The sequence below is a fragment of the Nicotiana tabacum genome, chromosome 7 (assembly GCF_000715075.1).
Source record: "Nicotiana tabacum cultivar K326 chromosome 7, ASM71507v2, whole genome shotgun sequence".
NCBI classification, from domain to species: Eukaryota; Viridiplantae; Streptophyta; class Magnoliopsida; order Solanales; family Solanaceae; genus Nicotiana; species Nicotiana tabacum.
Window position 1 is genome coordinate 87,893,973 of NC_134086.1, and position 144,179 is coordinate 88,038,151.

Consider the following 144,179-nt stretch of genomic DNA (forward strand, 5'->3'; position numbering starts at 1 on the left):
GAGACTTCATGCTTGCCCTTCATAATATCTTTTCACAACAATAAGTTGTTAAAAAATATTATATTCTAATTTTATTTCTATAACAACTCGCTGAAATCCACTAGTGGGGTTTGTGAAGGATAGTGTGTAGCGGTGTATTGGGAAAAATTGAGTTTACATATTAAAGTAGTGTGAAGATGACGTGTCATGATACATAGACTGGTCAAAGAGTTACAACTGGCAAAGAGACACGAGTTGCAACAGATACGAGTAGAGGCAAAGGAAGAGGCACGAGCGATTATCCAAAAGACTCAGCGCTCGTACTTATTTAAGTCCAAGAATCAAGGGAAATGAATCTAACACTACATGGGAGTACAAATACAGTATTTAATGAGCCTTAAATATAAAAACGTTAGAGAATCTGTATTAAATACAATGATTATATAACGTAGCATTTAATGTCTTTAATTGTCCATAATGACCTTATTATGACAAAGGCAAAATGCATATCTACAAAATAGCTATAAAAGGAAGAGAACGGATCAATTGTAGGTACACGAAATACTATTTGAATATACCGATTTACTTGCTTTTCTTCTGATTATATTATTACTAGCCAAATTACTTTCTTTCATATATTTTGATTATTAGTAACCCGAATTCTTCTAAATTAAAGCTTTGACCGAAATCCCATTTTTTAGTTAAACAAATTGGTTCCGTTACCGGGAATCTGATAATCTATCCTCTTTTAGCTTAACTTTCCTTGTTGCATCAACCATGTCGAACAACAATGACAACATTCAAGTAAACCAAGGAAACCAACAACTTCAGGGAAATCCACAGGATAATCAAACCCCGGTCCCTTCTCCACGAGGCTCTCCTTGGCGATCTCGTGAAGGCTCTCCTGATGGATCTCATACAAATGGAAACGCTCAATTTGAAAATGTTGCAGCTATCGATGAAGCTTTGCAGAAACTAATTGCTGCACAGGTCAATAAAGCTCTTGAGGCTTTTGCTAGCCAGTTACCCGTTGCACCACCCACACCCACTCCAAATAACAACACTTTGGAGAACCCCCGTTTCGGGCTTGTTAATTCAGGTAGTGGTGGAACCCCAACGAATAACAGGAGGGAGAACCAGGTAACTTATCAATTCTGATTTACAAAATTTAGTACTAACATTGTAGAAACAACTCAAGGAACAAGGTAACCGCATAGAGAAAATACCCGGGGTACCGCCCGTAATCAAAGGGATAGATACGGATAAATATTCGCAACAACTCTGGAAGCCAAGTGCTGCTCCCCTCCCAATTCCAAAGAAATTCAAAATGCCTGATATTCCAAAATACGATGGAAAAACAGACCCACAAGACCACATGACTGCATTCACAACATGCGTAAAAGGCAACAACTTGACAAGCAGGAGATTGAATCAGTGTTAGTGAAAAAATTTGGTGAAACACTCACCAAGGGTGCATTAACATTGTATTCTCTTTTACCCGAAAATTCTATAAATTCTTTTGCGGAGCTTGCAGATTCTTTCATTAAAGCACACTCGGGAGCTCAAAAAGTCGAAAAAAGAATGGAAGATATTTTCAAGATCAAGCAAGGGGACTCAGAATTGCTTAGGGAGTTCGTTGACAAATTCCAACGTGAAAGAATGACATTACCACGTGTACCTGATAATTGGGCAGCTATAGCTTTCATAAGTAATTTGAACGAAAAGAGCTCGAAAGCTACGAGGCGAATCAAGGAAAGTCTTCGTGAATTCCCAGCTACAACGTGGAATGACGTTTACAACAGGTATAGCACGAAGCTAAGGATAGAAGAAGATACTGTTCCACGATTCCAAAAAGAAGAAAAAGTAAGTTCGAGATGGGCAAAAACCGAAAAAAGGTCCGGTAAAAATAGGTACGAGCCATACATGGGACCTGCGGGAAAAGATTCATGGTCAAAACAGGACAATCAAAGGTATGATCACAGATCAAGGAATAGAGAGTCAAGCACTTCATCAAGGTTTAGGAATGATCGAAACACCCATGAGTCATGAGATGATGATAGAAATTTGAAGGCGAGATTTGGTAGTTACAATTTCAATGTGAGCACTTCCGAACTCGTAGTTGTTTTGAGAAGCATGGGCGACAATGTACGGTGGCCAAAAGAGATGAGATCGAATCCAAACAGGCGCAACCCTGATCATTGGTGTGAGTTTCATAATGATCACGGGCATAAAACAGTAGATTGTAGATTCTTACAAAGTGAATTTGATCATTTATTAAAACAGGGGTATCTCACCGAGTTATTCAGTGAGAAAGGTAAGCAAGCTTACATGAAGAATAGGCAGGAACCCTCTAAACCACCTTCTCCCAAAAGGACTGTCAACGTTATAAGCGGGGGTGAAGACATCAATGGCGTAACGTACACTGCAGCTAATAAAATTTCCAAAGTCACAATTACCCAAGAGAAACGAGTGCGACATGTATTAGAGGAAGACAACATTACATTTGATGATGTTGATGCGGATGGCGTATTATCTCCTCATAACGATGCCCTGGTAATATCTTTAATTGTACATGATACTAATGTGAAACGAGTTTTGATGGATCCAAGTAGTTCTGTGAACAATATTTTGCTAAGAGTATTACGTGAGATGCAAGCTGAGAATAAATTAATACCAAAGGCACATACTTTATTTGGATTTGACAATTCTAGTGTTGTGATGAAAGGAGAGGTAACACTCACCACATTCACAAAAGGAGTTGTCAAAGATACAAAGTTTCAAGTAGTAGATATGGAGATGGCTTACAATATGATCCTTGGGAGACCATGGATCTACGTAATGGGTGTCGTTCCTTCAATCTTGCATCAAGTTATTAAATTTCCATCACCATGGGGAATATGTCAAATTCGCGGGGATCAACATACATCCAGGAGCATCAACTCTGTAGCAAATTCAAGTACGAAAAAAGAAGAAAAATAGCAATTACAGAAGACAATTGAGGGCACCACAACACAAACCTCAACTGAATAAGGGCGAATAGATGTGGATTCAAGGCCTGATACCATTCAAGAACCAGAAGAAAATGAAAATATCAAAACAACAATTGAAGAACCGGAGGCTGTGGTATTATTTGCTCAATGGCATGATAAGAGAGTCTACGTATGGGCCAATCTAAGCCAAGACATGAGAGGTAAGTTAATTGAATTTTTAAAAACTAACGTGGATTGTTTTACTTGGTCCCACTCTGACATGACAGGAATACCACCGAAGGTAATGACTCACAAATTTAATGAAGACCCAACGTAACCTCCTATCAAACAAAAGAAAAGAAAGCAAGGAACTTTCAAGAATCAGGTGATTCAAGAAGAGGTTCAAAAATTGCTAAAGATTGGATCCATCCGCGAGGTAAAGTATCCTAATTGGTTAGCCAATACTGTTGTAGTCCCAAAGAAGAATGGTAAGTGGCTAGTTTGTGTGGATTACACAGACCTTAGTAAAACTTGTCCTAAAGATTCTTTTCCACAACCACATATAGATCAGCTAATTGATGCTACTGCAGGGCATAAGCTATTATGTTTTTTAGGTGCATATTCAGGGTACAATTAGATCAAAATGGATCCGGTAGATAAGGAAAAAACTTCATTCATAACAGATAGGGGGACTTACTATTATAAAGTAATGCCTTTTGGTCTTAAAAATGCTGGTGCAACATATCAAAGGCTGGTTACTAAATTGTTTCAAGAACATCTGGGAAAAACCATGGAGGTTTATATAGATGATATGCTTGTTAAAACTCAGCATTCGAGAGATCATATATCACACTTGTCAGATGCATTTCAGATTTTGCGCAAATATAATATGAAATTAAATCCGGAGAAATGTGGATTTGGTGTCGCGTCAGGGAAGTTTTTGGGTTTTCTTGTTTCTAACCGTGGTATTGAAGTGAATCCCGCACAGATTAAGGCCATTGAAGAAATTCCTGAAAGAAGTACAGAGGTTGACAGGAAGAATTGTAGCCTTGGGAAGATTCATTTCTAAATCATCATAAAAGTGCTTTAAATTCTTTTCAGCTCTTAAAAAGCAAGATCACTTTGAGTGGAACGAGGAATGTCAGCAGGCACTCAAAAATTTGAAGACATACTTATCAAATCCACCATTGCTCGCAAAATCAAAGGTTGGGGAAAGACTGCTCATCTACCTTGCTGTTTCAGAAGTAGTGGTAAGTGTTGTTTTAGTCCGTGAGGATCAAGGTAAACAATCTCTGATCTATTATGTTAGCAAATCTTTGTTAGATGCGGAGACACGGTACCCTCAATTGGAAAAGCTTGCATTTGCATTAATCATGACATCTAGAAAATTAAGGCCTTATTTTCAATGTCATCCTATTGCTGTAGTTACTGCTTATCCATTACGCAATATATTACATAAGCATGAATTGTCATGTAGGTTACCTAAATGGGCTATAGAATTGAGTGAATATGATATCACCTACCAACCTAGAACTGCTATAAAATCTCAAGTGTTAGCTGATTTCGTGGTTGATTTTAGCCAAGGGATGCAATTAGAAGCATAAAAAGAGTTGCAGGTGTTCAATGGAGCTAACCCAGGAACTTGGACATTATTTACTGATGGTTCATCTAACGTAAAAGGTGTTGGTTTAGGGATTGTTTTGGTACCACCTATGAGTGAAACCATTCGACAAGCCATAAAATGTCATTCTATAATTAACAATGAGGCAGAGTATGAAGTTGTGATTGCAGATTTAGAACTGGCACGAGAACTTGGCATAAATCAAATTATAATCAAAAGCGATTCACAACTCGTAGTTAATCAAATGCTGGGGACTTATACGGCCAGGGAAGCAAGGATGCAGCAATACTTAGAGAAGGTGCGGGATTTGATAAAGCAATTTCAAACCTGGAAAGTAACACAAATATCAAGGGATGAAAAGGTTGAAGCCGACGCCCTAGCTAATCTTGCATCTACGGCAGACGTGGCAAGCAATGAAAATGCTTCAGTTATTTATTTGTTTCATTCAGTTCTCGACCACGATAAGAATGAGGTAAATTTTAATAACTTAACTTGGTATTGGAAGAACGAGATTGTTGTTTTTTTGCAGTATGGTACCGTCCCTGAAGATAAGAAAAAAGCTCATGCACTTCGGAAAAAGGCTGCTCCGTATTGCTTAAAGCAAGGCAATCTTTACCGAAAAATGTTTGGTGGTCCCTTAGCAAGATGCCTCGGACCTTCTCAGACGGAATACGTAATGAGAGAAATATACGAAGGGCATTGTGGGAATCACACAGGAGGAAGGTCATTGGTAAGAACCTTAATTAGGGCAGTTTATTATTGACCCAAAATGGTAGAAGAAGCGGAAAGTTTCGTGGCTAAATATGATAAATGCCAAAGGTACGATAATAATATGCATAGGCCTGTGGAGTTATTACATCCGGTCATTGCACCGTGACGATTTATGAAATGAGGGATAGATATCGTGGGTCCACTACCGCAAGCAAAAGTACAGGTAAAATTTTTGCTCGTACTCACTGATTATTTTACTAAATGGGTAGAGGCAGGAGCATTTAGTCAGGTGCTAGAAAAGGAAGTTAAAGATTTCATTTGGCAGAATATCATATGCCGATTCGGTGTGCCAAAGGAGATCATGTGTGATAATGGTCCTCAGTTTATAGGCACTCAAATCACAGAATTCTTTCAAAGTTGGCAAATTAAAAGGATTACGTCTACACCTTATCATCCGGTGGGTAATGGGCAAGCTGAGTCAACAAACAAAGTCATTATCAACAATTTAAAGAAGCGTTTAGAGGAATCCAAAGGTAATTGGCCAGAAGTGTTACCTGGTGTTTTATGGGCATATCACACAACATCAAAAGCAAGTACAGGAGAAACACCATTTTCATTGGTTTATGGAGATGAAACTTTAATTCTAGTTGAGATAGGAGAGCCGATTACATGATTCACACAGACGACAGAAGAATCTAATGACGAGGAAATGCGTGTAAATCTTGATTTACTTGAAGGAAGAAGAGAACCTGCACTAATAAGAATGGCAGCACAGAAGCAGGTCATAGAACGATACTACAACAGAAAAGCATACCTCAAATTCTTCAAAATTGGGGACTTCGTGCTCAAAAAGGTTTTTCAATCTACGAAGGCAGCTAACTCGAGGAAATTAAGTCCAACATGGGAAAGACCCTATAGAATTCATGATATTGCAGGTAAAGGAGCATACGAGCTAGAAACAATGGATGGCAAGATATTACCTTCACATTGGAATGTTGTTCATCTGAAGAGATATTATTTCTGAAGAATACCCACGGTCAGGTATCCATATTTTAAAATTTAATTTTTGAATTGTTAAAATTCTACTAACGATTTTAGATGATAGGCAAAACGCTAACCCGTACTAAATGATGAGTCACGACCTGCAAGGCATGTGGAATAAATTAAACTTCCTGGCCTAGGGTTACAATTATTCTGATAGAAATTCAAACGGGTTAAGCAGTCTTCATCTATAATCGTACCTATGAGTCCCGTATGTTTTTCTTTTACAGGGAAAGGACCAAATGAAAGGAACAATCAAGTGCCCGAGGCTTCATACTTCAATGCTCAAACACTTGGGGGACTACATAATATACACATGCATATGTATAAGGAAGGCAAAGAAGATCAAGCCCTGAAAAGTTCACTCATTGAATAAGTCAAGTGCAGAGCAAAGTCACGAGCTAAGGCCAAAGAAAAACCTTACCATAGTTAGGGTAAAGGTTATGTACTAAAACGGGTTATAGATAAAAACCTCGTGTTTATTACCTTACCATAGTCAGGGTAAAGGCTATGTACCGAAACAGGTTATAGATAAAAGCCTCGTATTTATTTTTCTTTTTTAAATCTGTTACAAGAAAAATAGTTACGAGAAAGTTATAGATGTAATTCAAATACGTGTAAAGTGTTATTCAAAACTAGACAAAGTTCAAATAAAAACTTGTCAAAGTTATTTCAAAGAAACATGTGTATTCATATTTCTTTTATCGTATGTTTACACCATTATGAAGTTGAGACGTCTTCTTCATTAAGTGTCGAATATAAAAGGGCCCTCTTTTATAAAATTCATGATTAATGTAAATATTCATGAAGTTAATAGAAGCATTTTTAAAGAATAACGCCTGCAACAAGATGTGAAAAGAAAGTGAAATCTGCCTTTGCTTTCCTTATTCTTGTTAGTGGTTGGATTTTGATTCCTTTATAATTCTCTTGATATTCTGTTTTTACCTGTTATTCCCTGAAGCATGTTTCCCCCTCCCATCTTTAATTTTGTATTCCTGCTTTACTTTCCGCTGTATATTATATAACTGCACAAGTTTATTTGGTGGTCTGGTCCTAGCCTCGTCACTACTTCGCCGAGGTTAGGCTAGACACTTACCAACACATGGGGTCGGTTGTGCTGATACTACACTCTGCACTATGTGCAGATCCCGGAGCAGCTCTTGGACCATAGTTGGAGGCTACCATCAGTCCACGCGGAGATCTAAGGTAGACCTGCAGGCGTCCGCAGGCCCTGGCGTCTCCTCTATCTTTTATTTCCTGTTTCATGTTTTTGCTTCAGAAACAATGTGTCTTTTATTCTCGGACCTTGTATTTAGTAGTCTTAGACCATATGTGACATTGTGATACCAGGTTTTGGGTGATTAAGGCTTAAGCAGTTGTAATAGATACATATTTCAGATATTTGTTTGTTTTCTTCTACTTAAAATTCAATTTTCCTTCTTATCACGTTATCACCTTATATTTGTTAAAAGGAAATAATTGGTTAATGAAGTAATTAGATTAAAGGTTCGGCTTGCCTAGCTCACATTAGTAGGTTCCATCACGACTCCCGAGAGTGGAAAATCCGGGTAGTGACAAGTTGGTATCAGAGCTCTAGGTTACATGGGTCTCACAGTTCACAGACAAGCTTAGTAGAGTATGAGGGATCAGTACAGAGACGTCTGTATTTAGCCCCGGAGGCTATAGAGTTAGGAAAAACCTCACATTTATTCTTTCCTGTCGTGCGATTTGGTTTCTCAAAGCTAATTGAATTTCTATTCTGTTCATTCGTGGATGGCGAGAACACGCACTTTGATGAATAAATGGCAAGTGAGGGGGATATCTGTATTGGGAAAATTTGAGTTTACATATTAAAGTGGTGTGAAGATGACGTGTCATGACACGAGTTACAACAGATACGAGCAGAGGCAAAGGAAGAGGCACAAGCAGTTATCCAAAAGACTCAGCGCTCGTACTTATTTAAGTCCAAGAATCAAGGGGAATGAATCTGACACTACATGGGAGTACAAATACAGTATTTAATGAGCCTTAAATACTAAAAATGTTAGAGAATCTGTATTGAATACAATGATTATGTAACATAGCATTTAATATCTTTAATTGTCCATAATGGCCTTATTATGACAAAGGCAAAATGCATATCTCCAAAATAGCTATAAAAGGGAGAGAACGGATCAATTGTAGGGACACGAAATACTATCTGAATATACCGATTTACTTGCTTTTCTTCTGATTATATTATTGCTAGCCAAATTACTTTCTTTCATATATTTTGATTATCAGTAACCCGAGTTCTTCTAAATTAAAGCTTTGATCGAAATCCCATTTTTTGGTTAAACAAGCAGACCTTACCTCTACTCGAGGGATAGATAGGTTGTTTACGATAGACACTTGGCTGAAAAGACGAAAAGAGACTAATTATATTTCTAGTGTGAGATAGAAATCTTTGTATTACTTTAAAAAAATTAATATAAAACCACATTTATGCATTTACAAAATGTCTAAGAATTCTTGTCCAAATAAGATTTGATATATTTGTTAAACATGTATAATAGACATCAAAATTAGGAACATTAGAATGGTTCACTTTTGGTTCCCTTTAAGTTAATAATGAGCAAAGAAACTAAACAGACAGGAAATATCAAAAATAAATTAATTTTAGAAACAAAATAAAGCTCCTAATACGTATTTTCATTAGCAAACACCTGGATGGTATGATGGATATAATTCGCACTCTTAACTAGAAATGGAAAACAATCCTAGTAGTAGTAGTAAGGGAGTGATTACCTAGTGTATTGGTCCAAATTTGGAAACCACGACAACGGATAAGCGAGGCTTGGGACGGAGTCACTACAATGCAACGACTGACGGTCGTTGTGGCAAAGGATGACGACCAGAGTCGAGTAGTTGAAATGAAGTAGTTTCGGTAGTCTATATTTAGAAAGAAACAGGAAGAATATACCTTTGGAATATTCTTTGTGCTGTACTTTTTAGGGTATTTTTTGGAGAATGTCCCTTATAAATAGGAGGAGAAAGTGGACAAGAGAGGAATCTGCCCTTTTTGAGAACTGAGAGATATTGTAAGATTGAGAAAAGAATATATGAGATAGTTGTCTTATTCATCCATACACATGTTGTTCATTATCTATCTATAAATATCAAGATCCCACATAGATATTGACTGCTTTCCTTCCCACGTCGTCAGAGAAAGGAAACACACAATCATATAATCATTGGGTGACTACTCTTTTATACTACAATCTTTGTTATTTCTTACATTTATTACACTTTTATGATATTGCACATCTTGTCAACCCCAGCATAATAAGTTCACTATTTAATGCTTATATAAACTCTACTCACCATACAAGAGTTTTGTTCCATTTGATCTAGAGATTATTAAATTCAACTGCGATTCACCCTACTAATTTATTACTAATTAGTTTATCAATTATTTGCTCAAACAATTTGGCACCGTCTATGAGGAGTTTTTCAGTTGAAATTGTAGTTTTTTCTAGATAAAAAAAACATCTCATTCTTCATTTGCACCAACTAACAATGGTAGGGAAAGGAGATGCGAGGTTGAAAACGATAACAGGTGTCACTAACAACATCTTGAACACCATCAACGAAGATGATAGGGAAGATAATCAAAACGTGACGCCAAGCGCTACGCTTAGGCAAAATGCTTCACCTCTTCCTTATGCAGCGTTACCACCTCCCATGGAAAAGGAGCCTCTACGTCCACAATGGAAGAAGCACCACCAGCAGGTAAAAAGGCTACTGGAAGAATGGCTAACAAGCACTCTGAACAATGTCGCGCCCCTTTTTCCTTCGCAAAATCGGGTTTATGACATTTTTGGTTATGGGACAACTCTTTCCTTTTGGGAAAAGGGGTTTGCGTTCTTGAAGAGTCGCCACCTAACGATTTAAGGTGCGTTAGGACACCTATAGGGTTCATTTATAACTACATTTGGTAACCAGAGATAGGGTAAGGGCTTGAAATTATCCTAAGGGGAAGATGTTAGGCACCCGTCAGGATCCACTAGTGTGGTTCCCGGCCAAACAGTTTTTTGTGAATTTGTACAATTAGCAGATAAGCAAGTATGGCTCAAATAGTAGGGGATTTAAGTTTAAGAACACAAATGTTTGAAAAGCAATTAATGAAAAGCAAGAGTTTAAAGGAATTACAATCTAAGTGCATTTGTGAATGTAAAGAGAGGGTGTCCTAGGTTTGTTTATAATATGGATCACATTAATGCAATACCTGGTATGACACTCCTCAAAGAAGGGTTCTCACGTGGTATTAACCCACCGATCATCATATTCATATCTACCCTTTCCCGCCCCGTGAAGGTAATTAAAGCGAGGGTTGGTCTCGACCCCTATTACGTGCTGTTAATTTAAGACTCCTATCCTATAAAGGGGGTTCTAGGTAGACCCTCAAGTTTAAAGGTAAAATGCTAAGGCGACACACAATAACAAGTAGGACTTCAATTAAGGGGATATGGAAGACAAACGAAAGGCTCAAATATACCTCCACATACAGTGCACATAAACAACATGACTAATATATAATTAAGGTCTGAATTAAGATCCTAAGCATGATAGCTAAGTGATAATAGTAGAACCAGATTTATTGCATGACTTAGAAAAGAAGTCCAAATTAGGCTTGTCTACTGATTTTAATAGCATACATAAAAAACATGTTTTCAGTTTTGACAAATTTAACACCTAAGGCTTGCCTAGGTGTAAAACAGTGTTCCAGTTATCAGAGTTAATTAGAGAAGACTGTTTGAATTGTATCGTCGTTCTAAATGTTAAGAATTCCGAAATTATTATCAGCACTAGAGATGCCTAAGCGGATGTGAATGCAATCCTAAAGGCATGATATCTAATGCATAAAAATGCAGAATGATGTATATGAAGGACCTAAGCAGAAAATGCATAAGTATTACATACTTTCAGAACATGAAAAATAACCTGTTTATTAGCGTTGTTTTATCTTAAGGCAGGATCTCTAAGTGTACATGGCAGCGCATAACGTAATAGTAAAGTGCTAGTTATTAGCAGATTTTAACACATGATTTTATAAGGGTGCACATGTTGAATCAATAAATGTGGGACCTAAGAGCATGATTTATAATGCACATATGAATCCTAAGCATGGTTTTTATTGTGCAATTAGGAATATAAACCTAATAACATATTTTCTACCCTTAACAACTGTGGCATGCATATTTACCCCATCCCTTTTCACTAGCCACCCCAATACTTATTTACAACAGATTATTACAGACCAACATTGAAATGAATTACATAAGTAGAAATGAAAATTGAGAAGTTACACTATAGAGAGCGTGATTAGGATTTCCTCCCTGAGTTATGTAATAAATCACCTCAAGTGCCAAGATTGTTCGATAGTCTTTTCTTATCCGGGTGTGTCAGAGTTCCCTAAGGACCTCAAGGGATCCCGGGCAGTGCTCACACCCAGATTTCATAGCCAAGACAGAGTAAGTGCAGTGTGGAAAGGCTAGCTTTTATGTGTCCAAGTTCAGAGGGAGCTCAAGGGTCCCAAGGCAAGGCTCACACAAAAGGGGCAGAACCTAGTGGTCTAAGATTATATGTGAGAGTGCTTGACATAGATTTAAAAGGGTTAAATTGGAAACAGTTTTGTCAAAGCACGTTTGAAATAAGTTTGCAAAACAACAGATGAGTTGCTTAGGAAAACAGTTTTGAAAGGAGGAGGGAATAGGAGCAACAACAACTTGGCACAAGCCATCACACACAGAACAAGTTCAAAGAATAGTATCATTTCAACATTCACAGGCAGGGAAGTAAGGGGTTGGGGACACAGAGAGCTCAAATCAGAAACACACAAATATGGATGAGAAGAGAAGCATATAGACCAGCAAGTACAAAGAACAGGTAGGAGCTGATTGGCCTCCAGAACACAACCTACTACTTCAAAATGTTAGCAAGGGAATCATGCTCGAAATTAGAATAGTAATAGGCAATAAGACATAGAGACATGGTGTAGGAGTAGTCATGCTGAGGGAAGGAGTCTATTACACATAATTAGTCATGCCATTTAGTGTTAACCAAGCACATTTAAGAGTCTATAATGCTAACATGGCACACTAGTTGAGGGGAATAAATAAGAACTCAAGTAGACATGCTGATTACACACTTAAACAAGATAGGGCAAAACTTAAGCATGCTGAATAAAGCAGTAAACAAGAAGGGCAATTAAAGACATAAGCCATTAAATTAGAGCAGAAGGAGACATGGATTTAAAAGACATGGAGCACATAGAGTTGAGTTTCAGAATTGAACTAGGAACATACTAGTTAAGTAAAGCAAGTAGAGTTCCACAGTCTAGTCTTGGCTTTCAATCGGCTAGACAAGCAGTTAGCACAAATAATAGAGAAAAAAAAGATTTTGAGTGTGTGTGTGTGTGTGTGTGTGTATTCTGAACTATGTTCGTGTCTTGAGAGGTAAAACAAGAGTGTATATATAGCACTTTAGGAGTATAACAGAATAAGGTAAAGGAATCAACATTCAGTCAATTATGAAAATCATAGGATCACAGAAACCAATCACATAAAGGAGTTCAGAATAGACCCCTTAATTAGGGGTAATTGATCAAACGGTAATAGCAGGGATCTAATTAAGGAAAGAATCTCAATCATACCATGCAAAGGAATCAGTAAGAATCCACAATTATACGGGCAATCAAATAAGGTCAATATGACCAATTACGGTCATAAACAAGGAAACACCCAAGATTTACGCATATGGATCTCTAACAGAGTAAATCAACCAGCCAAAACTTTTAAAATAACACTGATTTCCAAAAAGAAATACTCAACTTCCATAAACAAAAATTAGGCTAAGTAAAACCTCACAGAGATATAGAAATTAGTCGGAGAAATAGATTCGAACCCTAATAAAGATTAATTAGGGCAAACCCTCAAAAATACTGGATTTAACAAGGAAAAATATTTAAGACCAAATATAGAGTAAACTAGCATGACTGGTACCACAAAAACACCCAAAATCGAAGCAAAGATTGAAGAAACCACATAGAATTAACTAGGGTTTCATATTCTTGCACAAATCAGTCATGAAGACTAAAAGATAATTAACCCTTCGAAAGACAACTTGGGATGAACCCTAGTTTAGGAAGAGTGATAAAAAATTCGAAATAGTTAGTTAAAACAGGAGATTTTTAAAGGGAAACACTTAATAATACTCGAATCACCTCAGATCTAGAAAGATCTGAGAAGAATCGAACAATAGCGAATCTAGGGTTTTCGTAAAATAGTAGAGATGAAGAAAAACCGGTTAAAAACTCATGGATATACCTAGATCTAAGACAGATCTAAAAGAAAAGTGAAAAATCTCAAGAGTTAGGGTTTCAAAGAACCCAAAGAAGACGAGAGGGCCTTAAAATGTTACTGGTCTTAGCCGGAAAAGTCATAGATCTTACTCGAGCAACCATGGATGGTAGGGAAATGGCATGAAAGACCATGGATAGGAGTTGAACCGCTCCAGGTTCACCTGAGGACCTCAGGGTAGTGTCAAACCGGCCTGGGGTGAAGCAGAGGCCAGGAGATGATGAGAGGCCATGGTTTTTGGCGAGGGAGATGGTCGGAGAAGGGTGGATAGTGATTAGGGTTTGAGGGTGTCTAAGAGAGAAGATAGGAGGAGAGGATTCAGAGGTGGCGCAAATGAAAGAATGGGGTGGGGTTTGGGGGGTCGCTCGATTAAAAATGGAAAGAAATGACGTGGACCGTTGATCTGAGAGATCAAATGGTCGAGATTAAATTGGGTTGGTGGGTTCCGGGTTTGGGTATGGGTTAATAGGGGTGGGTCGGTTTTTTTAATTGTAAATTGGGATGGGAATTGGGGTGCGATTTGGCCATAATTGGAAGCCAGTTTGGCTATATTTTAAAGAGCTAGTTTTTCCCTATTTAATTTATAGAAAATAGTAGATAAATTTCTGAAAAAATAATTTAAATGCTAAAATAATTTATAATGCATAATTAGCAATTTAAAAATATATGATCCAATTTTATGCATATAAAACGTAATTAAATCTTAAAATGGCTAATATTGCGATTATGTGCAATTTAGCTTTAAAAATACTAAATATAATTATAAAAATATATAAAAATTACATTAGCCATATTTTGACATAAATATAGAAATCTAATAGATGACTTATCAAAACGATAATTTAGAAATAATTACTGGGGATTTTATGGATAAAAAGGGAGAAAATAAATCAATTAAAAACCTTAAAATTATGGAAAAAATAATAAAAACCTTGGGCATGCTTATATATGCATATATATACTATTTTGAAAGTATTTTGCATATTGAAAATATATAAGGAAAAATTGGGTATCAATAGCTACCCCTCTTTACCCGGGAAGAATGAAAGAGTTTTCGGATAAAGAAATGATGGCCAATTTTGACCGAGCGAAACGATTTGGGAAGATTTAGGCCGCACCCTAGCTTCTAAGTTGCTTAAATATCCCTGGTTTTACAAGAATCAGGCCGTATGTAGTTCAGGATCCATCGACGGAGTATACCGATGAAGACATTTCAAGAACAAACGCAATATCTAGGGGTGTGTGAGTGGACGATTTACGGGAATGGTTAGGTTTGTTATGGATGGGGGAATTGGAGTGGGATCTCTCCTGGTGGGATAGTCGTTGCTCGTCGGCTTACCTACAAATAGAAGCAATACAAGCGTATATTGTGCATAAATTTAAACATGATGCAAATTCTTGTTGGACCATGAATGTTGTCTTCGGACGATGAGGATGATGTCCTTAGACCATGATGTCCTGGGCCATGAAGCATATGATAAGGGATTCGTAGGCCATGAAATGATGTTCTCGGGCTATGAGGATGGTGCCTCCGAACCATGACGCCTTTGAATAATGATATGCAAAAGATTGAAAGAGATCCTCAGGCCATGACATGGTGTTCTCGGGCTATGAAGATGGTGCCTCCGAACGATGATGCATTTGGATAAGTTGGTGATATTTCAGCCCATGAAGGATGCAGTAGAATGATGCGGACAAGATAGAGCTTAGTCTTGCGAATTGAAGGGCAGAGCTTAGCCTGTAAGAGAAGAGAGATAAATAGTGTTTGGGATAGTGCTTAGTTTCGAAGAAAATTGGAGGCCGAGCTTAGCCTCAAAAGGCAGAAAAGTAGTCTTATGCAAAGATGTGAATGCAGTTGGAGGTAGAGCTTAACCTCGGAAGGCAGAATGGTAGCCTTATGTAGATGGGAAGGCAGAATAGTAGCTTTATGCAATGCGAATGCAGATGGAGACAATGTTTAGTCTCGGAAGGCAGAATGGTAGCCTTATGCAAGTTGGAAGGCAGAATGGTAGCCTTATGCAATGCAAATGCATATGGAGACAACATTTAGTCTCGGAAGGCAGAATGGTATCCTTATGCAAATTGGAAGGCAGAATGGTAGCCTTATGCAATGCAGATGCAGATGGAGACATCGTTTAGTCTCAGAAGGCAAAATAGTAGCCTTATGTAAGAAACAAAATAACAAATGACAGTGGAGTTTTTCTTAGCTGATAGTAGATTGCGAGTTGTGATTACTGGGAGCATTGTGACTACAGAGCATTACTAGTGTGTGCGGATAGCAAGTATCGGCAAGTGCAATGGTTTTGAGAATCATATTCTTGAACAATGTTTGTCCCACGGGCGTACAGTATGTTTAAGGGATTACACAATCCTAGTGCCTGCATTCAAAGAAAAATCATGCGTTTTGTAAGGGGGAAGGTTAGTTTGTATCCCCGCTGGCTTTGCTTGACTCGTTCGGCTTTGATCTGGTGATACCGTTTGTATCGTTGGGGTAGCATTGCTAAACAAAGCATTTTCAATAATAATCATGCATGATTTTGTAAAAGTATGACATAAGTGTATAATTAAAAATAGCTTTTAAATGAACCGGCGACTATGATGTAGCTCAAGACATTGCAACCTCTCCTGCAACAGAATTTTGAGGATCCTCCTCAAAATTTTGCCCCAGTTTGATGGGTTGACATTTCTGACTGCTACTTATGCGGCGATTGGCTGAAATTACTTTGGAATTTTGAGGGTCCTCCTCAAAATTCTGCCCCAGTTTCCAATTGGGGGGGGGGATGAAATTTTATTGAATTGTGACCGAACCCATAGGGCTGCCTACGTATCCCCTCTTAAACGGGAATCAGGTCAGACATAGTTCAATTTACATCATATAAGGAAAGCAAAAAGATTACACATAGTAACTCTTGACTGCATCTGAATTGATTAGCTTTGCATAGACTTCTTCGTCCATTTCTGCAAGTATGAGGGCTCCTCCTGCAAAAACCTGGTGAACCATGTATAGACCTTGCCAGTTGGGACAGAACTTCCATTTGGCTTCATCTTGATGCGGAAAAATCTTCTTCAACACCAGCTGCCCCGGTGTGAACTGTCTTAGCTTGACTCTTTTGTTGAAGGCTTTGGACATTCCATTCTAATAGAGTTGACAATGGAAGACTGCATTCATTCTCTTTTCATCTATAAGGGCTAGTTGCTCATAACGACTTTTCACCCACTCCGCGTCGTCGGGCTCAACTTCTTGTATGATCATTAGGGAAGGAATTTCCACCTCAACGGGAATGACAGCCTTTGTACCATAAACCAGCATATCGGGGGTTTCCCCGGTTGATGTGAAGACTGTGGTGCGATACCCCAGTAGAGCAAATGATAACTTCTCGTGCCACTATTTATGCTTCTCTATTATTTCCTTAATATCTTCTTGATATTCTTGTTGGCAGCTTCTACGGCTGTTGAATTCTTGTGTTTGATCCTGAAAGTTTCGCATATAGCTTCCATCAAGTCGTTGTTAAGGTTGGAGCCATTATCAGTAATAATTGACTCTGGAATCCCGAATTAACAAACAATGTGGTCACGGACAAAGTCTGCCATGACTTTCTTAGTCACTACTTTATAAGATACTGCTTCGACCCATTTGGTGAAATAGTCGATGGCTACTAGGATAAACCTGTGTCCATTGGAAGCGGCAGGCTTGATTGGTCCATTAACGTCCATTCCCTAGGCGGTGAACGACCATGGTGAGCTTGTTGTGTTAAGCTTACTTGGAGGTACCTTTATCATGTCTGCATGTATCTGACAATGGTGGCATTTCCGGACATAGTGGATGCAGTCCATTTCCATAGTCATCCAAAAGTAACCAGCCCGGAGTATCTTCTTTACTAAGACAAAACCGTTCATATGTGGGCCGCAGGTCCCAACATGAATTTCCTCTAGTAGCCTGGATGTTTCCTTTGCGTCGACACGTCTTAATAATCCTAAATCGGGAGTCTTCCTATACAGGATTCCTCCGCTGTGAAAGAAGTTGTTGGACAATCTCTGAAGTGTGCATTTTTTAGTAGGATTAGCAAGCTCCGGGTACTCTCCTTTTGCCAAATATGCATTGATATCATGAAACCAAGGCTTTCCATCTGCTTCCTCTTCAACATGGGCACAATAAGCTGGCTGATTATGGATTTTCACCGGAATGGGATCGATGAAATTCTTGTCGGGGTGTTGTATCATAGATGATAGGGTAGCCAATGCATCGGCGAACTCATTCTGGATTTTGGGAACATGCTGGAATTCCGTCTTCGTGAACCTCTTTCTCAATTCCTCTACATGATGCAGATACAGGAGTATCTTGGAGTTCTTGGTCGTCCATTCTCCTCGTACCTGATGTATTAGTAAGTATGAATCTCCAATCACTAGCAGCTTTTGAACATTCATATCAATGGCCATTTTGAGTCCTAAGATGCAGGCTTTATACTCGGCCATATTGTTGGTACAGGGGAACCTGTTAGACACTGGATAATGCTGACCAGTTTCTGATAGTAGGGTTGATCCTATGCCAACTCCTTTGAAGTTTGCTTCTCCATCAAAGAACATTCTCCAACCATCATAGGATTCCACAATGTCTTCTCCTATGAATGATACCTCTTTATCAGGAAAATACATTTTCAGGGGTTCGTATCCTCCATCCACGGGGTTTTCAGCAAGGTGGTCTGCTAGTGCCTCTCCCTTGACCACTTTCTGAGTTATGTAAACAATGTCGAACTCACTCAACAGGATTTGCCACTTGGCTAGCTTGCTAGTGGGCATGGGCTTCTGAAAAATGTACTTCAAGGGATCCATTCTCGATATGAGATATATAGTATAGACACAGAAGTAATGTCTCACCTTTTGAGCTATCCAAGTCAAAGCACAACAGGTGTGTTCCAATAGAGAATATCGGGCCTCGTACGGGGTGGACTTCTTACTTAGATAATAAATGGCTTGTTCCTTCCTTTTTGTTTCATCATGATACCCCAGAACACAGTTGAAAGCTCCATCCAACACTACAAGGTAGAGTAATAAGGGTCTACCTGGCTCGGGCGGGACTAAGACTGGTGGTGTTGATAGGTACTCTTTGATTTTTTCGAAGGCCTTTTGGCAGTCATTGGTCCATTTGGTGACGGTGTCCTTCTTCAACATCTTAAAGATTGGCTCACAGAAAACTGTAGACTGTGCTATGAATCGGCTGATGTAGTTAAGCCTTCCCAAGAAACTCTTCACATCCTTCTTATTCTTTGGCATGGTAGTTCCTGAATGGATTTGACTTTCAATGGATCTAGTTCTATTCCTCGACGGCTCACAATAAACCCAAGCAATTTCCCAGCAGGAACCCCAAATGCACACTTTGCGGGGTTTAATTTCAGGTTGTATCTCCATAGTCTATTGAAGAACTTCCTCAGATCTTCTATGTGGTCAGTGACCTTCATGGATTTGATAATAACATCATCTACATATACTTCTATCTCCTTGTGTATCATATCATGGAAAATGGTAGTCATGGCCCTCACGTAGGTGGCCCCTGCATTCTTCAGGCCGAATGGCATCATCTTGTAGCAGTACACTCCTCACAACGTAATGAAAGCCATTTTCTTAGCATCTTCCTCATCCATCCAGATCTGATGATAACCAGCGAAGCAATCTACGAATAATTGTAGTTCATGTTTGGCGCAATTGTAAATTAGGATGTGTATATTTGGCAAAGGGAAGTCGTCTTTCGGACTGGCCTGATTGAGATCCCGGTAGTCGACACAGACTTTGACCTTCTCATCCTTCTTTGGTACTGGCACAATGTTGGGTAACCATGTTGGGTATTCTACTACCCTGAGAACCTTAGTGTTGATCTGCTTGGTGACTTCTTCTTTGATTTTCAAACTCATATCAGGTTTGAACTTTCTGAGCTTTTACTTTACCGGTGGACACATTGGATCGGTTGGCAGTTTGTGAACCACAATAGACGTACTCAGACCAGTCATGTCATCATACGACCAGGCGAATATGTCCTCATACTCTTTCAGAAATTCCGTATATTCTTTCTTCTTTGAGGGCGATAGGTGAATGTTGATTCGCGTTTCCTTGGTGTTTTCTGCATCTCCCAGGTTGACAATCTCTATCTCGTCCAGGTTGGACTTAGGCCCGTTCTCAAAGTTCTCAACTTCTTTGAAAATCTCATCGGTTATGTCATCTTTCTCTGAATCAATGTCTGTTTGTTGTGTTGTCTCATTGCATGTCATAGTCATTAGTTCTTCAAGACAAGTAATAGTAATGTTGTATTGGTAAAGTAAGGAGAGAAAACAATAGCAATAAATATTAATTCATAAGAAAAAATGTTGTTGTTTTAAACATTGGAGATCTTATTGCGGGAATTGAAAAATGTGAAAAGAAAATCATTTAATAAATAAAGCAGTGAATAATGCTTGTTTTAGCCTTGCTACCCCAAGGCTCGTCGGGCTTTGGTTGTCCTAATGGTCCAATTCTTGAGATATGCCCCTCTACTTATAGCCTATGGAAAGGCCTTCCTCCCCCTCCTCCTCGAGAATAACACAACAGTCTATATCACTGTCCTCTAGAAACAAGTTTTTCACTGTTGCAAGTGTTTCTTCTTCATCTGGCCCATAAATAATGTCAGCCTGCTGGAAGGTCTGCTCCAGATGTGGTATTGGCTGCTCTAGTGGACAGTGAGGACTGCGCCATCATGGCGACCAGTTATTGAATTCTTCCCAGGTGTATTCATATCCCAAACCAAAGGTAGTGCCATGTTTCTTGAGTTTTATGGGTTTAGAGATTCCTTGGAGGTTCTTGATGAGCCCTTTGTCGGGTTCTTACCCACTCCAACTCAGTATACTCTCGATTTTTCTATCCCACCATTTGTCTTTGTCGATAGCATTAACCCGCTCAATGTGGTGGTAAGTTTCTCCACCTAGCTTCCTTCTTTCCTCGATTGTTAGAATGGTCTGGTGACTGTATATAGGGTTGCTACCGTCACCGTGAATGATCACTTCTTGGTGATTCCATTCGAACTTTACTGCCTGATGCAGCATTGATGCTACGGCCCCAACAACATGAATCCATGGCTGTCCCAGTAGCAAGTTGTAAGACGTTGGCACATATATTACCTAGAAATCGACCTCGAACCAGGTTGGTCCCATCTGCAGGCATAGACTAATCTCACCAATGGTGGACCTCTGAGAACCATCGAAGGCTTTCACATTGATTGCTCCGTCCTTTATCTCATGCAGCCCTTTACCCAACTTCTTGAGTGTTACGAGCAGACAAATATTAAAACTGGAACCTCCATCGATCAGGATTCTGGTGATGAAATAATCTTCTTATTGCACAGTGATGTGCAGGGCTTTGTTGTGCCCTGGCCCTTCAGGTGGCAGCTCGTCCTCATGAAAGGTGATCTTATGTTTTTCTAGCACTTGTCCTACCATATTTGCCACTTCCCTGCTAGTGATGTTACTTGGTACGTATGTTTTATTTAGAACCTTTAACAAAGCATTCTTGTGTGTCTCAGGATTTTGCAGCAAAGAGAGAATGGATATTTGTGCTAACGTCTTGTTTAACTGGTCGATGACCGAATATTCCTTGCTTATATTTTCCTCCAAAGGTCGTCCGGACCTGTCTCAATGAGGGGCAGCCGATTGGAGGCCTGGTTGCTTGATTTAGCTAGAAGTTCAGGGGTATAGACTTTACAAGTTCTTGTCATACCATGTGCTGCGATAGTTTCTTCAATCTTGACTTTGCCTTTCCTTCTCGTCTCGGCAGTATAGTCCCAAGGTACAACATTTGTATATAATGGTGGCATGGTAGACATTGTCACTGGGATTGGTGCTGTTATCCTCACTTCAAACGGAACATGTGCCTTGGGTGGCAAGACTGCAACCTCAAATGATGTGGGTGCATTTGCTGGAGACACGAATTCAACCTCAATCGGTGTCGGTGCCTTTGCGGATGGCGCTGCTTCAAACTCAAGAGGTATAGACATATTCACCTCAGTGTCCTCAGACTGTTGGATTTGGACTATGATTGGATTGAGAGTAATTATTGGTTTCTTTGGGTCATCACCTTCTACGATCAACCCGATTGATCCCTCGGGGTCCTAGTCATCTTCTATTTCAATCATGTGGATACCTCCACACTTATGGTCTGGCAGAGGGTTGTTACGGACATTTGGAGCGAGCTCTTTTTCCCCAGTGATCTTGTTATCAATCAAGGACTTTATCTTGTCTTTCAAAGAGCGGCATTCATCGATGGTATGCCCTTTCATGCCGGAGTGGTATGCATGCATAGGACTTGTTTGGGTTAACCCACTGAGAAGGATTCTCAGGGGTTGCAGCAGGGATGAGGGTGACATAACTAGCAGCTTTGAGCCCCTCATACAGCTGGTCGATGGGTTCAGCGATGGTTGTATATTATTTTGGAGGTTTGTGATCAAAATTAGGTCGGGGTCTAGGGAAATTTTGGCGTGCAGGGGGTGATTGATAATGGGATGGTTGAGTATTATAGGTTTGTTAGACATGAGCGAGTTGGGAATATCTGGGTGAAGTAAGTTGATATGTAGGAGGTGGAGATGACTGATAAGTTGGTGGCGAAACTTGGTATGAAGGTGAGGGTGCTTGGTTATTTTGGGGTTGGCTGGTATGTGAGTGGAGGTGCTGGATAAGTTTGGTATTTGAGGGGAGACTTGGTCCTTTGTGCAACCATTACGGCCCCTACGTTCCTTTTCTTGGACACACCACCGGACTGTAAAGCCTTGTTCGTAGCTTTCAAGGCTTCGAAGTTTGTAACCATACCACTTTTAATACATTCCTCAATTCTTTCACTTATTGATGATGTTGGAGAACTTGTGGTTCTCAATCATCATCAGTCGTTCATAGTACAGCGGGTCCTGAGCCCGGACAAAGAACTTGTTCATTTGCTCCTCTTCTAAGGCGGGTCTGACCTTAGCAGCTTCGGACCTCCAGCGAGTAACATACTCGCAAAACGTCTCTGTTGGATTCTTCTTCAAATTCTGGATATAGAACACGTCTGGTGCGTTCTCTATCTGTCCATAAAGTCAGATGTCATGCCCACCCAACTTGACCACTTCTTGGGATCTTGGCTGATGTATCAAGATAATGCATCTCCCTTCAAACTCCTCATGAACAACTTTATTCAAATCCTCTCATCCTTTCCTACTCCAACCAAATTGTCGCAATATGTCCTCAGATGGACCCTTGGATCACCCGTGCCATCAAACATTTCGAACTTAGGAGGTTTGTACCCCTCAAGCAGTTCGACATCAGGTTGTATGCAAAGATTCTCATAGTTCGGCCCCTCGATTCCTTTGCTTCCCTCAATGCCCTGAATTCGGCTGGTCAGTTTCTTAAGTTCCTCGGCCAAGTTCCTGATAAGCAGATCCTTTTCATCAGTCTTAGGTACGCATGAGATAGGTTGAGTGGAGTGTGGCATGGTCTCCACGTGGATAGGATTGTTATGGTGTCCTGGTGTATGGGTGTGGAAATGGTCGTTTGTGGACTTCTGAGGTTCTAGGATAAGTAGTGGAGTGTTGTTAGGGGTATGGCAGGTGTTGCATTGGTTATTTGGTGGAGCTGCGTGATGATGAGGTGCGAGATGATTCTGCTGTTTTGGGATATTTTGAGGAGGTGTAGGGTTTTGAGCATTGGGGAAGTTGATATCTGGGGTGTTGAGGGAAAATGACAGGTTTGCCAGATTTCAAACCTAATCGACTCTTTCTGGAATTTCAACAGTTTCTGTTCAAGTTGTGACACATTTTCATTAGGAACCCGAATACCCTGGCCATTAGTGGCCTCTACCCGTTCAGATGTATTCTCCTTCCTAATGTTGTTTAAATCTTACATTTTGCCTTTGTTCTTACCTTTAATGGGACTTAAGAGGAGGAGTGGGTGGAGGGCCCTTGGATCTTGTGAAATAAGATAATAATGCTAGAGTGCACGAACTAACTTTTGGGGAGGGGAGTAATAAAAAATAAAAAAAGCTAATCAAGTTAGTGAGGATTATAAAATGTATTGCAATATTTAAACACATAGTGCGAAAATGTAAAGTGTGTCCTAATTCGGGAACCTCTTTGTGCCCGAGGTAGGCCTTGCGACAAATAGACTTGGAGAACTTAGAATGCTAAATGCCTCATTTCATTGATTAAAAATAGACGAATCCCAAACGACACTAAATAAGCAAGAAATAAAAGTCACTAATGGCCATTGGCCTTATTACATTCATAAAGTGAAAAAGTAAACTCCTATCTACTTGGTCCCAGAAGGACCTTCCCCAGACTCGGCATCCTTGGCTCCTTTGAACAGCTTCCCCAATTCACGAAGTCCCAGCAACAGGTATGCTCTGGCTAGATGTCCACCTTTGGTCCCTTCAGCCTTTTGACAGTCTTCAACCCTTTTGAGAAATTTTCCCTCTAGTTCTACTATGCGTCGCTCCAAGTATCCTAGCCTTTAGTTGGCACTGATAGCCATGTCCTTCCATTCCACAATCAGCTTTTTGTTGGACTCTTGTATCGCGGTGTTCTCTCTGGCATTTACGGATCCTTTTGCGCAGCTGGTTGTACTTGACTTGCGCCTCGGCCTTTTCATCTATAATTCTGTGACCTCGAACGAACCCTGGCTGGCCCAAACCATCCCAATTGTCTTCCAACCAACCCAAAAAGAAAGGGGTACAACCAGCATGATATCTGTCTGGCTCGATGGTGTCTTTCCCCATTACGATCTTGCAGTGCCACATGTGCTGGGCTTGGCACTTGTGTGGACTATCATCATTTTAGAAGTCAGCTCGAAGATGGCTCATCTTGTCGACCCTAAGCATGACTTGCTTCCTACCTGCTTGCCTTATAACTCAAAGAGGGATGTAAGGGTATGTTCCTCTTAGACCAATCAGTATCAGGAAAGGTGCTTCTTTGGATCGTGCGATGAACTCCTCTATCGGAAACCACTTGAACATCCATTGAACCTGTTCTTCAGTCAGATTATCAAAGAGTTCAACCCTTCCTTTGGCATTCTCAGGCTGAGTGAACATATCGGGGATGTAATTTATTCGCTTCGGATGGTGGAAAACGATATGATCATCCCAGACCCTTCGCTAAATTTCTTGTCGGTATTCACCCCTTTGGAGATGTTCCATGAGCCAAAGCTGAAGTAGTAGATTGCAGCTTTCGAAGTGTCTCGCTCCTCATTGACACTTCTCTAAGGCTCGGTATATGTCTGTGATGATCATGGGTATAATGCTGAATGTCTGCCACCAATCCCCTCCATTAGGGTCTTGGTTACCATAGTCAGCCTAGTATGGATTCTCCCTTTCTTCATTATAAACACGATCAGACCCAGGAAACAAAATATGAAGATGAAAACCCTATGATGGATATGTCCCAAGGACGTGATGGCAAACTCGTCATGGTAGGTATGGTATGATTTGTTGTGACCTTACCTTTCATACAGATAGTCAAAGGGAATGTACGATTCCTTCAGGCATACCAATTATGTATTCTTCTTCAAACCCATCATTTTTAGGAAACCCTTGCTTGTGTGGTTCTCAGCCATTAGCAAACCCGGAGTTTCCCACATTAGACCAGCCAGTCCTCCTATCTCCTCTAGCAAAGGTGTCATTTCGATGTCCCCAAAGCAGAACACGGCCCTTTCACAATCCCAAAATAAGGTAGCAGCTTCTATTATCATGTTGTTAGGTTGGATCTCCAGGAGAGATGGTAGGTTACCCAGATATTTTTTGACGAGGGTTTTGTCACTAAAATGTAAATCTTCCCACCAACTTAGCAATCTTGGGTGGATATTGGTGACCATGCCTTATATTTTTGCAAGACAAACAAGATTAGGCCCTTACCCCACCAGACTCGACTATTTAATATCAACAATTAGCATGAAGCATTTAGTTCTCCAAATAAATGCACAAAACGTGATGATGTCCGTTTGGGTTTAGGGAAACCCAGTGAACTTTTTGACAAGGCTATCTTAAAGGATCATTACGTGGACAACATAGCTGACCCGACTAAGTTTGACAATGATGTATGCACAATTTAAACAGAGTAATATTTCTATAGGGTTTTAGACTGGTACCCTTGAGTGGAAAACTCAAGGGGGAAGGCACGGAACTGTCGCCTGCACCGCTGATCGACTAGTTTTACCGCAAATAAGCCTTTCTAAATTTTAGGGGGTAATGATATAGGAAGGGCGCAACAACTCACCAAGCGTTGTTATGGTATTTATTTGGCACGAGTGGAGTATGATGTTGAGCATGATTATGCAATAATTAAAAGCATGTTGGCATGTATTTGCACGTTAAGAAAGCGATAAATATAGCAGTTTTATAATTTAAAATAGCTATAAAGGAAGGAAACAAGAAAGATATGTCAGTTTTGCTTTTGAAAAAGAAATCAAACGCTTAAAGGAATTAAACAAATAATTGCACATAGGGAGGGGTACAAATTCACAAAAACGGTATGAAATGGTAAAAGCCTAAATATCCTCAGCAGAGTCGCCATGCTGTCGCGCCCCCTTTTTCCTTCACGGAATCGGGTTTATGACATTTTTGGTTATGGGACAACTCTTTCCTTTTGGGAAAGGGGGTTTGCGTTCTTGAAGAGTCGCCACCTAACGATTTAAGGTGTGTTAGGATACCTATAGGGTTCATTTATAACTACGTTTGGTAACCAGAGATAGGGTAAGGGCTTGAAATTATCCTAAGGGGAAGGTGTTGGGCACCCCTCAGGATCCACTAGTGTGGTTCCTGGCCAAAGAGCTTTTTATGAATTTGTACAATTAGCAGATAAGCAAGTATGGCTCAAATAGTAGGGGATTTAAGTTTAAGAGTACAGATGTTTGAAAAGCAATTAATGAAAAGCAAGAGTTTAAAGGAATTATAATCTAAGTGCATTTGTGAATGTAAAGAGAGGGGGTGTCCTAGGTTTGTTTATAATATGGATCACATCAATGCAATACCCGGTATGACACTCCTAAAAGAGGGGCTACACGTGGTATTAACGCACCGGTCATCATACCCATATCTATCCTTTCCCGCCCCCTGAAGGTAATTAAAGCGAGGGTTGGTCTCGACCCCTATTGCATGTTGTTACCTGTCCCTTCCTTTCAGTCCCGGAGGAATTTAAGACTCATATCCTATAAAGGGGGTTTTAGGCAAACCCTCAAGTTTAAAGGTAAAATGCTAAGGCGACATACAATAACAAGTAGGACTTCAATTAAAGGGAGCATGGAAGACAAACGAAAGGCTCAAATATACCTCCACATACAATGCACATAAACAGCATGACTCATACACAATTAAGGTCTGAATTAAGATCCTAAGCATGGTATCTAAGTGATAACAATCGAACCGGATTTATTGCATGACTCAGAAAAGAAGTTCGAATCACACTTGCTTACTGATTTTAACATCATACATAAAAAGCATGTTTTCAGTTTTGACAAATTTAACACCTAAGGCCTGCCTAGGTATAAAATAATATTCCAGTTATCAAAGTTACTTAGAGAAGACTGTTTGAATTGTATCGCTATTATAAATGTTTAGAATTTTGGAATCATTACCAGTACTAGAGATGCCTAAGCGGATGCGAATGCAATCCTAAAGGCATGATTTCTAATGCACAAAATTGCAGAGTGATGTATATGCAAGACCTGAGCAGGAAATGCATAAGTATTACATACTTTCAGAACATGAAAAATGACATGTTTATTAGCGTTGTTTTATCTTAAGGCATGATCTCTAAGTGTACATGGCAGCGCATAACATAATAGTAAAGTGCTAGTTATTAGCAGATTTTAACACATGATTTTATAAGGGTGCACATGCTGAATCAATAAACGTGGGACCTAAGAGCATGATTTTAATGCATATATGAATCCTAAGCATGGTTTCTATTACGCAATTAGGAATATAAACCTAATAACATGTTTTCTACCTTTAACAACTGTGGCATGCATATTTACTCCATCCCTTTTCACTAGCCACACCAATACTTGTTTACAACAGGTTATTACAAACCAACATTGAAATGAATTACATAAGTAGAAATGAAAACTAAGAAGTTACACTATAAAGAGCCTGATTAGGACTTCCTCCCTGAGTTATGTAATAAATCACCTCAAGTGCCAAGATTTTTGCATGGTCTTTTCTTATCCGGGTGTGTCAAAGTTACCTAAGGACCTCAAGGGATCCCGGGCAGTGCTCACACCCAAATTTCATAGCCAAGACAGAGTAAGTGCAGTGTGGAAAGGCCAGCTTTTATATGTCCAAGTTCAGAGAGAGCTCAAGGGTCCCAAGGCAAGGCTCACATAAAAGGGGTAGAACCTAGTGGTCTAAGAGTATATGGGAGAGTGCTTGACATAGATTTAAAAGGGTTGAATTGGAAACAGTTTTGACAAAGCACGTTTGAAATAAGTTTGCAAAACAACAGATGCGTTGCTTAGGAAAATAAATTTGAAAAGATAAGGAACTAGGAGCAACAACAACTTGGCACAAGCCAGCACACACAGAACAAGTTCAAAGATTAGTATTCTTTCAATATTCACAGGCAGGGAAGTAAGGGGTTGGGGACACAGAGAGCTCAAATCAGAAACACACAAACATGGATGAGAAGAGAAGCATATAGACCAGCAAGTACAAAGAATAGGTAGGAGCTGATTGGCCTCCAGCACACCAACTACTACTTCAAAATGTTAACAAGGGAATCATGCTCGAAATTAGAATAGTAATAGGCAATAAGACATAGAGGCAGGGTGTAGGAGTAGTCATGCTGAGGGCAGGAGTCTATTACACATAATTAGTCATGCCACTTTGTGTTAACCAAGCACATTTAAGAGTCTGTAATGCTAACATGGCATACTAGTTGAGGGGAATAAACAAGAACTCAAGTAGACGTGCTAATTACACACTTGAACAAGAGAGGGCAAAACTTAAGCATGCTGAATAAACCAGTAAACAAGAAGGGCAATTAAATACATAAGCCATTAAATTAGTGTAGAAGGAGACATGGAGCACATAGAGTTGAGTTTCAGAATTGAATTAGGAACATACCAGTTAGGGAAACAAAGTGCAGAAAGTAAAGCAAGTAGAGTTCCACAGTCTAGCCTTGGCTTTCAGCCGGCTAGGCATGCAGTTGGCACACGTAGCAAAGAAAGAGGAGAGAGTTTGAGTATGTGTGTGTATATTCTGAACTGTGTTCGTGTCTTGAGAGGTAAAACAAGAGTGTATATATAGCACTTTAGGAGTAGAACAAAATAAGGTAAAGGAATCAACATTCAGTCAATTAAGGAAATCATAGGATCACATAAACCAATAACATAAAGGAGTTCAGAATAACCCCTTAATTAGGGGTAATTGATCAAACGGTAATAGCAGAGATCTAATTAAGGAAAGAATCCCAATCATACCATGCAAAGGAATCAGTAAGAATCCACAATTATACGGGCAATCAAATAAGGTCAGTATGACAAATTACGGCCATAAACAAGGAAACACCCAAGATTTACGCATATGGATCTCTAACATAGTAAATCAACCAGCCAAAACTTTTAAAATAACACTGATTTCCAAAAAGAAACACTCAACTTCCATAAACAAAAATTAGGCTAAGTAAAACCTCACAAAGATATAGAAATTAGCCGGAGAAATAGATTCGAACCCTAATAAAGATTAATTAGGGCAAAACCACAAAAATACTGGATTTAACAAGGAAAAATGTTTAAGTCCAAAGATAGAGTAAACTAGCACGACTGGTACCACAAAAACACCCAAAATCGAAGCAAAGATTGAAGGAACCACATAGAATCAACTAGGGTTTCATATTCTTGCACAAATCAGTCATGAAGACTAAAGGATAATTAATCAAACACTTAGAAGTCAAAAAAAAACCTTCGAAAGACAACTTGGGATGAACCCTAGTTTAGGAAGAGTGATAGAAAATTCGAAATAGTTAGTTAAAACAGGAGGTTTTTAAAGGAAAACGCTTAATAATACTCGAATCACCTCAGATTTAGAAAGATCTAAGAAGAAACGAACAATAGTGAATCTAGGGTTTTCGGAAAATAGTAGAGATGAAGAAAAATCGATTAAAAACTCATGGATGTACCTAGATTTAAGACAGATCTAAAAGAAAAGTGAAAAATCTCAAGAGTTAGGGTTTTAGAGAACCCAGAGAAGACGAGAGGACCTTAAAATGTTACTGGCCTTAGCCTGAAAAGTCATAGATCTTACTCGAACAGCCATGGATGGCTGAGAAATGGCATGAAAGACCCTAGATAGGAGTTGAACCTCTCAAGGTTCTCCTGAGGACCTCAAGGTAGTGTCAAACCAGCGTGAGGTGAAGCGGAGGCTAGGAGATGATGAGAGGTCATGGTTTCCGGCGAGGGAGATGGCCAGAGAAGGGTGGACAGTGATTAGGGTTTGAGGGTGTCTGAGAGAGAAGATAGGAGGAGAGGATTCAGAGGTGGCGCAAATGAAAGAATGGGGTAGGGTTTGGGGGGTCGCTCGATTAAAAATGGAAAGAAACGACGTGGACCGTTGATATGAGAGATCAACGATCGAGACTAAATGGGGTTGGTAGGTTTCGGGTTTGAGTATGGATTAATAGGGTGTGGGTCGGTTTTTTTAATTGTAAATTGGGCTGGGAATTGGGGTCCGATTTGGCCATAATTGGAAGCCAGTTTGGCTATATTTTAAATAGCCAGTTTTTCCCTATTTAATTTATAGAAAATAGTAGATAAATTTCTGAAAATATAATTTAAATGCTAAAATGATTTATAATACATAATTAGAAATTTAAAAATACAGGATCCAATTTTATGCATATAAAACGTAATTAAATCTTAAAAGGGCTAATATTGCAATTATGTGCAATTTAGCTTTAAAAATACTAAATGTAATTATAAAAATATGTAAAAATTACCTTAGCCATAATTTGGCATAAATATAGAAATCCAATAGATGGTCTATCAAAACAATAATTTTAGAAATAATTACTGGGTATTTTATGGGTAAAAGGGAAAAATTAAATCAATTAAAACCCTTAAAATTATGAAAAAATAATAAAAACCTTGGACATGCTTATATATGCATATATATGCTATTTTGAAAGTATTTTGCATATTGAAAATATATAGAAAAAAATTGGGTATCAACAAACAACATACTTGATAAACCCACCCAAAGGGAGAACAAGGACATTGCACACATAGAAATCACGACAGCCACCGACGAACAAGATGCCCCTGAACTGGTTACACACATACCACTGTTGATGCAGGTAATGACGCACTCGCCGCCATTCTAAAGAAGATGGAAGAAATGGAAAGCGAAAATAAGGCGCTCCACGACCAGATGAAGAAGCATCAAGAAAGGGTCGATAAGATACCAAGCGCCCTGAAGTTGTTACCGAAATGGGACGTTGGTCGATTCATCGAGAAACCATACAACGAGGAAGCAACCACCTATGACATTCCTAAAACCTTCAAAATGCCACCGTACCTGAAGATATATGACGGTACTACAGACCCAGAAGATCATATCGTTCACTACGTCACAGCGGTAAAAAGCAACGATCTTTCGAAAGAACAAGTACCATTAGTGCTACTGAAAAAGTTTGGCGAAACCCTAACAGGGGAGCTCTAACATGGTACTCACAACTACCGGCACAAACAATAGCAATGTTCAAAGAATGGCAGACATGTTTGTCACCGCTCATGCAAGGGCTAAAAAGGCGGAAGCCAGGGTAAACGACATATTCGCCATTAGGTAGACACCTGGCGAGGGACTCAGGGACTTCCTAGCCCGGTTTAACAGGGTGAGAATGAGCCTACTGAATGTATCAGAGGGGATGGCGGTAGCGGCCTTCCAGAACGGGTTGAGCAGAAACAGGTCGAGAGAAACCAGAAAGCTAGTAAGTAGGCTCATGAAATACCCTCCCACCACTTGGGAAGAAGTCCACAATGCCTATTACGCCGAGGTAGGAGCCGACAAGGATGACTTCAATGGCACGATCCAACGGATAACGTTAGTTCAAGCATAAACAAGTAAGGATCGTCACATTGACGATCGAAGGGATCAGTTAGGCCCCCATCTTGGTCGAGAGAGACATCAGCCCTACATCAGAACAGCCATCCCACATCCCCCGCGACACACGGATGGCCCTCCTCAACATACCGCGACATTGTGAAACGAAAGAGGTATGCCTCCGCTCTTATATGCTCACAATTTTTGTGTTTCTCCTTCATAAATAGTGTACGCACTAGAGAAGCTCGTCATGAAGGTACAATGGTCGCAAAAGATGAATTCTAATCCAAGTACTCGGAAATCAAATGCCCTCTGCGAATTTCACCAGGAACAGGGTCACAAAATCGAGGACTGCATAGGTTTGTAGTAGGAGGTAGTGAGAATGCTAAATCAGGGATACCCAAAAGAATTGATGAGCGATTGAGGGCGAGCCAACTTTGCCCACAGACGCGAACAACCCTAGGGACCTCCAAAACTTCCCTCTCTCGCTCGTACCATACAAATGATCATTGGTGGAGGTGACAGGACAGCATCAACCATGTGAAATTCACCACTACACACAAACTCAAACGGTTGATCACTCACGAACGGTATGATGACCTCAAAGATAGTATCGCCTTCGATAAGTCAAATACCAACGGTTTGTCTTTCCCTCACTACGATGCTCTTGCTATTACTTTACGTATTGCAGATACTGATGTGAAAAGAATAATGGTGGATGATGGAAGCATTGAATGTATAATCCATCCTTGAGTCCTCGAACAGATGAGGCTCGAAAATAAAATAATACCGCATTGCATAACACTAACGGGTTTTAATAATGTAGTCGAGCGAACTTCTGGAGAAATAATGCTACCCGTTCTAGCCGGAGGAGTCACCCTGTAAACAACATTTCATATCATGGATTAAGCCACAACCTATAAAGACATCATAGGGCGACCGTGGATACAAGCCATGCGAGCCATCCCGTCAAGTCTCTATCAAGTAATCTAGTTCCCTACTCCATGTGGAATATTCATCATCCGAGGCGAACAACGTACCACACAAGAATACTATCGCATCGCCTAGGATTGCGCGCATACCCAACAACTGATGGGAGCAAGAAACACAACAACTAGCAATTTCGGGAACCAAACCCAATGCACAGACAGACATTATCAAAGATCCCGACATCGTAAAGGCTGCTGAGTTGACAATAGAAGATCTCGATTCCATCCAACTAGACAGCAACGACAGCACAAAAAAGGCTTATATCGGACACAATCTCTCAGAACCAGTTATATTTCATAAATTCTTAACTGACAATGCCGACTTGTTTGCTTTCTCCCATTCAGATATGCCGGGCATTTCAAAAGACATCGCTACGCACAAGCTGAACGTCGACCCGCTATATCCATCGGTGCGACAGATAAAGAGAAAGTTCAATGCTGCAATCAATGAGTCCATCAGCATTGAAGTTGATAAGCTACTCATCAACGGTTCTATCCAAGAATCAAAATATCCCTAATAGGTCGCAAATGTGGTCATGGTAAAAAAGAAAAATGGGAAATGGAGGATGTGCGTTGATTTCACGGACCTAAACAAGGCATGCCCGAAAGACACTTTTTCACTGCCCCATATCGATCAACTCATCGATGCAATAGTAGGGCACGAACTGCTTATCTTTTTAGATGCCTACTCGGATTACAACCAAATCCTCATGGAGGAGGAATACCAAGAGAAAACCACTTTCATCACCCATCAGGGAACGTACTGCTACAGAGTCATGCTATTCGGGTTAAAAAATGCAGAGGCGACATACCAAAGGTTGGTCACCAAAATTTTTAAAGACTAACTCGGCAAAATTATGGAAGTTTACATCGATGACTTGTTGGTCAAATCCAAAAGGAAAAAGGACCACATTGACCACTTTACAAAGACCTTCAGCATATTAAGGCGGTATAGAACGAAGCTAAATCCCAAAAAGTGCACCTTCGGTGCAACCTCAGGCAAATTCCTCGATTTTTTGGTATCACAAAGAGGCATCGAGGTCAATCCAGACCATATCAAGGCCATAGAAGGAATATCCGAAATACTAACCAGCAAAAAATAGGTACAAAAATTGACGGGCTGGATAGCCGCCCTGTCGAGGTTCATCTCACGGTCATCTGAAAGATGCCATAAATTTTATAATGTGCTGAAGAAAGACAACGAGCTCTAGTGGAATTCAGATTGCATCGAGGCCCTAAGAGAACTAAAAGCATACTTGTCCTCACCGCCACTACTCGCTAAGGCAGATCCCGGTGAACGCCTCTTGATCTACCTGGTCGTCTCAGAAGTCCCGGTAAGCACAGTTCTGGTCCGCGATTACAAAGGTATGTAATCCCTGATTTATTATATCAGCAAAACCTTGATTGACTCCAAAACGAGGTATCCCCACCTCAAAAAACTGGCTCTGGCGTTGGTCATAGTTTCATGAAAGCTTAGACCATATTTTCAATGTCACCCTATATCAGTGGTGACCACTTCCCCCCCCCAGAAGCATCTTACATAAACCCAAGTTGTTGGGAAGATTGGCCAAATAGGACATAGAATTAAGCGAGCATGATATAACCTATCATCCACGAACAACGATAAAGTCGCAAGTACTCACTGACTTCGTCACCGACTTTAGTGCTGAAATATTGTCCGAGGTCGAGCAGGAAGTGCTTCTCACCTCCCTTGGGCAACCCGACCTCTGTGTCCTCTACATCGACGACGCATCTAATGCGTCGGGATCTAGACTAGGACTCGTACTCGAAGTCCCCACAGGCGAAGTAATTCGCCAATCCATACGGTGCCCCGATATGACTAACAACGAGGCCGAGTATGAAGCCGTAATTGCAGGATTGAAACTGTCCCTCAAATATGGGGCACGGCGAGTCATCCTCAGGTGTGACTCACAACTCGTCATTAACCAAGTTACTAGGACTTCCAAATCAAGGAACAAAGGCTACAGAAATATCGGGCAGAAATCCATAAGCTACTGCCAGAATTCAATGAATGCTGACTCGATCAGATACCTTAAGCGCAAAATATCGAAGCAGATGGCCTTGCCAAACTGGCAGCAGCGACCAAAAATATCACCAAGGAGAATGTGGTCACCCTCCTCCACTCGTCAATAGACCAAGTTGAGATACATTCTATAAATTTAACTTGGGATTGGCGCAACCACATCATGACATATTTGCAGGAGGGAACACTTCTACAAGACAAAAAGGAAGCCAAAAAGCTTCGAATACAGGAGGCCAGGTACAGCCTCATAAATCACGACCTTTACAAAAGGACGTTCGGTGGTCCTTTGGCAAAATGCCTAGGACCAAATCAAACAAGGTGTGTGCTCATATACGAGGTTCACTGTGGTGTCCATACAGGCAACTGAACCCTCGTCAGATGCCTCATTCGGGCAGGATACTACTGGCCCACTATGAAAAGGGAAGCCGCGTATTACGTCAAGAAATGTGACCAATGCCAAAAGTAGGCACCAATGATACACCAAGAAAGTAAACCCCTGCACTCCATCACTTCACCATGGCCATTCATCAAATGGGGAATGGACATCGTCGAATCCCTCCCAATGGGGCGAGGTAAGACACGTTTCCTTTTAGTTTTAACTGACTACTTTTCCAAATAAGTGGAAGCAGGTGAATTCGCCCAAATACGCGAACAGGAAGTCATCACATGCATATGGAAAAATATCATATGCCGCTTCGACATACCCAAAGAAATCAGTTGCGACAATGGACCTCAGTTCAACAGAAAAAAGACGACCGAGTTCTTTGAAATATGGCGCATAGCGAATACTCTAAATGCCATATTATCCTGCTGGCAATGGTCAAGTAGAATCCTCCAACAAAACAATATTGAATATACTAAAGAAAAAGCTCGAGGACGCCAAAGGGCTATGGCCGGAACTGCTACCGGAGGTACTATGGGCCTACTGAACCACGCCAAAAACCAGCACAGGCGAAACGCCATATTCATTAGTCTACGGGACTAACGTCATTATACCCGTTGAAGTCAGAGAACCTAGCCTGAGATACTCCAATGAAAGTGGACTAAACAAAGACGAGAACAGAGAACAAGACCTCGACAAAGTAGAAGAACGGAGAGATATGGCTCATGTAAGAATGGTAGCCCAAAAATAACAAGAAAAAAGTACTACAACAAGAAGGCCAAAATACGACCACTCAAAGTCGGAGACTACGTCCTCAAGGCCAAAACACAAGCGACCAAAGACCCAAAAGAAGTAAAACTGGGAAGCAACTGGGACGGGCTGTATAAAATCACAGCGGCGGAAAGCAAAGGGGCATTCCAACTAGAAACAATAGAGGGAAAACTACTACAAAACAACTGGAATGTCGCCCACCTCAAATACTTCCACTTCTGAAAAATAACGCCACTCGAGTCGTACTCTTTTTCCCTCACCCAGGTTTTGTCCCAATTGGGTTCTCGGGGAGGTTATTAACGAGGTGACGAGGGGAATGTCTCGAAGTTCAAAGTATAATTCATCGTCCCGCCTGCCGATGACATCCCCAGGCCGAACAATGAAGGGACTAGATACAAGGAAACTTCTCCAATGTATATGAAATTGGCATGTAAAATACTCCAATAAATGAAATAAAGCAACATTTTACTCTCCATCGATCTCTGTTCGCAATCTAAAGTTCGACATCGCTCGAACCAAAATGGGTTAACATTTCGACCAACTCGAAATAACACCCCTACGGCCAAGGGCCATCGCCAAAAAAAGAATAATTTGACCTCGTTCGAATTATGACATGTTAGCATTTCGGCCAACTCGAAATAACACCCCTACGGCCAAGGGCCATTGCCAAAAAAAGAAGAAGGAGAATTCGACCTCATTCGAATTACAATAGGTTAACATTTTGACCAACTCGAAATAACACCCCTACGGCCAAGGGTCATCGCCAACAATGAAGAATTCGACCTCGTTCGAATTACGACGGGTTAGCATTTCGACCAACTCGAAATAACACCCCTACGGTCAAAGGCCATCGCCAAAAAAGGAGAACTCGACCTCATTCGAATTACGACGAGTTAACATTTCGACCAACTCAAAATAATACCCCTACGTCTAAGGGCCATCGCCAACAAAGAAGAATTTGACCTTGTCCGAATTAGACGGGTTAGCATTTCTACCAACTCAAAATAACACCCATATGGCCAAGGGCCATCACAAAAAAGAAGAAGAAGAATTCGACCTTATTCGAATTACGATAGGTTAACATTTCGACCAACTCGAAATAACACCCATACGACCAAAGGCTATCGCCAACAAAGAAGAATTCGATCTCGTTCAAATTACGACAAGTTAGCATTTCGACCAACTCGAAATAACACCCCTACGGCCAAAGGCCATCGCCAAAAAAAGAGAATTCGACCTCGTTCAAATTACGACGGGTTAACATTTCAACCAAATCAAAATAACACCCCTACGGCCAAGGGCCATCGCCAATAAAAAAGAATTCGACCTCGTTCGAATTACGATGGGTTAGCATTTCGACCAACTCGAAATAACACCCCTACGGCCAAAGGCCATCACAAAAAAAAAGGAGAATTCAACCTCGTTCGAATTACGACGGGTTAACATTTTGACCAACTCGAAATAATACCCCTACGGCCAAGGGCCATCGCCGAAAACAAGAGTCGGCCTCGTTCGAATCATTTAATACTCGACGTTGCACGGACTACTCGACATCCGATGTCGCCCGAATCACTTTATATAACTTTGTTCGAGTTATTAGTTCCACGATCACCTACGACAAAACATCACACAAGGCCGAAAATCCCTCTCCCCTCCCCCCAACAAACAAAAATAACAATTCAGATGCACACAACAAAAAAGTGATTGTTCCATTACAACTGATTTATTACAAAAAAAAATTTTACAAAGGGCTCAAGGATGCCCGCACAAAAATAGCAAAGCAAAAATGAATACAATAAAGTCCTATGCCACATCATCCCCCGTGGCATACTGCTCATTATACCAAGAATCGGAGGCGATCTTATCCACATCATCATAATCAATATCGTCACTGCCAGGCGTACCGGGGTCGTAACCACAAGCCTCACGAGTTGCACATGCTTTAACATGCACATACCAAATTTCTACCTCAGATACCTTTCCATCGGCATGAAGGGACTTGTACACGTCAAGTTAAGCTTCGGCATGGACCCACATCTCATATAAGTCTCGCGGCACGATAGGATTAGCCGAAGCATGAGATGTAGAGGGTTTCAACTGCCGTCGCGCATACTCCGCCTTCAAAGCAGTAACTTGTTCGTTCAACATGGACAATTTCGCCTCCAGATCTTGGATACGTTCCTCAAACCTCGCTGCCTTGAGCGCAGACGTCTCCACTTCATTATCCCACTCGGATCTACAAAAGCGAAGGGCGTCTTCGAAAAACACTATCTCAGAGATGGCAGTGGCCCTATCCCTTTCAGCATGAGCCAATTCATCAGCCTTAACACTCAGCTCGCCCCTCAGGTCTACAGCCTCCGCCGCACTCCTATTGAGCTCAACAGTTAAGGTGGCCATCCTCACTTGAAGGTCGGCATTCTCAGCCATCACTACCTTTCTTATCTCAAGTTCATCTTCCTTGGCCTTAAGAGCCTCCTCAAGTTCACTGTATTGGGCAATGGCCTTCATCAGGTCTTCATCCCGCTCTTTTAGCTCTTCGACCTTTTGCGCCAACTGTTTTTCCTTCTGCTTGAGCCCATCTCGGAATAGCTAAAAATTATTGTCCGGAGTAAATAGGTCATCCAATGCACGATGTTTTGTGCGGTACTCCTTGTATTTAGAAGCCACTTTCGCAAAAACAACCGTCTTCTGCCTATCCCTCCAATTGCGCTAAATCTCCATGATGAGGGTATAGCATGCAAAGCAAATTCAAAACTAGGAGTGGGTTAAGTATACAAAACGAATCCAAAAACAAATAAAAGAGAAGCACTTACCCGCAAAGCCATGCCGGAAATGCTCCGCGATATCTCTACATCAATTATCGCCTTAAGCATTGCACTCTCGGAAGCAGCGCACAAAGGGCAAATGTTGATGTTGCCTGCTCGCAATTCGCCAACAAGTCATAATCTACAGGGATGAGTATGTGTCGATCAGGACCCTCTGTCCTCACTTCCACGCGAGTATGTCGCTCCAAGAAAGCTCGTACATCTTCGGGGTCGACGTCCGAACTTGAACCGTCGTCCTCGGCTTGCACAACTCCACCTCCTCCGACAACAAAAGATGTTCCACCCTCAGCAGATCGTACAGATCCCCCGCCTTGATATATTCCCTCGGCCCTGGGGGACCTCCCTGCCAAAATGGCATCTGCCATAAAAACGGGTCATGTGCCTAACCCAGGCAAAGATGTCGCTCCCGAAGCATCAATTCTATTCTTTCCAATATCGGCGGTGACGGCCTTCCCAAGCTCTACCCTCCTCCTTTTCCTCAACGGTGATTCATCCTTGTTGTAGGGTTCGTCCATGAGGTGGTAGATGGGTCGAGAAGAGATCTCATATTGTACAATGATGTCTATGGACGGTACAGTCTAAGCATGATCTCCTCGGACAGACTCAGCTAAGACAAATTGCATCCCCGCCGATGCAACAGCCTGGCAAAATGCCGGGACTGGGGCCTTCTTCTTACAAGCCCTACGACCTATCACCACGAAGAAGTCGTGTCAATGAATGACAGCGAACAGTCAAAGGCCAAAGCAAAAGAAACATTTACCAGATGGAACTTTCAGCCCAAAGCGTTCGAGGAAGGTGTGCCAATCTCGAGTCCCCGCCATATAAGGTAGTACGCGAGCTACCCAGTCCTCAATACCAACGACGAGGAGAGGTGTACGTCTCTCAGCTATACAGAATAGTCACAAGTAAATAAAAATTAGAAAGAACGGAAGTAAACAAGTAGTACCAACACCTACGGTTATGATTCCACTATTCTGGAAATCCAACGGGGTCCTACACCCGGTGCTCAGTATTGATGAAGAAATATTTGTGCCAAAATTTGTGGCTCACCCGGTTGTCCATTCCGACCACATCTCTCTAGTCCCACGATGTCGCAGGTGTATCATGGTGCCCCTATGAAAACTCGGGGAAAATAAATGTAAAAGGTGATGAAGGCTAACTTCACACCCAGCCAACTCCGCATACTTCATCACTATTAGAAAGATTTTATACGTATACGGAGATAGTTGTACCGGGCAGACTTCATAGAACCAACAGAATTCCTCCTCCAATGGAGGAAGAGGGAGGGTGTGACCGATCACAAAAGGATACACATAGAAAGCACAATACCCCGATTTATGGACCTCCACGAGGTCCCCCCCAGCCAGAACCATCTTGACATGAGGAGGAATATTGTACGTAGACAGGAGTTCATTTATATGAGCCGGCCCAATTTCAGAGACCACCTGAACTGGGGAAGGGGCAGGTTCCTTGTGGAAATCATTCCTGGACATAAGGTTTCTTAGTAGTATCTCCTCTACGGTGGGGAAACGATCCCCCTTGATAGTTTATATAAGTTCACCAACTGTATGTAGACCTGGTCCTATATTAGTTCCCTCAGTTCTAACTACTGAAACAGTATGTAAATAAGACACAGGATTTTTACGTGGAAAAATCTCAATTCAAGGGGAAAAAAACCACGACCTACACTGGTAGGATTTAAACTTCACTAACTTGTAACTACACTATTACAAGCCACTTTGTAATGACTCTATTACAATGACTTCAATCACTCTAACTTGTAATACACTTATCACAAGCCACTTTGTTACTCACTAGTTACAAAGACTTCAACCTATGACTAACTCTAGTCACAACACAAACCCGGATGGTTTATGATTTTGAGTTTCCTAAAACAAAGCTTCTAAGAAAGCAAGATAGGAGTTACAATGAAGAACAAAGCACAAGATTACAACTCAACTAAGGACACACATAGACTCATAGTGAAACTAGTCCGTAGTGGAGTTGTCTTCTTGTTCTTGACACACTTTTGACTTCAATGCTGGATGAGATCTTCAATGCTTGAGAGAATATCACTAAATGCTCAAGTGAATATCTTATGCCTTACATAATGCTATTATACTTCAAAAGACATCCCAAGGATGATGTCTATTCTTGGTTGGTACATGCCTCTTCCCAATGGGAAGTGACTACTGCACTGTAGCGTGCACAGTTGCAGGCAGTTACTTTCTGCAATTGCTTTCAAGCTATAGAGTTGACTTGTACTTCTATTAGGGAAACACCAAGGGATCAGGTCCCTAAACTGGTTCTTGTGAATCCAAAAGCACACTTCCCAGATTATCTTGAGTCCATTGCTGAATGATTGTACCAGGCATATATCAGGTCCTTTATCTGGTTCTATACAGAAGTTTGTTAGATCATCAAAATATAGACTAAGATACCTTAAGCCCATAAATTTCCCCCTTTTTGATGATGACAAACTTTTAACATTGATGACTATTTATAGAGTTTAACTTAACCAGATAAAGTACTAGTAACCTCATGCGTTCCCCCTTAATCACCTGCTTCAGTATTTCAAGTTAACCACTCTTCCCCCTTTTGGCATCATTGAAAAGGCACAATCAGGCAAAAAAGCATAAAGAAGTCTAACACGGCTAACTCATGTTCCATATATGCACACAACATGATAGAAAAGAGAAGCAAAAGGAAAACAAGCATTGTACTAGCAAAAGAAGAGTTATTTCATTGATAATAAATTGGATTGTTTCAAACGGGAGTAGTAACGGTGAAATCTAACATGCCATAAAAAAAAAAAACAACCACAAAACATCAGAACATAAGACAACTGGTCACTGAGAGGATCCTAGGGGGAACTAGAAAAAGGAAGCTTGGAGGAGGAGGCAACAATGGTTTTGAGAACCAGGTCCATGCAGGCATTTGCAGACAGTTGTTCCTCAAGCAGTTTCTCCCGCAAGTTCTCCACCTTTTGCCGAAGCTCAACATTCTCCTTAGTCAAGCAGGCAACTTTTTCATGGGAAGAATTAACAGAACCAGGTGCCCTAACAGCTTGACTGAGCTGAGTTTCCAGTATGGCATTCTGATCCCTCAACCTTCTGATTTCTTAATTAGCAGCATTCTGAGCATTTATCAGCTGAGAAATTGTCGAAGTGCTTCCCCAATCTTTTCTACACACTCACACTCTTCCAGAGTTGTTTTGGAGAAGGTTTGTTTGCGGGTGCCTAATTTTGGATTGGCCAAAGGTACCTTGTAAAACTGGAACACCCGAGTGAGGAGAAATCCGCATGGAAGCCCATGATTTCCATCTTGAAAGTTCGCCAAATTTTGCATGTGTGCTATCATAATTGTTGGCAGATTTATCGGTGTGAACTCATAAAGAGCCTCCATTAAGACCAGATCAGCCTTGGAAGCGATTGACCTCTTCTCAGCACGAGGTAAAAGAACCTTATTGACCAGTTCAAAGAGAAGCTGATACACCGGGAGTAGTGCCTTCTTATGCACCAGGTCCCCCTACTGGATAGCCTACTCTTTCATAATGGCTTTCCTAAAGTTAGCTCCACAAACACCCTTGACCTCACAATGTCAAGCAATGCTGAAGCGTCAAGCACAATGTCAACTCTATTTACCGACATGCAGATATGATCCCCTTCAACAATGAAGAGAGTTGTATAGAAGTTTTGCACCACATTTTTATATACCTTAGGCACATCTTCCTTAAATAAGTGACGCCATTGTTGGCATTCCACCATCTCCAAAACTTGCCTCATACCTTCCATCTCCGAGATTGTCGGGTCAAACATGCGACCCTATAAGACTTTCTGAGTTCTCAATCTCTCCTACCCAAGTCCACTGTCACTTGGAATGGTCTTCATTGAACCAGGTCCTCCCACAATTTTCCGCTTTTGTTTTCTAGACATTTCAATAGACGTCCCTTTCCTTCTTGCAACAGCCACAGTATCACCTTCAGACAAATGTTTCTCAACCACAACCTTCTTAGATTTACCACCACTTTTCACAAATGTTCCACTTTATTTTTCCACAGCTTCCTCTGAAACTTCAACCACAACTTTTGGACTTTTGTAGATCTTTTCACTAAGGAACTAAGTTCCTCCACAACATCTTCATCAACCTCAACCACTGGAATATTTTTGTCAGCCACAACTTTCCCCTGTTTTATCAACCTCTTCCTCTTTTTTTTAATACTCCGCTTACTCTTCTACAAGGTAGACTTGCTCTTTCTTCTGCAACCTAGTAGTGGGTTGCTTGGAAGAAGACTCAGGAGTAACTGTTGGTTTGCATATCTTAAAACGGGCACTAAGAACCATGTCATCTTCATCAAAAGGCACCACAATAGGAGGAGTGGACTCCAAGGGCTTAGTATAGAAGATGGGCTCCTAGTTTGTTTCGGCTAAAGGAGAATCAGGTTCTCCAATAGGTTTTGTTGTGACTGTCTCATGAACTGGAGACTCGAAAAGTACTATAGTCCTTTCATCCTCTAAGAATGGAGTTTCTTCCCCCTGAGACTCAAGTAGAGGGGAGGCTCCTTCATTCATAAGACTCTCAGCAGCGATAGCCATGATATTTTGTGCCGCTTCCTTTTTTGGTGACTCCATGGAAGCCACTGATTATAGAACAGAGGAGTTTAAGTATTGATCAGGATCTTCCTCAGAGACCTCTGACGCCTGAGGGGTAGCACTCTCCAGGTGTTCTTTGGTTTGATCAGAAGAAGGAGGAGATGGAAATAAAGCAGGGTTTGACGAAGGAGTAAGGGCGACTAGAGATAAGGAGGAAACCGGTGTGGGGACAATAGTATCAGGGATAGTGGAGAAGTGGATTTCTAGTGGTGATGTTAAGGAAAGTGGAGATGTAGGAGTGGTGTTGTTGATAAGAGAAGGAGAAGATTGTTTGTTGGCCATGGTGAGAGAGGTGTTAGAGGGTTATGAAAAGAAATTACAGAGATGTAATGGGAGATAATGGTTCAGAACTGCTAGGAGTGTGAGGGTTTTATGGAAGGAAGAGATAATAATGAGAGGGGAAAGGAACGAGTTCTGAAGAATTTTGAAATGATGGTAGGTTTGTGGGAATACATAGCGTGCAAAGGAAGTGAAAGGATTTGAGAGACACGATATACAAACTCTGAGAAGTCAGATGATGTGGCAGTTGCATTAATTTTGTTGTCTTTTGAAAAAGCATGAGAAAAACACATTACTACTAACCTGTGGTACAGGAACCAGGTTCCTGACCTATTTTTGTAAAAGGATTTTGCAGCTCTCTTTTGCAGTTCAACTCTGTACCTTTAGCTTCTATAATCATCATGCGTGTTTACCTACAACGGTATAGATATGAGTTAGGCCTGGTCAGAAAACACTTTAGCTAATTTTACCTGAGTATGACTTTTATAGCCATATGAGTATAACTAGGTTCTCAATTAGGTTTAATTAACCCCAGTGCCATCCTACTTCTCTCAAAGTGTTCCCTGCTTAGAGCTTTGGTGAAGATATCTGCAATTTGATCTTCCGTGCAGCAAAATCTCATACAAATAAATCCCTTTTCCACATTGTCTCTGAGAAAATGATGTCTGACATCAATGTTCTTGGTTCTCTTGTGTTGAACCAGGTTCTTTGCCATGTTAAGAGTACTGGTGTTGTCACATAGAAGAGGTACACAATCAATGTATACGCCAAAGTCTTCCAATTGTTGCTTGATCCACAATAATTGAGCACAACACGAGGTAACTACAACATATTCTACTTCAGTTGTTGAGAGAGCCACTGAGTTTTGTTTCCTTGTACCCCATGAGATTAGACATGATCCAAGGAAATGAGACATTCCAGATGTGCTTTTCCTATCCACCAGATAGCCTGCATAATCAGCGTCATCATAACCAATAAGGTCGAAATTATCACCTGAAGGATAATACAGAACCAGGTCCTGTGTGCCCTTAACATATCTCAGAATTCTCTTAGCAGCCTTCAGATGAGATTCCTTAGGATTTGATTGAAACATTGCACATAATCCCACACTAAATACAATGTCTGGCCTGCTGGCGGTAAGGTAGAGGAGAGATCCAATGATTTCTCGATACATTGTTTGATTTATAGGTGATCCAGAATCATCCATGTATAGCTTAGTAACAGTAGCAATAGGGGTATCAATCACCTTTGATTCATCCATATCAAACCTTTTCAGAAGTTCTTTGATGTATTTCTGCTGACTGATGCACGTTCTCTTTATGGACTGTTTTACTTGAAGACCCGGGAAGAAGTTCAGTTCCCCCATCATACTCGTTTCAAACTCACTTCCCATGAGTTTAGCAAATTCTTCACATAACGAGTCTGTTGTAGCCCCAAATATGGTGTCATCAACATAAACCTGAACAATGAGCAGGTTCCTTCTCTGTTTCTTCAAGAACAATGTATTGTCAATCTTTCCTCTTGGGAAACCATTTTCCAAAAGAAACTTAGATAGCCTCTCATACCAGGCTCTAGGGGCCTGCTTCAATCCGTATAGTGCCTTATCCAATTTGAATACATGTTCGGGATGTACATGACATTCAAAACCTGGAGGTTTCTTGATATATACTTCTTCCTTAAGAAAACCATTCAGGAAGGCACTCTTCACCTCCATTTGGAATAAGGTAAATTCTATACGTGATGCAAAGGCAATGAGGATCCTAATAGCTTCTATGCGAGCAACTGGGGCAAAATTCTTATTATAATCGATCCATTCCTTCTGATTGTATCCTTGGACAACAAGCCTTGCTTTATTCCTTGTAGTATTTCCATGTTCATCCAGCTTATTCCTCAATACCCACCTGGTCCCTATGATGGTTCTGTCTGAGGGTCTAGGTACCAGGTGCCATACCTTGTTTCTTTCAAATTGATGTAGTTCCTCTTGAATTGTCGTAATCCAGTCTGCATCCTTCAAGGCTTCCTTAATATTTTTGGGTTCTATTTGGGATAGAAATGCTGAAAAGGCTAGGGAATTTCTGGTTTTTGATCTTGTCTGAACTCTAGAATCAAGAGGGTGATTATATTATCAAGTGGATGGGAGCTTTTGCGTTTCCAATTCTGGACTGAAGTTTGATTGGTAGATGATCTAGGCAAATTGGATGGATTTTCCTACACTCCTCGTTCTGCTACCTGTGGAGTGCTTTGCACTGCATCTCCAACTCTTTCTTCAACTTCAGTGGTAGTAATTTGAGTACCAGGTTCCTCTTGAGAAATGGAAGAGGATGTTACATTGTCTTCTCCTTCATTTGGCTCTTCATATCAGCCTTGCCATTTGAAACATCAGATATTTCCCTAGGAACCAAAAGTGGTTCATTGTCTTGATCATCATTGTTTCCTTTCTTTCTAGAAGAGAGTGTCTCGTTAAATATCACATGAACACTTTCTTCCACACATTGTGTCCTTTTGTTATAGACTTTGTAGGCTTTGCTTTGGGAGGAATATCCCAGAAAGATTCCTTCATCACTTTTTGCATCAAACTTCCCAAGCTGGTCCTTCCCGTTGTTGAGAACATAATATTTGCATCCAAAGGTTCTCAGATGAGTTATCTTTGATTTTCTTCCATTGAGTAGCTCATAAGGTGTTTTGTTTAGGAGGGACCTGATCATACACCTGTTCACCAAGTAGCACGCAGTGTTTATTGCCTCTACCCAGAAATTTTTGGCAATTTCACAGTCAATAAGCATTGTCTGTGCCATGTCTTCCAGAGTTTTGTTCTTTCTTTCAACAACACCACTTTGCTGCAGAGTCCTTAGGGCTGAGAAGTTGTGAGTAATCCCATTTTCATTGCAAAAATCATCAACTTTGGCGTTGTCGAATTCTGTCCCATGGTCAGATCTGATGCAAGCTACTTTCAATTCCATCTTCACTTGGATTTTCTTGACAAAGGCCACAAATACCTCGAAGGTCTCATCTTTTGTTCTGACAAACAGTGTCCAAGTGAATCTTGAATAGTCGTCCACAATCACAGAAATATACTTCTTTCTACCTTTGCTTGGTATTCTCATACGACCACATAGATCCATATGAAGGAGTTCGAGTGGTTTTGATGTGCTAACATCCTTCTTTGGCTTAAAGGATGATTTCACATGTTTTCCTTTAGCACATGCATCACACACTCTATGCTCCTTGAACTTTGAATAAAGCAGACCACTAATTAGGTCCTTCTGTATCAATTTATTCAGAAGTGAGAAGCTTGCATGCCCCAATCTTCTATGCCAAAATTCTGCATCATTATCCACTACCTTCAAGCAGCTCATATCACCAGCTTGAAGAGATTCAAAATCAGCAACATAGATGTTCTTGTATCTTTTGGATACTAGAACCACTTCACCAGTTACAAGATTAGTAATTGTGCACACTTTAGACAAGAACTCTACTTTATTCCCTTTGTCACAAATTTGAGAGACACTCAAGAGACTGTACTTTATGCCATCCACATAGTACACGTTCTTAATTGAGTGTGAAAGAAACTTTCCAACCTTTCTGACACCGAGAATGTACCCTTTTTTCCATTTCCAACGGATACATTCCCTCCCTACAAGGTTTTCAGTGAGAGAACATCCATGGTGTTTCCAGTCATGTGCTTTGAGCATCCACTGTCCATGATACATTGCAGTCCGCTTCCTCTCACTGTTCCCTGCACATATAGATTATGGGTTAGATTTTAGGAACCCAAACTAGTTTGGGTCCCTTGTAATGAGGAAAAGGGTGGATAAGAGTTTTTCTAGTCCATGCAGGCAATACGCGATTTTTGCGAGTGGTACCTGGTCCCCTTTTAGTATTCACTTTTTCAACAAACACTTTATTTTTCTGAATAGATTGAACCCTGGCCTGGGAATTTTCTTTGAAGTGTCCATTGTTCCCACAGTGGGTATAAAGCCAGTTATCAGGAACAGTGACGTACATGTTGTGAGGGTTGTAAGGAATTTTCTCCATTTGGAACCCGATTCCCTGCTTGTTTCCACTATTGTTGAAGTACATGGCAGTGACAGCATCTAAGGACCAGGTCCACTTAAGAGATTTCTCAAGATCAATTTTTACTTTCTCCAATTCAGCTTGAAGTTGCTTATTTTTCTCGAGTTCACCACATAGACTAGTTTTCACATCATTTAATTCATTTTCAAGCTTGGTGTGTGTCTAAATAGCTACTTCCTTCCCTTTCTCAATACTTACATGCCTATGTTCTGATTTGAGTCCCTCAATTGTTTCCTTTAGGTCTGTGATTACCACCAAAAAGTCATCCCTTTCTTACTCAGTAACTGCAATTTTCTCTACTAGAGTATTCTTTTCTTTGCTAAGGTTCTCTATTGTTTCCTTCAAGTCAACAACCACTACCATCAAGTCATCTCTCTCATTTTCTATACTATTTATTTTTCCACTTAGAACTTCTTTTTCTTTTTCAAGATTTTCTATGGTCTCATTTAAATCAACCACACAGACTACCAGTTCATCTCTAGATTATTCAGCATCTCCTAACTCTATGGTCAGGGCATACTTATCATTAACAAGACTATAATACGCATCAATTAAAACATTTGCTAAAGACATGAATTTATTAGAAGAGTAGAACTTCAGATTTCTCTGAACATCCCTGAAATTTACCTCATCATTGTCATCCTCTTCATCATCATCGGACTGAGCCATCAATGCAAACAATGAATCATATTCCTTTGCTTCATTTTCCAATGCCATCATAGAGTTGTTCCCTGTATCTGGTTCCTCTTCTAATTCACTAGAGGAGTCTCCCCATGCAGCAAGAACTTGCTTCACAACATTGTCGACTGCACTTTTTCGGCTGAATCATTTATCAGGAACCGGGTTCCTTTTTGCTGCTTTGTCAGAGTTGTGTTTGTAATGCTCCTGTTTCAGAAGTGGGTAGTTTTTGATGAAATGCCCTAGTTTTCCGCACTTATGATAGAGATCATAGTTCCTTGGTTTATTTGAACTGCCCCTCTTAGGTATACCACCATTTCTTCGAACCATCTTTTGAAATCTTTTAGTAAGATAGGCCATATCATTATCTTCTTCACTTGAGTTATTGTTTTCAACCTTGAGCACCAGGTTCTTCTCCTTCTTTGGCTCTCTTTTTTCACTGTCTTTCTTTATTTTCATCTCGTATGTCTTCAGATTTCCAATCAGCTCATCCATGGTTAGAGTTTGTAAATCTTTAGCTTCAGTGATGGCATTCACCTTACTCTCCCAAGAGCTAAGTAGAACACTGAGAACCTTCTTTGCAAGCTTGTTTCTAGGAATAATTTCTCCAAGTGAATGAAGCTCATTTATGATAGATGTGAATCTAGTGCGCATGTCTGGTATAGACTCATCATCTTTCATCCTGAAAAGCTCATACTCGGTGTTGAGCATGTCAATCTTGGATTGTTTAACTTGAGTAGTTCCTTCATGTGCCGTTTGCAATGCTTCTCATATTTCATTGGCAGATTGACAGGATGAGATTCTATTGTACTCATCAGATTCTATACCACATACCAAGATTTTCTTGGCACGAAAGTTCTTCTCAACAGCTTTTCTGTCAATATCGTTGTATTCTTTTCTGATTTTCGGCACCATTGGTCCATATTCTCCAACCATCTTCATAGGAACATATGGACCATCACAAATGACGTCACACAACTCGGAGTCTTCTGTCATTATAAAATCATGCATACGAGTCTTCCACCAGCTGTAATACCGACCATTGAATCTAGGAGGTCTATAGGTTGATTGTCCTTCCTCAAAGTTAGGTGGAGCAGCCATTGAGATCCTTTCTAGGTGTTAACCTTTTAGAAAGAACGTGCTCTGATACCAATTAATAGTTTATATGAGTTCACCAACTACATAGAGATCTGGTCCTATATCAGTTCCCTCAGTGCTAACTACTGAAACAATATGTAAATAAGACACACAATTTTTACGTGAAAAAATCCCAACTCAAGGGGACAAAAACCACGACCTACACTAGTAGGATTTCAACTTCACTAACTTGTAACTACACTATTACAAGCCACTTTGTAATGACTCTATTACAAAGACTTCAATCACTCTAACTTGTAATACACTTATCACAAGCCACTTTGTCACTCACTAGTTACAAAAACTTCAACCTATAACTAACTCTAGTCACAACACAAACTCGGATGGTTTATAATTTTGAGTTTCCTAAAACAAAACTTCTAAGAAAGCAAGGTAGGAGTTACAATAAAGAACAAAGCACAAGATTACAACTCAACTAAGGACACACGTAGACTCACAGTGAAACTGGTCTGTAGTAGAGTTGTCTTCTTGTTCTTGACACACTTGTAACTTCAATGCTGGATGAGATATTCAATGCTTGAGAGAATATCACTAAATGCTCAAGTGGATATCTTATGCCTTACACAATGTTATTATACTTCAAAAGACATCCCAAGGATGATGTCTATTCTTGGTTGGTACACGCCTCTTCCCAATGAGAAGTGACTGTTGCATTGTAGCGTGCGCAGTTCAGGCAGTTACTTTCTGCAATTGCTTTCCAGCTGTAGAGTTGACTTATACTTCTATCAGGGAAACACTAAGGGATCAGGTCCTTAAACTGGTTCTTGTGAATCCAAAGGCACATTGCCCAGATTATCTTGAGTCCATTGCTGAATGATTGTACCTGGCATGTATCAGGTCCTTTATCTGGTTCTATACAGAAAGTTTGTTAGATCATCAAAATGTAGACTAAGAGACCTTAAGCCCATCACCTTCTCCTCAACCGCTATATCCTCTCCACCAGAAGGGGGAACCATGGATAACGAAGTGGCGTCAGAAACCTCTTCGAGTGTTCGAAGTGTTCTAGGCATCTTCGTAATAGGGGGTGTGTTGGTAAAACTTAAAATGAGGAACGGTGATTGAACAGAAAAAATGAAAAGCGAAACCACAAAAATTGAGCTAAAGAACTAAGAAAGATGATCAGCGCTGGAAATGTGTACATAAAGAAATGGCTAAAAGTTTCTGAAGAAACAAAACCTTCACCTATTTATAGGGTTGGATGGTGCGGGAATCGAAGCAGAAGACTGCCAGTGAAGCTAAAACCAAAGCGACAAGCAATCAGATGCTATCTCGGGAAGGTGCGTAATGATGATGCGCTTGGGAATGACGTCACATCCTGATAACTATATCGATTAGGGTTCTATAGGACGTGTCAACCTCTCAACATCGGCCGAATTGGCACGACTCAATGGCCAAATTCTGCAACGGGAACGAGTGATATCTGCTCATCGAGGACGTGCAAACGATGGCGCATTTTGCTACTGATTTTCTTCCAAATCTGTGGAGTAAGTTTCAGCAGTACCTTGTCACCAACATTGAACTCCAAAGGCCGCCTGTTTCTGTCAGCGTTCCTTTTCATTCACTTAGCCGCTTTTCTCAAGTTGTCTCGCACCTCAGCCAGCAACTGATGCTTGTCACGAGCATATCTATAAGCAGCAGGACACTTGCCCCCTTATTTCATCTGAGCGGCTTCCAGCGGTGTGTCAGGCTATCTTCCCAACACTATCTCAAAAGGACTCATTTCAGTTGCCGAAGACCTGTGCAAGTTGTAACAAAATTGCGTACTGTCTAGTAGCTCAACCCAATTCCTCGATTAGCAGTCACATAATGCCTCAAGTACTCTTCAAGCAGATGATTGATACGCTTGGTCTGCCCATCGATTTCTGGGTGATTTACAGTCGAGAATTTCAAATCAGTCCCCAAGAATTTGAACACATCAGTCCAAAATTGGCCTATAAATCTCGCATCCCGAACACTCACAATATCTCTTGGAACCTCAAAGTGTTTCACAACATGCTTGTAAAATAGTTCAACAGCTACTTCAGAAGAACAAATGGTTAGAGCAGCAATAAAAATCCCATACTATGAGAACCTGTCTACCACCACCATAATTGATGCTTTGCCATCAACGTTTGGAAGCCCGCTGATAAAGTCCATAGAAACAGATGCCCACGGACACTCCAGAATCGGTAAAGGTTGTAGAAAACAAGCTTCCTTCTTCCGTTCAGTCTTGTCAAGTTTTCACATAGGACTCAACATCATCTTTCATTTTCGGCCAAAAGTAATTCTGAGACAGCAATGCCAACATCCTTTCAACACCCGTATAACCAGCATAAGGAGTATCATGTGTCTCATTTAGAAGAGAACGATGCAATCCAGCACCTTGAGGAACCACAATTCTCCCTCCTTTGAAGCGCAGCAGATCGTCCTCGATCCAATACCATTTAATTGTTCCGTCTTTCACTTGATCCATCAATTTTACATACAATGGATCGTTCACAGCACACAACTTGATTGTATCCAGAAAATCAAATTCAATTCGAGTAAGCGCATAAGTTGGAGCAAATACCTCTTTGCGACTAAGTACATCGGCAACCTGATTTTGTTTTCCAGGTTTGTGCACCCAAACAAAGTCATAGTCAGCCAACAACTCTTGCCATCGGGCCTGCTTTGGACTCAATTTTTGTTGAGTCTTGAAGTATGTCTTAGCCACATTGTTCATCCGCACCACGAACTTTGTTCTTAGTAAGTAGACTCTCCAAACTTGAAGGCAATGAATTACTGCAACCATCTCTTTTTCATGTGCAGAATAACATTGCTCCGCAGCGTTCAACTTTCTTCTTTCAAATGCAACTGGATGATACTCCTGGACCAGCACACCGCCAACAGTATAATCTAAAGCATCCGTGTGTACTTCGAACGGCAAATCAAAATTTGGCAGCTTCAAGATTGGTTCGGATGCAATGGTCTTCTTCAATGCATTGAAATCCTTGTCACACGAATCCGACCAAACCCATTTGATATTCTTTTCAGAAAATCCGTCAAAGGAGCAACCCTTTTTGAATAGCCTGCAATGAACTTCCGGTAGTAATTTGACAAGCCCAAAAATGATCTAAGTTCCTTTATCCCGCTTGGTTCTTGCCAATCAACTATTGCTTGCACCTTCTTTGAGTCCATCCGCACTTGGTTTTCACTAACCAAATGGCCTAGAAGCTTTATCCCGCGACTTGTAAATTCACACTTTTCCATTTTGACATAGCTTTGATAGGCTCTAAGTCTTTCCAACACTTTTCTTAGGTGAGACAAATGATCTTCAAGGGTCCGTCTATAGATGACTATGTCGTCTAAGTAAACAACTACAAAGTCATCAAGATACTTGTAAAGAACATTGTTCATTAAATTACAGAAACTTTTCGGGGCATTGGTTGGCCCAAACGGCATTACAAAAAATTCAAAGCTCCCATGTCTAGTTACACAAGTGGTCTTAGCGGCATCCCATCGGCTATCCTAACCTGCCACAGTCCATGCCCATCAGCACCTGCCCATGCCGGATAGCTTTGTCAACATGATGCCACAGTCATTATAGGGTTGTACCGAGGTCCATCATATAATTCCCTCGTCATGCCCATGCCATGTTCGAATCAATCAATCCGAGGGGCTAACACTAGGCTTCTCTAGCAAGTTTTAATAACATTGTCAAAAATTAAAAAGAACAAATTAAAGAAGATGAACGCGTCCATTTGATACAAATGTGTAAAAGAGAAAAAAAAGTTAGTAATTTTTTATTAAAAAAACTTAATAACCTAAAATATTACTCCATTATGTACACACGTATACTGTGAAATCAAGTTTTGTACTTTTCTTTCAAATTTTATACTCTCTATATCAATTTGTTTGAATATTTTCGGAGTACGAGAGTCAAAATAGTTAATATTGAGTGTGAATTCGAACATATATTCTTTCAAATATTTTACAATAAAACTTATATATTAGAAACTAAATAAAAAAAGTATTGTTTGTCATTACAATTAATAATTTAAAATATTTAAAAACTATTTGCAAAAACTTTGGTAAAAAAAAAAATCTTATTTGACTCCCCAAATACTAATTTTGAAATAAATAGAATATAATTTTTAATATATTATTCTCTTAAATTTTCATATTTTAAACTGTTTTTTGGAACTTGGGGCTTAAACACGATGCTCAAAATCGTGTGGCTTAAACTTAAGCCCCGCAACTTGGGGCTTTGTTCTCCACTATAAGTCAAAACTCCTTCAATTGTCTAAAACTTTTGATTAATACGTGCCAGTTAAACCATATCTTTCTCAAGTTCATCTGAAAATCTTAGCTAGTCTTTGGCTATAAAATCTCAAATTTATTTTAAAAAATTTAATTTCGGTGAAGTTTGGTTTGAAGATAAAAATATGTTTGGACATAATTTTTCAAAATATATTTCACTTTTTTTTTTGAAAAAATATGAAATATGACTTATACCCATAAGTTCTAAAAACTATTAAAAAATATCCAATAATACCAAACAAATGAACTTGTTAATCCTCTATATGCAGAACCTTCATCGATGTCATTCATTATTATTATCACAAACCATAGTCTTGAACATAGAAAAGTTTGGCATAAAATTATCATTTTTATAATGAACTATATAATGCACTATCCTAAAACTATAACATGAGATTTTAATATCAACTGCTAATAACATAATTACTAGTCACTATAATTCGTCAAATTGCAATAATATTACAAGATCCATCAGTCCAAAAGAAAATGATAGTAATTAGCTGGTGGTTAGTTGGATCATAATAGATGGTGGGTTTTTTTATAAAATACAAAAGTTTGGAATAATTTTTGAAACTGTTAAAAAATCAAATAGTGATATTTTCGGCCAAAAACAAGCCTAGAGTTAGTTTCGGGATTTGAAAATTTTGTTTTCAAAATCTATTAAATTATGGATAAAATCTGTAAACAAATATGTTTTGCCAAAAAAAATTGGAAAAAACTTGGGAAACAGGGGCTTAGTAAAATAGGGCTTTATACGTTTCCAAAATTATCTTTAAAAAAAATTCTACTTACAGATTAAAACTAAATAAGTTATACTCACAACTAAGAGAAAGTATTTATCAGGGTTATAAAATGTCAATCATAATTTTACGTACCTTTTCTTCAAATAAAATATATGGTTTGCCTATTAAAGACGGAATCTCTTTTTTATTTTTTAAATTTTAATAATGATATAAGTCGTCTAGCATCTCCATCATAGAGTATAAATTTTCATTTTCCCAGCCAATATTGAGTTAGAATATTATAAATGAATAGTACTATTAGTTGGTTAAGGAAATGAAGTCACTCTCACCACCAACTTAGCTGTACTTGAAAATGATTTTCTCATTTACAACTACAGGATTGGATACAGCTGTATCCAAATTTCTAGTCCTTCTTCTCCACTTCCTACTAGGCAAATAAGGAAATTATTAGTACTACTTTAAAACAGGTCCCACCAATCTCAATTGTCTCTTTTGGAATACAAAGGATTTTGACTTATATCTACCATAATTACTACCTATAAATATTATAGATAGATGTATTTCTTTCACTTATATCAACAAAACTACACGTAATTAAATTTGATAAAAGTTATTACAGTGTCAATGTATATAAATTAAATTAATTGTAATCTCTCTATTACGAATATTCAAGTCCTTACATCACGACTCATGAGAGGTACTTTTTTATAAATAGTACTCCATAAATAACATAATCACTAACCAATGATAAGTCGAATTACAATATAAGTTTGAATTTCAATAGCAAATGGATCACCTCTATTTAATTAAGTTTTTCCTACTCAAATTTTAACTAGTTGAAACAAAAAGAAATTGATCTTTTAGCACTTTTTTATACTCCCTCCGTTTTAGTCTAGGTAAACCTATTTCCTATTTGGTCCATTCCAAAAAGAACGACCCCTTTCTAAATTTGAAAACAATTTAGCTTAAACTTTCAATTTTACCCTTAATGAGAAGCTTTTACAACCTCTCTCACCCCTTTTAGACTTGTTTAGGACCACAAATTCCAAAATTCTTCATTTTTTCTTAAATTCCGTACCCAGTCAAACAGGTTCATATAAATTGGAACGAAGGGAGTAGTACTTTATAGTACTATTTGTTCCATGTGTTTTTTTTTTTTTTTTTTTTTTTTTACTTTTGCTTAGACAAGAATATGCATTGCAATTCAAATCCTATTACGACCCGAAAATAAATTTCATTCCATACTATCTATGTAGCACAAAATTATTTATAAGTAATTTATAAATTTCATGAACTACAAAGCAATAAATATGAGTATGTACAATTTTTGTATAGTTTGTTATAGTAGTAACATTAAATTAATAATATTCCTTTACTTTCTCCGCCTATTTCGTTCTAAATAATGAAACCCCATGTCTCCTTTATTTTCTCTCTCTTTCTTGTTTGATATAATACACACATAGTCAAATGGTTTTGTGATTTTTATATACGTGAGATTTGCTTTTACACATATATATATATGTGTTTTATATATAATAAATCTAAAAACGGTATTTTCTTAATTTCAGTATTGTAACACATGTGTTTCCACATATGCATGTACACAAAGTAGGATAATATATGTACATATTTATATATATTAAAAGTTGGCTCTTCTCGTGATCTGTGCATAGTCTACATGATACTAATTCTTGGGTTTACTTCAATCATTGCTATATATCCACCTATCTTTGAATCATTCACTTTATAATTGGGATCTACTAAATTAAGAAGAGAGAGAGAGAGAGAGACCCATTTTGGAGTTTTGGGTATTGATTTTGAAAGTGAAACATTTTTGAATGACAAAGTTATGAGGATTTTGCCAGGCTTTTGGAAGGATTTGAGTGATAGCAGCTCAAAAAGCAGCTTTGGTTTTGCTATAAAAGAAGATAAAGCTTCATAGTAGTAATATAAAGGTGGGTTCTTTTGGTTTGTTTTCTTCTCTTATTACAGTATATATTAATCTATAATCCGGTGTGTAGTTTTCATGTATTATGTGGTTTGACTTTGGTTATGTCTTAATTCTGAGTAAATGTTAAAGTTGGTTGACCTTTGTTCACTGTATAATTCTTGTTTGAACATGTTAAGCTCAATTAATGGGTAAAAATTGTATCTTTAAATGTTTTTGTAATACTATTAGTTAGCTGGTTTTTCAGCAAAATGCTAGCTCAAGTGAATTTGCTATTGTTATTGGCCAACTTTTTATTGCTATATAGAATTGACTATGGTTTTTCTGAATACTGTGAACATGAAGTTTCTAAATTGTAACCTAGATATGATTGCTTGTGTAAACTGTAAAAGTTGAAAAGGAGTTTTAAGGCGAATTGTACATGCTCTGGAACAGCTTTAATTAACTTTTTCTAGTGAAGAAAAGGCTCTTTATGAGCCTTGTTGAGCTATTTTACCTAATAATACAATTCGCACGGATTACAATAGTCTGGCACTTTTACATATTATAGTGAAAAGGCTTCAAGAAGTGGTGCCGGTGAGATTATAATACAAGGTAACGCGGAGATTGATGAAGATGTCATGCATCGTATCAGAGCCAGATGGATGAAGTGGAGGTTTCCTTCGGGTGTCTTGTGTGATAATAATGTGCTGCTGAGACTTACAGGTAAGTTCTACAAGGTTGTAGTTAGACCGACTATGTTTGCATGGAGCAGAGTGTTGGCCGGTCAAGAACTCTCATACCCAAAAGCTGAAATTAGCTGAGATGAGGATGTTGAGGTAGATGTGTGGGCATACCCGATTGGATAATATTAGGAATGAAGTTATTCGGGGAAAGGTGGGAGTGGCCCATGTGGAGGATAAAGATGCGGGAGGCGAGAATGAGATGGTTCGGGCATGTTAAGAGGAGAAGTATAGAAGCCCCAGTTAGAAGGTGCTAGAGGTTAGCTTCGGTGGATAGCAGAAGGGGTAGAGGTAGGCCTAAGAAGTCTTGGGGAGAGGTTATTAGGCGGGACATGGCACAGCTGACTGAGGACATGGACCTAGACATGAGGGTGTGGAGGTCAAAGATTAGGGTATTAGGGAGAGGTTATTAGGCGGGACATGGTACAGCTGACTGAGGACATGGACCTAGACATGAGGGTGTGGAGGTCAAAGATTAGGGTAGAAGGTTAGTAGGTCGAGCGTTTCTCTTTGCCTTACTCAGTTCGCTAGCATTAGTGTTAGTATGATATCTTTTTATTCATAGAGTGCTGTTACTATCTAGAGTTTAACTGAATTCTTGGATTCGATCTTATTTTATCTTGTTGTTATTCCTACATGTTGCAATTATCTTTTCTTTTTCAGCCGTTTTCTAGCCGAGAGTCTATCGGAAACAGCCTCTCTGCCCTTCCAGGGGTAGGGGTAAGACTGCGTACATCTTACCCTCCCCAAACCCCACTTGTGGGAAACTACTGGGTTTATTGTTTTTGTTGATACTTCAAGAAGCGGTGCAATTTTGAGAGGGATGTAACATTTTTTGCAAATACTTATCGTCTTGCCATATCTATCCGCATCGGCATTTCATGGAGATGTTGATGTCCTATATCTCTAGTTCTAAAAGGATCACACCGTCTGTTTCTTCTAAGATTACACAGGTATGATAATTAGTATCTGCTGAAAATTGTGGACTTGATCCCTTAGGAAATGTTTTGTATTACAGTATCGCTTGTATAATAGATATATATGCTTGATGATTACTAAACATTAAGTGTTGATACGGTACTATCCAAACCAGGGGGGATTGATATTGACCAGTTCACATTCAACTTCTGTTTGCTATTTTGAATAATTCACCTAATAATGCTGGATCTGAAATAGCTGATTGTGGGGCTTGTCAAAACTTCCCTGTGAAAATTTGCAGCATATGCCAAGTAAATCTGTGACCTCATTAGTCGGCTGGTTGTAAAATGGTTCACAGTGTTATTCATAGAGATACCATAAAGAAATGCAACTGCTTGTTCTTTTCTATTCTTCCTTATAGTTATGAGGGTGAGTTTCAGTTTGTTTTTTCAATTTGGATGTGTATGATTTCAACTTTGGATTAACTCAAATTTGTGGAAAGTGTGGCCCTTCTCTTTTCTTTGTGAAAATTTCTTCATCCTATTTGTTTGTAATTTAAATCTTGCAGTGCCTGGTCATATCAAAGGGTTCTATGCGTTATTTCAGCTTATTAGCCTTCTTAAGAAAAGGTTGAACTGGAAGCTCTTTTATTTATTTGAGTGAATAATAGGGAAGCCTATTTTCTGCAATAGAATGTGAAATTTGTGATTTTTCCTGTTTGGCTTTATTAACTACTTTAAATGTCATCACCTTGACTATCATTTGTGAACTGACAGGATTAATAAATAGACAGTGAGATCAAAGCATACAACATATGGCGGTGTTTTGACCAGAATGGATCCTCAGGCTTTCATTAGGCTGTCAATAGGGTCGCTGGGGTTGAGACTGTCTGGAACAACTACTTTGAACAGTACAAAAACAGGGATAAGTGCAGTCTCTTCTCCCTGTGTGTGCGAGATCCGTCTTCGAGGTTTCCCTGTGCAGACATCATCTATTCCCTATATTTCCTCACCTGAAGCTACACCGGATATTCACAACGTTGCATCCAGCTTTTATCTTGAAGAATCTGATTTGAAAGCTTTACTGGCACCTGCCCCCTGTTTTTATGCGGCTCATGCATGTCTAGAGATAGTTGTTTACACAGGACGCAAAGGAGGCCACTGTGGTGTTGGTATTAAGAGGCAGCAAGTTGGGACATTTAAGTTGGAAGTAGGTCCCGAATGGGGTGAAGGAAAACCAGCCATTCTGTTTAATGGCTGGATAGGAATTGGCAAGAACAAGCTGGAGACTGGAAAACCTGGAGCGGAGCTTCATTTGAGAGTGAAGCTGGACCCTGATCCAAGATATGTTTTCCAGTTTGAAGATAAAACGAAACTAAGCCCTCAAATAGTGCAGCTTCAGGGAACCATCAAGCAACCTATTTTCAGTTGCGAGTTTAGTCAGGACAGGTAAATCATTGTTTTGCTCTTTTACCCTTTCCTAGGGATGAGTAGCGTATAAGTAGAATTGAAGTTCTACTGTTATAGTCTACTTTTTCCGGGAAACTTTTAAGTTGCTTCAGTTCTAATTCTAAGAGTTGTGTGTTATGCTGAACTTACAGGGTATCTCCGGTAGATCCATTAAATAATTTTTGGTCAAGTTCATTTGACGGTTCTGAACTAGAGGTAGAAAAAAGAGAGAGGAAGGGATGGAAGGTGAAGATACACGATCTCTCTGGGTCGGCTGTTGCAGCAGCCTTCATAACAACTCCGTTTGTGCCATCAACAGGTTGTGATTGGGTGGCCAAATCCAACCCAGGAGCTTGGTTGATTGTTCGTCCTGATATTTGCAGGCCCGAAAGTTGGCAGCCATGGGGAAAGCTTGAAGCATGGCGTGAACGTGGGATCAGAGATTCCATTTGCTGTCGCTTCCATCTTCTATCAGAGGGGCAGGAATGTGGTGGTGATCTTCTCATGTCTGAAATCTTGATCAGTGCAGAGAAGGGTGGTGAGTTCTACATTGACACGGACAGACAGGTACAAGCAGCAGCGAGTCCACTGCCCAGTCCAAGAAGCAGCGGAGACTTTGCAGCACTAAGTCCTGTTGCAGGCGGTTTTGTCATGAGCTGTCGAGTATGCAAGGGGAAGGGAAATGCAGCAAACCCCTCGTGCAACTTGCCATGCGACACATCACCTGTGTGGAAGATGCAGCCATTTTCATGGCGCTTGCTGCTGCAGTTGATCTTAGCATTGAGGCATGCAGGCCTTTTCGCAGAAAGCTACGGAGAAGTACTCGCCATTCCTGGTGATGTATGTATACGCATAATGGGAGATATACTGATATCCAACCCCATTCCTGTATTTCTCCTGATTGTTGTAACAACTTTACTTTTGCTATGTAGTAACCAACTTAATCTATATTTAAATTGGTTCAAGTGGCCCCACGCGATCCAATGGCTGAGACCCTCAGGAGTCAGGACCATCATGGTTTTGTCCTCGCCATCTGAATCAATTCTGAAAGGACAGCATCACAATTGGGGGTTTTTGTAGCAAAAATTTACTTTGCTTACATTGTTGATACTGCAGATTGAGAAACTGACATGCTCTTTTAGACAAAGTATTAGGAAAGACGAAGTTCTAGATTCAAGTTTAACTGTTCCACATTAACAAATACTAATGGATTCACGTACTTAATTACAAAACTAAATCTAAAAGGATTTTGTCTTAAGGCAAAAAGATGTGCGAAATATTCCAAAGAATAAGAATTGTGGGTTAAAAGAGGTTTATAAATATTCTAGTAACATTTTACTAATTTATTTAGTATCACCATCCATGGTAAAATAATGATGAAAAATAATAAAATTTCATTCACCATAGTATTATATGTCTCCACAAAGAAACTTTCAACAAGGTATTTACTTGTATATATTGTAAAGTGAGGAAAGAATGTTTACATAAAGAACACACACACACAAAAGACTGTAACCAAAACAATCTAAGAGCAAAAGCGAGAGATTTATAAGATCTTAACATAAAACTCACATGTCATTACAATGGATCATGGTACAATTAATTTAGGTAACGGATTTAAGTTCACTTTTACAATGAGGAAATTGTCCTGATTTTACAGTCTTCCTAGAGCTTCTTCTCTACAGATAATTTATACCTACAAGGCTACAACAACATTTTTACTAATGCTAATAAATGGTTATCCAAAAATTAATAACCATTCTATAGCACTACTACAGTACTACCTGTCATGGAAGTGTATAGTCTGTCAAAGTTGGTAGGCAATGGCCATTGATCTTGTTGGTGCTTCCTAATGTTTTCTCTCCCATTTACCTTCCCGCCTGCCATCCCGTTCTCTTCGTTCCACAATTTGCCTAGACTTACTCCCCCGGATACCATGCCTTTGAGACGACCCAAAGCCCATGGACGGTCCCTCAAGTGCTGATACCAAGTCTGCATCCCCGATACTTCCCGTGTCCCCCGAGTCTTTACTACCATCAAAGTTTTCTTCGTAGCTGCTGCCACATTCATCTGATCTGTCGCGGGATTGCAAAATAGTTGGAAGTTGGCCAGAGAATTGCCTAGCCCCTGATAGAACCACAGTAGGCATGGTAACCATTGATGAGCTCGTTGCAGTTTCAGGCTGTGTTATCCCCGTGCTTGTTTTGGTCCCCTCATTACCTGCTCTTCCATTTTCCCTTTCACGGTATCTTTCTCGTGGCCTACTGCATTAGATTGAAAAACACATCAAGAGAGGATTCCTTGGATTTCAAAATTCTGCTGCACTGAACCACTGTATTTATCACTTGTCAAATGCAAAAGTTAATGCAATAGTGCAGCCAGGAACAGCATTCCCAGTTGACACCTAATACTGATTGAGAGACAGACCAAGTTACTTGCTGCTTGATGTTTTGCGGACTTTTTTTTTGTTGCCAAGCAACAGACTATTTTACTGCTTGATGTTGCAACCTTTTGTTGCCAGGAGAAGGCAGAATAGGACAAACATGATTCATTTACTCCCACTACCACCATTTTGGTGGCTGTGATGTGAGATCTACAATAAACGGCCTCTGAATATACCATGATGTTGAGACCGTGATATCAGTTGCCACAGGAAGAAAATCCAATAAACATGAGTTAGAAAAGAATTACTAGTTCAACTATCAGTCAAATTTAGTGTGTTCATAGTTCATAATACATGAGCCGAGGGTCTATCGAAAACAGCCTCTCTATTCCTCCGAAGTAGGGGTAAGGCCAGCGTACACACTACCCTCCCCAAACCCCACTTGTGGGATTCCATTGGGTTGTTGTATACAAAATTATCATCCTGGAACAACATAGGGACTCTTCCAATCTTACATGACATTAAAAAGACATGCTTGATCAATTCACATAGCCAGCGTGCAGTTGCTTTAGTTATTGCCACTGGACACAGTAGGAATTCTTCTATGTCCAGAAGAAAATTCAATAGCGATGAGTAAGAAAAGCTAGAGGCTACTTCAGTACAAACTCCTTAGTCCGAAGGGACCTTGTTATTCTGTAATGATGCATAATACATAAGGCTAGCTTTTCCTACCAAAAGAAGAAGAAAAAAAAACCTAGAGGAAGAGAACTACTGACTCAACCATTGGAAAATGAAGTATGTTCATTGTCCATAAAAACAAAATTGTTTGCCAGAAGATTAAAGAAATCCCATGCTCATCTTAGACCAAAGAAGGTAAATGATGTAATCTTATGTGACACCCAAACGACAAGTTTGACCAATTTAGAAAGCCTCATTGTGCATGGCAAGTGGTTCCAACCATTTATGTCTTGACAATTTATCCTTACCCTTAAATCACATAAACTAGACATGAGATGATGAGACAATTCCAGCGGCAATAACTAAAGCAAATGTTGCAGTTGAAAATAGAAAAAAGAAGAGGGTGAGAGGCCACCGAAGGAGGGGGCAGGGTTTGGAAGGAGTCAGAGCCAAAGATTAACCTAACATAGCATGCTCATTCTCAACACAGAAATTTGTCGTCAGATGCCAAAAACATAGTTACTATAGTTTATAATGAAACAAAAGTAATAGGCAACAAAATTTACCTACTGTGTGTGGATGAAAATTCTCGCCTCGATGGTCTAACTCCAGATTCAACTTGCTCAAGTTCTCGTTGCAGTTCCCTCTGCAAGAAGATCAACTGAAATTGGCATGCAAGACTCCCACTCCATATGAAACTTAAATCAATCTAGCATAATCACTTATGATGAGGATACAAGATTCTCTACAAATACCGGATGGTGGCTCATGTTAACTTTTAAGATTACACGGAAATTGTTAAATTCAAGTATAACAGCAAGGGTGAAAGGTCCACACACTCTCCACTGATGGAAATGTGTGATTAGGCTGCTAAGGCTGGATTAAGACAAACAATTCAAAGGAGAAAGCAACCAGAAACTGAGGCAATGTTTGAAATTTTAAAGGAAGACAAAGGAAAAGCAAGGAGAAAAAACTCAGGGAGAAACTTAAACAAAGTAAAAAAGATAACTTGTGCAGATTTGGAGTCTGAATTCCCCATGCAAAAAAGAAAGTTTTTTTCAAAGCTGATATGATGGTGTACTACTGATTTACATATTAAAAAATGTGTATGATCTCACTATACTCAGAAAAGTCACTCGGCATAGAGGTAATGTGATGACCCAAAAGGTCTTCACTTGTGTTGCAAGTGCATTCAGTGTTCCAAGGCCTAAAAACCTCCCTTTTTACCCCACCTTGATTTACGTGCGTGGTCCGGACCTATATTCGGAAAGCCTTCTATGTGAAAATATGAGAAATAGAAATTTTAGAGTTAAAACTTTGATTATGGTTGACTTTGGTCAACATTCTTAGCACACGGACCCGGATCTGTGTTCCGACGATCCCGGAAGGTCCGCAGTAAAATATGGGACTTGGGCGTATGTCCGGAAATGAATTCCGAGCTCCCAAGCCTTAGAAATCAATTTTTGAAAGAAATTGTTTTACTGAATTATCTAAGGAATAAAGAAAAGAATTAATGTTTGAAACCATTGTTATCGGGCCCGTATTTTGGTTCCGAAGCCCGGTACAAACTTGTTATCGTATTTGAAAGATAACTGTGAAATTTGGTGAAAAGCGGATGTCATATGACGTGATTCGGACTTAAATTGCAAAATTTATGTTTAAAGAAGTTTTGAGAAAGTTTCATTGATCACGAGATTTAATTTGATGTTCATGATGTTATTTTGATGAATTGATTACACGAGTAGGTCCATATGATGTTTTTGAGTTAGTATGACATTTGGTTTGGAACCCCGAGGGCTCGGGTGAGTTTCGGGATGTTTTTACACGTAGGAAAAAGTTGCAGATTCAGAGAAGTTGCAGGTCTCTGAAGCCAGGTCTCGTGGTTCGCGGTAGAAGCTTCGCGGCCGCGGTGGGGACTCCGCGACCATGGTGGGATTTGTGCGGTCCGCGGTGAGCAAGGCCAAGCTTTCGCGGCCGCGCTCGATTTCTTGCGGTCCGCGGTGGAGCTCCGCAGTCGCAGTCTTTTTTATGCGGTCCGCGGAGAGGGTCTGAGAGGAGTATATTTAAACGGACTTTTCAGTTATTTTTCATTTTTCAAAACCCCTAAAATATAAGATGTGATTTTTCAAACAACCTTTCTTCTCCAAATCAATTCAATTGTAAGTTGTTTTTAACTAGTTTCCTTCAATCATTAACATCTTTTAACATGATTTCAACTTAAAATCAAAGATTTTCATGGGGAAATTGGGTGTTTTGGGTAAAACCTAGGTTTTTCAAAAAATTGGGGATTTGGACCTCGATTTGAGGTCCGATTTCAAAACAAATCATATATTTGGGTTCGTGGGGGAATGGGTAATCGGGTTTTGGTTCGAACCTCGGGTTTTGACCATGTGGGCCCGGGGGCGATTTTTGACTTTTTGGGTAAAACTTTAGAAAACTCATTTTCATGCATTAGGGTTGATTCATTTAGCGTTTATTGATGTAATTAAGTAATTTGTGACTAGATACGAGCGAATTGGCGGTGGAATCAAGGGGTAAAGCTATAATTGAACCTTGAGTTGTGTTCGTGGCATCGAGGTAAGAGGTAAGTGTTTGGTCTAACCCTAACTTGAGGGAATAAGAGTTGTGTCCTATTTGCTATTTGTTTCTTGTCGAGTACGACGTATAGGCACGGTGACGAGTATCTATGCGTTGGTGTCAAGCATGACCGTGAGTCTTATCTTGTGATTTTCATGATCTCGTTGTATTATTCATGCCTTGGTGAAGATTTCTATTTGTTGTGTAAAGTTGTGAAAAGAATTGTGACCTATGAACATTGAGGAGCGTTGACTCCAGTTGTATAACGAATTGTGAAAGTATAAGTGATAATTGAAACTCTAGAGCATTGGCTCGAGTTGTGAAGTGAATTGTGAAGTAAAAGTGAGAAGGAGAAGAGATCATTATGTTGCCCCCTTGCCGGGCTATGGTTGAGTTGAGGTTCCCTTGCACTGTGTTCTTAATTGATATTACAGACGCTTAGGTTGATGATTCTTCGTGTTAGGTGTTGTAATAAGTTTGGTTATAGCTGGGTAGTTAGGTGTTGTAACAAGTTTAGTTATAGCTGAGGTAGTTAGATGTTGAAACTAGTTGAGTTATAGTTGAGATAGTTAGATGTTGGAACAAGTTTGGTTATGGCTGTTTCTCTTTTGCCGGGACGTATATACTTGTACTGTTGAGTTCCCTTGCCGGGATAGTGTAGTCTATTGTTGATCCCTTGTCGGGACGGTTAATTATGATTATTGTTGAATGTATATTTGTAACGGGTTGTGCGCGGATCGGGTTGTACGCCGCAACAATGTTAAATGATAAGGGATCGGGTTGAAAGTTGCCTTATTTTCTTCATTTGTGATAGAAGTTATATTGCTAGCTTCCTTATTATTCCCTGTTATTTTCTTTTAACTACTATCCCCGAAGCATGTTTCCCCTTCCCCAGCTTTAACTGCTTATTACTTGTTTACTTTTCCGCCATATATTATATAACTGTACAGGTTTATCTGGAGTCTGGTCCTAGCCTCGTCACTACCTCGCCGGGGTTAGGCCAGACACTTACCAGCACATGGGGTCGGTTGTGTTGATGCTACACTCTGCACTTATGTGCAATTACAGGAGCAGCGCTTGGTCAGCAGCATTAGGGGAGCCAGCCTTCAGTCCACCGAGATACCGAGGTAGCCTTGCAGGCGTCCGCAGGCCCGGCGTCTCCTCTATCTTTTATTATGTTCTGTTATCTCTTGTATCCGAAACAGACAGTGCTTCTTTCTTTCAAACAGTTGTGTGTAGTGATCTTAGTAGTCCGTGGATATTGTGACACCAGTTTCTGGGTAGAGACATGTGTTGACTTTCGAAACATTTTGGTTTTATATTTATTTAAGACTTCCGCTTAAATCTCATATTCCGCTGCCATTTAGATGTTCATCACTTGTTAATATAAGCTGTAAAAAGGATTAAAACAGAAGAGTTAAAGATTTCTAAGTTCGTGGCTTGCCTAGCTTCTACGAGTAGGCGCCATCACGACTCCCGAGGGTGGGAATTCTGGGTCGTGACAGGTAAATATCATCGAAGCAAACAAAACCTAAACATCCACTAGGCATCATTTCCATCAGTCTAGTTTGGAACACTTCATCAAATCCATCATATAAGCAAGGGATGACAAATAAGCCTCAATCATCTTTCTTACCTGTGTTTGCCTTTCCTTCTCTAGGTCAAGGCTGAGTCGCAACTCCCTGGTTTTTGCGCGCTCAAGATCCAGCACACGTTGTCTCTCGATTTCCTTTTCTACTTCAGCTATCCTCTCTCTGACACAGTAGCATCACATAGACATTTACAATCAACATGCAACCGTCTAATAATGTAAGTAAGAGATTTCAGGAAGTCCCAGGAAAAACCTATCCAGCTCTTGTAGAAGTTCAGCTTCGCGAAGAGTTGCCTCTTCCAAGAATTTTTGACGGGCATGCCTACTGAGTAGCTTCCTTTGTCTGCGTGCTACAACCTCCTCTTTGAGTTTGGCCTTCTCTCTGGTTAGACAAGGAGAAGACCGAAAAAAGATTTAGTTTGAGTTCAACCTGCTTTTTTTCCTTTGGGAAGATAAGTTTAGAATAAGCTCCCTCAGATAGAATAGTGTTTTTTTTTCCTTCAATCAATCAGTTCTACTGTCCATGGGTGGGGAAGGGGGTAGGAGATGAAAGGCAAGATGTTCTATTGAAATTTAAATTGCTACATCAGCTCAATGTAGCACAGCTGCATGGATAGAGAGAACTTACCGGAACGAATAAGTAAACAACAAGAAACTACAGTTTAATGTAAAAACAATCTTTTATCTTGCATCAAACTACAGGAACTACCAACCCCACGCTTTATACAAGTGAATCTCAGACATTGAAAGACAGTTACCCTAAACAAATGTACAAATCTAAACAAGTGTGATAAATTCTCCAACCACTAAAACGGGCAAAGAGGCAACAAAGAGATTCTTTCATTTTTTATTTTTTTATTTTTTTTTTGGGGCGGGGGGGGGAAAGAAGTGCAAGTTAATTCTCGAAGTGATGGATAAAAAAGATATATTTAGAAATTGTCAGCATGCCTAGACAAATAAGTGACACCCTGAGGGTTACAAAGTGACAGTGAAATGTGGGTGTATACAGCAGCCATCATAAACTAATATTCAGCCAGAAGAAAGAAAAAGAAAACTCTTCAATTAATACAGCCACGAAATACAACTCTGATCTAATTTATATACAGTTTGTAGTAGGTGCATACAAGGATTTGATTTCCTCTTTGATTTGCTGCAAGCGGTTATCTTGCCTTGCCGAATCTGCACAACAGAATTTAGAAAGATGAATGTCAGAAAATATGGAAGTGCCTCAATTAACAAGAAAACATGCACTGACATGATGGATAGAATTTTGTGTTCCAAAACATTTGACAACATATGCAGAAACTACTAGAAAAAGTATTACCAGTGAGGAAGGGAAGCTGATGCAAATCTTTAAATTCAGCCGATAATTCCTGCATTGCTTTTTCCTTCTGAAGAAGTTCCATTTCAATTTCTGCCTCCTCCAATTCCTTCAAGAATTGAAGCTACAGTCAGTAGAAAAACTCAAGTAATCATCTCAAATATCACAAAGCCATCAAACTCCTACCAGAACCTTTTGGTCACATTCCTTTGAGAAAAAGTCAAAATATGAGTTGACAGCGGACAAATCAGCTATGACCTGAAAAATTAGAAGCAAAAAAATGGATACTCAATACAGCATTCTAAAAGACAATGAAGAGGGCCAAATTAGTGAAAATATGGTTTACAGAAATGCAAAGTAGAGGGTACTAACTAATAGTTCATTGAACTATCTGCAGAAAGATCCCAACCCCAGGGGCGGATCTATGTAGGACTTTGGAGGTGGCACGCCACCCGATCGCTCGGGGTAAACTTTTATATATGTACTGGTAAAAAAACCTATATAAGTAAAGGATGGCACCCAAAATCACATAATAATTGTAGGTGCCGCGGTTGAAGTGCCAAAATCCCATACTTATGTCCTGGGATCGAAACTCATTGGTTTTCGATGTTGGTCTATTTATTTATTTCCCCACCTGTTCCCTTTTACCCTTTTCTTTATTTTCTTTCTGCCTTTTTTCTTAATTCTTTTATTTCCTCTCCCTTTGTGCAACCCCATTCTTATAATCATATTATTTATTTAAATTATATATTTGCTTCCTTTTGCTGTTTCTAGATCTTCAAAATTTTATTTCAATGTGACGTTAATCATTTTCCTTTTTTTTAAAAAATCTACCTAATGTTATCTTTTTCTTGATTTCCAAACTGATGTTATTTATCCTTGTCCCTAGTTGTTCACTTTTCTCCTTTCTTTCCTTTCTTCATGTTTTTTCTTAATTTCTTTTATTACCTTATTTTTGTATTTCCTCTCTCTTTATGCAACCCCATTCTTATTATCTATTTAAATTATATATTTGCTTCCTTTTTTTTCTGTTTCTAGATCTTTAAAATTTCATTTGCATATAATTGTAACCATTTTCTCCTTTTTGTTCATCTAATGTTTTTTTATCTTGATTTTCAATTTTTTTTAAAGTGATGGCATCGTTGGACATAGTACATGTACATTGAAGGGGTGTAAGTGCTAATTTAAAATTTTATTTTGTTATAAATTTTTCAATAAAATTTGAATCGAGAGAATTAGATGAAATTGGATAAATTTTATCCGTTTTGGTGATCATGTATTTATTTATGCACCAAAATACTGTAAACCAAATCGAAATAATTCAAAATGGATCAAGCCGAACCTAATTAATCTAAAATGATCGAACTTGTTGAATGCACATCTTAAATATTCAATATATCCTTCACTAATAGTAGGTTTGCATTAAAGACAGTGGCACCCGTAATCATCAAATCCTGGATCCGCCTCTGCGCCAAACCCCGAAATAAAACAACTAATAAGACAAGGGAAAGAGACATAATGAAGAGTTCAGAAACAAGAAACAATATAAACTACCTTGTGCTCATTATTTATTATTCTACAAGAGACAAGACTCGGAAACAATCTCTCTGCCCTTCCAGGGTAGGGGTAAGGCTGCGTACATCCTATCCTTCCCAAACCCCACTTGTGGGATTACACTGGGTTGTTGTTGTTGTTGTTGTTGCTACAAGAGACAAGACACTAATACGAAGAAAGGCCATGAAAGGTTCAAGGAATAGCTAAATAAGGAAGACTGTATTTTACCAACTTTTCTTGTTAGCATTTTGATTGTGCTCTGGTTTTCCTATTCTGGTGTGTTCATAATTTGTAACTTCATGTTGACTTATCCACCTCGAGTTTGAAAGGACTGTTAAGACCATAAGACTGTGTGTGTACTGAAATATTACAAATATTGTCCCACATTGGAAAAAGGTATTATATGTAATACAATCCTATGAAACATGTATCTTGTATCCTATGATTCTCTTCTCTTCTGTTAGTTTCTCCAGGAGAAAAATCAACACAAACATGGAGTAGGAAAAGACCACATCAGACATTGAACTAAAATGAATGATGCTGATGCCAATTGCTACTTTAAAGTCAAATATCAAAAGAGCTGCTTATTTAATCACAAAAAGCAATAATTAGTTCTATTCAAACCTAATACGATATGTGATTGAACTAAAATGAATGATGCTGATGCTAATTGCTACTTTAAAGTCAAATATCAAAAGAGCTGCTTATTTAATCACAAAAAGCAATAATTAGTTCTATTCAAACCTAATACGATATGTGTTCTGAACAAAGTTCAAAGGTCCAACTGGAGTTCATTTATACATGTCGCGTCAGATGAAAAATGTGATATCTTGATGAAACATGGATCTTTAACAAGAGACAGATTGGATTAAGATTATACCTGAAGGATTGTTTCGCGTGTATGACCAAAATCTGGATCGATTTGCTGCTGCGAATTTGAAGAGAGAGCTTCTTTCAACATCTTTAATCCATACAAGAAGTTGACGTTAGATGGACATCACAAAATAACATTATCAAGTTGATAGTAAGGATTTATAAATAAATCAATAAAGGAATCCCATATTTTGATGTTCGAAATATATCATACATAATTTACTAAGAAAATGACAAATGAAGATCAGACCCCTTATTGGTCCATTACCTCTTTAGCCTCATCCCCTTCATTTCTCAGCCTACATAAAGCTTGACAAATTCTTTTCTCAAGGCTGACAGGGACTCTTTCTGGAAAATAAATGAAACAAATGGGATGGCACAATAAGCGTGATACTGACCCACTTCAATCTTATATCTGCTTTTGGTTGTAATAGAAAAGTACAAGAAAACAATACCATTTCCTCCTAATGCAAAACTTTCAACACTGCTCCAAATATTTTCAGGAATCAGCGAAATATCTTCAACTGGAGAGTACAGGCAAGCACTGGCAAAAAGTAACATCGAGAGCTGTGCTAATGGGCCTTCACAGGTTGGTTGTGATAGTTTTGTCAAACACTGTAGAACTGTATCAGCTGCTGCAAGAAATGATTGCAAGTTGCGCCTTTCAGAGAATGGCACATAGTTCACAAGAAGTGCCATTGCATGGATTCTTAAACGCTGTGATGGGTCAGATGATGCCAGCAAAGCTACCTGATCCCACGATCCAGAAACAATAGCAGATATGATCGGCTCACATGCAGAAGACTCGCTTACTGATAAGGTTACTTTATCACGAATACTAGAACATAATAAAGCAGACCCAGAATGTCCATCTTGGCTTATGAGCTTCCCCAAGTGCTTAAGTGCAATAAATCGTTGTTCAGGCTCTGGATGGCAAAGCATGAAAGAGAACAGATCAATCAGAGAACCTTGACATTCATGGTAACTATGGATGCCTCTTTCAAATAGCATAGAAATCCACTGATCACTGTGAAGCCTCCAAGTAATACTTGGGGCACCATGCAAGAAATTTTTAACTGCAGAGCATACATTGCCAATTACACTATCCAAAGAAAAGTGTTGAGGAACAGCAAGTACCGAACCAAGGATCACAGAAGCGAGCTCCCACAAATGGTTCTCTTGAAGCACTAGAATCGTTTCTGCAAGTCCTTCAAGACTGATTTTCCAACAATAAGTGAAATCAGAAATAGATTCTGTCTTGAGCAGAATTCCCTCCTCACTGCCTTCAGAAACTGGAACTTTCTCAGCAACCAAAGTTAAGCATCTTGAGTACACAAAGCTTTCTGCAGAAACAAGGGCTAGACTCTTTGCCAATTTATGGTGAATCCTAAAGCATCGTTCAATATTTGAATTGAGCTTAGAAATGAGTGCCTCTAGGTCCTTTAAGACCATTCCAACTTCTACAGCTTTGAGCTGAGATTTTTTGTTCACAACAGCATTATCGTCCATGTTCGTTTCATTCATCTCAGTTGAACAGCAGCAGATATCCGAAAGAAAAGTTGAGTACTGTTCAGATCTATCATCACATGGTGCAGAAATATCCGTTTCAGACAACTGCGATATAGTGCAGGGAATGACACCCCAGGCTCTCAATGTCTCGAGGAGCAAAACTCTACAATTTCCTACAAGAGCCTGATATGCACAAAGATAATCATGAAATGAAGTTGTTGGCCCACAAGAAGCAAAATCAGCACAGGATATAGAAGACTGCAATAGTTCAACTTTGCGACGGAAGGATAGATCAGGAAACACTGATGCCAAAACAAAAATTGGCATTGCCCTGCATAGTCCATCCTCTCTTGGAGTGCTGTGGTTCTCATCTTTGATGATGTCAAAAAGTTCATCAAAGCATAATGCTTCTAAATTAAGACATGAATCATCACTCACTAAGTTTTCATTGGCAGCACATTTTCCCAAAGAATATGAGATAATTGGCTTTAACAATTGTAACACTGAGCGGAGAAATGACACATCACAATATGAAGACCGACACAAGGAAACAAGAACTTGCATCAAAGTCGGTACTTCTGGTACCACTGCTTCCATATGCTCAGCTACAATGGCTTCAAGCACATAAAAGACAATTGCTTTTGCATTCTTAGCAACAAAACCTTTTGCAAACCCACTAGACTTTCTACAAGAAAATTGGTTCTCTTCTTGAACAAAAGGCCATAAACAAAAATCAGAAAACCAACATAATAAATCAGGTACAATAGCAGGAGAAAGAGATCTTAATTGCAAAGCAACAGCCTCCAATATCGATTCCCCAAAAACTTCAAAGTCTTTTTGCAAACTGGGAAAAAACTGACGTATGTCGGGGTATATAACAGAAAAAGACTGATCTCCACTCTGTGGACTACAACTTTCAGCCCCTTTCCTGGAATTTGAATTGCTACCAGATTCTTCAATTTTCTTGTCATCTTTCTTCTCCAGGTAACCTATTACAGCAAGCTCATCAGAAAATATAGACAGAAGATACGTCAACTGTGGAAGATCTGAGATAAGGAAGAGTCTCTCCTTCTGATACTGTTTAGCATTACGAGATATTGCCATCCAGCCAAGAAATCGGGCAAGGGGAGAAGTTGAAGATGAGAATGCAGGTATTTTCTGCAGCCAAGCTGAAGCAGGAACTAGATTAGCAAACCGAAAACCACTCCTGTAGTTAATTGAAAGCTCGGACACTTCATCACAACCACTTGAAGCAATTATCAATCTTTGAAGAAGGATCCAGCGACGTCGAACTGCTTGCAGCTTCTGCTCATTCAACTGGCCAGTTCCTTCTTTTAATTGATAATAAAAAGATCTCAGCTGCTGGTTTAAGTGCTCCGCAGATTTTATTATAGTGTCAACAACAAGTTCAGGGGGACAGTTCAATCTAGTTCCAGAGTGCAATAGAAACAGCAGAATTTGCAGTAGTATCTCATGTGTCGGGTGCTCCTCCTTCTGCAGACAATGAATTAAAAAGTCGCATAAAAGTGCTTGGTTTTGACGAAGTAAGGTGATAGCATCTGCTGATTTTATATCTTGCTGAGACAATTCAAGTTTTTCGTCATTCCCTTCAACATAGGGAGTCGGATATTCCCCGTCCAAGTTCTGCTGATACTTCCTGTCAAGCTCGGCTGCTTCAAGAATTATTTCAAGAACAAATTTGTCCCTTTTCCTCTCAAGATCTGCTACAATTTTGAAGTCATTGTCCTCCTCAAAAAGATTTCGAAGAACAGAAACTTCATGATTTTTACTAGGCTTCTTAGTACTCAGTTTGTTCATAATAGATGAACTGTCCCGGGAAGACATCATAAAGAATGGATTAACATAGCATTCTGCTGCTAAAAGCAAAGCATCTATGGCAGCATCATGACCCTCGGGAGTGATCTCACACTGAGAATGCAAGTCCATAGCTAAACGCCTAAATTCGGAAGCTTTCATCTGACAATCTCGATAACTCACAAGCTGAAAGTAATCAGCATGCAGATTAGAATACTCAACAGTATAATCACTAGCAGATAGCGCACCATTGTCAAACTGATTGTTTGTAGCCTGTTCGTCAATGTGATTAACTTCCTTCTTGACATCAGAACTTAAGTCTGTGCACTTTTTCTCCAGGCTGCCAGAGACTAGTGAGATTCTATTGAGCTCTGGTGGAGCAAAGAGAAGGCTCACTTCCTCAGGCATGTCTGCTTGTGCAGTCATATCGGAATCAACTTTTGCGTCCGAATCATCATGACCGCCAGATCTGGAAGAAGCTCCACCACTGCAGGGTGAAACATTCAATAATTGTGGTCCTAGCAGCTCAGCACTAGGAGATTGGCGAAGGTCAACGTCAGAAGGAAGCTGCATGTGAGGTTCCAAAACTGAGAGAAGTACACTGCATATTCATTGATTCGACATATTCAGTCAAGTCAAGCAGCATTGTATATCTTGGGAAAGCTTATTATCATATGCACTAAAGCACTAGTTACCAGACAGACTTCAGGATACCAGATAACTCTTTCAATATGACACTTAAAAACTCTTTTGAACAAAGAATCAGCTCAATGAAATAGAACTATTTGGTTTACCGACTACGGCTAGCAAAACAGCCCAATCAGATCTTGCCACAACAATCATTCCCGTTAAAGTTATTTTACTTCTAACCTAACAAAGATTTTGCAGTTGTTTGTCTCTGAATGTAGCACAAAAATCCCTTTCCAAGATAATCAACAGTATACAGACTATGTCCAGGCTAGGCACATTGGCGCCAACATTACTTAAAAGTCTTTTTCGAATTATAATACTAAGAATAATAATAGTCATAGGACATAGAAAAGTAGCTCTTAATTGCTTATCCAATCCTTCTTTAGGAAAAAAAACTGACAAGGTGCTTAGCACCAATCCTATTTTCAATATAGAATAACATTTCCCTATAAGTACTAATACCTGCTTTAATCAAGTACTTCATACAGGAAATCTATCTTGCTGAGAGGAATACAAGGGGGAAAATGCCAAAGTAGATTGGCAGCAGAATTGAACAAGATGCAGGATATTTTCAGAAGAAACTGAAAACCTTCATTTCACAGTAAGATCATCTTTGACCATTTGAATATCTTCTATGCATAAGATTATAATATCAGGATACCATCCAGATTGATGACATCTTACTCTTTTACTGAGTATAGACTCCCCAAATGGCTTTTAACTTAAAGTTATTCCTTTCGTAAAACTAGCACCCCCTTTCAAGCACTACCTGATCTAGTCTCAGAAACTCGCTTAAAGAGGGTTTAAGCCCTGAAGCTAGGAGTGAAATAAGTTCTGCAAAATAGGTCGTACGTTTCGCTACAAGCGCTAATGCAAGCACTTCATCACCCATGGGCTCTGTCCTGAAGAGAGCAACACTGTCCAATAAATATTTCACCTAATTATAACATTGTCTGTTCATTTGTCTGCATCATTCTGGCTTGGGTTTATAGTTATTATTATTAACTACATATATATTTTTTATCTCTCCCTTCAGTTACGCCTTTCTTCATTGAAGCCCGGGCTTTTATTTGCTTTTCGCCTTTGATAACATTAGTTCAATTAAGAAGTGCAATAAGCACTCCAGAAGGGAAAAACACTAGCTTTCAAATTACATAACACCTCGAAAATGAAGCACCAGTTTTATTATTTTGCCACAGCCAATGTAAAGGAAGTTATGATGGAAAAGGCTACAGTCAAATTTTTCTTTCTTTGGGTTGGACTGTTTCTCAAGTATATAGATAGGCAGCTCAATTGACCATATTGCAATTTCACAACTTCCAAAAAGTAGAGCAACATATACAACAGGATACAAAAGCAATTAATGGCACTGTTACTTAAACCTAATGATCCAAGCTCCAAAAAGAAAAAAATTGTAACAGCCCAGCCCGCTAGTGATATTGTCCGCTTTGGGCCTAGGCCCTCACGGGTTTAAAACGCGTCCCTAGGGTCTAAGGCTTGTTATCTTATATACCCAGCATCCCTCTTGTGTTTTGCTGATGTGGGACTCTGTCTAAAGTCTAGAGTGTTACATACACCCCCTCTTATGGACTCAGCGTCCTCGCTGAGGTTTGCCCCACCGCATGAGATTCGCCTAGACTCAGCACTGAGGTTCCCCGCCTAATCGGGATTTGCCTAAACTCAGTTGAACTCTGACCCACCATCCGCAAGGCTGACACAAGAGTGGCTCTGATACCATTTGTAACAGCCCAGCCCGCTAGTGATATTGACCGCTTTGGGCCTAGGCCCTCACGGATTTAAAACGCGTCACTAGGTTCTAAGCTTGTTAACTTATATACCCAGCATCCCTCTTGTGTTTTGCCGATGTGGGACTCTGTCTATAGTCTGGGGTGTTACAGCCCAGCCTGCTAGTGATATTGTCCGCTCTGGGCCTAGGCCCTCACGGGTTTAAAACGCGTCACTAGGGTCTAAGGCTTGTTAACTTATATACCCAGCATCTCTCTTGTGTTTTGCCGATGTGGGACTCTGTCTATAGTCTGGGTTGTTACATACACCCCCTCTTATGGACTCAGCGTCCTCGCTGAGGTTTGCCCCACCGCATGGGATTTGCCTAGACTCAGCACTGAGGTTTGCCCCACCTAACCGGGATTTGTCTAAACTCGGTTGAACTCTGACCCACCATCGGTAAGGCTAACACAAGAGTGGCTCTACTACCATCTATAACAGCCCAGCCCGCTAGTGATATTGTCCGCTCTGGGCCTAGGCCCTCAAGGGTTTAAAACTCGTCACTAGGGTCTAAGGCTTGTTAACTTATATACCCAGCATCCCTCTTGTGTTTTGCCGATGTGGGACTCTGTCTATAGTCTGGGGTATTACAAAAATGTATTTGAATTATGCTAAAAATCAGTCTTAAAATCAAACCGCATTGAATCAAGAGGGTCTAAGTTCTTTAATTTCGAAATAGGACATAGAGCCTATTTGGCTTAGCTGATTTAGAATAGCTGATATGCATTAGGTGCTGAAAAGCACTTTTAAGTGCTGAAGCTGATTTAAAAAATAAGCAGTTACGTGTTTGGATAAATGAGCTGAAATTAATAACAAGTAGCTGAAGAACTGGGTATACAAAGAGTTTTGTTTTAAAAAGAAGTATTTTAGGGATAGAATAGTAAATATTTTGGTCAAACTTAAAGTGCTTATAAGCTGAAATTTGATAAGTTGGGGGAGACCAACTTATGGCTTTTGGCTTATTTTTGGCTTATAAGCACTTAACTTATAAGCACTTTTAATTTTACCAAACACGTAGATAAGCCAAAAAGTGCTTATAAATCAGTTTGACCAGCTTATAAGCTTAGCCAAACACCCTCATAGACTGAAGTTGCTCCCATGAATAAAACTCAATGCTTTAAGAAAGACTTAATTATCCTTCTATTACCTTGGAGCAACTGATCTGCGCCTCCACTCAGCTTCCAGAGAAGGAAGGACAGCAGACTTCTGTACAGCTATGCGAATCACATTTAATGCGATAGCACAATTTTTCTCTTGCTTTTCAAGGAAAACTGAAGAAACGTTCCCAAAGGCTATAATGCTCTGTACAGGGGTTATTGCAGGATCAAGGTAGGGTTCTAGCATCTCAACAAGAAAAAGCATTTGGTGCTTGGCATCCTGAAACAATAAAATTCCCAAATTTAAAAGCTTAAAGGAGTCAAATCGAACAGCTAAAACTTTACTGTGATTCTTCACATAAACTAAAGAGCAATTGTATGATTCCCTGAATAATAGTTGACAAAAGTTTTAGTCAAAAGATTACCTTATATTTGACCAAAATATCATCCATAACCCCAGATAAAGCTAAGACAATATATTTAAGGGCTGCACGTGCACGAGCAAATGAGTGGCGAGCACACTGATATACATTTTAGACAAAGGTAAGTATCGATAATAAAAGAGTACATAACGAAAATAGGCTCTCAACAACAATAATATGGTCATATAATGGTAACAGTTAGAAATGATCTTCGCTAAAGATCCCATTTTTACAGCAATAGGAAAAGATAAAACCAAATCATGACCTGGAGACTTATCACAAAAGACACACCTGGATTACAGGTAAAAGGTCCTCCAAAAGATCAAGTGCTAAGTCAATCTGTAATAAAAGCAATCCTAGAATTTTAGAAGATTCTCACAAGCAAGATTGCAAGGGAAAACCTACATTCTACTAGAGTCTACACAGCAGAGACTAAGGCGAGATATTTGAATAACCTTTGCTATTACTTGAGGCATCCATGGAGCTAAGACACCAGAGCAAAGATCAATGAGCACACATGCAGCCCTCCCCTGTCAGTACGTGTCAAATAGATTTTCAGTAAAGAGAACCAACTTCAGAAAAAGAAAGGACAGAATTAGATACTGATGTAAAATATTATTTCAATTCATTCGTAACATCGTCTGTTGTATGCCTTCTTTCCTAGCTCTGTATATAATTACGTAATTGCATAGGAACCACGTTGAGAACGTTAGAATTAACCAAACAGCAGAGCAAATAAACTTGGTTGATCTTGCCAGATAAATATCCAATGGATAATCAAGCAAAGGCAGAGAAAGACAAATGAAAAATGTTCCGCATTAACCAAAGTGCAGATGTGTTGACAGAAGGGAACCTAAAAGGAAGTGAGAGAACCTACATTTGATGGTGAAAATGATGATAGGTAACCTGCACAAGCACGAAGCAGAGGACGATAAACTGATGAAGATGAAGTTCCAACAATCTGCACAATAGCAACAGTAATTACACTGCGATCCTAGATTAAAGAACAACCAAATGAAGTTTATGACAACATCATGGAACAACCTGGGACAGGGCTTTCTGTACAAAAGGTTGCTTCCACAGAGATAAATCTTCATCAATTGGGTCACTACTGTTGATGCTAGGGCGAAGTGCTACGTGTCACAAAAAAACAAGAGAGAATAAGAGAAGGGAAAAGAATTAAAAGATAACTTGATGATAATGGAATAATTGGGTAAAATTCACATACTATATCTGACCAATGAGAGACTGACTCAAAAGTACCTATCACTAGAATTTCAACAGAAAAGTTGCTGTTGGAACATTAGTCAGAAGAATGATCAGAATGCAGGCCAAAAGACGGTACTGCCAACAGTCACAAAACAAGACACAGCGTTGCCAAAACGGTCACAGAAAGAGGAGCAGTTATGCGGAACAATCACCAAAAGGAGACTCAGTGCCGTCGTCAAAAATCACGGGAAAGAGGATTTGTGCCACCAGAGCAATTACCAAAAGCAAGAGTAAAAAAATCCAAAGTCGGCCATACAGTATAAGTTTGTTTACTGGTAGAAGGAAGCCACTTAAATCTCTACCAAGATTGTAGAGACTCTAATACCAAGTGAAAAAAAATAAAGAGAAGGACAAAGAATGAATGGAGAAGATGCTGACAATGGAATACAAGAGATATAAATTCAAAGCCTTAAGATACAATACATCTATATTTAGCTGACAAGGGACTACTTTAACATTAACGCTGGCATTCTAACTGCTAATACTTACATGCCTAGTAATAAGGATGATGAATGCCCGGTATTTACTAAAATACTCAAAAAGGGTTAACATTCAATGGTGAAGCCATCTAACTTAGAAAACACTTCTGACAGAGAGGAAAAAGAACTTTCCACAAAACCCTAAGGTCTCATGTTAATATGCACTTGTAGCATAAAGCATGTCAGTTTATTTTATAATGAGAAAGGAAAAAAGATAACCATTTTTGAGTGAATATTAAATCAAGGACGCAGACTATCAAGCTATGATCGAGTAATTATGGAACCGCAAAAGCGATATACCTGGTAGCAATGCTTGAACTAGGGGCAATGCCAACCAAAAATCAGAAGTGTTTTCTGCCAACTTGCTGCAGAGCAGAGGCTGTTAAAAATGAAATGTTGAATGTCAAACGAAGCAACATGTATAAGTACATATATGAACTACGATGGTTTATCCGTAGCAGACAGCTTTGGTTGTGATTGACCTGGGATACACAAGCATACAGAACATGTAAAATCCCTTCCTCCACTAGCCCAATATCTAAAACGTTAGTGAACTTGGAGTCCCACTGATATTCTGGTATCTGAAATTCATCTCCAAACAAATCTGAGTAATCAGCAAAAGAAGCAGGGGTGCAAGGCTCAGATTGTGATCCTTCATCAGGCACTGAAGTTGTAATTTCACTACATGAAAGTGAAGCTTCAGGTGCTTTAATAGGATCCAGAAACTTTAACAGAATCCCAGAGGCCTAGATAAAAGATAAGAATAGAAATTAGTGTAAAAGTAAAGGGTACTTGTAGAAACTTCAAAGCATGCAGTTCTGAACTATCAATATTTTGGAAACAACAGATGGAAGAGACACAAGGAAATATTTGCATCTAGCTGAATCTTGATTTATTTTCTTTCTGCTATGTCTTCTAACTACTCAGAGGGAAAAAATAATAGGGAGAAAGAGAGTGTATTACCACTCTGCAAATATTTCCCAGGTTAGAATCCTTGTAAGCTTTCCTCAGTAAAATAAAGATTGCATCTGGACGAAAAGCTAAGTAACAAGATGTGGGAAAATTCAAGGATGACATGTTGCGTGATCTCCTCGGCTGCCACAACAACATATACAATTAGCCAGCAGCCATGCCATATAAGTAAGCAATGTAAACCCTTAGCAACAACTGTGCCTAAATCCTTCTGCATGTCACCAACATGGCAGTAAACCCTTGATATCTTTCCACGATGACCCAAAAACAGTAATAGATGAAACAATAGAGCACATTTAGAGACCCTCATCAGCACAAGAAACATGTAACCAGATCTATCAAATATAAAACATAATATAAGTTCCTAAGCTGAGCCTGCAGAATTACAAAGGCTGGCAAAGTTCTTTATTAAATAGAGGTTAAAAGGATTAGAAATAAAATAAAAATGACTCAAAAAAAAAAAGAATAAAGAATGAGACTTACCCAAGATAACATAAAGTGGCAACCCCGTGTGCATCAAGTATTGAGCCAGAAAGTGGATACATAAATATAAAGGGAAACTCCCGAACCGATGCAATAAGTCTACGTTAGGTCAAACTCCCCCCTCCCACTCTTATAAGAGGCATTTACATGTACAGGAAATAAACATTACAAGGATATAAGGGCAATCAATACAGCACACACATATACACTTGGACAGGACTGTGAATCATGTCAGAATTTGGAAGCCAGCCAAATCTCTTCTGCCTTTCTACACAACTGCCAATGACAATGAAGGCTAGCTAAGCAATCCACTCAGCAGAGAAGTGTTTTGGCAAATGAGAAGGAACACATGAAAAATCTCTATTTTACTTTTTGCTATGAAGGTAATAAGCTACAATAAACACATGCTAAATTAAGAGGATGTGGTCCATTCATGTGTACAATGGGATGTCCCAAGAATCCAATGTCTCTAAGAACTGCCCTGCTTTTTCCCTGCCTAATTCCCACCTCTACGAGTAGACTTCGCCATTTAGGAGTGAGTAAGACTTTTAGACTTCTAAGGCAGATTAGCCTCTCTTGTATTTCATCTTTTCTCTTCATCTCTTCAAACCTTATCCAATTTTCTTATGTTATCTTGTTTCTTTATATGTGAAGTAATCACATGCTCAAATTAAGAGTACAGAGGAGGACAGGATCTAAACAAAAAAAAAGCCTAAACAGGAAATGCATGACAGTTGCTTTGAGGTCTATCAACGTTATAGAATAAGCAGTCATTTTGCCTTACACCAATGCAATGACGAGGAACCAATCTTTTGACAAACTTAAGTTGGAAACATGCTTTTGCTCAGGAGTCTTTGACATTGCACTCAAGCCATATACGCTACATAAAAAATTGCACAATTTTGTTAGAAATGGACCTTGAAGCAGGTATGTTGACTACATCCTATACAATAACCCTCAGGGATGGCTCTGGCTCTAATATATATGCCAGAAAATGAACTTTGGACTTCAAAAGCTAGCTCATTAAGTGAGGATTGTCCAAGAACATATAAAGAGACTACAGCTGTAACCTCAACCAATGTAGCACTCTGACCCCGGCATGCCCAAAGCAAGACATTTGGAGCGTAAATAACTATTGAAGAGGCCAATATAGGACTAACCCAATATCAGGGATGGATTTAGCTTCAGCCCTAATACCCTGTTAAGAAATGGACCTTAAACCTAACTCAATCCAAAAACTAGCTCAATTGGTAAGATTTTCCAAGGTCAGATAAGGAGCTACGACCTGCACACTTAACTAGTGTGGGATTTTAATACATCCCCCATACTTAGAACTAGACATTTAGATCATATAAAATAAAATAAAAAGGACTCAACCAAACTTCTTTGTTTTTTTTATAAGGTAAATTGTATTAATCAAAAGGGAGAAAAAACTCCCGTATACAAGAAGTATACCAAAAAGTAGAGAATTTACATCAAAACATGATTCTCTACAAAAGACGCGCAATCTTCTATACAAGTAGGGGCTATATGAGTGCACCAAAAAGCGATCAAAGATTAAAAAAACTATTCTTAAGATGTGAAAAAGGAGACTCAATCCCCTCAAAAGATCTCCCATTTTTTTTTATTTTTTTTTTTTTGATAAGATAATGGATTTCATATAAGGCATCAAGAAGATGCAAAATGTACAGTGCAGTAAAAACATTGTTAGCTCTATTACAAAAGGCCTAGTCTAAAGTTAAGGAGCTAATAAACTCCAAAAAAGCTTCTGGGGAATTTACAGGTGAAAGGTTAATCCAGCTACATAAACTTGCTAAACATCTAGCCTTAAGTATGTAATTTGGAGTAGAAATGCCCTCAAAACATCTTGTGTTTCTCTCACTCCATATACAAAAGATCTCCTATTTCTCTCCCCCCAAACTATCCACATGAGAGCTAACAAGGCGAACGTCCACGCCTTTTGTTTTCTTCTTCTACGGAAACCGGCCCAGCTATATAACATTTCCTTTACAGTGTTTGGCATCAATCATTGAACACCAAAAAGATTCAGGATTGCCCTCCAAAAACCCAAAGACACAGGGCAATGCAACAAAAGATGATCAACTTCTTCCCCTGAGCTTTTACACATATAGCACCAACTAACAAGTGTAATTCCTCTCTTTCACATATTTTCAACAGTCAAGATCACTCCCTTCGCCGCTAGCCATGCAAAAAAGCACACCTTCGTGGGCGCCTTAGGAATCCAGATCGAGGAGTGTGGAAAAGTGGCCTCCTGTCTCACCAACATACTCTGGTAAAAGGACTTTACGGTGAACAAACCATCGCCACGCAACCCCATCTCCAAGAATCACAAGATGGTTGGGGCCTGTCTTGCCCATATAGCAGTGCCAACAAATTTTGGAGCTCTGCAATCTCCCAATCTTGCATGTTCCTTCTAAATGAGAGGTCACATACTACCCTCCCTTCATGCTCCTTGCGAATCTGTTGGACCATCAATTCCTTTTGGTTTGGAACTTTGAAGACGTGGGGAAAGAGACCCTCAGAGTATCCTCTCCACACCACCTGTGATTCCAAAAGCAGATTCTACTTCCATCTCCCACCCTGTAAGTGATGTTGCCATTGAAGGCTTCCCAATTCTTCATGATGCTCCTCCACATTCCACACCCGAAAGGTGTTGTGATTGCCTTGGTCCTCCAATTCCCTCCCATGGAATCGTACTTTTCTACTATGACCTCCCTCCATAGAGCATGCTCTTCTACCCCGAATCTCTCCAGCCACTTCCCCAACAAAGCTCTGTTATATACCTAAGATCTTTTACTCCAAGTCCACCCCACTTCTTTGGGGAAGTGAGTGTCTGCCAATTCACTAGATGAAACTTTCTAGTTCCATCGGCCGCATTCCAAAGAAAATTCCTTTGAAGCCGTTCCAGTTTATTTGTGATGCTCACAGGAGCTTGCAACAGGGACAAGTAATAGGTGGGCATACTCGATAAAGTGCTTTTAATAAGCACTTCCTTACCGCCTTTTGACAACTACCGTTTGTGTCAGCCTGCTAATCTTTTTTCAACCCTTCTTGTTAATATATGCTTCTCCCATAATTGCGATTAACCTCCTCCATGGTTCCTCCGCAAACATATGATGGAATGTGCATGACTCATAGCTGATATTATTCCGTTTTAACTTTTTTGTTTTCCATTTTTCTCTCTTTTTTTTTTGATTCAATAAGTTTACATATATAACTACCTAATCAATAATAGTATGTGATAGTATAGATGAGGCAGAGTTCATTAAAACAACTATATGAAGATGCTTCTTTTTGCCTAATGTGATTAATGGGAATTGGTCCATCATACGTTCAACTTGTTAAAGTAAAGGTCAGTCCTGTTTTCTCACTCTATATAAAACTAGGCTAGACACTAACAATCAGGGTAGTTTGAATGAAGCAACAGATCATCTGTGGCCTAAATAACACTTTTCTGTCAAGAGTACAAGAAGGGAAACTACTACTTCTAGTTTTCCTTTGAGAGGAGACAGCTACTTACTTGTTATGAGGTAAATTTCACAAACTGAATGCCAAGAAAAGCAGAGGAGCGGTACCCTATGCATACCTCAAAATTCGAGGATACAGTCAAAGCTATGGCAGATTGACTGTTCCTCAAAGCTTCAGATTCTGAAATACTGCCTACCGACCTTGCCATTTCCCTGCTTTAGCATAGAAAATAACAGTGAACAAACAAATTCTAACCTCAAGGAATGAAACTTGTACACTATTTTTTTTTTTTTTGATAATGATGAAGCTTGTACAATATTCATATCTAGTATTAGAGAAATAAATATTCTTTCACTGAAATCAAGGTTGGGAACCATCTCAAAGAGGCTCAATAATAAAATTACCAATAGCCAATGATACCCGAAAGATGTGGACAATTCACAAGAAGAGAATTTTACCCAAATGAATAGGAAATCCCCTTTCAATAATTAGTAGAAGCAATATCGCAGCAAACACAGGGTTCATACAAAAAGTTAACTTTATATATCAGTAGAAGGGCTATTCAAGGTTAAGGTTTCATTCATCTGCTTCTGAATGTAAATCATCTCATATAATATACATAGCTAGCATAATTATAGGGATTCACAGCAGATTTATAGGATTTCCTTTTTGATTCTTTCCATAGTTAAGGCTCTATGTACTTGTATATATACTTGTTACTTCTTGAATACAACATAAGAGAGATTTCTCTATTGTCTTTGTACTTTACATGGTATCAGAGCAGGTCTATTGCTCGCCGGAGTTAGGTTGAATCCGCTACCGAAAATTCCTTGGCCGGAAGCTAATCTGAGGTCTTTTTGACATTTCCAGTTGACTTGTGGTAGTTCTCTGATCATAGAACCACATTTTGGCAAAGAATAACCTCAGACCAGATCTTATTCTCACTTTGTTTGGTCAGGTTTGAGTTTGGTTTATTGGTTATTTGATTTCTTTAATTCTGTGGTATTTTTCTTGGAGGCTGCCTCTGTGAGAAGCTTGCATCTTTATTTTTGACTCACTGTGGTGATCAATTAGTGACTTAATATTGTCTGTTGGGTCTTTCCTTATCAAAAACTTTGTTGGTCTCTGATTTTGTTTGAGTTGGGGACAAATTCGTTTGGTTCTCTAATTTAGTTGAGTGGATTATTAAAGTTGAATCTTATTCAATAGATTGTTGATTTCGTATCTACCAGGATCTATTTGAGTATCTTTTAGCTTCGGGGACCTCTATTAGTTTAATCAGTTTGTTATTGAAAGGGAAAAAAATGATGGTAAAGAATAATAATGCAACAACTACTAGTCCAACAATCTTGGTTTCGGATGAGTTTCTAAAATTCCTTCAATATCATAATTCAGTTAAGGAATCTTCTACAGTTACTACCTTTGTTGGGTCAGATAAAACATGTCTTATCACCTCTTCCAATAAATGGGTAATCGATTCTGGTGCTACAAATCACATGACAGGTAATCCAAATATTTTTTCTAGCTTTCGCTCACATAAAGCACCCTCTCCGGTTATTGTAGCTGATGGATCAACTTGTAGCAGTGTTGGATCTGGACTGTTAAACCAACTTCCTCTATTACCTTGTCATATGTATTAAGTCTACCAAACTTGGCCTTCAACTTGATTTCTGTTAGTAAAATTACCAAAGACCTTAATTGTTGTGTTGCATTCTTTCCCGATCATTGTTTGTTTTTAGATCTTAAGACGATGCAGGTTATTGGTAAAGGATATATATCTGGTGATCTCTACATTCTTGATGAATGGGAGCCACGATCTGTAGCATGCTCTAGTATCGTGTCTCCTTTTGAAGCACATTGTCGACTTGGACATCCCTCTTTGCCTTTGTTAAAGAAGCTCTGTCCTCAGTTTCAGAATATTTCATCATTGGATTGTGAGTCATGTCGATTTGCAAAACACCATCGCATCTCGTTAAGTCCAAGGGTTAATAAGCGAGCTGAGTCAGTTTTTGAGTTAGTCCATTCTGATGTTTGGGTACCATGTTCGGTTGTTTCTAAAACTGGGCATAAGTATTTTGTCACTTTTATAGATGATTTTTCTCGAATGACTTGGATTTACTTTATGAAGAGTCGCTCTGAAGTGTTTACTCATTTTTCTGCCTTTTGTGCTGAAGTCAAAACTCAATTCAATGCTTCAGTACGTACTCTAAGGAGTGATAACGCTAAAGAATACATGTCAAAGTTATTTCAGTCCTACATGAGACAACATGGTATATTACATCAGTCTTCATGTGTTGATACACCCTCTCAAAATGGAGTTGCTGGGAGGAAGAATAGGCATCTACTTGAGACAGCTCAAGCACTTTTGTTCCAAATGAAGGTTCCTAAACAGTTCTGGGCTGATGCGGTTTCTACGGCTTGTTTTCTGATTAATCGCATGTCATCTAGTGTATTCGATGGTAATGTGCCTTATAGTGTTCTTTTTCCGAACAAGTCATTATTTCCGGTGGAACCTAAGGTGTTTGTAAGCACATGTTATGTTCGAGATGTTCGACCATCTCTTACCAAGTTGGATCCCAAGGTTGTGAAGTGTGTTTTTCTAGGCTATTCTCGCCTTCAGAAAGGGTATCGATGTTATTCTACTGAGCTTGGCAAATATATAGTGTCAACTGATGTGGTATTTTCAGAGACCACCATTCTTCTATGCACCTCCCATATCTACAAGCCAGGGCGAGGAAGATCAGTGGCTAGCATATCAGGTTACCCGTACTTTGATCTGCCAACAGGGTTATCTCTTATATGAAGGCTCGGCGTATGGTCGAGAGGGGGTGGTTGGCTTATTTGGCTTATGTTCGTGATTCTAGTGCTGAGGTTCCTTCTATGGATTCTGTGGCAGTGATCCGGGATTTTCCAGAGGTGTTTCCCACAGACCTGTCGGGGATGCCACCCGATAGGGATATTGACTTTTGCATTGATTTGGCTCCGGGCACCCAGCCCATTTCTATCCCGTTGTATCGCATGGCCCCGCCAGAGTTGAAAGAATTGAAGGATCAGTTGCAGGATTTGCTTGATAAGGATTTTATTAGACCTTGTGTTTCGCCCTGGGGTGGCTAGTGTTGTTTGTTAAGAAGAAGGATAGAACAATCAGATGATACTCTTTGATCTCCAAGTTCTTCTATTGAGCACCAATCGACTATTATGCCTTCAGTACCTACTCCAGCAAGACCTCCAATTGTTCAAGTTTATTCACGGAGGCGAGAGACAAATGATGCATGTCCCGCACCAGTTCCTGCATCATCTGATTCTCCTTTGCTTAATCCTCCAAATAACCTTGATCTTCTTATTGCGCTTCGCAAAGGTACACGTACTTGCAAATCGACATATTCTGTTGCTAACTTTGTTTCCTATGACCACTTATCCTCTACGTCTAGATCTATGATTGCTTCTCTAGACTCCATCTCTGTACCCTAAACAGTGAAGGAGGCTTTGAATCATCCAGGAGGTCTGATGCAATGCTTGAGAAAATACGTGCTTTAGAGGACAACCACACATGGGATTTGGTAGATTTACCAAAGGGAAAGAAACTAGTGGGATGCAAATGGGTCTTTACTGTTAAAGTTAATCCAGATGGTTCTGTGGCAAGACTTAAGGCCAGACTTGTGGCGAAAGGGTATGCTCAGACTTATGGGGTGGATTATTCTGACACCTTCTCCCCGGTTGCCAAACTCACTTCTGTCCGCTTATTTATTTCTCTAGCTGCGTCCGAGAATTGGCCTTTACATCAGTTGGATATCAAGAATGCATTCCTTCATGGTGATCTTCAGGAGGAAGTGTATATGGAGCAACCACCCGGTTTTGTTGCTCAAGAGGAGTATGGGAAAGTCTGTCATTTGAAGAAGTCCTTGTATGGCTTAAAGCAGAGTCCACGTGCTTGGTTTGGCAAGTTCAGTGAGGTAGTTCAGGAGTTTGGGTTGAAAATGAGTAAGTGCGATCACTCAGTCTTCTATCGGAAATCAGTAGTTGGCACTATTCTCCTTGTTGTATATGTTGATGATATTATTATCACAGGAAGTGACTATGCTGGGATTTCTTCCCTCAAGTCTTTTCTGCATACTAGGTTTCATACAAAAGACTTGGGCCACTTGAAATACTTTTTGGGAGTAGAAGTAAATAGAAGCAAGAAGGGAATTCTTTTGTCTCAGAGAAAGTACATTCTTGACTTACTTGCAGAAACTGGAAAGTTGGCAGCTAAACCTTGCAGTACTCCAATGGTTCCTAATGTGCATCTTATGAAAGATGATGGTGATCCTTTTAACGATCCAGAGAGATACAGGAGGTTAGTTGGGAAATTAAACTACCTTACTGTGACTCGTCCAGATATTGCTTTTGCGGTAAGTGTTGTTAGCCAGTTCATGTTTGCACCAACGGTCAAACATTGGGCAGCTTTGGAACAGATTTTGTGTTACTTGAAAGGAGCTCCTGGATTTGGCATATTATATAGCAATCACAATCATAGTCGTATTGAGTGTTTTGCAGATACTGACTGGGCTGGATCGAAAATTGATAGAAGATCTACTACAGGTTATTTTGTCTTTGTTGGAGGAAACTTGGTATCATGGAGGAGTAAGAAGCAAAGTGTTGTATCTCGATCTAGTGCAGAATCCGAATATAGAGCTATGTCACAATCTACATGTGAGATTATGTGGATACATCATACATCATCTGTTGACTAAAATTGGGTTAGAGCATCCAATACCAGCAAAACTCTTGTGTGACAATCAAGTTGCCCTCCATATTGCGTCAAATACGGTGTATCATGAAAGAACTAAGCATATTGAGGTTGACTGCCATTTTATTCGTGAGAAGATTCAGGAGAACTTGATCTCCACTGGCTACGTGAAGACAGGAGAGCAACCGGCTGATTTGTTCACAAAGGCGTTGAATGGAATTCGAGTTGATTACCTTTGTAACAAGCTGGGCATGATCAATATCTATGCTCCAGCTTGAGGGGGAGTGTTAGATAATGAATGTAGACATAATCTTATGTAATATACATAGCTAGCATAATTATAGGATTCACGGCAGATTTATAGGATTTCCTTTTTGATTCTTTCCATAGTTAAGGCTCTATGTACTTGTATATATACTTATTACTTCTTGAATACAACATAAGAGAGATTTCTCTATTGTCTTTGTACTTTACAAAGGTTAAGGCTTCATTCACCTGCTTCTCCCACAAACTGGACTTTTTTGTCCGTTTTAATCTCCATTTTTTAGACACACTTATATCTGCTTATGAAAGAAAATATTCTGAACTTTATAAAAGATCAAGCAACCTGTTAAACCTCTAGCCTTTTCTTTCCCCTAAAAAATATATTTCACCAGCCTGGGCAAGAACTTGTCACCACGGTATCAATACAATTCCAGAATGTCCAGCATCACCACACTTTTCCTTTCTATTAGCCAAGGCAACACCATCATCATTACAACTGAGCTTAACAGTAACTTTGTAACAAGAATACCTCAAAACAATAATAGTTCCTGTATCACTGAGTAATAAATTTTTGAGCTGAAAAAAAGTAATGATAATTTAGTTGACCATTAAATTAGATATCTGGTTTCTTATTATATTAATGAGTTCTTCAATGCTAGGAATGAAATCTTAACCAATGAATGCTCTCAATCAAATCAAACATCCCCAACCAAGAGAAGGAAATCTTTTAAGGGAAAAAAATAAAACTCAATTGTCACTGTGCACGAGATAGCTAATACATCAGGTAATACCTTCGATAAAATCCAATACAGACCAATTCTTGAAGAGCTATTAGAGAAATACCTTGTACAAGAAATAAGGGATACCAACCTTTCCTTTACAATTCGAAGAATTGGGTAGAGGGGACCAGCAAGCATTGCAAGAAAACGCGTTGCATATTCTGAAGCTTCTGAAAAGCTGTTAAGATCAGCCTGCACGGATATAACAGAATTCTCAACAGAACCACGTAATCCACCAAAACTATGCTACCAGCTTGCCACGTTTCATATTTCGGAATAATAAAGATACTCCTATTTATATACTTGAGATTAAAGAAGTACCTCTAGTTGGGGAAGGAATACTCCCAGCCGGTTTGTGATATCTTGAAGCAACTATAAAATCAAAGGTTAGATAGAAGGAGCTGAAATAGTTAAAAACATGCTAGCATACATCAAAAACAAGTAACATGTCAATGCTTAGCAATCAAAGCATTTCTATCCATAACAAAAAGGATAAGACTTAAGGAATGATGTGCCACCACATAAATTGATCTGACCATGGCAACCAGCAATGCTCACATGCGCATCTTACAACTATTATGTGCAAGAAAAGTAGCACTAGCAGTATCTTATACCTGAAGATGCATATCATTATCATCCTGCTTGCTTGATATTATGTGGGGTAGCAAGTAGTTGAAGATCGGTTGAAACTCCGGTTCAAGACCAGTAACCGTAATACCAATCAACTGCACAGCAGAAGAGAAGAAATCAGTAAGTGACAAAATTAGAGCCCCGAACTTAATCAGTGCCACCAGTAACAGCAAGCAACCGACAAGTTAGAAAAAGATGAAGAAAGTAAAAGTCAAGCCCAGCCCTTCACAACAATATCTTTTCTAATTGGTAGCTGTTCGCAACAATATCTTTGTTTTCAATTTCACTTTTTGTGTCATCTAAGGTAAAAATTAGACTAGATTATAAAAGTGAAATTTCTCGTTTTATAGAAGCTATTAACGTGATCTAGCCCAAGTTGTCTTTCTTTCTATTTCCTAGTGAGATTCCCTTTTTCTCTTTTTCGTTTCGCTATAAAAATGACAAACTTCTCCACGAAGAGAAGAACTATATTGAAGACTTGGAGCAATTTGAAATCAAAAACAAACCCAAAAATGTTTCCCATACACAGCTGAAGCATGGTTTGGCACAAATAATGTATGCTTGTACTAAATAAAAAACAAAGCCAATAATGTTTTCCAGACACTGCTGAAGCATGGTTAAGCAAAGATAATCTACGAGAGACATATGAGAAATAAGAAGATTAGTTGATGACTTGATGCTTTATTTAGTACAAGCATACTTCATTTGTGCCAAACCCAATATAGTATCTAACTTAGGAAGTTAACCCTTCTAAATATTCAATGGAACATGAAAACAATCTAACATGATTCCTCAAACTAAAGATGGGAAAACCAATTTGAAATTGCTTATTCTGAAAACTTAAAGTAAATATAGTCATTGTATGATACCGAAAGTAATGCACCTGAACAAAGAAAATTGCTATAGGGCTCCCACGCAAGCAAGATATCCGAACATAATGGCATGGAGTATAATTCATAGGGTACATCATGTCCCGTCGAGGGGCTTCACAGCGTGGGCGAACTTTTGGAAATGTCTCTGGCTATGAAGAAATCACAAAAAGATAATCAAGAAAACAGGCACAGGTAATTGCGTCAGGGAGAATTCTTATGAGAAATATCTAAAGTTTCACAGCCATTGAAGTACAACGCTGCTCGAGAACAAATAGGCTATTAATAATCAGCAAATAAAGAAAGGATAATAACATTTATGAGAACTTGACAAAAATTATCCAACAATGAGTAGAAAATCTTGCATTATAAAATAATAAAATAGCAATAAGCGGAGACATAATTACTGCATTCTCCACAAATCTCAATTAGCAAGTAATAAGCAAACTAGGCAATTTTTTATAATGCAAGTGTCCGGACCAGCTTGCACGCACCTCGACTAATCCCACCGAGTCACGTAATTTTCTCATGTTCTTCATGCACTAGGCTCCAGCTTCAAGGGGACAATTAAAAACTAATAGGACCTCCATAATTTTTTTTAAAACCAAAAAATCCTTGAGGCATGTAGCGCATAGTTCGAAACTTGGTGGATAATGGGCTCAATTCTCTACCGTTCTCTGCTTAGATACCAGTCTTCTTTGCATGGCAGGGTCCGAACCCGTGACCTATGTCTAACCCACACATCAGGTGTTGCGCTCTTAAAACTACTAGACAAAAGCCCCAGGACCACACCTCCATATTAATTTACATGAGACAACTTGATACATCATCGAGGATACGAAATGAATTGTTTAATAATACAATGTTAAAAGCTCAAAGTACATATTATAATAATCATTAAAAGTTTGGGGTAATAGCACCTCCGTAAAAAAAATTATAACCGAGAAATCCTAAAGGGCCTACGGAGCACGGTTCGGAACTCGGTGGATAATGGGCTCGCTTCTCTACCCTTCTCAGCTTAAATATCAGCATTCTTTCTTTGGCACGGTTCAAACCCTCGACCTATGTCTAACCCACAATCACATGTTAAGCTTTTAAGACTACTAGACCAAAGCACTCGGAGCACACCTCCAAACTAATTTACATGAGACAACTAGATACATCACGAAGGATAAGAAATGAATTATTTAATAATACATTGTTATGGCTTAAGTATATTATAATAGTCGTTATAAGTTTGGGGTAATAGGGGCAATGTTAGGCCATACTTAAACGAATTTTTTAAATGTACTGGGACTCTGGATACTTCCAGAAGTGGTAAGGTGCATTATTAAATGCTTTTTATTATAGTTGAGAAATCCTTGAGCATCGGTAGCACACGGTTCGAAACTCAGTGCATAATAGACCTATTGTTTTACCTTCTCCGCTTGAATATCAAACTCTTGTATGTGGCATTCAAACCCATGATGTGCTCCTAACCTATGTATTTTTTGTACTCTTTTTTATCATGGTGTCCAAGCCAACTTGGCGCACCTCGACTAATTCTATGGGATATCTGCTATCTACCACCAGTATAGGTACCGGGTAACTTTGTGCACCCAGGCTTGGATAGATGGGAAAAAATCACATCGCATTTTTACCTCCGCTGGAATTAGCAGATTTGAACCTGAGACGTCATGATTCTCAACCTATTTCATTGACCACTAGGCCGCACCTTTTGGTGCTTATTTGTTGTACTCTTACCAGTAGACCAAAATATAAAATGTTTTTCGCATTCCGCCCAAAAGAAGTAACCACAAGCAACTTCAAGGAAGTTGTTGACGGTTTTTTAAGCAAAGAAGTTATTATATCTGTGGTTTTTATTGGACCATAAACCATCCTTCAGCAACAGATATCAACCACACACCTCCACAAGAACCACCCTCTCCTCCGTGGCGCAACCTTATGACTTATGAGTACTCAATCCTTTTAGTCCAATTCCTTTGCGCACCGGCAAAAGTGAAGACAATAGGTTTCCCTTCATACAAGGTACTAAATTAGCTTCAGTTATTAAAAAGGGAATCTTTGCTTAGTTGAGTGAAACAAGACAAGGTGCTTTTGGGCCTCATCACAATAATTATAGGACCTTTTGGTGGGATAAATCTTTGTTTTAACCCTTTCCTTTTTAACAGTAAATGCTACTTACATAAACTAGATCCCTTTTTTATTAAAAATAAAGACCCTTCTGATAGATCTTCTGGGAGATGATTCCTTCAGAGAAGATGCAATAATTAGTGATTCTGCAGACCACCTTCCACCCTCCCCAATCCCTCCTGGCCGATAAATAAGAAAAAACACGAGATAAACAAGCATTATTACAAATTTTTCTCTACGTGGAATGAGGCATAGAGCATCAAGGATTAAGGATACCAAAAAGGTCAGAAACCACTACAATTCTGAGAATAGATAAGTCGTATCCTCTGGAAACCCGCAGATTCATCACACAGTAACCTAATATTAAGGATATCATTTAACCAGAAATTGAACTCCCTTATTGTAAACCCTCCATCGTAGCAACCTTCTGTAGAAGGTTGATGATTGTTAGATACTATTTTTCTGAACTCAATGGGAGGTTGGTGATAATTAAAAAAAATATATAAATAGATAGTGATTGAAGACTTTTCACACTCAATGGCAGTAATATAATGTCAATCATAGGGATTCTAAACTTCAAAAGCGTTCCTATTGTATATGTATATGAAACAAGAAAGAAAAATTTCAACCAGTACAATCATTGATGCAAAGATATCTTTACACAAAACCTTGTAACGCAAGCCAGCTGAGATTTCCCATTCCAGCACAGACTTATTGTATATTCTTATATGTGAAAGCAAGCAGGGTTCCTGTATTGACAAACACGAGGAGACCAAAAACTACCATCAGTTAACTCCAAAAATTAGTTATCAATAGGAAAAAGAAAAATGCATAAGAATATAAAATGACAGCAGCAGTCAGTAGGCTCATCCTAGCTAAATCATTTAAATGCTTACGGAATCAAACTTCTGAAGCCAGTAGTTTAATCATCTGTTGCAGGTGAAGTTATCTAAAACCAAACAACTAACCAGCAACACTGAACAATGTAAGAGAAATAGTCATTATTAATTGGTGCTTTTGTTGAGTATAAGAAGAATTATGTTGAGATGTAGGCTTCTACTGATCAAGCATTAAAAGGATGATACTTTAAGCACAACAAAACTAGTTTACCCAATGAAAGGACTTAAATCAGTCTACTTGACAAATAAATGAAGCAAGCCCAACAAGAAAATGAAGCAAACCCAATTTAACATAAGCTAATTAGTAACCAAATTTTACACATGAACCCAAAATCCATCACCTTAGAGAAAATTAAGCAAACCCAAATTCGAATTAAGCACATTAGAAGCTAATTTTTAAATTTTAACGGGGACAGGAAAAGGGTAAATAACATACGTCGAGTTCGAGCAAGATCCATTCTTTGGTGTTAGTACCAGTGGACCAGTGATTTCTGAGGTCGGGGTCAAGTACATGGGAAGCCTTCTGTGAAGGTGATTCTCGAGACATACCCTTTACTTTAAACGGCAAAGGCTTTACCCTCGGCTCTAACTCTACCTCCATTGCTTTCTGCTCGATAACTCGCTTTGTTAACTTCTTAGATACAGAAGAAAGGAGCTGTGAATAGACTTGGAAGAGTATTGATTATTGAATCTTTCACTGAAAAAACTCAGCTTAATCCCAGTTCGGATATAGAGAGGACTTTTTACAGTAATACGTTCTTCACTAAACCGCATGAACAGAAGGGGCCCCCGATGGTCTAAAGGGGAGAAAGTATTTTTATTTTTATTATTATTATTAGAATCCAAGTTTATGAGAATTGAACTTCTTAAATTTTTTTCAGGAAATTCTTAGAGCCCGTTTGGACATACAAATTTTTTTTTTGAAAACAATGTTTGGTTATCCCATTTTTATCATTTTTTTCTTTTTCACTTAAAATAATTAAATGAGAAGTTATTAGTTTTTAATTTTACAAATTTACCCTATATTTTTAAAATTTATAAAATGACCCCATTAATTTTTTATTTTTGAAAGATACATCTTTGGCGACTCCTAATTGATACTTGAACTCTGCCTACTAGAAGTTTGATTATATGGTTATGACTTATGAAAAATATGTGGCTATGCCTGCTTTTGCACCTTTTCTGTGTGTTAGTAGAATTAGAAAATGTGATATTGATTTTGCATCTTTTGTGTATTGCGGTAAAGCAGAATATGATAACAGTTAAACAACAGCATTTTGATTGTTTATTTCAAGTAGGATAATCAAATTGTGGTGGTTTTGATTTTTTTTACAAGTTAGTGGAATATAAATCATGTTTCATGATTTTGAAAAAAAAGACATCCTAATATGTTGCAAAAATTATAACCAAACACAACTTCATCTTCAATTCAAATTTTAGTGAAATTCTAAATTTGAAAAAAAAAATTGGAATTCATGTCCAAACGCGTACTTAATGTATTTGACGGAAAATAATTCCAAATTTATTTGTGTTTTATGGAATTTCTTCTTGAATTTTGTTATTATGTAAATATAATAATTGACAATATATGGATTAACTATGAAGATACAATAAACAAATAAAGAAAATGACGCAATATTATTATTCAAGTAAGAGAAGTGGGGAAGAGAAAAGTTTTTTTTTTTGGTAACAAAGAAACTTTATTTAACGATTAGCTAATAGAGTTACATGGCCTAGTCCTCCTATTGGGAGCAGACGTAGAAAGGCTAGTACTAATATTGTTACAACCAAAAGAAGACGTAGCAGAGTTTCCAAGCATAGCCAAATTATTTAAAACAACAACATTAGTGGCATTGATCCTAGTAGTAGTAATGCCCTCCTTGTCAGATTGTAAAGCATCCGTTAGGTATTCGGGGGCATCTGGATATAACTGATTATAGTAGACGTTGGCTTGCTTGACTCCATATTGTGCTAGCTGATGTGCTACCTTGTTTCCTTCACGGAAGTTGTGTAGGATTGGTGGATTCCCCGACATCTCCAGCCAGTACCGGTAAGTAAAGATGAGTGCATTATATGGTGGGTAGTTGGAGGTTTCAATTATTGATGGTATGGAGGTTGAATCCGTCTCTATTTGGAGGTTGGTCAAGTTATGGTCCTTTGCTAACTTTAAGCTGTAGCATAATGTCTCGAGTTCCATATAGAGCGGGGATGGGCCATAACTCTTTTTACTAAATCCTAGAATCCATTTTCCGATGGAGTTTCTAAATACTCCTCCTAACCCCCTTGTTTAAATTAACTTGTAAACGCTCTATTAATATTAAGCTTTACTCGGTGCATAATGGGGGGCTCCCATTTAGTAAGAGCTGTTAGGGGTATGTCTAGTTTGCTACAAGTGATATTACTACAATGAAGATATTCCATGGCTCTTGAGATAACATTATTTCGATTTATAGGATTGCAAAGATTGTGGAAGGTGTTTTTATTCCTATTTAATCATAGAAGCCAAATTGCAAAGGAGAAGAGACAGTCCCAAGTTAGGGAGTGACAATTAATTTGAGGCTTATGTTTGTAAAGACTTTGTAGACAATGGGTGGACTGAATGTCAAGGGATTGCGTGTTAACTCCAAGATCTTCCCATAGATATCTGGCCACTGGGCAGAAGAGAAATATATGTTGGGGTGTTTCCTCAGTGGTACTACAAACGGGCAGTACAAAGATGTATCAATACCAATGTGACATAGGTAGCTCTTATTAGGTAAATAATCATGGCAGCATTACCATAGGAAATACTTAATTTTATTCCAAGTTCTTAGTTTCCAAAGCTAGGTGAATTTTTTGTTTTGGTTTTGAGTAATATTTGGAGCTATAAGAGGATAGACAGATTTTGTGGTAAAAACATCATCTGTGGTAGAGGCCTACATTGGTGCATCAATATGGTTATAGTTATTACTTGTTTTCAGGGAGTGAATTTCGGTTGAAATATGAGGTGAGAGCTCAAAAGAGAGTTTTGACAAGTCCCATGAGTTATTGCTAAGTATATTCAAATTTTTAAGGTTTAAATCATTAGGTGAGAGGGGGCCTTGGATCATACTTCGCAGATTTTTGTGCAAGGCAACCAGTTTGCATGCCAGAAGTCGATGTTTGTATCATCCCCAATATGCCAAACAGTAGTGCTTTCCCAAATTTTCCAACCCGTGAGGATGTTATTCCATATAAATGAATGAGATTTCTTGGAGTATCAACCAACGTAATTGGAGGTGAGAATTTTAGCCCAAGTGGCGGAGGGGTGGCTAAAGAATCGCCAAGTGAGGCCTGTAATGGCGACAGTATTTTTGTTAGTGTCTTTCCTTATTCCTAAACCCCCAACATGTTTTGGCATTGAGATAGTATCCTAATCTATGTAGTGGATTTTTCTGGATTTTTGGTTGCTTCCCCACAAAAAAATTGCATTGAATTTTGTCAATTTGTTTGTGGTTTTTTTAGGCAGCATAGTGTATTGCATAGCATGATTAGGGAGGGCAGTGAGGGTGGTTTGTACTAGTGTTGCTCTACCCGCAAGTGAGAGAAATTGGGGTTTCCAACTGGACAGTCTTTTATTAAGATTTTCAAGGATGAATGTAAAGTCAGTTGGTCTAGGTTTGTTAGTCAGTATTGGAAAGCCCAAGTACTTCCCAAAGTTATCACTGACTTTGATGTTAAGGATGCTAGAAATGGAATTTTTTAGGTTAGTAGAGCAGTTATTTGAAAAGATTATTTTAGATTTTGTATGGTTTATTTTTTGCCCTGATAGGGAGCTAAAGTAATCAAGGCATCGCTTGATTGTGTTAGCAGATTTCTCATTGACTGTTGCCATTAGGGTTAAGTCATCTGCAAAAAACAAGTGGGAAGGGGGGGGGGGGTCCTGTTAGACTTAATTTAATAGGGTCCCAAAGTGTTAAATCAACTTGGTGGTTTATAAGGATGGAGAGTAGCTCAATGCTAAGGATGAAAATGTATGGGGACATAGGGTCACCTTGTCTTATTCCCCTTGATGGCTTGAAGAACTCCATTTGGGAGTCATTCACAAGGACAACAACACGGGAGGTACTAATACAAGCCATGATGAGATTAGTGATGCGTGGTGGAAAGTTAAAGTAGTGCAGGGCTCTACGTATGAATGACCATTCTAGTCGATCAAAGGCTTTTTCCAAATCAATTTTTAGGAGGATTTTCCCCTTGGTGCATTTTATTTTATTCTAGTGCTGAACAATTTCCTGGATGATGATGGCGTTATCAAACGCACGTCTTCCTTTAAGGAAACTGGATTGGAAAGGGCCAATTAGGTTGTCAAGGAAAGGTTTGATACGGTTGACAATAATTTTGGTAATAACGTTATAAATTATATTGCAAAGTCCAATGAGTCGGAAATTTTTAAGGTTATTCGCATTAGAAAATTTGGGAATCAGACAAAGGTAGGTTGTATTGAGTTGTTCCGGATAGTGTGAGTTACAAAGATGGAGTGGCAATAATCAAAGACGGTGTTTTAAACAATGTGCCAATATTTCTGATAGAAGAATGGATATAGACCGTTCGGTCCAGGAGCTTTGAATGGTTTGAAGGAAAAAATAGCCCTAGTGATCTCGTAATTTTGTAAAAGTTTGTCTAGGGCTGTTAAGTCTGTGCATGATGTGGTAGTTGGGGATGCTTTTATGTCGGTCTGATTAGATGATTCATGGCTTGTTTGATAAATATTTTGGAAGTATGCAAAGGTATGGTGAAGGATTTTATCAGAGGCACTAATCTAGTTGTTATACTCATCTTTGAAAAAGGAGATACGATTTTTTCATCTCCGATAAGGACACTTATATGGAAGAACTTAGTACTCACATCCCCTTCGTCAAGCCACTTGATATGCGACCTAAGTTTCCAATAATCCTCCTTAATTTTTAGAAGGTTACTATAGTCATTAGTAAGGGATTGTTCAAGATCCTTCAAGAAAGTACTAGTAGGATAATTGGTGGATTTTTGGATCCCACCAATTCTTACTAGTATTTGTTTCTTCTTTTTAATGACATTACCAAATGTAGTGGCAGCCTAATTGTTAACTTTGTCAGTAAAAATAGCAGTGGCATTTGGTAAATTTTGACCATTCCAGGTATCAAGAACGATGGAGTTGAATTCTGGATGGTGGCATCAATAAGTTTCAAGTCGGAAAATACGTTGAGTGTGGTTCCTTTTTTGTTGAGAGAGGGAAATTAGGAGGGGGGTATGGTCAGAGTATGTTTTTGGTATGTGCGTGACACTTGCGTCAGGATAATACTCTAACCAGTGTTCGTTAATGTAGCACCTATCAAGTCGCTCAAGAATTAAGTCAGAGTGGGTATGTATGTGATTAGACCAAGTGTATTTTGCTCCTTTAAAACCAAGATCTATAAGGGTACAATGACTAATGCACGACTGAAAATGATAGGCTCTATTTCTATTGATAGGTCTTCCACCCCACTTATCTTGTTGGCTAATTACTTCATTAAAATCACTGACACTGAGTTGGCTCATCGATTGGGGTATATGAACTCCCGTCGCTGATGGGCTCAGGATTACGACAAAGTGTCCTACTGCCTCGTTTAGTGGAAGCTTTATGTCGAGGGAGCACTTGTATAGTTCCATTGGACACTTGCAATATATTTCTTGTCCTCCATCGCTTGGATTAATATGATTTTGACTTCGCGTAGGTTTGAAATTTCTATGAATGATGTTATGGTTAGTGGTGGAATGTTCAGATCTTGTTCTACTATTTCTTGTTCTCCTAGTTCGGGTGCATTGTGATGGTGGTATGGGTGCACCTGATGAATATCCACTAGAGCTGGAAAGTGTTGAAGAATAGGTTGTCATGCGTGGATCAAGGTTGGGGTGTTCTGATCCTATGGAACAAAGAATGGGAGTTGATACAGTAGTTGCATGTTTTGTAGAGGGTTGAAGTGGTGTGAGAGATTCCAATGAGCTTGCATGTTATGGAGAAGTGCAGGTGCTAACGCTGGTGCTATGGGATCCAATAGTTGCATGTTCAGTAGAGGGTTGAAGTGGTGTGAGAGATTCCAATGAGCTTACATATTGTGGAGAAGTGCAAGTGCTAACGCTGGTGCTATGGGATCCAGAACATTTGTCAACCAAAAGTGGTTGATGTAGTTCGACATTGCTAGTCTCATGCCCTCTGAAATTAGTTTTGCTAGGATCTGTGGGTTTTGAAGAAGAAATAAAACTTCTTGGTTCTGGATATTGAAGGTAAAAAGAATTGTCTGGCCTTGTAGGCCTTGTTCGAGCCATGTCACTGGTTGGTGATCTTGTGGGAGGTCATTGGTTACATATATTGGAAGATTGGGATTTGGTATTTGATTTTCCATTATGAAGAGGAGAGATGGACGATGGTGTTGAGGGAGTGGACTCAGAGGGATTCTCCTTTGGTAGTGAGGTTGTACTGGATTCATAGTGTTTGGAAGAAAATATAGTGGATGAGGGTAGTTGGGGTTCATGTACTAATGATTGAGTATCTATTAATAAGGATTGTGTTTGCATGTCTTGATTTTTTTCGTCCAAGGATAGCTTACCTGTTATTGGTAGTTTGGGTTGCATGGCCACTTGACAGGTATTAAATGACAAGTCATCTAGGTGTGTATTAGTGGTATTAGGGGTTATTAGTGTTAGTAGGGGTGGCGTGCCTGTGTGGGGATTAAGGTCTAGGGACGCTATTTTAGTAGGATCAGGATGGATGCATGCAACCTTTTTGCCATGTGGCGACGCAAGAGGAGGGGAAATGGAGGGGTTTCTTGGAAGGAATGATTGTTCTAGATTTGTAATTTGATTAGGATTCTGTCCGTTCAAATCCATATGAATGGAATCATCTAATTGCATTAAATCACTATTATTAAATGTGGGGAGAGAAGAAAATTTGTTAGTAGTGTGGATTGGCTTGCTAGGGTTTATGGTGTTCACCGTAACAGTGTTAGTGTTATTGTTAGTTTTATTAATGGAGCCATTTTTAGCCATCAAGTCCAGATTATCAGAGTGTTTAGACTTAAAATCAAGCTTTTGAGTATTTAAAAACTTACCTGAGGTTGTATCAAATATGTTGATGTTAATACCTAGGGGTGTCTTTTGTGCTTTGTCGTGGGAGGTACTGGCTGCATGTCGTTGAGATTTATTTTTTTGTTTGTTATCTCTGGGGAAGAGATTGTTTGACATTGCTCTTCTACTATTTTTTCCTTTTTTGTGGAGTTGGAGGTGATGGCCCACGGGCCTTCTTGTCTCTGTTTAACGGGGTCAAGTGAAGTGTAGGAACATGTTGCTGCCGTGTGGCCCAGTCTACCACAGACTTTGCATGGAAATTTTTTCCGTTCATACACTAGTTGTTGAATGTGAGAGCCAATTTGTATAGCTGTTTGGACTGGTTGATCTAGTCGCACATGTACGCATAATCTCGCATACCTTCCTCTGAGGGTTGGGCTTGTACATGTATCTATGCGTAGTAGTCGAGCAATTGAGTTTCCAATCCTACAAGTACTATTCCATTGTAAAATTATGTGGTTAACTGGGGAAGACAGACCCAGACTGCTGAGTGGACTTCCTTAGCTTTGCTTGCTACAAAATTTGGCTCCTACCTCCGAACGAAGAGATAGTGTCTGTTGATAAACCAAGGGCCATGTTGTAGAACCTTGGCCATATTTTCTTCTTTGGTAAACTTGACTACATAAAAATCTGATCCAAGATCAATTAATGAAAAGGGTTCGTTTGGTTTCCAAAGGTCTTGGATTTTTTTTAAGGTATTGGTGGATGACTCGTTTGCCCAGGAGTTTGATTATAAGGGAGAATTGTCGGGTGTGTACATTCTTCCTCTATGTTCTGTTGTCAGAGTGATATGTTTAATTTGGAGGAGATGGAGTTTTGGGAGGAATCACCCGTCATTGGCTCGGAATAATCAAACACATGGGTGTTTGTATTAATTGGGGCATCTGTTAAATTTTCATGGGAGAGTAGTTTCTCTTTAAAAGAGGAGGTGTTTGTATTTGTTGGGGTAGAGTTATTACTGGACACTGAAGGGTCACTCACTATGGCGGGTGCTTTTGGTAGAATGATGATCCGTGATAAATCTCTTGTGTTTAGAGGCGGATCCAGAATTCGAAGGTTGCGGGTGCCACTATTTTATGTTTATAGGAAAGATTGGTCGATTAAGCTAGTCTTTGGTTAATTCGAATTAGGTTTTTCACTCACAAAGCAAATTTAAATATATTCTAAAAAATTTGCAAATGAAAAAAAAATTCATGAAAGAGTGCCTCCAACTAAAAAAATTCCTCCAAAAGTAGCTTAATTACTATATATTTTTAGTTTGACTAAATTAATTTACCTTTATTATTCGTGGGTTAATATTTCCATTTTAATTGTCGTGTTATTAAATAATTACTTTTAAAGCAAAACCTTTAACGTTTAATCTATGATAATAAACTCAAAATAAATATTGATCAAGCCAGTTTAAATTTTTTAAAATCCAATAGAAGATAGTCTTCAAATTATTCTCCAATATAGAAACAAATTTTGTATCATTAAAAAGATAGAATTTATATGCTAAGTAAAATCAATTTAAGTTACCTAACAAAAAAAAAACTCATGAAGTAAGGCATAATAATAGATACAGAGGACCGTATAAGAAAGTTGAAAAAACGAAGAAGAGAGATTAGCATATTAGCATATAATAAAAGGAAGAAAACGAGGACAAGAGAACCAAGGAGAAAAAAGAAAGGGAAGAACAGGTGGGGCCCTAGAGATAAACTAAGAATAAAAAAATCTTAATAAGTAGAATAAAATGAAAAACCAAAGAAGGTCTGCTCCAACAAGACTCGAGCTCGCATCCGTGAGCTCACCAAGGCCTTTGAACTAGGCGCCGAACCAGTGGCACCCGAGTGTACTTTGTGATGTCCGGGTGCCATTCTAACAATATATTCGTTTTCTCACAACTATCTTCTATACGTACTAAAAAATTTATCGGAGCGGGTGGCGTGACACCTCTACCTCATAAGATAGATCTGCCCCTGCCTGTATTAGTTGAATTCATTGTTGAGGTTTGTTGACAGTATTCAAGGGATGGTGGTAAGTAGAGGGAGAGAGTAGGATTTTCTCTCACTTGAATGGGTTTAGGTGTGGCATGGGGAGCGATTTCAATTTTCGGGGAAGAGAAAAATTGCTTAATTATAGGTTATGCTTCTTTTTCCTTTTCCTTGTAAAAGCAGGGCATTGTTTTTTAGAGTTTGTCACAAATTACACCAGTTAATCTTTATTCTTAACTTAATTTTTTGTACTTCTATTTTTATCCTTTACGATACCTTATAATTTATTTTTCGATTTTTACAAATAAAAAATTATATTAGTTATTTGCTCAAATGAACAAAAGAGTTCGGTCTCACCTTTTCGGATTGTGTCAATTATTCTCTTAGAGACAAAATTAGAAATTTTGTTGGAGTGTTTAATGATACTTAACGTATTCAAGTGATCACCTCTGATTTTGAATCTTTGTGATATTGTCACGGCATGCATCTACAACAATCTAACTTTTTTAAAAATAAATATAATAACTTATTTAAATTAAGAGGCACTATATATTTCTCAAGACTAATTATCTATATTATTATAAAAGCACGAATAATTTATGTTAAATGTTGGACGACTAAAATATCCTCGAAATATTGATCGACTTTTATAACCTTAAATATTTATATAACTTGAGGATACAATTGTAAATCACCTAAGGCTGGAATTCTTTTCCCATTTAAACTACACTTGACAAACCTACAAAGTTGCTTTTGGGTCAAACTAACTTGGAATTTGCAACTAAATATATCACTTAATTAATTAATAAGTGTTTCAATGTGGATATGAAGCACAATTATGGAAGAAAAAGAAAAATCGAACATAAATTGAGAATTCATTATTGTGACACTTTGAGAATATTCTGCTCACGAATATTCAAGACCGTTGCTGCTACCCTTTGTTTTAAATTGTTATTAAATTTTGTACATATGAATACCAATTCAGAATATCTATTCAACTGAAATTTTATAATTTTTTATACGCACTTCGTAATATTTCACACAAGATATTCTAAACCACTTTACCTCTTTACTTGAATTTTCTTTTATGTCAAGGGATTTTAACAACTTATACATAATTAAAGAAATTTAGTTTTGCTCTATTTGTAAATATAATTTTCAAATGAAGAAGATTTACTTGAGTCCCTATTCTTTAACCTTTCTCCGTGAATAAATATATTCGTGTGTCGCAAGAACATAGAGAATAATCTATATTTATATTATTATAAAAGTACAAATATTCTAACACTAAATGTTACAAAATATTCTTGACATATTGATTGACTTTTATGCCCTAAATTATTTCTTTAAAGAAGCAATATGATATTGGATAAAATTGTAGTATTGAGTATAATTCTTTTAGGACTCTACGTCATCACTTCCAGCATGCTTGCTAATACTATAGAGGATAGAATTTCTAATTCTTCTTGGATATCAACACCTCAACGCCAACTTTCCTTGTACAAGATATAATCCTAATTCTTTCCTTCTAAAGATTTCAAGTTTATGATGCAAGTTAAGGAGTGTCTCTACTCCTTCTTTGTTTTAATGAGTGTCTCTAGTGCTATATCACTCCCAAATATAAATATTTTACTACTAATATTTTTCAAGTCATTCTCGGGTTTGATGAGCAAGAATCTAACGGCAAATAGATGAACACATGCAGTATGAATATTCTATGGGAATTGATTGAAAATTTAAATAGCCTGAAATTAATTATATATTTTAGTTCCCATCACATTAGTTTATTTAATTAAAAAAATTTATTTTATTTATACAAAACATTTTTAACAGATTTTAAATCCAAAAGGGTGACTTTTAATTTCTAAAGAAGTGGTTGTTGCAAAGTGCCTCTTCCCAAAGGTTGTCTTAATTAGTTATAAAACTCATTCATTTTTTAACTGACACCTAAAGGCATTATAAATATTTGGTGCTGTTCCAAATCAAACACACTAATCATTTTGAATTCCTTCTTCTTCTTACTACTATTTTTTACAACTCATAAAAAAATCTGGGAGCAAATTTAGTTAATTGTTGAAATTCGACTTTTATTGGCTTTGTAAAATACTGGAAAAAATTTGTTACCATTCCTGCAACAATATAATTGAAATACTTAAATTTCTTAAGAACAGTAATTACCCTATCAAATCCAGTATATTTCATTGTACCATATTTTGCAATCTATTTTGAATATTTATGTACGTGTTATTATTAGACTAATTAAGTAAAAAGTATTAATATTAATGACAGATAAATTGTGGGAGTAACTTAGAAGTATTTTTAACTTTATATGTTAGTGTTGGTTTTAACAAATCTTTATCATTACAAAAGAAAAAGGAAAACTCTGACTTCATGACCTGAAAAACTTCCAACCTCCCTCGTCTTCCCAACCACCCCCAAAACATGAACTAAAATATCACCATTTCTTTGCTTTCAAGTTTTTCCAAGAACAAGAACGCCTCTGCAATATTCCCCAGTAAAGAAAAAAGAATTATGGAGCAATATTCAAGTAAATGGATGATATTGATAGCAAGCACATGGATTCAAGCATTTACAGGCACAAATTTCGACTTCTCCTATTCTTCTGAATTGAAATCTGTTCTAGGAATTTCACAGGTGCAGCTGAATTATCTGTCAATGGCATCAGATATGGGGAAAGCATTTGGGTGGTGTTCTGGAGTTTCTCTTATGTATTTCCCATTGTGGGTTGTTCTTTTCATAGCTGCTTTTATGGGACTTATTGGTTATGGCCTTCAATGGCTTGTTATTCAGAGAATCATCATTTTGCCTTATTTCTTGGTTAGTTTTCTCCTTCTCTTCTCCCAAAAATCTTCTTGAATTTTGGAATTGATGCTAGGAACATGTATCCTGACTTGAACAAATTTGGGAACTTAATCCAATTTTTGTTGTTGCCTTAATAAACAGTTGTTTTTTGCCTTGTTTTTTTTTCTTCCTAAGAGTTAAATTTTCTTCTCTCTAGATTCTTTGGTGGACTAATGGTTGTTAGTAGTTAGAGCTACCACACCAAATTAGCTAACCATTAGTATTAATTTAGACATGCTTATTGAGTACTAAGTACTAGACAAGAAATAGAAACATAATTATATGGCTGGTGAGGACTAACATAATTGTTCAACCAGAAACCATAGTCTAATATGGAAAGAAGAGTAAGGTTCTGTAATTCTCCACAGTTCAAGGTTTAAATACCACTCAATTTAAAACTTAGTTTATCATTTTTTAGGTTTCTCATTAGGTAAGCTCTATTGCTGTTAACAACCAATAGTGACTGCATCCAAGGAGAGAGTTTGAGAACATTTTATTCTCAGCCACCTTTCATTCTAATCAATCAAATTTTGTTGCTTGAAAAGTTCTCTGCAAATCTGAAGAAGCTATCCAAGATTCTTGTGGAAAACTCCATGAGGCCTTGGGAAGGTAGCTTGTGTATTCCACTGAAACTGCAAACCGCTTCCAATATGTTACATGATTATTTCTTCAGCTCTTATGCATTGAAAATTCATTATAATGCCATCCTATTCCCAACCTTTCACTGATTTACCTTACAGGTATTTCTGTTGTGTGTGCTGGCTGGCTGCAGTATCTGCTGGTTTAATACAGTATGTTATGTGTTGTGCATCAAACATTTCCCAGCAAATAGACCATTTGCATTATCCCTCAGCGTAAGTTTCAATGGTGCAAGTGCAGCCTTGTTCAACCTCATTGCTAATGCCATTAATTCCAATGATGACACTCTATACCTTCTTCTTAATGCCCTAGTCCCCCTTGTCACATCAGTTGCAGCTCTGCCAATCCTCCGGCAACCTCACTCTCAAACTCTTCGTGCTGATTCTGTTCACCGAGAATATCTCATTTTCCTATGTCTAACTATACTAGCAGTTTTTACCGGCCTTTATCTCTTAATCCTGAACTCGGTCTCATATAGTGCACCAACGGCTCGTATCCTCTTGGTCGGTGCAGTGTTCTTGCTGGTCCTTCCAGTGATTGCGCCTGGGGCTATCCGCACAGAAGAGTGGTCTCAACTAATCCATCCTAATTATATGTTACTTGAAGACAATGATATTGATGATTTTGGAATGCACAAAGAAATGATGTGGAAAGAGGATTCAAGTATGACTCTTTGGACCGAAAATTCTCATGGTTCGAAAGAGAAGGAAAGTTGGACTAGCAGCTTTTTGTTGAGAGATCGTTTGCTGCTGCTTGGAGAAGAACATTCAGCAAATCAGCTCATGTGTAGGTGGGATTTCTGGCTATATTACCTAGCATATTTCTGCGGAGGAACACTCGTACTCGTTTACAGCAACAATCTAGGCCAAATTTCAGAGTCACTTGGATATAGTTCAGAGATCAGCTTTCTTGTTGCACTCTATTCTGCATGTTCCTTCTTCGGGCGCCTACTTTCAGCAGCCCCAGATTTCTTACGCGAGTAAGTATTTCAAGATTCACTATTCTTTAAATGAACAATCACCATAATGTTAAAAAAATTGACAGAGAACTGAAAATGGTTTTTTTTTGGATGCAGCAAGATGTACTATGCAAGGACTGCATGGCTTGCATTTGCGCTGATTCCAACACCAGTGGCTTTTTTTCTGCTTGTTTTATCGGGAAGCAAAGCCGCATTGACCGCTGCCACGGCGTTGGTTGGGTTGAGTTCTGGTTTTGTATTTTCAGCAGCAGTGTCAATAACCTCTGAGCTATTTGGCCCCAACAGTGCAGGGGTCAATCACAACATTCTCATCACCAACATTCCTCTAGGATCACTACTCTATGGACTTCTTGCAGCTCTAGTCTATGAAGCAAACCTAGGAAAATCAAGCCAAGTTCTTGTATTGGATGGATCAAAGGTTTGCATGGGTAGAAACTGTTACATTCAGACATTTATGTGGTGGGGATGCATTTCTTTGTTGGGAGTAGCATCTAGTTTACTGCTTTTCCTAAGAACTAAAGCTGCCTATGACAATCAGGAAAGGAACCGAAATTGGATGAGATTAATATAAGTGAGTGCAATTATACTTCTGAACTGACTTGTGACAGCTATATGAAGATAGATGCCATTCGAAAAACCCCCATAGCACGAATAACAACATTCGTGCATAACATTCTAATAAAGGTTGGAAAGAGGTATAACACTTGAGACTAATGGTAGGGTCGAAGCATCTATATCATGAGGACCATGAGACAAAAGGATGTAACACCAGCAGGTTAGCATACTCTACCATTTGCATGAGTTGAGAATAGAGAGATAGTTGAGAATTGTAAAGGAAGAAACAGAGAGAGAAATAATGAGACACAGCAGAATATGATTGTTGGAAGTTACAAGTTCTACTGACAAGGTATGCTGGCTTCTCCAGAAAAGATTAATCCTCTAATGAGAGTACTAAAATACTGTCAGCCTCTTCAAATAGATTATAAAAGATACCTGAGTCCAAGAAATTTTATAAACCCCCCCTCCTCCACTTCCTGCCCTTGCGCAGGGGCACAGCACAAGTTGAGCACAGGAAGAAGAAAATCAATCACTATGTAAAAGTAATGAGAATGCACTTACTAACACAATACCGATGAAGAAGACAGAAGACAATTAGCACCCCAGGAACAAGTTAACTGTTGCAGCTTTTTCAAATGCCCCAAAAACCAGTCTCTCTTGTCTATATTTGTAGTACTTGCTCGCAGGAATTGCAATAGCACATTGTTATATAAGGGTGCCAAGAGTTTTTTCTAGCCTCTTAAGAATGATTGTAGAAACATACTGACAAACCATTCCAAGGCTGATTGGATCTGGAGGAAAAAATATCTAGAGCAATTTGGATTTCTTCAGTCTAGCACACTATCAGCTTTTTCAACAGACAAAAGATGAAGAGTAAGCATTAGAAGCTGGGTTGAACAATGGAAGAAGTGAAGCTTCAAGATTACAAATTCAAACAATATGATTATTGTCTGCTATTGACATGTTAAATGGCATGTACTTGTCAAAATATGTGGTACTAAATGCCATTCTTTGAAAATGATATATCAGAGCTAATACGGACACAAGTAGAAGATAACTAAACAACCACAATATAGAGAAAACACATCCACATTAACAAATAGTAAGTCATTCTTTTAAGCCAAACAGAACAGTAACACTATGCTCACAGAAAATATAATCGTCTAAACATGGTTTCAAATATTTGTAAACAGCCTACAACTTCCTATAATTCTATTGGGTTGGCATCAGTTGCACCCTCTTCATCTTCAGGCAGCAATTCAGAAGGGAAATCACCTCTGAGAATCTGAACTTTAAAATGGATTTTGTTAGTGCTGCACTCTGAAAGTTCAAACACAAGTGCATCCCCTACCTTGAGATCATTATCATCCACAAATTTTTTCCACTCAGCACTAAATTTGTTATTATTAGAATAGTAGAACATATCCCACTTCTTTCGACCACAAGTAAGAACTGCTGGCGCTCCAGCAGCAGGTAGCTCTTTGTTCATTTTTCTCGGTAAATACTGTCAATATACAAACAAATTCAGTGGCTGATCCAATATAAAAGCTGCGGGTTCAGAACTCAAATACAGGTAAGGTTAATAATATAATTTTAGAACAACAACAATAACAAACCGATATAATCTCACAATTAGGGTCTGAGCACGCTTACCCCTATCTTGGGAAGGTAGTGAAACTGTTTCTTATATACCTCGGCCTAAGGAAGACTTGGGAAGGTAGAGAAACTGTTTCTTATATACCTCGGCCTAAGGAAGACGTATAAATCAAAGATTTGAAACAAAAAAAAGGGGGGGGGGGGGGAAAAGGGAATTACCATGCCATAGTGGGGCTTGACAGTAGTTTTTGTGAGAATTATATCAACATAGGGTTTGCCAGAAAGTGGCCAGTATTCACCATTGTCGATTTCTTCGATTCCAGTGCTTTCAATCTCGGGTGTGGAGATATCATCGTGGTTTGAAACATGTACAGAAGATGGTATGCTCTGAAAAAATCAAAGGATCATACAACCGTTAAATTATAGAAGGGAATCGAAACAAAAAATGTAGAAGAGAGAATTTGCTAGGAATCATGGGAATGTACCTCCATTGCAGTTTCAACAGATAATTGGAGTTCTTGTTCCATTTTCTTATTCTTCAGCAAACGAGTGGAGTTTCGGTACTACCTATTCTACTTAGGGTCAACATGTATCATTTATATTAATTTTTTGGCGAAATACCTCGAACTATCCCTAAACTTGGTTCAGATTATTAGTATCCTCCCCAAACTATTTTTAGATAATTTTTTTGAATACAATTTATAATAAAACTTGGATAGAACTACATTATTTAGGCTAAATATTTTTATTTGGCCAAAAATAATAAAGTTTCAGTTAATCTTTTTTTGAATTTGACCTGAAAATAAATATTTATAGAATTGAATTAAATAGTCAAGACATCTAAAAAGTTATAAAAAATACATAGTTTGAAATTAATTATTTTGGCTATATTTTTTTATATAACTCTAAATTACGGTACTCTAATTTTTTTAACAGATTTTACCTAAAAAAGTAAAAATACACAGTTGAAATAAATAGTTATTGCATCAAAAGAAGAAATAAAAAAAGTGTATAATTGCAAGAAATTACAAGTGCAATCGTACACTCTTTTTATTTCTTCTTTTGATGCAATGACTATTTATTTCAACTATGTATTTTTTTATAACTTTTTAGATGCCTTGACTATTTATTTCAATTGTATAAATCTTTATTTTCAGGTCAAATTCAAAAAAAGATTAACTAAAACTTTATTATTTTTGGTCAAATAAAAATATTCAGCCTAAATAATGTAGTTGTATCCAAGTTTTATTTTAAATTTTATTCGAAAAAAAATATCTAAAAAAGTAATATTCTTAAAAAGATAAAAAAATATTTTATTTTTCAAAAAAATGCCACATAGACAGAAAAATCCACGTGGCAGGTGAATACACCTACACTTTTTGTCACATCAACGTCTTGTGGGGTAATGACCCTCAAAAGGTCAAGTTGAGGGGGGTAATTAAGACCGGGCATAGTTCGGGGAGGATACTAATAATCTGAGCCAAGTTTAGGGGTGGTTTAAGGTATTTTGCCTAATTTTAAATTATGTTTGTTTTCATTATGGCTTATTGAGAGTATTTATTTTATGTGATTTTATTATTGGTCGAGCATTCTGCCCCCAAAAAGTTAGAGGAAATTATCTCACTATTATTATTACATACTGTTGTTCGTTTTTAAAAGATGTTCCTAAAATGTCTGCCCAAACATAATTTAATACAAATATTGGAGGAACGGCCAAAAGGGTAGGATTTTCAAAAACCTTCTTTTTTGCACCGTCCTTGGCCAATGCATTAGCAACTCTATTTTGTTCACTGAAATTGTGCTTGATTACCAGATTCCCAAGTTCTTGCATCAGCTGTCCGCATTTATAGATAATAGACTCGTAAACTATATTGCCATTGGCTATCATTCTGATTACCTCAGTGGAGTTTTTGGCGATCTCAAGTGGAGTGAGGTTATAAGCTTTAGCAATTCTGAGACCCTGCATAATAGTTGATAGCTCAACAAGATTGTTAGTAGCGTGAGGAAAACCTGCCATGAAACCCATACTCCAGTCTCCCTAACTGTTTCTAATCGTAATAACTTTTTTGACTAATTTCTTTCATTGTAAGTAAGATTTTTATTTCGCCAATGTTTTCACAAAAATAAACTTAACTATAATCAGTTAATGCAGTATAACCTATTATATCGTGTTAACTACTATTTTTATCATATCACTTATTAATTCTTACCATAACGATTTATCTGTAATTAACTAATAAATGATCTAATTGTATAAATAATTTTTATGTTTTCGGGCATGATTATCCTCGTGTGATGTATTATGACTTATGTAAATTGTCGGTTTTGGTTTTCAGGATGATCGAAATGGATTTGGAAGAACAATTCTCAGTTTGAAGCTTTAAATTTAAAAGGTTTGACCACGTTTTGACTTTTTAGTATTCAATCTCGGATTTAGATTTTTATGATTTGGTTAGCTCCGTTAGGTGATTTAGGACTTGGGAGCGCGTCCGGAATGTATTTTGGAGGTCCGTGGTAAATTTAGGCTTGAATTGGCGAAATTGAAAATTTAGCATTTTCCGGTAGACAATGGAAATTTTGATATCGGAGTCGGAATGGAATTTCGAAAATTGGAGTAGGCCCGTTGTGTCTTTTGTGACGTGTGTGCAAAATTTCAGGTTATTCAGGAGAGGTTTGATAGACTTTTTGATCGAAATTGGAATTCGGAAGTTTTTGGAGTTCTTAGGCTTGAATCCGTGGTTGATTTGATGTTTTGATGTTGTTTTGAGGGCCCGAAGGTTGGAATAAGTTTGAATGATGATATGGAGGTTTATGGCATATTTGGTTGAGGTTCCGAAGGCCTCGGGTGTGTTTTGGGTGGTTAACGGATCAATTTTTGGACTTTAGACTTGGCAGATTTTTTGGTGTTGTTGCAGAAAAATTCTTGTTCATCGCGTTCGTGAATGGTAAATGGGAAAGCTGAGGAATTTGTTCTAAGCGTTAGCGAGGAGGAGGACGCGAACGTGGAGGTTGAGTAAAGTGTTCTATGTGTTCGCGAAGGGTAGTAGCAGCTAGGGACCCCAGGTCCCTTTGGTCTATGTGTTCGCGTGTCAGGGAACGCGTTCGCGAAGGAGTGAGTTGGTAAAGTTTCGCGTTCGCGATCTGTGGACGCGTTCGCGAAGGACATTTTTGGAGGCAGACGAGATTAGCCTACGCGAACGTGAGAGGACCGTCACGTCCGCGTAGAAGGAATAACTGGGCAGTCAGATATATTTAAAAATCGAGGGTTTAAGTCCAATATCACAAAAACCATTAGAGAGCTCGGGAGAAGGTGAAATTTGAGGAGATTTTCAGTGGAGTAATTGAGGTAAGTATTCTTCACTCATATTTGGTTTAATTCCATGATTTAGTCTTGAATTTCATCATTTAATTTGAGAATTTAGAGTGAAAATTGGAGGGAAATGGAAGAAAAGTTTGAGAATTCTTTTGGGGATTTGAATGGGAAATTGAGGTCTAATTTTGATGAATTTATTATGAGTAGACTCGTGAGGGAATAAGGATTCTAGTTTTGTGGTTTTTATCGAATTACGAGACGTGGGCCTGGGGGTCGAGTTTGACCAATTTCGGAATTTTTGATGTAACTTGGTTATTTTCGAGTGGGCTTTGTTCCTTTAGCATATTTTGATGGTATGAATCTGATTTTGGTTAGATTTGGAGTAATTGGAGGCCGATTCGAGGGGCAAAGGTATCGCAGGCTAGAGTTTGGACCGGATTGAAGTAAGTAATGATTGTAAATCTTATCTTGAGGGTATGAAACCCCGGATTTCACATCGTTTCACTATTTTGAAGTGACGAACACTCTATATGACAAGTGTGGGGGTGTGCGCCGTTGGGGATTGTGACTTGGTCCGTCCCGTACGATTATTAAGTCACGTATTTGATTGAAAACTATTTGTTACTATTGTGTTTTGGAAAATATTATTATGTTTTGAGCTGAATGCCATATTTGGACTTCGTGCCAACTGTTTGGACCCTTAGGGGATTTTTACTACTATTCCTCACTATTTTGACTTAATATTTGTACTCAGTCATGCTGTGTTTTACTGATTTCATAACTCAACCTTATTTATCCAGTTTTAATGCTATAAATGATATTTTAGGCTGAACGCCCTGTTTTACTGATAGTCCGAGTGGCTTGTGAGGTTGATGGCTGAGAGAGGCCGATGGCCTAATTGTGAGGTTGATGACTGAGAGAGGCCGAAGGCCAGGTTGTGAGGATTATATATTTAAATCTTTTTCAAAAAATGCTTCACACGGAGTACTCGGACGAGCAAAAATCGCCCGCTTTATCTTTGCGCGAAAACCCTTCGTGTCTTCGTGCAAAGAGGGGCAGCTGTAAGCACGTGATTTTTGCTTCACGGACAATCACTCCAAAAGAAAACAAAAATAGTGACAAATGACCTCGCTGTACAATTTTTCGATTTTCCGTGACATGTGCTGGTAGTCCTTTGTGTTTCTATCCATTTTTTCATTGAATCTTATCAAACAAAAATACAAAATAAGTATGTCGTGTGTAATCGGGCCGTAATTCGGTCTTTAAAAGAAAATTCACAAAAAATACAGCTTTTGTTCTAGGCTGTGATTTAACCATTTTTAATTTTTTTTTAATATGTGTGTGATAATTGTTTAGGTGTTGATTAATGGGTGTTTTAAATTCATTTTAATTTAGTTGTATTTTTAAAATCAGAAAAAAAAGAAAAGAAAAAAGAAGTGAAGAAATCGGATTGGGCCCCAAATGAGGCCCAAAGCCAATGCAAGACCCAGTCCAAGCCAGGCCTGCCCAAGCACGGACCCCAAACGACGTTGTATCAGTATCCCTATTGGAACCGTTGATCTAATTCAAACGGACGGTCTTGATCAGACTGCTCATTTACCCAAACGACGCCGTTTCAGGCAAGATGATCTAAGCCGTCCAACCCCATTGATCCAACAAATCCAGGCCCTCATCTAAACCCGTTAACATGACCCGGTCCATGCCCCTTACCCGGTCTCACCCACCATCGCACCCAAACGACACCGTCTTTCCTAAGTGAATAGATCCTGGCCATAGATCTCACTTGATCTAACGGCTAGGATCTAAACCCTCAATACATATATAAACTCTCCATCACACCCCACGCCCCCCAAACCAAACCCCACCTTCCCCACTGTACACCATCGTCCCAAACACAACCCCTTCCCGTTCCAAACCCTAGCCGCCCCCATGCACTCTCACCCTAAAAGCCGGCGGCATGAACGCCGGTGACCACCTCCTTAACACCCTTGATGCATCTCACTACCCCGAACACGAATTCACTAACCATGTACCTCGAATCACACTCCATCGTCTCGAATCTTGATTTGAAGATTCGAGACCAAACCCCGATCTACACCAAACCAACCCAAACTCACACTGGACAACCCCCTGACCTCCCTCGTGACCAAACCAAGCTTGGTTTGGTCCGAATCTACCCACAAATCCTCAAGCCCCAAATCTGAAGATTCAAACCTTAGAACACAAGAACCTGAGGAATCCGACTTGCTTCATAGAGGGTTTGGGGTCTAATAGACTTCAATCAGGGTGTTCTCGGTTGAGAACACCCCGGTTAAAGTTTGTTTGGCCTCAAATGGTCAAATCTAATTCGGACTTGGGTCGGCTTGGTTTGAACATTTTTAGTAAGTTTTCCTTTTTTGTTTCTGTTTTATTTGAACACCAATTGAGTTTGTTAGCATGTTCTGTTATGATTGTTTGGTATTTCTGGTATTTTTCATTCCGATTTCTTCCGTCTTTGTAAGGCCTTTTATTTGGCCGATTATTTTCTGTGTATGTTTGCATACGTTCTGTGATATACATGCTCGATTAGATTAGTCGTCGCATAGATAACTCATATAGCCCCCCAGTGTCGTGCAAGGTTGTCTGAAGCCATTTGGGACCCTGTTTGTGTTGTTTATTTAATCGACTGATTAGTCCTTGTTATAATTAGTATAGCCGACTTGATAAACATCGTCGATTAGTTTCCTAGGATTGAATATTCAAATATGCTAATGCGTACAACTTCACATGATTGAACGAACCTGTGTTGTTAATTGGATGTTTGACATTATCTGTGAATATTAGTTTGTAACTGCTTTGTAAACAATTAAAAGAATCAGGCTAGGGCAGTCTTGAATTTGAACTTTCAGAAGTTCAAAAGGCCCTGATGCTGCAATGGTTTAGGACAGTAATAATCAAGGCTTAACAAGGGTAGTTTGGGTATAAAAAAGAACAGAAATGATTAGTTTAAATGAGCTGACAAATGGGGTACTGGATTAGGATTAAAATAAGGTAATAGTGGGAAGCCAAACTTGTTGGCATGGGGCTGATTGAATAAAAAAGGGGTGCCCATGTTGTTGGGCAGAAAACACAGGCTAAAAGCCTGTCGAATGGATGGGTATGGGGAATATTTTAATTAGTTTAGAAAGGAAGTTATGGGCAGGAAAGAAGGGAAGGGTTCAAGGCAGCTAAGTGCTTGCCATTTCTGCCTATAAATAGAGCTGTGGCAGAACTTAAAGGGGGCTGGACATTCTTTAGTCTTCAGAGAGATTCTGTGAGTAAGAAAACTGAAAAGGAAAAAACAGAAACAAATTTCAGAATACTGTGAATGAGTATTGTCTGAAAACTGTGTAAGAGTTCAAGGCGGTCAAGCTGTCTTTGTTGTTTGCTGTTGGTTGTTTGCCGAGCTTTGTTGGTTATTGGATTTCTGTTGCTGTTACATTCGATATCCTGGGCCTCCTGCTGTCTCTCTACTCTGTTTTTTTCTGGTATTTATCTGTTTGATGCTCGATCACCTGTGGGCTACATAGTTGTTGTTGTTTGTGTTGCTGTGTTGTTGCTATTTGTTGTTGCTGTTAGTTGCTTACTGCTGATACTCTTTCTCTTCCTCTTCTTATTGTGCAAACATCCAGGTACACGACTAATACTGTCAATGTTACTTGAAGTTGAGTATGAATGCAAAAAGAGAAGAATTGAAGATTGTTTATTTTAAGCATAGACTGTTATATTGAATATCATGTAATGCATAATAGTTTACATTTTGTTTGGATACTGAAGGTAACTTGCACGCCTAGTAGATATCAATGTATGTTGATTGAATGTTAGTTGTATATGTATGCTGTTAGGTAAAAATATTCCCAATGTAGTAGGTTGTATCCTAGACATAGTTTAATTGTGTAACATATTCTTTAATACATGCCAAACATGAAACTATCCATTACTAGTTAAGTTCATCTCTTTTTGATAAACTGCTTTGTTATAATTATTGATAAGCCACACCTTTAGAACAAAGAACATAAGTTTACGGTCTCAACCTCATGGGGGTCGAGCCCAGGTCGAAACAGACCAAGCAGGCCCGCATCGGATAAACAGTGGCCCAGGTCTGGCCCATCTCGCATGAGCTGGATTTGGGCCCATAATGTTCGATCAGCTGTCCGTGCGCGTAGCCACATTTTCCTATTCTGTAAAAGCATTTTGAATCCTGCTATAAATAACCTGCAAGCATGCAATTAACTAGGACTATCTCTATAGGATATCCTTTTAAAATAAGGACGAGATGAGCCTCGACAAATAAAAATGCACAAGCTGCAGGGCCCTCGTTAAATGTATATATCGAAGCATTCAGTTTCCAAGGCAGGTCGTTTAGCAAATCTCACGACCCTCCCGGAATAATAACGCGATAGTCTCTTTAAGCGCGCATCTAATAATCTTATCTCCCTAAACTCGGGTGCACATTTATGTGACCCAAATCCAAATCTCAACGGAGTCGAAATATGTCTCTAGTCACGGGCACATTGATTGTGACGTGGCCCGAGATGCATTTTCATGACGTTGTAAATTCCTTTTAATAACAAAGTGAGACGAGCCTCGACAAACAAGAAATGTAGAAGCTGCGGGGCCATCTAGATGTATATATATTAAAATACTTAGAAATCGGGACAGGCCGTTTAGCAAATTTTACGGTTTTCCCCAAAATAACAATACGTTAGTTGCTTTAGGCGCGTCTTAATAATTTAATTTCCTTAAACACGGGTGCACATTTATGTGACCCAAATCCAAATCTCAACCAAGTCGAGATATGTCAATAACCACGGGTGCATTGATGTAACGTGGTTCGAGATATATTTTCACGACGTTGCAATTCTCGTAAAAATAATAATAAAAGCAGCCAAAAGTTAAAATTAGCACATAAGTTCATATTTGTATAAAATCAGATAATCAAGCCGAATATAACAGTTGAGCGACCGTGCTAGAACCACGGAGCTCGGGAATGCCTAACACCTTCTCCCGGGTTAACAGAATTCCTTATCCGGATTTCTGGTACGCAGACTGTAATATGAAGTCATTCTTTTTCTCGATTCGGGATTAAAATTGGTGACTTGGGACACCCTAAATCTCCCAAGTGGCGACTCTGAAATAAATAAACCAATCCCGATTCGATTGTCCTTTAATTGGAAAAACTCCCTTGCGCCCTCTCGGGTGCGGAAAAAGGAGGTGTGACAGCTCTGGCGACTCTGCTAGGGATTTGGACCCAGAACCACTGGTTCAGGGTTAAGAATTCGAGCTTGAAATAATTGTTATTATTTGGCTTTATTTATTATCTAATTTTTACGTGTTTGAGCCTAATATGCTAAATGCCTGCTTTTACTGCTTTGATATTATTTGAACTGTACATATAAACTGTGCCGAAACCCCTCTCTTCTCTCTCTTGAGGAGTGCACGCTGGTCGTGGCTTCTTTCTGTTAGTGTCATATACCAAAATAGAACGAGGATTCGGAGGAGTTGCAAAATCAGATGGCCTTTTGGTTACCGGTACACAGCTCCCATCCTTGGCTCGAGTTGTCCGCTCGGGTAAGCCAGGTCTAGAACAAACACCTAGGTTTTACAGCTTAGTATAACATGACTTCATGCCAGATCCCTAGTAGGAACGCTTATTTGCATCACGTTGCATTTAACTTAGGGGACTCAACACAAGGGTTGAGTCCGTCTTGGACTAGCAACCTAAAATGAAAGACCATCCTGCTACATCCTGTTTGCTTTATGTATTTACTTGCTTCAGACTTGCATGCTGACCGGCTTTCGAATATCGGGAATGTTGTGAAAAAGAAAAAAAAAGAGGAAATAACAGTTAGGGAATTAATTATTTTCGGAAAAACCAATACCCAGAAAATGGTTGAAACTCTACCGGAATTTTGAGAAAATAAACAAAAGGTGTCTTATTAATTTGTTTTATTAAAGACCAAAGAAAATAGAAAAGAGAAAAATGGATTTTTGTTTCATTTTGAACAGAAAAGGAAAAATAGTTTGTCATGAGAAACATGGTTCACAAATTTGGTTTATGTTTTCCGCCCGAACTACGTCAGTTTGATTCTCGCAGGGTGTGGGATACGTAGGCAACCCCCATCGGGCCCAACTTACTATTTCAAAAATAGGTACAGTCCAAAAGAACAAAAGTCTTGAAATAGTCAAGGTGACATCATGCTTTTCAGAAAACAACCAAAATTTCGTTTTCCTAGGAAAGAAGTGTGTCAATTTGGTATTTAAGTCAAATAAGTTTGGATTTTTGTTTAATCACCCCCAATAAACATGCAGAATGAGCATAAGTCCAAGTTTTCCAGTAACAGTTAGGAGCAAAATCCCTCTGGAGGTGCGATTATGGTGGGAGGATTTGGAGAAGTCAGAGCAAGGCAAGATCAAACTGCACCTGGGAGGTCTGGCTAGTCTGTTGAATGTCAGGCCCCGATGCGACATCATAAAGGCTTTGGTTACATTTTGGGACCCGGCCCACAACGTATTCCGTTTCTCGGATTTTGAACTCACCCCAACCTTAGAAGAAGTGGCGGGTTACATGGACGTCACTGAAGGTTTGAGACACAAATACCTGATCGCTCCAAGAGCTGTGAATTCACACAAATTCATGGATCTGTTGAAGATAAGCAAAGGAGTCCCATACGCTGAACTGGATAGAGGTTTTTCTACCCTGCAATTCATATACCAGAGGTACGGGAACATAGGAGGATTTAATGATCCAGAAAGTGGTGTCTGCAGTAGGGGAAATCTGGTAAAGTGGAATGAGCATAGGCGGTTCGCTTTCATGGTGACATTCTTGGGCCTTGTGGTGTTTCCCCGAAAAGATAGAAATATCGATCTGAAGGTGGCTGGAATCGTTAAAGTCCTGATTACCAACAATAAAAGCATCCTTGCTCCTATGGTAGTGTCGGAAATATACCGAGACCTCACGGCTTGTAAGGCCGGGACAGACTTCTTCGAAGGGTGCAACTTGTTATTACAGATGTGGATTATCGAACACTTATGTCGCCATCCTCAGTGTATGCGCTACATGTCTACAAATGAGGACTGCATCGAAGGTTATAACCTGAGGGTTTCAGGTTCCCGATTACCAGAAGGGTTTGAAGAATGGATATCCTATCTTCGGGCTATCACGGCAGAACAAATAAACTGGACATTGGGTTGGCTTCCTGTGGAAGAAATTGTATACATGCCCACCACTGGTCCTCACTTCCTCTTAATGGGACTCAGAGGTATTCAACCTTATGCCCCTTACAGGGTGATGAGGCAGTTAGGAAGGTGTCAAGTAGTACATCCGGACGAAGATCTCAGCACTTATGCAGTCGAGGTCAGTAGTGACGGCCAATTCCCTGAAAAGACAGTTCGTTACATATGGAGTGAATGCCAGTACCTGACGGCAAATACTCGGGTAGGTGATGTGTCTAGGGGTGAAGTCTCGCCGGCCTATCTCGCTTGGCTTAATAAGAAGAACATTGCAGAGCAGCCAACCAAACGGCCTCACCTCCAAGATTTTGTTGAGTCATCAGAAGAACAATGGGTCTGGCTCGCAAAAGAGGAAGGTTACCAGGTCGAAATCAGGAAGCTAAAGCGACAAGTTGAAAGGCTTGTATTTGAAAACAACGTGCAAGTCGCCTCGGAGCAGGCTGAAAGAAATAAGCTAGCCCAAGAGAACCAGACCCTGAAGGCCCGCCTTCGCCAAGCCAGTAAGAGTAACATTGACCGACAGAAGCATCGCTCCGACGAAAGATTGATAGCAAGTTTGAGAAATCAGGTCATCCAGAGCCAAGAAGAATTAGAACAATCAGAAGCTTGCATAGCAAGGATGAAGGTCAAATGGGAAAAAGGTACAATGGCCCGGAGGCAGCGTCTGCAACAGGTCATAAGGGATTATGAAATGAGCATCGAGATATTAAGGGAAACGAACTCCACTCTACATGATCGGATCATCAAACAAGCACGAGATGCTAAGGCTGACAGAAGGCGTTGTTACGATGCAATGGCCTGCATGGAGAAACAAATGGAGTTGTTCCAGGATCAACTTACCGACAATGCTCAAGCACTGGGAGTAAAGAACCGACAAATCGGGCAATTGTCCATTAAAAGGGACAACATTCGAGGAAGGATCGGCGAAATTGGGCATTACATCTACATGAAATACCTAGCATGTGAGCAAATACCACGAAACACCCTCCTTAGTTCCATCATGGGCTGCGTCCATCGGATCATGAACGAATTGAGAAGCTTACAAAGAGACCTTACACCTAGGGCCGCGAAAGGGCCGAAAGATGCCTCGTGGGCCCCTAAGTTGGAAAATTAATCTTTGGTCGAGTCCTGTTTATTTGGCTTTGTTGCTTTCCCATATGTTGTTTTCTTTTCTTTTAGTCAAACCAAGTTAAAAACTGTGGAGTCTGTACTGTTGCTATTTTTGTTTGAAGTAATATGTAATAGCAAATTTTGATAATGAAATTAAGTGACTCCAAAAGAATTTCTATGTGTCTTTACTTTGGGGCAGAACTACGCCTGGTCTGATTCGTGCGGGGACGTGATACGTAGGCAATCCCCATAAGATTCGACCGCTTTTAATAAAGAAAAAAAAAGAGAAAAGGAAAATACAAATATAAAATGAAATACGGGGGTTTTCAAAAGGCTTAAAGAATGACAAATGAGCAAGCCGGGATGACGCATGTTGTTTGAAGCAAAGCATGTAGAAACAGTTAACTGCCTAGGAGCATTGCATCCTCTATGTGTTATGATCAAATCTGTTAAACTCTAACGCTAACAAAGTTTGTTGTTGTCTGAATCCAGACAAGTTAGTTGTTAAAGAACTCTGGCAACACACTCCTATCAAACCAGATCCAAAGGACCGGTAGCAACAAGCATGACTACTTCAGAGAATAGTAATGAGGAAGAAAGGCCGATGAGCCAGTTGTTAAAAGAAGCGATGGAAAAGATTGAAAGGATGGGACTAGAGATGAATGCAATGCAGCTAGCCCTAGCCAAAACACAAAAGAGCCCTGAGACACTGGGGCACATGCCGGAATACCCTCACTCCGGCCCTTCAACAAGCCTTCCGAATCCCCGTTATCATCAGGAAAGAAGCCCACATGATTCCCAAGCTCCACCACCCCATCAACCTCTCCCAACACCAAATATTCCCACTTTTGTGGGACCCACATCAGTCACCCTGCAAAGAACGACCAGTGAGCCATTGTTTCAGGCTCACGATACGCAATACTATCCCCCTAAGCCTACATTCCATGCCCCCGAACCACAGGCCTACAATCCGCACTTGGAAATACCGGCAGAAATTGAAAAGCCGGTTAAAGCCCCCGAACAGGATGAGGTATTGAGGAAATTCAAAAGCCTGGAGCAATCCTTCAGGAACCTGCACGGATTGGGCAACCAAGTCAGCGTAGCATACAAAGATCTGTGCATTTTCCCGGACGTCCAACTCCCGACTAGTTTCAAAATGCCTAAGTTTGATTTATATGAAGGCCACGGTGATCCCATGACACATTTACGGGGATTCTCTAGGAAAATGAGAGGGGCAGGCGGCAAGGATGAGCTGCTGATAGCTTATTTCGGCCAAAGTCTGAGCGGATCGGCACTTGAATGGTATACCAGGCAGGATTCCAGTAGGTGGTACACTTGGGATGATCTGGCGTAGGCTTTCGTAGGTCATTTCCAGTACAATCTCGAGATAGTCCCTGACCGTCTCACATTATTAAGAACTGGGAAGAAACCCGAGGAAAGTTTTTGCGAGTTCGGGTTCCGCTGGAGAGAGCAAGCAGCTAGAGTCGATCCTCCCATGAGAGAGGGAGAGATGGTGGACTATTTCTTACAAACGCTGGATCCAACCTACTTTGGTCACTTGGTGACAACGGTTGGAAAATCCTTCAACGAGGTGGTGAAGATAGGGGTCATGATAGAAGAGGGTCTAAGGTCTGACAAAATCTTGAATTATTCGGCACTCAAGGCCACGACCCAAGCTATTCAGAGCGGCACCGGAGGTGCGTTGGGAAGAACAAAGAAAGAAGAAATTGCCACGATCGAGGCAGGCAGTTGGTCCAGGGCTGGCAAGCCACACTACAACCAACCCAGACCTCATAGGCCAAACTTCCCATACAACCCACCACAACATTTCTATCCGCCTCGAGAACAACATTGCTCCGTACACCAGGCCCAGGCATACACTCAGCCTCCGGTTCGCCCGCAATGGCGTGCGCCGGCTCCCCAAAACATATATGCACCACCACAAAACACCTATCCTCCACCGAGGGCGTATAGAAATCCTCCAGGGGCAGGCTTTCGGGGAAATCCAGATGCTAGGAATGACAGGCTGCGGAAACACAGAACTTTCATGGAGTTGGGAGAAACCTACACCGCTTTGTTCCACAAATTGAGGCAATTGGGTTTGGTTAGTCCTGTCCAGACTCGAGAACCAAATCCCCCGCCCCAGAATGTAGACCAATCAATAAGCTGTGAATACTGCTCAGGGATGTTGGGGCATGATACCGAAAAGTGTTGGAAATTGAGGCATGCCATACAGGATCTTATTGACACCAATAAGATCGAGGTCCAGACACCGGAGGCTCCTAACATCAACCAGAACCCACTGCCAGCGCACCATGAGGCTCATATGATCGAGTTGGTGAATGAGGGAGGAGAGTTGAGGAAACCTTCACAGACAGTTATGATGATCCAGGCCGCTCCGAAAGAAGGATCGACCAGTGGAGTAACCGGGGTAAAGTCGCAGAAAGAAGGCGTCAAGCCAGTGGTGATATTGGGAAAGAGCCCGTCCGCCATAACAAGCAAACCCGAGCCAAACAAGTTGGTAATATCAGGGACTCCACCCACGCCTGCAGTTGTGTTGAAAGGGGTGTACAGGGAACTAGTCACTATAAAGCCTGTAGTCCAGCTACCGATGATTGATAGCAAGGCTGTGCCTTGGAAATACGAGAAGGCAGTGGTGACGTACAAAGGAAAATAGGTGGAGGAAGTTAGTTGCGAAGCGCAAGGGCTGACTCGATCAGGTCAGTGTTTTGTTCCGGTGGAGTTAAGGAAAACCAACCCAGTTGCAACCAAGAAACCTGTGTCTGAAGAAGAGGCTGAGGAGTTCCTAAGAAAGATGAAAGTGCAGGACTACTCCGTGGTCGAACAGTTGAGGAAGACACCGGCCCAGATCTCGCTACTGTCATTACTGATCCATTCTGAGGAGCATCGTCGGGCCTTGATGAAGATATTGAACGAAGCTCATATGCCCAACGAGATTTCTATGAACCACCTGGAAACCATTGCCAACAAGATTTTCGAGGTGAACAGGGTAACATTCTCAGATGATGACCTGCCGATGGAAGGTACAGAGCATAATAAAGCTCTCTACCTAACTATCAAATGTGAAAACTCGGTAGTTACTCGGGTATTGGTGGATAACGGTTCAAGTGCCAATATCTGCCCATTATACACTTTGAACCAGTTAAAGATCGACCACGGAAGGATCCGCAAGAATAGCATCTGCGTCCGAGGATTTGACGGAAATGGAACAGCCATTGTAAGGGATGTTGTACTTGAATTGACCATCGGTCCAGTCCTGTTCACCATGGAGTTCCAGGTGTTAGATGCCACATTATCTTATAACCTTCTGTTAGGACTGTAAGCACGTGATTTTTTCCCAATATGAGAATTACTCCCAAAAAATTCAAAAATAAAATAATTTTCCGTGGTGTGCAATTTTGTGATATTTTGAATAATTATTTGTATTTGTCTGTGCATGTTTATTTGTTAAAATAATAAAAATACAAAAAATGTCGCATTTTGCATGTAAGATTTAATCCTACATTTGTTAGTAATTAATTTTGTTTTACAAAAAATAAAAATTACAAAAAATAGGCATCGTTTGCATTTTTAGCATTTAAATGTCCAAATATACAATTTTATGCTTAATTATTACTTAATTGTGCGTTAATTATTATTGGGAGTTAATTTGCGCTTTTATAACTTAATTTAGTTCTTAATAATAGTTTAAGTATTTTTATAATTTAGTTTTAGAAAAATAAAAGAAGAAAAGAGAGCAAAAAATAAAGAAAGTCGGAATTGGGCCTCTTCTTCAAATTCAAGACACAAGCCCAAAAAATACCCAATCTTCCCAAACGACCCAGTCCATTTCGAACTGGGTCGACCCAGTCCATAACCCAACATCCTATTATCTTACATTTTACAAAAAACAAAACAAATAAAAAAAAAGGAAGAAGAAAACCCTAAAATTAATCCCATCCCCCCCTCCTCTCTCTCTCGTCTTCTCCCCAAACGACCCCCAACCTCAAGCAGCCATGGATGCTCCCCCCCACGCAGCCAGCCAAGCTTCCAAGCAAACCCCACTCTACGTTCGTCACCTCCGAACAACCCCTCACCGCCGGACATAACCCCAAACGACCACAGTCCTTCAACACCAAAGCTCCACCACGAAACATGTCGTCGTCCGCTGCTTCATCTTCTTCAGTCGCTGCCCAGCAGCTTTGCTACATCTAAACAGACCCCATGGCTACTGTTTCGTATTCTCCGGCGTCGAGCTTGAAGCTCGACACCCATGGTAGCTGCCGCCTTAGCTTCGACCTCCATCGCACATGGCTGCTGCTGTCTTCTTCCTTGGTGCTGCTTCAGTCCCTTCTCTGAAACCGGTCTTGAATATGCGAGGAACATTGCGGAGTGACTTCTCGCACCTCACACATAGTGTGTGAGTCTCGTTCCTCCTCTTACCGAGATTACCTGTTCCCTTTCCTGTTACAGTGAAGTTGCAGAAACCATAACGCCCTCCTCCTGCTTCGCTACGTCCAGACGCTCCTGCTTCGTTACGTCCAAACCCACTTTGTTTTGCTGCGTTGCTGCCACGACGAGCAGTTTATTTTGTTCCAGCTATGCTGCTGCCACCATTTCGTTTATTCGAGTTTTAGTCGAGGTCGTCGAGCGTCGTTTTGGGTTCATCAAGTTTAAAAGGGAGGTGAGCTCGTCGTTGAGTTCGTCGTTGAGTCCGGACAGATTTATTCCCATTCGAGGTTCGTCAAAACAGTCCGTACATAGTTCGTTCGATCCGGTTAGTAGATTTTGAGTTTTATTTTGTCCGTATTTCGTTTTGATATTCTCGAATCTAAAATCGGCAAATGTTTGTGTTGTTCATTATTTGGTGAATTTTTCATGTTTATTTCATGTTTGTTTTATTGTTTAGGTAAATGTTGCTAGTTTAATGTTAGTTAGATACAAATTGAAGTTTAATTAATTGTTTCCTCAATTTGTTTTATGTATTTTATGTATTTTCCAGAAATGGTTAATATTGTTAAGTTCAAGTTTAAATTCATAATTGTTTCTTCTTAGGTTTTGTTTTGTTATTTGCCTAAAAGAATTTAGTTGTGATAGGGAAGTATGTTGGTTTAATCATTTGAATCCGTCATGTTGTTTTTGTTCAAAATAAATTTAATTCATGTCCATACTTTGTTTAATTGTTCTTGAATCCGAAATTTGTATAGTTTTGATTTCTTGTTTATCATTTATGATTATTTCTTGAATTTGTCTCATAATCTTGTTTAAGTTTAATATAGGAATTGTTGGTTGTAATATTGTTAGAGTTGATTTTAAGTTCAATATTATTGAATTTAGAAATCTAAATATACTTGTTTGTTGTTGTTGTTGAATCCGAAAATAGGATTGTTTGTTGCTAAAATATTGTTCAATCAAATTTTAGTTGTTCTTTGTTGTTCAATTTGTGTTCATGTGATTTGTTGTTGAAATATTGAAGAAATCATGTTCATGTGATTTGTTGTTTGAATTTGTGTAGAAATTGGTCATATGGGCTATATTTTGGTTAAAGTTATGATTAATTGAGTGTTTAGAGCTGATGGGGTAATTTGGTAAATTGCATTACATTCGGGGGTAGAATGGTAATTGCAATAAGGTCGGAGGGGTAGTTTGGTAATTGAACATTATTTTGATTCTTTATGTTAAGCATGGGGGACAAAATGTAATGGGGTGGGTTGTGATATAGTTGTTTAATATAAAGGGGGGACAAGACAAATTTTAGTGTGGGGGAATCTTGTATTTGTTTATGTTGGGCATGGGGGACAAAATATAATGGGGTGGTGTGATATATTTATTTAAGGTAATGAGGATGAGTGGGAAGATAATGGGTTTGGTAGAGAAAATGGGTTGATTTTAATTGATTAAAAGATTTATGGGATGAGATATATAGAGGTCTTGAATCTGATTTAGAGGGAGAACACACACAGATAAGAGAAGACGGAAATAGAAGAGAGAACAGAAAAAAACGGACAGATAAAGAGAGGAAGAAAAAAAGAGCTGAATATTTAAGAGAGAGAAAAATTCCGAAAAATATTCAAACTTTCAAATAAAAAAAAACTAAAAAAAAATCTTCTGCTTTCTTTCATTGTTTGAAATCAGAATTAATTGTTGTTGTTTCATCAAAACTTGAAGCTTTTGTTTTTGGATTACCGCTCCACTGGTTTGCAAACTCTGTTCGTGGGTTGTTACTGCTGCTGGACTGTTGTTGCTGTGCTATATTGTTATTACTGCTGCTGATTCTCATCTTCATTTTCTTTTGCTTCCAATATCAGGTACACAACTGACATGCTGGTTATTGTAATCCGAAATATGAAGCATGAATACGAAAAATGAAGAGTTGAAATTCTAAATTTGTTTTAATTATATTCTGAATTTTATTTGTATGTACAAATTATTTAGCTTGCTAAAAATCAGAATCATGTAGTTAGCAAATGGTGTAGTAACTCCGTCGAGTCATCAAACGAATAGGCCATCTAGTAGGAACTGGGTAGTAATATTGTTTAGTTAAATAATATTGGTTAATTTCAGCATGTAAATGGTTTAGGATTAAAATTAGATTGCTAAGTTTTTTTTTAATTTGACAAACTGAGAACATGCCTCGTATAATGTAACTAGGTAGCAACATGTGAATAAGACGGGCCAGGTCTAGTTTTAAGTCATACACGTTAGGCCTGGGCCCGCAGTGGCAACAGACTGTCCGGTTTGCATCAATTTCAGATTTATGAATCATATTCAAAATCCATCTATAAAGTATGTAAATAATTTAAGATATTTTCTCTTTTATTTTGTAGAGACAAATTTAATAAGAGAAAAATGTAGGCATTTTAGGATTGTCCTTTAAAAATAAAATGAGATGAGCCTCACCCAATAAAATGCACCAATTGCGGGCCCCTCAATAAATATTTAATTGAGTGTTTAGAATTCGGGATGGACTGTTTAGTGAATTCCACAGTCTTGCCCATAAATAATAATACGCTAGTCGCTTTAGGCGCGCATTTTAATAAGCTTACCTTCTTAAACTCGGGTGTGCATTTCATGCGACCCAAATCCAAATCGGGACTTGTTGACGGAGGTTGATGATATTAAAGCTGATAATGGTCTTGGCAGTATTGATGCAAAGCTCAGTGGCTAAGATGCCAATTTTGATAAAATGGGAGGATGCTCCGTTCCATGGTTAGCAAGAGAGAAGCTTGTGGTGGCTTATTTTGTTGTCATTTCTGTTGTCCGGATTATTCTTAGGGTTGTAATCCGAATATTGTCTTGTGTCAAATCTTCTTATCTTTCCAGTTTGTCATATCAGTTTGTTTAAGTTTTGTCGAGGCTGTGTTAGGATTTTATTCTGGTTGTTTTGTTTGTTTTATTATTCAAACCATTTCGCCGGTAGTCTAATACAAAAGCTGGTCTTTTATTGTTTCCAGACATTTTTTTGTTTAATCCTTTTATCATTTTTGTTCAGCGCTGATTCTCGTGACATGACATGCGCACATATTGGGCCTAATCTTAAAAGTTGATCATAAAACCCTAGGAAGGTGATCAAAGCATTTAAAGAAAATAAGAACGGTTTGAGATTATTTGAAGCCCGAGTCATGTGGAATTGAGGCAAGTAAAACATAAAGAAAACCGTTAAATGCAAGATTCGCCAAATTGGCATGAGGGTCGTTCATGAGAATGAGAGTGTCGCCCAGCAGTGCTTTAGAAATGACAAATGAAAAAGCAAGTGTTTAACACAATTGTCAAGTCCAGCACCATCGGAAGAGACTATAAATCTATGTTCAATTGTGTTGTTTGCACTTGGCATGTTTTAAAGACTGGAATGACGAAGGCATTTTGTTCTGCTACCTAAACACTTTATCCTTTGTTACCCCTTTTGAGCCTTATTTATTTCTTTTATACCCCTCGTTCGGAATCAATAGTAACGACTAGGAAATACGAGCCTGGAAGGTAAAGAAAAAATCAAAAAAAAAAAAAAACGAAAAAAAGAAGATAAAAATGATAACAAAAAAAAAACAAAAGAAAGTCAAATGAAAACAGAGGAATTGGGAACTACGTTTGACCTGATTCCTCAAAGAGGATACGTAGGCACCTCACGGCTCGGTCATAGGGTGCATAGTGTGCATAGTGTGCATGGTGTGTATAGTGTAACAAAAATTAAAAAAAATATAATATTAAATAATCCCCAAGCAAGAAACTGGGGCAAGGGTTGCGCTTGTTATAAACAAATATGATTTCGAAGGTTGTAATTTTGAACCCCAAATTGATTTGTTTTTGAGCCTTTAATACCCTTTCTTTCTAAGCCTATCAAAAAAAAAACCACGTTACGGTCCAAAGAAAGACCTTCTGTCCAGTCTGCAAAAGATGCCAAGTCAGACAAATGAGAGTCTCACCGGCGAACATAACATTCTGTTCCACAGCAGAAAGGACTCTAATCTCTAGCAGAGAGAGTCATACCGGCAACACTCCAAATCCCCAACTGGAAAATGATAAAAATGAGAGAGTCTTATCGGTGAAAATCTTCACGGACACCATAAGGCGATGAAAGCTGAGAGAAAAACCCAAAATGAGAGAGGCTTGATAGTGAAAACCCTTCGGGCACTACAAGTCGAATAAGATTGGGAATCAGATGGGGGATAGGCCACATATGCATGTCATGACCATTATAGTCGGTGTCTGCGTTTGATAGATTTTATTTATAGTTTCTTTTGTTAAAAAGTCATATTTTTCCTTTGTCTTTTATTCTGTTCCTTTTTATCTTTCTCCTTTCATAGAAAATTCCCTAGTAGAGTCTGTTTGGTCAGAACCAGTGGGAAATGACTTCAAAATAGGCCATCAGCTTTCCAATTATGCAAGAAGAGATCTGACTAGTACATCCAAGTGGTATAGTCAGCAAGGAACAAGCGCGAGGCCAGTGTCAAGAAAGATATCCCCAGCAAAAAAAAAAAGATTGACAAAAGGGTCAACGAGTGTCAAGAGGGATACCCTCGCCGAAATCAAAGGTTATAAACCTCAAGGCCAAGGCCTGTGAACAAAGCAAGGAGAGCAGTGAGCATGATTTGGGAAATTCATACTAGACTAAAAGGTCGGGGAAAGGCCAATTTCCGAGCTATGCCACAAAAGAAGAGGGATATCCCCAGCAGAAAGGGATTATCCCCAGCAAATAATATCATCCCCAACAAGTTGTGGAACGCAGAGCAAGGAAGGATAAAGGGAATACCATCCCAGTAGGAGTATCACAACCAACCACCACGTTTTAAACTAACAAATTTTGTTTGATTTGAAACAGGTAAAGGAAATGGCATTGATGACAGAAATGCATGCCATAAGGGAGACTGTCAAACTGGGGCAGAAAATTTTCCTTTCATTTGGAATTTTTTTTTGAAGTCAGGTACCCATTCGAGGAAGAATAAAGATAACACCAGTCTCAAGGGAAGTGGTGTTTGAACCAGTGTTGCCCCAACATAATAAGTTTCAATGGAGGAAGTATTCCCCAGCAGACAGAATAAAGGGATGACACTTGTGCTCAGAAAAGCAAAAAGCCATTATCATCCCCAGCAGCTTCCAGAAGAATGAAGCATCGATTTGAAGGGATAAAATTCCCCAGCAGCGTTATCCTCAACAACGTTATCCCGAGAAGATAACACTTTTATCCCCAGTAGTGTTGAAAAAAAAAGAAAAAAAAGAAAAAAAAGAAACAAAATTGAATTTGAAGGAGGGGAAGAAAGGAGACTTCCCCAGTGGTATTATCCCCAGCAATCAGGAGCCCACCTGGAGAATAAGGGAATACAGTTCAAATTTTAAGTAGTCAGGATCCCCTCTGAAGAACAGAATGGCGATTTGTTGGTTGAAGTCAGGAGCCCCCCTGAAGAACAGAATGGCGATTTATTGGTTGAAGTCAGGAGCCCGCCTGAAGAAAGGGAAGGTGTTTTTTAAAAAAAGTTGTTGAAATCTCGCCAACCTAAAGAAAGGAATGGCATTTTGTTTTTAAAGTTGTTGTTGAAGTTGGGAGCCCGCCCATATAACAGAGGAATACATTTCAGTCTTTACATTTCAAGCATTGAAGTTGGGAGCCCGCCCAGATAACAGAAGCATACATTTCAGTCTTTATATTTCAAGCGTTGAAGTTGGGAGCCCGCCCAGATAACAGAGGCATACATTTCAGTCTTTACATTTCAAGCATTGAAGTTGGGAGCCCGCCCAGATAACAGAGGCATACATTTCAGTCTTTATATTTCAAGCGTTGAAGTTGGGAGCCCGCCCAGATAACAGAGGCATACATTTCAGTCTTTACATTTCAAGCATTGAAGTTGGGAGCCCGCCCAGATAACAGAGGCATACATTTCAGTCTTTACATTTCAAGCATTGAAGTTGGGAGCCCGCCCAGATAACAGAGGCATACATTTCAGTCTTTACATTTCAAGCATTGAAGTTGGGAGCCCGCCCAGATAACAGAGGCATACATTTCAGTCTTTACATTTCAAGCGTTGAAGTTGGGAGCCCGCCCAGATAACAAAGGCATACATTTCAGTCTTTACATTTCAAGCATTGAAGTTGGGAGCCCGCCCAGATAACAGAGGCATACATTTCAGTCTTTACATTTCAAGCATTGAAGTTGGGAGCCCGCCTAGATAACAGAGGCATACATTTCAGTCTTTACATTTCAAGTGTTGAAGTTGGGAGCCCGCCCATAGAACAGAGGCATACATTTCAGTCTTTACATTTCAAGTGTTGAAGTTGGGAGCCCGCCCAGATAACAGAGGCATACATTTCAGTCTTTACATTTCAAGAGTTGAAGTTGGGAGCCCACCCTGATAACAGAGGCATACATTTCAGTCTTTAATTTTCAAGTATTGAAGTTGGGAGCCCGCCCATACAACAGAGGCATACATTTCAGGATCAAGTCAGAGGACAATAAAATAGAGGGTTACAATAGGAATCCCCAGCAGGAAACAATAAAATTCCTTGCACTGGGAAGCAGAAGGTTGCAATAAGAGGTCCCAGCAAAAACTCAAGTGCATGTGTCGAAAGGAAGAAAAACATCGGAAGAAAAGCACCGTAAGAAATGCAAGCAGACAAGAAAGCAAGGCAACAAGAACAAATTGCAGCCTAGCCTAGCTTCTTGATTTATTTTAAGTACGGTGTAACAAGGAGATCGGTGAGCAGTAGTAATAGCATGCAACAACAGTAACATTGCAGTCCCACGGTAGTCCCAGCTACCAAAATTTCCCGAACTACATTGACATGATTCCTGTTTAGCCCAGGATATGTAGGAAACCTTTGAAGCAAAGGTTCGGTCAAATCTTTTTCAAAAAATGCTTCACAAGGAGTACTCAGATGGGCAAAAATCGCTCGCTTTATCTTTGCACAAAAATCCTTCGTGTCTTCGGGCAAAGAGGGGCAGCTGTAAGCACGTGATTTTTGCCCAATATGAGAATTACTCCCAAAAAATTCAAAAATAAAATAATTTTCCGTGGTGTGCAATTTTGTGATATTTTGAATAATTATTTGTATTTGTCTGTGCATGTTTATTTGTTAAAATAATAAAAATACAAAAAATGTCGCATTTTGCATGTAGGATTTAATCCTACATTTGTTAGTAATTAATTTTGTTTTACAAAAAATAAAAATTACAAAAAATAGGCATCGTTTGCATTTTTAGCATTTAAATGTCCAAATATACAATTTTATGCTTAATTATTACTTAATTGTGCGTTAATTATTATTGGGAGTTAATTTGCGCTTTTATAACTTAATTTAGTTCTTAATAATAGTTTAAGTATTTTTATAATTTAGTTTTAGAAAAATAAAAGAAGAAAAGAGAGCAAAAAATAAAGAAAGTCGGAATTGAGCCTCTTCTTCAAATTCAAGACACAAGCCCAAAAAATACCCAATCTTCCCAAACGACCCAGTCCATTTCGAATTGGGTCGACCCAGTCCATAACCCAACATCCTATTATCTTACATTTTACAAAAAACAAAACAAATAAAAAAAAAAAGGAAGAAGAAAACCCTAAAATTAATCCCATCCCCCCCTCCTCTCTCTCTCGTCTTCTCCCCAAACGACCCCCAACCTCAAGTAGCCATGGATGCTCCCCCCCCCACGCAGCCAGCCAAGCTTCCAAGCAAACCCCACTCCACGTTCGTCACCTCCGAACAACCCCTCACCGCCGGACATAACCCCAAACGACCACAGTCCTTCAACACCAAAGCTCCACCACGAAACATGTCGTCGTCCGCTGCTTCATCTTCTTCAGTCGCTGCCCAGCAGCTTTGCTACATCCAAACAGACCCCATGGCTACTGTTTCGTATTCTCCGGCGTCGAGCTTGAAGCTCGACACCCATGGTAGCTGCCGCCTTAGCTTCGACCTCCATCGCACATGGCTGCTGCTGTCTTCTTCCTTGGTGCTGCTTCAGTCCCTTCTCTGAAACCGGTCTTGAATATGCGAGGAACATTGCGGAGTGCCTTCTCGCACCTCAGACATAGTGTGTGAGTCTCGTTCCTCCTCTTACCGAGATTACCTGTTCCCTTTCCTATTACAGTGAAGTTGCAGAAACCATAGCGCCCTCCTCCTGCTTTGCTACGTCCAGACGCTCCTGCTTCGTTACGTCCAAACCCACTTTGTTTTGCTGCGTTGCTGCCACGACGAGCAGTTTATTTTGTTTCAGCTATGCTGCTGCCACCATTTCGTTTATTCGAGTTTTAGTCGAGGTCGTCGAGCGTCGTTTTGAGTTCATCAAGTTTAAAAGGGAGGTGAGCTCGTCGTTGAGTTCGTCGTTGAGTCCGGACAGATTTATTCCCATTCGAGGTTCGTCAAAGCAGTCCGTACATAGTTCGTTCGATCTGGTTAGTAGATTTTGAGTTTTATTTTTTCCGTATTTCGTTTTGATATTCTCGAATCTAAAATCGGCAAATCTTTGTTTTGTTCATTATTTGGTGAATTTTTCATGTTTATTTCATGTTTGTTTTATTGTTTAGATAAATGTTGTTAGTTTAATGTTAGTTAGATACAAATTGAAGTTTAATTAATTGTTTCCTCAATTTGTTTTATGTATTTTATGTATTTTCCAGAAATGGTTAATATTGTTAAGTTCAAGTTTAAATTCATAATTGTTTCTTCTTAGGTTTTGTTTTGTTATTTGCCTAAAAGAATTTAGTTGTGATAGGGAAGTATGTTGGTTTAATCATTTAAATCCGTCATGTTGTTTTTGTTCAAAATAAATTTAATTCATGTCCATACTTTGTTTAATTGTTCTTGAATCCGAAATTTGTATAGTTTTGATTTCTTGTTTATCATTTATGATTATTTCTTGAATTTGTCTCATAATCTTGTTTAAGTTTAATATAGGAATTGTTGGTTGTAATATTGTTAGAGTTGATTTTAAGTTCAATATTATTGAATTTAGAAATCTAAATATACTTGTTTGTTGTTGTTGTTGAATCCGAAAATAGGATTGTTTGTTGCTAAAATATTGTTCAATCAAATTTTAGTTGTTCTTTGTTGTTCAATTTGTGTTCATGTGATTTGTTGTTGAAATGTTGAAGAAATCATGTTCATGTGATTTGTTGTTTGAATTTGTGTAGAAATTGGTCATATGGGCTATATTTTGGTTAAAGTTATGATTAATTGAGTGTTTAGAGCTGATGGGGTAATTTGGTAAATTGCATTACATTCGGGGGTAGAATGGTAATTGCAATAAGGTCGGAGGGGTAGTTTGGTAATTGAATATTATTTTGATTCTTTATGTTAAGCATGGGGGACAAAATGTAATGGGGTGGGTTGTGATATAGTTGTTTAATATAAAGGGGGGACAATACAAATTTTAGTGTGGGGGAATCTTGTATTTGTTTATGTTGGGCATGGAGGACAAAATATAATGGGGTGGTGTGATATATTTATTTAAGGTAATGGGGATGAGTGGGAAGATAATGGGTTTGGTAGAGAAAATGGGTTGATTTTAATTGATTAAAAGATTTATGGGATGGGATATATAGAGGTCTTGAATCTGATTTAGAGGGAGAACACACACAGATAAGAGAAGACGGAAATAGAAGAGAGAACAGAAAAGTCCGTTTCGATTCATGCAGATAAATCTCCCAAGTGGCGACTCTGAAATAAATAAACAAATCCCGTTTCGATTGTCCTTTAATTGGAAAAAACTCCCTACGACCCCCGCGGGGGCGGAAAAAGGAGGTGTGACAAGGACGACCATGGATTCATGCAGCCAAAGCAGTGCCCTCCACCCTACATCAGATGGTGAAGTTCGAATGGGAAAGACAAGAGGTCGTGCTACACGGCGAGGACACGGCGTGCACCATGGGTGGCGCCATTGTACCTTTCATAGAGACCGATGATGACAAAGGTCCTTGGGTCTACCAGATTTTCGATACAATGTCGGAAAACAAGATTTCTGAGGGTGAGATCCTTCAGCACCCGAGGGTAGCTGCCGCGACAGTCATGATGGTCTCGGAAATGCTGGGTAATGGATTTGTGCCGGGAAAAGGCCTGGGAGTCGAGCTTCAGGGGATTGTCCAACCTATCTCCCTGCCTAAAAATGTAGAAACTTTCGGATTGGGGTTCAAACCAACCGCAGCAGATAGGAAGCAAGCGCGAAAAATGAAGAAGAGGGTTTGGTTTCTGCCCAAACCGGTGCCACGTCTCTCAAGGTCTTTTGTCAGGGCAAGTGCCAAAGAGCCACCGGTCCCAAAGATTCTAGGACCATTGATTGGTATAGATGGGGACCTGAATCAGAGTTTCGAGAGGCTATTCGCTGATGTCAGTATGGTCGAAGCTGGAGAGGGTTCCAGCAGAGCAGAGATACAGTTTGTGGGGCCTGAGGCCAAGACCAACAATTGGACAGTTACTCCTCTTCCTGTCCGAGGGGAGTCTTGGTAGTAGGCTTTGATTTATGTTTTGTTTGTTTTGTTTTGTTCGGATTATTCAGGGTGTAATCCAAGTTTTACTTTTGTTTTGTAAAAGTGTGAACCATTTTATCCCGCAAGTTTAATAAAGTTCTCTTCTTTTGTCCCATCTTAATTTTTGTTTTGTTCTTTTTCTTTCTGAACAGTTCTCTTTTTACTGGTTCTAACGACATGGCATGCACAGCGGATCTTCGACCTAGTCTAATAAATCAATCTGACTCCGACTTAATGACGCAAGAGGTCGTTTGTGACGATGAATCTGAATATGACGAAGATAAAGCCTTCGAAGAGATAAATCGAGAACTGTGCCAATTTGGAAGAAAAACCCAAACCTAACCTAAATGACACTGAGGCTGTGAATCTAGGAGACGCTGATAATGTCCGAGAAATCAAAATCAGCATCCATATTGAGCCGAATGTCAGGGAAGAATTGATCAAAACCCTCGTGGAATTCAAAGATGTTTTTGCTTGGTCATACGATGATATGCCGGGATTAAGCACCAATTTAGTGGTTCACAAATTGCCCACTGATCCGGCATACCCTCCGGTCAAGCAAAAGCTAAGGAAATTTAAAACAGAAATGAGTGTAAAGATCAAAGAAGAGGTGATTAAGCAGTTGCAGGCGAAGGTCATTCGGGTCACTCGATATCCCGAGTGGTTGGCCAATGTGGTACCAGTTCCAAAGAAGGATGGGAAAATCAGGGTGTGCGTCGACTACCGCAATCTCAACAAAGAAAGCCCCAAGGACAATTTTCTGCTGCCCAACATTCATATCCTGATCGATAATTGCGCTGGGCGCGAGATCGGATTCTTTGTAGATTGCTATGCGGGATATCATCAGATCCTAATGGACAAGGAGGATGCGGAAAAGACAACATTTATTACGCCATGGAGAACTTACTGCTATCGAGTAATGCCATTCGGATTGAAGAACGCCGGGGCAACGTACATGCGAGCAATGACTGCTGTGTTTCACGATATGATACACAAAGAAATTGAGGTGTACGTAGATGATGTGATCATAAAGTCTTGGCATCAGGAAGATCATGTAGCAGACCTAAGGAGATTTTTCCAAAGACTCCGAAGGTATGATATCAAGCTTAACCCGGCCAAATGCGCATTCGGAGTTCCATCAGGAAAGCTGTTAGGATTCATCGTCAGTCGACGGGGTATTGAGTTGGACCCATCTAAGATCTAATCCATCCGAGAATTGCCACCGCCAAAGAATAAAACAGAGGTAATGAGTCTGTTGGGTAGACTCAATTACATCAGCAGGTTCATCGCTCAACTCACGGCGACTTGTGAGCCCATATTTCGGTTGCTGAAAAAGGATGCTGCGGTAAGGTGGACGGCAGAGTGTCAAGAGGCCTTCGACCAAATCAAAGGGTATCTGTCTAATCCAACCGTGCTGGTCCTGCCTAAGCCAGAGAAACCCTTGATTCTTTATCTGACGGTCCTGGAAAATTCGTTTGGTTGTGTACTGGGGCAACATGATGACACAAGAAGGAAGGAGCAGGCCATCTACTATCTTAGCAAGAAATTCACAGCATACGAGGTCAATTACACTCAACTCGAGAAAACATGCTGTGCCCTAACTTGGGTAGCTCAGAAGTTGAAGCACTACATGTCCTCGTATACTACTTATCTCATATCCCGTTTGGACCCATTGAAGTATATCTTTCAGAAACCTATGCCCACAGGGAGGTTGGCAAAATGGCAAATTCTGCTCACAGAGTTCGATATCGTCTATGTGACGAGGACAGCCATGAAAGCCCAGGTGTTGGCCGACCATTTGGCAGAGAATCCCGTTGATGAAAAATATGAACCCTTAAGAACGTATTTTCCCGATGAAGAGGTAATGCATACAAATGAGTTGGAGTTACCCGAGGAACCGGGTTGGAAGCTTTTCTTCGATGGAGCTGCAAACGTGAAAGGGGTTGGAATAGGAGCAGTGCTCATTTCCGAAACAGGACGCCATTATCCTGTTACGGCTCAACTATGCTTCTATTGCACCAACAATATGGCCGAATATGAAGCTTGCATTCTGGGTCTGCGTCTGGCTGCAGACATGGATGTCTAAGACGTCTTGGTCTTGGGAGACTCGGACCTCTTGGTACATCAGATTCAGGGTGAATGGGAAATGCGGGATCTAAAGCTCATACCATATCGACAATACTTGCATGATCTGAGCAAGTGATTTCTATCGGTGAAGTTCAAACATATCCCGAGAGTTCATAATGAGGTTGTGGACGCATTGGCCACCTTAGCATCGATGCTGCACCACCCTGACAAAATGTATGTTGATCCTCTGCACATCCAGGTCCGTGATCAACACGCTTATTGCAACGCCGTAGAAGAGGAGGCAGATGGCGAGCCCTGGTTTTATGATATCAAAGAATACCTCAGAATGGGGATATATCCGGAACAGGCCACTGGAGACCAAAAAAGAGCCCTTCGGCGTTTGTCAAATGGTTTTTTCCTCAGCGCAGGAGTGCTATACAAAAGAACCCCGGATTTGGGATTGTTGAGATGTATAGATGCCGGTCAAGCCATGACGGTTATGGCAGAGGTACATGCTGGAGTTTACGGGCCACATATGAGCGGATATGTATTGGCAAGGAAGATCCTTCGGGCAGGGTATTATTGGCTCACCATGGAACATGACTGTATCACTTTCGTGAGGAAAAGCCATCAGTGTCAGGTACATGGAGATCTGATTCATTCTCTACCAACAGAGTTACATACGATGTCAGCACCCTGGCCGTTTGTGGCATGGGGCATGGACGTCATTGGACCTATCGAGCCAGCAACATCCAATGGTCATAGGTTCATTTTAGTAACCATTGACTACTTCACCAAATAGGTTGAGGCTAAAACCTTCAACTCGGTAACTAAAAAGGCAGTGGTGGATTTTGTGCACTCCCATATCATCTGCAGATTTGGGATCCCAAAAGTGATCATCACGGATAACGGTGCGAATCTTAACAGCAGCCTGATGAGAGAGGTATGCCAACAATTCAAGATTACACACCGCAATTCCACCCCATATCATCCCAAGGCGAATGGAGCGGTCGAAGCAGCCAATAAGAACATCAAGAAGATACTGGGAAAGATGGTGGAAGGGTCCAGACAATGGCACGAGAGATTACCCTTTACTTTGTTGGGTTACCGCATTACCGTCCGGACTTCCATAGGTACAACTCCTTATTTGTTGGTGTATGGAACTGAGGCCGTAATACCGGCAGAGGTCGAAATTCCGTCCCTCCGGATTGTCGCTGAAGCCGAGATTGATGATGATGAATGGGTCAAAGCTCGATTGGAACAGTTGAGCTTGATAGACGAGAAAAGATTGGCAGCAGTGTGCCATGGTCAGCTGTATCAGAAGAGAATGGCGAGAACATATGATAAGAAGGTGCGCCCCAGGAAGTTTGAAGTAGGGCAGCAGGTATTGAAGAAGATCCTCCCACACCAGGTCGAGGCAAAAGGCAAGTTCGCCCCAAATTGGCAAGGGCCTTATATCGTGACCAGAGTATTGTCCAATGGAGCTTTGTGTTTGACGGATATCGAGGGAAGGTGTGTTGACATGGCTATCAATTCGGATGCAGTCAAGAGATATTACGCGTAATTTCTTTGATTATGGTAATTATTGGTTCGTTTGTTTGTACTTGGTACTTATTGGATAATGAAACGACGGAGGCAATTCTTTCTTCTATCCAAACACTTTTTACCCTTGTTTCCCCCTTTTGAGCCTTAAGTTATTCTTTCATACCCCTCTTTTGGAATCACTAACGGAAAAGATATAAAAAGGGAAAGAAGAAGAAGAGAAAATTTTTAAGAGAAAATGGAAAAAAGGAAGAAAAAAAAAGAAAAAAAGAAGAAAGAAAAAAAGAATAAGATTAAAATCACAAACCGTGGGAACTACGTTTGACCTGATTCCTCGAAGAAGATACGTAGGCGCCTCATGGCTCGGTCATAGTGTGCATAATGCCCATAAGCGTGCATAACAGGCACAGTGTGCATAACGCACGTAGCTCAACCTAGAGTAAAAATAAAATCCCCCCAAGCAAGAAAACTGGGGCAGAGGTTATGTTTTAAAAATGCCAACAAAGGTTAGATTCTAAAAGTTGTAGCAGATCACCCATCAAATTATTTCATTTTGATAGCCTTTCTTTAGCCCCATACCAAAACCAACATCGACGTCCAAAAGACCTCCCGATCAATATCCAAGAGGTGCCAAGTCATGCAAATAAAGCCGAGAATAATACGCCGATCCCCAGCAAAGAAGAGGATCATGAAATTGGAAATGAATTGATAGTCCAAAGGGATCTCCAGAAGAGAGAGTCTTATCGGTGAAAACCTTCACAGGCACCATAAGGCGCCGGGAGTTGAGAGAAAAGAGAGAGTCTCATTAGTGAAAATCCCTCGAAGGGCACTATGAGGCGACAAGACAGATCAACAAAAGGGTCCACATTCGCAAAGAAATGGACACTCATTTATCCCCAGCAAGTCAGACCATCGGGCAAGTCGATTGATGCAAATAGACTGGGTCGGGAATCTATGGTGCACGTCATGATCACGGGGACCAGTCATGTCATCCAGATAAGTTCTTCCGAATTTCTTTTCCCTCCAAGTATTGGTTCAGAAAGATTTTCTCCTTTTCTATCTTTTTATTTCTCTTTCTAAAAATTTGTCTTGAAAAGGATTTTTCAAAGCTTACTACCAGAGACCGAAGAGGGATTCATCCGATGCAGGGTAACCCCAACAGTCCTAAAGGCTAGCCCCAGGCAATGCAATGTTGTGCCCTGCAGTTTTGGAGGAAGTAAACTCCTAAAGGGAGTGGTTTCGGGAGTAAAAGCAGACTCCCACAGCATGTACTGTAAAGAGAAAGCAGAAAAGGGGATGAACTAAAAACCAATCCCCAGCAGGCCGGAAACCCCAGCAAGCAACTTTGTCCACCAACCAGTTATGGGGGCACAGAGCAAGAAAAGGGAAAGAGAGGAAAAATCATCCACCGGAAAGGCACCTCCTCCCACCCCGATTAAAACTAACTAAATCCTTTTTGTCTGCTGCAGGAAAACAAAGGATTGATGATGGCAGTAGGACGCGATGCTAGGGAAATCACCAAAACCGGGGCAGAAAATTTTCTGCCGATTGTCAAAAAAATTTCTCGGAAGAACGAGGAAACAATTTTAATACTTTTCAGCTCTAGGTCACCCACCAGTAAAATGCGGGAATACTTTCAGTTCTAGGTCGCCCACCAGTAAAATGCGGGAATACTTTTCAGTTCTAGGTCGCCCACCAGTAAAATGCGGGAATACTTTCAGTTCTAGGTCGCCCACCAGTAAAATGCGGGAATACTTTTTAGCTCTAGGTTGCCCACCAGTAAAATGCGGGAATACTTTTCAGTTCTAGGTCGCCCACCAGTAAAATGCGGGAATACTTTTCAGTTCTAGGTCGCCCACCAGTAAAATGCGGGAATACTTTTCAGTTCTAGGTCGCCCACCAGTAAAATGCGGGAATACTTTTCAGCTCTAGGTCGCCCACCAGTAAAATGCGGGAATACTTTCAGTTCTAGGTCGCCCACCAGTAAAATGCGGGAATACTTTTCAGCTCTAGGTCGCCCACCAGTAAAATGCGGGAATACTTTTCAGCTCTAGGTCGCCCACCAGTAAAATGCGGGAATACTTTTCAGTTCTAGGTCGCCCACCAGTAAAATGCGGGAATACTTTCAGTTCTAGGTCGCCCACCAGTAAAATACGGGAATACTTTTCAGCTCTAGGTCGCCCACCAGTAAAATGCGGGAATACTTTCAGTTCTAGGTCGCCCACCAGCAAAATGCGGGAATACTTTTCAGCTCTAAGTTGCCCACCAGTAAAATGCGGGAATACTTTCAGTTCTAGGTCGCCCACCAGCAAAATGCGGGAATACTTTTCAGCTCTAGGTCGCCCACCAGTAAAATGCGGGAATACTTTTCAGTTCTAGGTCGCCCACCAGTAAAATGCGGGAATACTTTTCAGCTCTAGGTCGCCCACCAGTAAAATGCGGGAATACTTTTCAGCTCTAGGTCGCCCACCAGTAAAATGCGGGAATACTTTTCAGCTCTAGGTCGCCCACCAGTAAAATGCGGGAATACTTTTCAGTTCTAGGTCGTCCACCAGTAAAATGCGGGAATACTTTTCAGTTCTAGGTCGCCCACCAGTAAAATGCGGGAATACTTTTCAGCTCTAGGTCGCCCACCAGTAAAACGCGGGAATACTTTTCAGCTCTAGGTCGCCCACCAGTAAAATGCGGGAATACTTTTCAGCTCTAGGTCGCCCACCAGTAAAATACGGGAATAATTTTCGGTTATAGGTCGCCCACCAGTAAAATGCGGGAATACTTTTCGGTTCTAGGTCGCCCACCAGTAAAATGTGGGCATGCATTTCATAATTTTGCATTTAAGCAACTTTTGGTCTTATATTACAGATTTTGGAATCGGTAACCCCACCGGAAGGCGGAAGGTTACAACAGAGATCCCCAAGCAGGAAACAATAAAATCCCCAGCACAAAGAAGCAGAAGGCTGCAAAGGCAAACGTGCGATTCAAAAGGAAGAAGGGACGCGTCTTGAAAGAAGCAACTTGGGAACGTTATAGCATGCCCGACATAACAATTTTGATGAAGAAAGCCATACCACTGAAGAAACCATTGAAAGGCTTAAGGAAGAGGGCCATGTCCCCAGCAGACCAAGCGAAGTGATGAAAACTGGCATTCAGAAAAAGGCGAAAGACCAGTATCATCCCCCAAGTTCACAAAATAAAGGCATCGGAGGAAAGCGCTAGCCGACAAGAAAGCAAGGCGGCAAGAACAAGTTGAAGAT

General features: G+C 39.4%; 3 protein-coding genes and 1 non-coding gene across 11 annotated transcripts; 2 read left to right on the forward strand and 2 right to left on the reverse strand.

The window, feature by feature from the left end:
- Positions 1–56,624: 56,624 nt before the first annotated feature.
- LOC107826007 (uncharacterized) lies at positions 56,625–60,664 on the forward strand. Its single transcript, XR_012711719.1, has 3 exons — positions 56,625–58,286; positions 59,028–59,699; positions 59,852–60,664. It is a non-coding gene; the product is annotated as an uncharacterized LOC107826007 (transcript).
- Positions 60,665–61,225: 561 nt separating this feature from the next.
- On the reverse strand, positions 61,226–95,826 carry LOC107810320 (uncharacterized). Of its 8 annotated transcripts, none has more exons than XM_075257360.1 (26): positions 95,426–95,826; positions 94,759–94,839; positions 91,972–92,109; positions 91,073–91,183; positions 90,780–90,830; positions 90,550–90,650; positions 84,805–84,898; positions 80,706–80,837; positions 80,225–80,488; positions 80,043–80,121; positions 79,039–79,127; positions 78,872–78,955; positions 78,450–78,524; positions 78,286–78,333; positions 77,998–78,093; positions 77,623–77,852; positions 71,132–74,601; positions 70,945–71,024; positions 70,684–70,764; positions 68,442–68,507; positions 68,253–68,358; positions 68,053–68,107; positions 67,182–67,310; positions 66,974–67,091; positions 63,327–63,406; positions 61,226–61,963 (listed from the first exon to the last, which is right to left on the reverse strand). In XM_075257360.1, the coding sequence occupies exons 1-26, from the start codon at positions 95,588–95,590 to the stop codon at positions 61,549–61,551; spliced, it is 6,438 nt and encodes a 2,145-aa protein (XP_075113461.1). In that variant the 5' UTR covers positions 95,591–95,826; the 3' UTR covers positions 61,226–61,548. The 8 variants fall into 8 exon arrangements, with proteins under 8 accessions (XP_075113461.1, XP_075113460.1, XP_075113457.1 ...); XM_075257359.1 differs by having other exon boundaries at positions 61,226–61,960; positions 68,436–68,507; XM_075257356.1 differs by having other exon boundaries at positions 68,436–68,507.
- A 10,624-nt stretch (positions 95,827–106,450) lies between these two features.
- Positions 106,451–110,155, forward strand: LOC107810322 (protein NUCLEAR FUSION DEFECTIVE 4). Its single transcript, XM_016635084.2, has 3 exons — positions 106,451–106,901; positions 107,666–108,543; positions 108,640–110,155. The coding sequence occupies exons 1-3, from the start codon at positions 106,596–106,598 to the stop codon at positions 109,112–109,114; spliced, it is 1,659 nt and encodes a 552-aa protein (XP_016490570.2). The 5' UTR covers positions 106,451–106,595; the 3' UTR covers positions 109,115–110,155.
- Positions 110,156–110,161: 6 nt separating this feature from the next.
- LOC107810323 (B3 domain-containing protein Os04g0386900-like) lies at positions 110,162–111,312 on the reverse strand. Its single transcript, XM_016635085.2, has 3 exons — positions 111,183–111,312; positions 110,917–111,084; positions 110,162–110,605 (listed from the first exon to the last, which is right to left on the reverse strand). The coding sequence occupies exons 1-3, from the start codon at positions 111,222–111,224 to the stop codon at positions 110,306–110,308; spliced, it is 510 nt and encodes a 169-aa protein (XP_016490571.1). The 5' UTR covers positions 111,225–111,312; the 3' UTR covers positions 110,162–110,305.
- Between the last annotated feature and the right edge of the window lie 32,867 nt (positions 111,313–144,179).

Excerpts from the sequence above, each read along its gene's own strand:
- LOC107810320 (XM_075257355.1), bottom strand. The coding sequence starts at position 95,590 with ATGGAGGTAGAGTTAGAGCCGAGGGTAAAGCCTTTGCCGTTTAAAGTA. Across the intron at positions 68,359-68,435 it reads AATGTGACCAAAAGGTTCTG|GAATTGGAGGAGGCAGAAAT; the intron begins GTAGGAGTTTGA and ends CAATTCTTGAAG. Across the intron at positions 61,964-63,326 it reads TTTTCATCCACACACAGTAG|TAGGCCACGAGAAAGATACC; the intron begins GTAAATTTTGTT and ends AATCTAATGCAG.
- LOC107810323 (XM_016635085.2), bottom strand. The coding sequence starts at position 111,224 with ATGGAACAAGAACTCCAATTATCTGTTGAAACTGCAATGGAG. Across the intron at positions 111,085-111,182 it reads CTGTTGAAACTGCAATGGAG|AGCATACCATCTTCTGTACA; the intron begins GTACATTCCCAT and ends TGATTTTTTCAG. Across the intron at positions 110,606-110,916 it reads TCAAGCCCCACTATGGCATG|TATTTACCGAGAAAAATGAA; the intron begins GTAATTCCCTTT and ends GTATATTGACAG.
- LOC107810322 (XM_016635084.2), top strand. The coding sequence starts at position 106,596 with ATGGAGCAATATTCAAGTAAATGGATGATATTGATAGCAAGCACATGG. Across the intron at positions 106,902-107,665 it reads TCATTTTGCCTTATTTCTTG|GTATTTCTGTTGTGTGTGCT; the intron begins GTTAGTTTTCTC and ends TTTACCTTACAG. Across the intron at positions 108,544-108,639 it reads GCCCCAGATTTCTTACGCGA|CAAGATGTACTATGCAAGGA; the intron begins GTAAGTATTTCA and ends TTTTGGATGCAG.